The sequence below is a fragment of the Culicoides brevitarsis genome, chromosome 1, assembly GCF_036172545.1.
Source record: "Culicoides brevitarsis isolate CSIRO-B50_1 chromosome 1, AGI_CSIRO_Cbre_v1, whole genome shotgun sequence".
NCBI classification, from domain to species: domain Eukaryota; kingdom Metazoa; phylum Arthropoda; class Insecta; order Diptera; family Ceratopogonidae; genus Culicoides; species Culicoides brevitarsis.
The window spans coordinates 25,586,051-25,724,094 of NC_087085.1; the positions used below are offsets into that span (position 1 = coordinate 25,586,051).

A 138,044-nucleotide genomic window follows, 5' to 3' on the forward strand; every position below is an offset into this window, starting at 1 on the left:
TAAAGATATTTTTTGCTCAGATGTCTGTTATGCTATCTATTGCAGTTGGTGCAAATTCTTTAAGCTGATCGAACAATAAGAAAGAATAAGAATAACAATATTTTTTGACGTAACTGTGTAACCCTGAGGACTACAAACATATTTTTATTATAGAACTGAAGAACAACGTGAACTGAAAACTGGTTTTAAAAAGTTTCAGCTTCTGAATGAAAATTCAAAAATGTTTTAAAATTATTCAAGAACTTTTTTATTTAATTAACGACATGTGTAATAATAATTAATTTAAATGTAAATTAAATGATTTACAGCCACAGGTGGAAAAAGTTTTTTTTAGGATTCAAAATTAAATTACCAATTTTCTATCCTAAAAATTATAGGACAAAAATATTTACAAAAAGTGTGGTAAAAATGTATAGAAAAATATACAATTTGCAGTGAAATAATCTAGTATCAACATAATGGAATGAAATTAATTTAAGTAATCAATTAAAATAGCTCAATTTATTTAAATTTTTCCTCTTTAAATGAGTTTTTTGGTACCTTTTCACAAAGTATGAATTTTCGTCGAAACTTTTTACAATTTTTTAAGTTCATAGCAGATTTAAGAAGTTGAAATATTAAAATTTAGCTACAAAATATGGATTTTCTTGAGAAAAATTTTTTTTTCTATTTATTTTACTTACTTTTTATGTTGAAAAAAACTTTCTGATAAGTGGTTATTTACCCCTCAGTTTATAGGTAGTTTGAAAAACATCTATAATATAATTAAAAGTCAAAAATTCCCTATTTTTCTTGAAAAAAAAATTTCTTATCAGAAAAATTTCCGGGAACAAGGTTTCCGCACTTTTTCCATCACCGGCTAAAATTTTTACAAAAAACATATCTTAAAAAAAAAAAACTAGTGATCAGTTATCGAGCCGATGAACTGGAGCGCATTTACATTTTAGATACAGTTTTACATTTAAACTTTTTACATGCTTTTTTATTGAAATTCAAAATATGCATTAGGTCAAAGTTTCCAAATGTGCATTGGGACAAAATTTTAGATTGTGCATAGAGGCAAAGTTTTAGATGGTTCATTGTGGCAAAGTGTTAAAGAAACTTCAAAAATGCACGACAAATTTCATAGAATGTTCAAAAACTTTCCATACAAGTTTTCCATACACGTTTTTCATTCAAGTGTTCCATACAACTTTTCCATACAAGTGTTCCATACAACTTTTCCATACAAGTTTTTCATCCAAGTTTTCCATACAAGTTTTTCATACAAGTTTCGCTACGGACGGACGGACGGACGGACGGACACGCAACCAAGCACAATAGCGCCTTTATTTTCTACGAAAATGTAAATGCGCTAAAAAATAGTTTATTAAACAAATTTACATGGAGTTTTTGTAACAGCTACATTAATATTATGATGATTATGAAACTTTAAGTTTTGAACAACATCCTTCATCAAAAAATGAGTGTGTTTTTCTGATATTGTGAAGGAATCAACTTTGAAGAGAAATGTACAAAAAAAATATTCAGTAACAGACTTTATAAAGAAAAGGTGTACTTGCTACCTCTACTATTTCAGTATAACATTATTATAATGATTGAACCGGAAAGACGCATGTGTATAGAATAAAAGTACATAAAAAATTCTGCATCTGCAAGTCTTTTGTTGCAGAGAAAAAAAAAACTTTTTCTTCTTCATCCTCTTGATGCTCTTGAGTTCTTGATTATGTTTTAAAATACAAACAACATTGAGAAATTTATGGAAATGGAACGTCCGGCCGGACATACTTCATTAGTTAATCAATGTACAGATATTTGTTTTTGAATAATATTGACAAAAGTTTATCTTTCAATTTTTTATCATATACGATTTTATACTTCACAAGAAAAAAAATTGCATCTGTCTTGCATTTCTCGATACAACACTTTCACATAGGGAGCAAGTTTATGGTGCACGATGATGAACTCTTGGATGACTTGTAGTATAAGAAAAAAGAAGAAAAAAAAGTTATTGGAAAACTTCAATCAAAACTTTGGATTCCCATTGAAAAGTTTATTTGCATTTCCATTTGCATGAATTCCACTGAGAAAATTTAATTTAAATTTTTGTACATCAACTACAGGTGAAACAGGGTATTTAAATTAAATTTGAAAGCTTTCGCATGACATTTAAAATTAGCCCAATAACAGCAAATTAAATAAATAAACAGAAAAACAGCTTGAATATTGTCAAAAATTTTGAAGCGCGAATTATACTTTCAATTATATTGATGGTAAAATTTTCATTTTAGCTCGCTGTTGTATACTTAATTTAATTGTTGTCAGTTGTTGACATAAAAATTGTTTTTTTTTTGATAGTGATACAAAACGAACATTAAAATGATACTTTGTTAAGTAGATTTGTCATAATTATGGTCTGTAGAACATTGGTGAAGTGTTTTTAAAGCAATTTAATAAATCTTTATGAATCAAAAATTTTCGAAATCAAACTCAAGTGACTTCAAAATCCTCTTGTTATATAAAATCATAAAAAAAGGTAAAAACCCCCATCTCTCACATCTCTACCCACTCATAATGATATATTATCCACCTGTTTTTCCAATCAACTGCGCGTTTTCTTTTTCAATTTTATTTCGATTATCTCTTCTGTGCCATGCCATGCAAAAATTAGACAAGATGAGCACCTAATAACATAATATACCTGCCTTAACGTTGTTTTGTTGTTCATTAACGGATCCTTGTTCCATACTTATCAACGCAGCGAGCGAATGAATGAATACGCGACGAAGTAAGAGTAAAAGGTAGCGTGACTGGGTGCAATAAAAAGGAAGACATTGCTACGATTTATACGTGTTAGATCTGATTAAATAACTGTAAATCATTTTAATTTATTGGAAAATTGATAGCTATGCTGATTACTGGGTGTTTTCTCTATACGTTTTGGCGCATATTTTGTACCAAGTTGTGGCTTTTCTTCGGCACAAAATGTGAGTGTGTGTATAATTTTCTTCGCATTTATTTTTTGGTGGTAATATGTAATGTGGTTTTCTCTTGTTCTTGTTGATGCCCTTTTCCTTTCAGCTTTAATTTATGGACTAATATCATGATTATTTTCCGTTATTTCACAAAATAATCTACTACTATACTCACAAAGAATGAGGAAAAAGTGCTTTTGTATTCGAAAGAAAGTGCCTTGTTTTGATTATTATCATACCCTGAAAAGTGAAATAACCGCGATCTAGATGTTGCTACGATGAGGTAATCGACTAATAATTCAATTCACCTCGATGACGACGATTGACAGACAAGACATCATTCTTAAGCAGATTTGTTTCAAGTGCACGGTAAGTTTTATTTCGCTTAATTAAATATTTTGCAGGTTTTTACGCCGATTTGTGTGCAGTAGATGTGGTTGTGCCAAATCGCCTGACAACATAATCCTATGAAAGAAAAATATTTTCACTATTTTTTTTTAATTTTTTTTTGCAGCAGAAAATTTGAACATTTTTGATTTTGGTATTCTCGACATGTGTTCGTGTGTTGCGTGTGTTTGCACGACAAAAGGCAGGCATGTCAGGTCAGACATGAAAATCGATAAAAAGCCATTATCATTATTGAAAAAAAAAAGTGTAGTGGCGAGTCGTGGGATAAATTTACAATTGTTTTGTGTTGCAATTTTGTTCCACGCGAATCGGTAAAAATAAAAACAAACAAAAAATATTCATAACACATCGATTGAGCGAGCATAGGTCGAGTGCAGAGAACCGTCGTCGTCGTCATCATCATCATCATCGTTGAAATAATCAAAGTGAAGTGATACGAAACGAGATATAAATGTGTGACACTTTTTTTACAATAATAAAAATAATGATAGTCATAAAAACAATAGGAGCAAAATATTTTTTCGTTGTTGTGTCCCGAATGCATGCACTGAGACATACAAACGTAAAAAATACGAGAACGGTGCGATATTGAATTCAGATTTGGTTTTTTCAACTCTTTCTGTCAACAGTCACCATTGGCATTCCATTCGGCAATCATCATAAAAATCTATTTGCTTTATCGTCATTTCATGTGCTGTCGTCGCTTGTAATTCTTTCGTACGTGCCTCGATTTTTTTTTTGTGTTCGTTTGTACCTTTCTGACCTGCCGACACAACCTTGCAAGCTGGCAAGTTGAGGATCGATAAAAAAAATGTAGTTAATCAACATCTATTGAATTGACTTTTATTTATTTATTTATGATTTGTTTTGCTCTCTTATTGCAGATCAAAAAAAAAAAATAACAAGTGGACAGAAGAAGGAATTGTTTCGTAAAAATCAGGAGACGGATTGAATACAAAATTTATATAAACAAACTTCTTTTGTGTACTTTGCGGATTGCGGTTTATTTGGTTTGTGTGTGTGTGTTAAGACCCCCATGAGCAATTGGCAATCAGCTTAAGCCTACACTGAAAATGGAAGGATAATCCTGATAAAAAAATGTCCCTATGAATTTATTCGTCTGATACGTAATGCAAACGAAGTGAAAAAAATATTAACAATTAAGGCAGAAAAAATATTGCCTTCTAAGAAAATTGGCTTTAAAAGTTACATCATCGAAAGATTTTTTTCCGTACTCATCTTAGTGGAAACTAACTTTGTTTACAATTTTCATCGATGAAATAGGATCACCATGGAATAAAAAAAAAGATTACGATTGGCCATGATTCTATATTTATACACTGAAAATAATGAACTGTTGGTCTGGGTCAGCAGATGAAATAAATACTTCTGAATATTTTTTTCTGGATTCTTGGTAAACATATTGATTTATTACGTGAGTTACCTTGAAAAAGATCATTGGAGGAAAGAAAACAAAATAAAAACAAAACACGTATAATGACATGATGACCAAAATAGTTACAAAAAATACTCAATGGATGGAAAAAGGGTGAAATTATCCCTTCGATCTTAATTCTTAAAAGACAAGCTCATATCATGGAACTGAAATCTTAATGCAGAGCTGCTGAAGGGGGGCCGCAGTTTAGGTATTTTAATCTTCCATCGTCTCTCTTTACCTGAGATAAAAAAAATATTATTTTTCCTCTTCTTATCTCTTTCACTTTATATCCAAGTGCACACATTGGACAAGAGATTAAAATAAAAATATGTAATTATTAACTAATCATTATCAAATTAAGCGTTATTTTAAACAAGCGAACTCAAAATACTATCCCTTTTTAAGATGACCAATCAATAGTTAATTCGGCGTGGAGTTGTAAAAAACACGAACGCATATCAACAAGCAAATTAAGGAGCAAATTTCTTAATGAGAAAATTGCTCAACAAGACCAACAGTTGATGGATGCCGACCAGGTGTAAGGATATCAAGCATCCATAACAAGTTGTCCTTTTTAGGAGATTAACAGCTGAACTTCGAACAGAATATGTTACTTGCTTTCGATAGGGATTGATATAGAATGATATGTTTCTTCAAAGGTAGATTTGAGAAACACAATTAAAAAGTACAAAAAAGTCCAAATCATACATTATAAAATACAATAAAAATTCGGAATACATTAAAGTTGGAATTAGATTAAAAAAGAATGAATAATTCCTCAAATAGCGACAATGTTTGGAATCATCTCCTTTTTTCTTTAAACTCGTCATTTAAGAGCCTTTAGCTAAAGTTCTAGCTTAAATTCCAACAATGAGAATGTATTTATATATTAGACTAGAAAAAAACATTGCAATGAATTAAATAAATCTCTCAAGAAGATAAACTCTTAAGGGATAAACATTCTATAAGGACTCTATTTAAAGAACTTTAGTTGATCACTACCAAATCAGGCCAGATTGACAGATCTGCTAAAATAAGTGATTAAATTTAGTTAACATCTAAAAGTTTTAATATCATCCCTTTTCATTCCGTAGTGTACACTTTGGAGTGTTTGTTGCGTGGCAATAAAATAAATTGCAAAATGAAGGTTGGATTTAATATTTTACTTGCAGGTCAACTCATTTAAAAATTATTAACTTTTTATTGTGTGAAAAAAAGCTTTGGGTTGTTTTAACAAATTGAATGTTTTCAATCAAAATAATTAATTAATGGACTGAAGTTTAAATTTTGGTCATGGCTCTTTCCGAAATCAATTATTTTTGGCGCCACAGTTTTTATTGAAAAAAAAAATATGTTTCCCATTCACATTTATTCCCACATGACCTCGTAAATTATTATGTATAACAGGAACAAGATGGGAGAGAAAAACTTTCACGCCTTATTTTTTTCCTAGTTCATCATAATGTGATGCGATCCATCACAAAAGATTTATCTTTGTACAAAAATGACTGATTGCTTCCTTTTAACATCACATAAAATATGTTTCTTTGTCTGCCTTAAAGCAAACAAATATACGACAACGATTTGCAACAATTTAGGTTTAAACATAATTTAATATTGATCGCTTTGATTCAACATTCATTTCTCAATTAATGTGATTTAGAATTGAATTAGGAATGCAAACAAGTCTTGCAAAAGTTTGAAAAATATTTTTGCATTGCATGATAAGTTGCCATAAAAGTAACAGACAAATTATATTCTTATGAAATATCTGAAACATGCATCATGATTCGGAGTGATGATAAAATGATTGGATTGGCAAACATTTATGAAAATCACGTATCAAATGCTAAATATCACGTTCTTATATGGATATCGTTACACACTAGAGAAATTTTTGTTCGTGTATGAAACGCGCTGCCATGGCACTTGCCACAGCGAACAATAAAAAGGATTACTAAAGGATTTATATTTTGTTCAATACACTAGATGTGAAGTTAGTTTCTCCAAAGCAGATAAGTGGTATTACGTATGCGTGAACATAAGTGTTTGCAGAAATTGCATTTGTTATCGACACGTAAAAAACTGAATTTATTTTTCGTGTGAGAGAAAATGAATGCGATTATGCTTTAATCATATTAACAGTGGAAAGGTACTAAGATGATTGCACTCTTAATAAAAGAGTCTCTTAATGAAAATCTATTCTGTAAATCATTAAGAGTACAATTACCGCGAACAATAGAGACGCTCAACAATTCTTTGTTTGTGTTTGTAATTAAGAAGAAGCCTTTCCGCGAATGGCCTAAAGAAGACGATGTCAAAGGTGGTTGTAATTTTCTACTGAGGCAAAGTACGAACAAAAAAGGTGACACAAAAGACAGTTTTTCCTTTAATTTCTTAAAAAAAACGGGGAACAATGAATTTTGTTTTTATTCTTTTCATTTCATGTCAAACAATGCCTTATAGATTTTTTTGTACAAACAAACAAACAAGTTCATTGGTATTCAGCTAGACGTCGATGGAAAAGACCTAAAACATGGTTGAAATCGAACCCAGATGAGTTAGGGAGTAATTGGTTTTGTTTTTTACAGTGAATCGATGTCTCGCTCTGCAACAAATTTTCTCTGAAAATATAATAGAATTTATAATGATGGTGAGGCCGATTCAATAATCAAATTTTTTTTCTCTCATTAATTTTTTTTTTGAAGGGTTTAATTTTCAGACATTTATAAACTTTTATTAGAAAAAGATAAAAAATTCCCATTTAAAGTTAAAATTATTATTTTCACATTTTTAGTGAAAAATTATAATTTATGTAAAAAAAAATGTTTTTAAATTTAAGAAAAAATTTTTAGAAAATTGTAAAAAAAATCTTTTTTAATTAAATTAATTAATAATCAATAATAATTAATAATTAATCAATCAAAAACTATTTTTTAAAAATGACATAACAATTTTTGTGAAATAATTTTAAAAAATTTTGAATTTGCCAAATTTTCACTAAAAATTGATTTTTTATGAGATGGAAAACATTTTTCATATTAATATCGGCCTAAGTATGGGATTTATGTGAGACTAACCTCATTAATTTTCCACGCGAAACTGATTGTTTCCAGGTAGTACGTAATTGGATGTCTATTTTATCTCTTGTTTCATCATAATCGAATGCAAAGTGGTCAGAGCAATTAGAAGGATAAAAAACCAGAAGTTTCCATCGAAATACGTCATTATTACCGAGGTAAGCTTCATTTTCAATGGAAAATTGCAAATTAAATTTATCACGTAATTTACATCCAATTTCTATTATCTCTCCGTTGATTGTTTCTTTAGTCAGCAAACATTCGTTTTCCTGGTTAAAAATACGTAGCGCAACACGAATATTGTCCCCATGAGAAGATTTGAAGAAAACATTCAAACAAATGTCTTTATCTGCCTGCACTAGACCATAAAATTGACATAATTTTTTGTCGTAATACTTTTTATAATTGCCCTCGTGTTCAATACGCGTCATTTCGCTCGAACTTATTAAATCACATGCAGACGAATTTTCTCTTGGCACACAGGCATGCAGCGGTGCGACATGTTTTCGAAAGGAAATTTCAATGTTCCAGCTCATTGGCATTTGGGATGGATGATCCCCATTTGACCAAAAATACGCATAAAGAGTGTATCCATAATGATTTCGCATTAAAAGATACACATTTGACGTACACTCAACTGGGCAGTTGGTATCTTCATCGATGATTTTCACGAAGGGAATTGTATGTAGGTCACTGTTGTCATCTTCAGACGTTGTCGGAGATGTTAGAAAAAATCGGATGGAATATTTCTCGGGGACAAGTGAGTGACATGTTAAGGATAAAGAACATGCGAGTGTCGTACCTTCATGCCCGCTGCTATTAATTTTATCGTGATATTTGACCGTATGAATGGCATTGTTCAAGTCATTATGCATTATCGAATACGGGCTCAGATGACTTGTTAATGATCGGATCAGGTCATAAAGATGGGATTTTTGATTTTCGCAAAAAATATCAAAAATCTCTTTCACAGATCCAGCCATTAATTTAAATTTTTCCGAGTCTGGTACATGATATTCCCTCATCCTCTTCACTGTGAGCATTTTGAACCAACTGATGATGATAGTAGCGGCAAAATCTTCCACTTGTTCCACATAACAGTTCTCGAAGATGTTTGTCGTTTCACCGTCACTGCAGGGACATTTCTTGTTCCTCAGTTCACGGTAAACGGCACACATTTCTCTTGCGACAATTTTATGGTGGGCGTAAGAGCAGCAAGTTTCACTGAAATTCGGAGAAAAAAAGAGAATTTTGACGAAATAAATTAACTCGGGTTTTCCCGTTTTTCTGATTTCATCAATCCAATGTTTTATAAACTCATGCCAGATGAACGCACGAGCGACTTTTGATTTTGTCCATTCCGGCACAAATAATGTCAAGATAAATTTATACAATTCTCGTTGATTGTCAAGGTATTTGTTTGTTGCCACGCTTTGTACTAGATTTTCAAGTATGCCTGATAAAATTTCGCCACACTTTTGCATTGACAGACATTCCGTTTGCAGAAACGCCCACACTTCGCTCTCGCTAGCAAGTTTAAAGTCGCAATTTGATTGGAATAATGCACTATAATGATCTGCTAATAAATTAAGACGATACACGTGTCTTCCCCGGGGCAATGAAATTGATGCAGTGGTAGAGTGGTAAGCAACAAGTCTCACAAGAATATTCGTATCGTCTTGTGGTGCATGCCATTCAAAGCAAGTCATAATTAAAGATGCAAATTTTTTGGATTTTTCATTGCTTCGAATGTTTGTTAATGTCACATGCAAGACTTCGTTCTTGTCATTGTCTGTGATGAGAAACAAAGGAACTGTCGGAGAATGTTTTCGTGAGTCTTCAGCATTTTCCGATGACAACTTGAAATTATTCACGTAAGAATCTGGTTTATGGTAAATTTTAATGCTCTCGAGATATTTTGAGATTTTATCAAACTTGACCCAATAATTAACAGTTTTCTGCGCATGCAGTGATTCATTATCATTTTTCAATTTTGAGTGAAAACTTTTCTCGTTTGAAATGGAAGCCGTTTTAACTAATTGTTTTTCATTGGAAACAGTCGCTTTAATGCCTACGTACTTTTCATTATCAATGAATTCCGAGAAATAGCTTGATCTGGCTGCAGAAACGCAAACGAGAATACCGTTACAATCGTTGTCACTTTTGTACAAACCCTTTTGAATGGCCCATTCTCGCCATCGATGCAATTTCCAGGGTGGCAATGCTGTAAAAAAAGAAAATTTATATCAATTGTTTTTCCTTGATGACATAATTCAGGGGTTTTAAATTTATTAACATATTTTAATGAAGTAGAATTAGAAGTAGAAGTAGAAGAATGACTTTTACTTTTTTTTTAATTAAAAGATATTTTTGTCAAAATTAAGTCGCAAAAATATTTTAAAAATGTTAACGGTCCAAAGAATTTTTAAAATTTACCTAAATTGAAATTATTGAAAAATTTTTTTGAGCTAGCGTCTTAATATAATAATTAAGCCGCTCCAAATGAAAATCAAAAAATAAGTCCGATGTCCTATTTTAAAAATTAAAAATCCAATGGGGCAAAAAAAATAAAAAGTTACAGTATTTTACAGTAAAATTACAGTATTTTGGTGTATTTTCATAATTATTCAAGAAATTTTCATTTTTTTCTGAATTATCTCCTAATTTTTTTTTGTAGTATATGTTTCATATACTACTTTGTTTTTGGTGCATAAAAAAGGCCCATTTTGTGATACCCTATCGAGAAAACGTCGAAAAATTGTCAGAATTAAAGGTGGTAAGGTGCTAAACGATAGTAAACTTTCCAAAGAATTCGAAATCAGGCAAAAAATTTCCCGGCTTGAACAAAAAAATCTCAAGCACAGGTCTCAAAGTTGGGAAAAATGGCAAAAAACGACATTTTTTGGGCAAAAAGTATCCTTATTTTCATAGCCGGAAATTTTTTCGAAAAAATTTTTTTTTCAAATTTTTTTTTTCGATTTTTTTTTCAAAATTTTTTTTTTCAAAAAAATTTTTTTTTTAATTTTTTTTTTGTTAACTATTTTTTTTTAATTTGTTAAAAATTGTTAATACATCGACTCGGTACACAAACGGGTTATGTAACAAACATATACTTCAATTCGAATTTGCTTTGCTAATTCAAGGTACTTTTTCTTAAAATTACTGAATTTTCTATTATAATAATAGGAATAATTCTATAATAGATTTCTATAGAATTTGCAAATCTCAAAGTAGATATCAATTATCAACAAAAATGTGCGACGTGCATCGTTAGAAATATTTAAGGAATTCTCTCTAGTTCTAATTTTTAAGTTAAAAGCCTTAATATTATCACTCACGCTCTGGCTCGACAAGAGGATAGTATCGAATATCCAGGGCCTGCACTGTCTCCCGTTGATTTTTTCCCATAACGATAGACAAAACAACCAACTCGTTATTTTTCATTTGTTCAAAAATTCCAAGAATTGCATTCCATTTTTGCAAATTGCCTAGGCCGTAAATGTCGTATTCGGTGCCATGCCAGCCCGTAAGCATCGTAATTGGATCAAAGTCAGCAAAGTAATTTCCATGATATGTTATGTCGTCCAGCAAAGTGCATTCACAACGTTGTTGCAGCCTTTCTACCTTTTCTGTCATGCGTTTCGGTTGATTTACTTTTAAAAATGCTTTTGTCAGCAAAATAGGCCACAACTGCAATTTATTCTCGGAACTATCATAGTAATGCGGCAATAAAATTTCTCTGTTGCTGTCGACGGGCAACTGATCGTCCACACTTATTGCACGCCAATAGTTCGCGTGAAATACCCGAATGAGGTATCTGCCAGCGCTAACGCCATTTGTGTCGTCAACATAAATGTGGTTACTTGGTGTCCATTTATTAAATCTCGAATCGGTGAAATCTGACGGCTGCCACAACGGATTCGTAAGGAGGATGTCAAAGGCGTTTATTGTTTTCGAGTAAATAATTGAATTTTGTCCTCGTGCATGCAAGTCTCGCAGGTCGACCGTTGATGCAAATGCGGAAACTTTATCGCCGCTCGAAACAATAAACGATGGTGAGACGTAAGCGGAGACGAGCTTTTGCATGCACAACGGGAGTGAAATTAGTTTTTCTGTGTAGCGTTCGGATGATGTTGCGGTTTTGGTGCCACTGCTGGTTTTGTCAGACTATTTTCGTTAGGCAGTTATTGGATTATGCAGGAAACGGAACAGAAATCAATCTAACACATACCTCTGAGGCAAGCCGTAAATTCGGTGAAAAGTGTGGCCAAAAGTTATCATCGGCTTTTATTTCTCGAACGGCATCTTCACTTTTTACAGATTGTCTCTTTAGACTCAAACTTTTCACTGATTTCGATCGAGTAGATTTAGTTTTCATTTTTTTCCTCTAATTAATTTTAATTTGCATGACAGACAATTCATTGCTTGTTATTTTCAATATAGTTTTTTTTCTCTCCTTAACGGCAAAATATCTATTCATGCATGATCATAATAAACACTCAGTGGGAATTTTTTGCATTTTTTAGAACCGTCAAAGTCTGAAAATAAAAGTTTTTAAAATTTTTAACAGATTTTTTCAATGTTTTTTTTTTATTTTTTTTTTTCAATTTTACAATTAATGTGCTCAAATTTTTTTAATTTTGCGAGTTTTGGTTAAAGAAAATTCAAAAAAAGCTAAAAATCTGCTAAAAAAATTCGATGTCTTAAAAATCTCTTTTTGGGTAGCTAAAGTAGTACCAACGTAAACAAGGTAAAATTTTATAAACAACAATAATAAATAAAAAACATTCATTACAGTGTTATTGGAAATGTCTTTCAAATAAAAAAAAAGTTTTTAATTATGTATATGTCGCATTCATACTCGAGTTAATTAAAAAGTTGTTTTTCTCTCTCTCTCAGACTTTCCACGATCATGTTTATAATAAATAAAATTTTAATGAAAAATATGTCACTCAAAACTATTTTAATCCTCATAATGCACTGTGCCAAGCATTTTTTTAACTTTTTCATCTCGCTTCAACAAAAACATAAACTCACATGAGATGTTGTCGGTCGTCGTCGGCATCATATCAAAAGAAAAGAAAGCGAAAGCCAGAAAATTTAGTGTCGTTTTTTGTGGTTTATGTGATACGATATAATAAACTGACACATATTATATGCAATTTTACTCGATTTTTACAAAGTACTTAGTATTTCAGAGCCATCGTCGTATATCTTGAAAAGGAATTTTTCATCTCGCTCCATGCAGTGACAGTAATAAAGTAAATATTTATGAAAAATCTCTTATGCGAGTTGAGTTGTGTGTGTTTCGCAATTTCTAAAATGCTGCATTTTGTTTATTTTTCATCATTTTTGGGACATTTCCAAGTAATATTTATGGCAAAAACTTTTCTCCCTTATTTTCCAGACTTCATAAAAAGCGCTCTTACTTTGAAATTTCGTCTGTCTATCATGTTTTGGGAATTTTTTTCTTCATATATTTTTAAGCGGGAAAATATACAGCGCAAAATAAACTCGCATAATGTAAAATAAAATAAAAAGAGGATGTGAAGAAGAAAAAAATTACTTGATAAAATTAAGCTTTATTTGTTGTACATTATTATTTTATGTGCTTACATGATAGTGAAGTGCTTTTAATAGAGCAATAAAAGATTCACGCGAGTGTCTTGGCATTAGAAACAGCGGTTACAGCAAACGATAAAATACATATTTTTCCAAGTGTACCTGACAATTATTGCGAGACAGCTTGTCTCGTCTTCGGAACATACTGAGACCGACCATTCACCATTTCATCGAACAGAAAAAAATTGTGATTATTCAGCAAAAAAAAAAATCGCACATGGTATCTCGATACGTATCATTTACACGACATCAACAAAGTATAACAAGAAAACACATTGAAAACCGGTTAAGAAAGACATTCTGGGCATGAGACAGATTACCATTCACTTTTATTACTCCCTTGTTGAATGTATTTTTAAAATGTCTAATAATAATCCTTTAGTGACATGTTATCAATACAAAAATGCAAGATATATTTTTTTATCCATAATATAAAAAATTCGTGTCTTGCAAACCAAAAAAATTGGCGAGACATCAATGAAAGTTTAAAACTCAATAATTTGCAGAAAATTAATTATTTTTTTTAATAAGTCAATTTTGAATTTGTCTCAAAGAGTAAAATCGAAGTAAAATGATAAAAGCTTACCTATATTTTTTTCAGATTTTTTTTTTTAATTTTTTAAATTTTATTAATAGGTACATAATAATTTTTACTATTTTTTTATGTTCATAAATTTTTTTCTATTTATTTCTCGGTTTTTTTTAATAATACCGATAAATTTCTTGTTATTTCCGAAAATGTAAATATTTTTGCAAATCTGTTTAATTATGTTAAAATTTAAAAATGTCTAAAAAATTCAACATTTTCAAAACATAAAATTTTTTGGATCTCAAAATTTTAAGTTTCTCATGATTTCGAAACATCAAATTTTTGCAGAGCATCATCTTGATCATTTTGTGTGACATGGCAACACATACGTAACAAACATTGTATAGAAATAAGAAGCAAAGAACAAAACATTTAAAAGATGCTTAAACTTTGTCTTCGTATTTTTCTTTGTCTTTTTGAAAAAGGGATATCATGAGATGAGACCCAGGAGTACCTAGCAGTGTAAAAAGAGAATAAAACCATAACGGATATAAAAAAGTGAAAGTTAGACATGAAAGTACCTAATCATAATCAAAGAGATAATAATAATAATAATTCTGAAGAATGAAGTTTATTTCACTGACATTCTCTTTTTGAACCATATTTCTCCACCCACTTCGTTTTACTACTAGTACTGGCATCTGCCTTAACACATCCGTATTTGCATTAGGACCGTTAGATTTTTTGGGTTGATAGTTTTAGCAATTTCTGATATTGATGATGTACTTAGCTTTGGATTCATGGTCCATTTCCATTAAAACAAATGAGATTAACAGACATCCACACACGTACGAGACTATTAGGAGACGTTTTTGTTTCAAACGTACGCATAAGTTTTGTTTTGTGAGTTTGTTTTGTCAGCGTGTCTATTAGGCGGAAACAATCGGAAAAAAACGAGTAAAACTCTCGTTGGATATTGCGTGATTTCAATTTCTGCCTAATGGAATGATGATGAGGAATGAAAAAATAAGAGGAAAGTGCTTAGCATAGGTCCAGTCAGAGTGTTAGCCAATGAGGAAAAAAATGTATACAAAATAAAGTATGACTTAATCCTCTTATCATAAAAAGACACTCTGGAAAATGTTTGAATTTTTATGATGTGCTTGTTGTGTTGTTTTTATTATATTTATATTTATTCCTCTGCTTCTTCTTCTTTTTTTCCTCTTTATGTTAATGTTTTTATTCATAATCTTTTATTGTTACAATTTTTTTCTTGCTCTCGTATATTTTTATTATTTTAATATTATTCCTTTCTTTTTTTACCTACATAAGCGACCGGAACATCATGACACACTTGCAGAAGAAAAATTTATAACAGCAGATGTGTTAAAATCATTTGACATTATCCTTTTCATTTAATTTTCTCTATAATAATATAATTTAATTAACAACTTTTGTTCTTCCGAAGGTAAATATAGCTCTGAGTAAAGTGAACGAAGAAAGAGGAAGAAGGCGCAAAAATAAAAATTACTCAGGAAATTGATATAAAATGCCTGGAAAAGCATCTGAGGAAAAAAAAACAAGCACATATGAAAAAATAACCAATCAACCAACACATATTGATAATTTTTTGAAAGGGACACCATGGAAAAATGACATCACAAAGTCGGAAATAAGAAACTTTTTTTTTCCCTCGCACTGATATGATATTTTTCTTATTTATTCTTTCTACTCTCGTGTTTCTTTAACAACAAAGTTTTCTTTATATATATTTATACAACAACATTTCAATGTTCACCAAAAAGTCACAGAAAACTTTTATTATTATCCTGGAAAATTTTTGTGGCAGTTTATAGGGCGTACCCGATAATCATAGTTGGCCATAACGAGGCATGATATCACGCTCTAATGACTTTTAATTGTTCATGTCTCACAAATAATTGATGACGAATTAGGAAAGTTTTCATCCAATTGATGTCCATAATTATGTCGAAAGAGACAGTTTTGTGACCATCCTATATAAATGACCCTTATTTTAGCTTTTATTTTCTGCGTGGTATTGAGGCAAACGAGACAAATATGCTTTTATACTTGACAAAAGAACGCAAGTGATACGTAAAAAAATGAAGAAGCAAAAAAAAAATGACGCCATTACATTAAGGTTGATTTGTTGTAATTGTCAATTAAGTCAAATTACTATTGACTCTTAAAAAGTTATGATTATTTTTTCTCGTTACAATTTACTTTTAACATCACTGAATGAATTTTCAACACAAAATGAGTAAAAATTATTTTAAGAACAAAAAAAATTGTTCATTGAGACAAAAAAAAATCTAAATTTATTAATTCTTACAAACATACAAACTTTTATATAAAAATTGTCTTAAAACTAAGTAATATGAAAAAGTTTATTACCACAAAAATACGTGATAATTATTAAAAAAAACTTTATTGTAAAATTCAGTAAAATCTCTTTTAATTTTTTACAGAATTATTAAAGCAATGATGATGTTTAATTACACACCACAAAAAAAGCATTTTATAGGTCATAACAATTTTTTTACAATAATATTTGTAGTACGAATTTTTTCTGGATTTCGAGTGCATTGTTAATGATCAATAAAAACGACATAAAAATATAAATTTATTAAAATTAAATTTGTTCACATGTTTTTTTTTATTAAATTTAATAATAATAATAATAAATGCCGAAAACATGCACCGAAAAATTATTTTTGATTATTGTGTGTATGGAATTACAGTTCAATAGGTTGTTTACGAAGGAAAAATATTGAATCAGGTGCACAAAAGCAAAGACCCGTAAGGAAGCAATAAATTATGAATGTACAAAATAAAGTTCTCCGCAACACTACAGATACACATAATTTAATAATAATAAAATTTATCTTAAAATAAAACAACTAAAATGCTGTAATGCGCCAAAATTTTCCGTACAAATCTCGAAAACAAACAAAATCATATTCGTCTTTAATTATTATATAGGTCATTGATTTAATTATGAGTCTTTCTTAGGAGTACTACAACTCGGTCTGTTGCAAAATCTCTTTATAATATAATTTAATGTTGTTTCAGGCGAACACTCATTTAATATTATTTTGACCTAAATACACGGCAAAATTTGAAAGAAAGAACGAAACTTTTCGAACTGAAAGTTTTTTTTTCTATACTTGAAATATGAGCATATTGGAGACACACACAAATATAATTGTTTGTTCACTCAATTGGATTTGCAGCTTTATTTTTTAATTGCATTTTCATGCAAAATAGCAATTTGATTACTTTACTACGAAAGCTTTCGTATTTTTACACAGATTTTTGCTTAGTTGTAACAACAACAACAACAACGTGAATAAAATGCACCAACATATTGAGTTTCGTACAGCAAATTTGCATTCAGTAATTGGAAAAAAAAATTTATATATAAAATTCGTGGAAAAATACCATAATATTTACATGTTTTATATGTACATATTGAAAAATATTAATTTTCCTGCCGCATCGGTGACATCGCGTCGTTCTTTTTCTTGCTGTTGTTGTTGTTGTTGAACCAATGAATGGGAAAAATATTATTCAGTCATGAATGATTTCTTAGGAAAAAAGTCCTGACTGCTTTAACTTGTTCCTCCTTTCCTTCGCAATTTATACACAGGTGAATAATCAAAGGTTAGTTGTAGCAGCAAAACAAGAAAAAAATAAGGAAATTATGCCACATCTGTTGAGAATATTCTACGTTTTTAATGCAGATTGAATTTGTGTCGACTTGTTCGCAGGAATAAAATTAAGCAAAAAATGTGACTTTGTATTGAGATTTTTTTTGTGTGTGCTAAAAAAGACGCAACACAAAAATAGAAATGCGTCCAATTATTTCCTAATTTAAAATACGCGTCACGTTTCTATATGATGATAACTTCTTTCTTTTCCCACTTTTATTGTTGTTATTATTATTTGCATGTCGTTGTTTTTTTCCTTTGGCGTGTCAAAAGCAGCCTTTTGTCGATGTGCTGAATTTTGCATTTTGTGCCCGGAAAAATATTACGGTTTAAGTTTACCTTTCTTTTGTTTTTGTACATTTTTTTCTTTTGTGTAAAGTTAATTTGCTGCAAGGTTCGTAAGTAATATTTAAATAGAAAAATGGACAAAGTACGGGGATTTCCAATGGTAAAAATAAATTTCTAGATTACTTTGTTTCAAAAAAAACTGTTTTTATTTCTAAATTATTTGTTAATGATCTTTATTCTTGATTATAAAAAAAATACTTGAAGGGACATTAAAAGCTATGAAAAGAATGATTTTTTTGAAATTTAGGTTTTTAAAAATGTCAAACATAAAAAAAAACGGAAAGCCTAGAGGACTGCACTTTTGTTTACAAACATACATTTTGTAAAACAGAATTATAAATTACATGTTTTTATGTGAAGCACCAATTTCAAATTAGCAATATTGCAGACAAACTAAATAAATGCATGCCAACCTCATTTTTGACTGATAAGTTTAATTTAACAAGTTTCAAATTCAAATTCAATTAAAATAACATATAAAATTACGATAATTATTTTGATGTTTGTTGGTCATAAAAGCCTAAATACCTACCGTTACCTCATTATTATTTCAAAGCTTGTTAAACATTTTATATTTGTATGTTGTCATATTTTTGCGGTTTTAATTAATATTGAAAAATAAATCATGTGTTAATAAATATATTGTTCATTTTAGTTTCAATTTTTGTTATTTTTCTTTTTGTTTATTGTATAATACATTTTTTGGTAATTATTTTTGTGAAATTTAAACCAACAGCTTTTATTAGTCTTTTTTTTCGAAACTTTGAACCCAAAAAAAAATATTTTGTTTTACTTTTTGAGAAATATAAAATTTTCTTTTTATTATTTTTTTTTTGTTTTTTTTTCAAAATTATTTTGAAAAAATGTGGTAAGATTTTTTTCATTAATAAATAAATTTTTATATTAATTTTTATTAATTTTCATTTTATTTTTTATTTTTTTTTTTGGAAATATTGAAAAATTGCTCTATTTTTACCCATCTACCATTCGAGCTATTTTTTTAAAAAAATTATTTTTATTGAGACTTTAGAGATCCTTTACAAAAATAACCAATTATTTTTTGGAGACTCTTTCTTGGAAAAAGATATGTACACAAGTATTACAAACGTCAGAGCTTCTATTAATTTCCGCAACGTCAAAGTCCATCAAAAGAACGATTTTTTGAAAAAAAAAATCTCTTTGATTTTCGGTAAATAAACCACATACGCCAAAATCGTTTTCATTGATAGTTCTCATTTGCTTTCAGCATCTTTTCATTAAGCATGCAACATACAAATTCAGAAATGTTTGATGAAAAAGGACGAGGACAAAGCAACAAACCACACTGATAGATGTGTGTGTGTGTGACTGAAAATGTAATTTTTTTGGTATATTCAACCATGCATATCAAAAAGTGTGTAACCGAAGCAAGCAAGTAAGAGTTTCAGTGATGCGTTCATGTATGGCGTTCTCTTCGATGACATAAAAAAGCTTTTTACATCTATCCATAAACTATTCCTTCTTCCTTTTATTATTTTTTGTTTGCTTTGAACACACAGACACATAAACTACGCAATTCAACAGTCAGCACTTCATAATACAATACAAACATAAGTGCTTAAATACAAGAGTGAAAAAGAGAGAGAGAAAAAATTGTTGGCATGTAGATGATGATGATGATGATTCTTGTTTAAATTTTATCCTTAAGGGAGGAAAATACTTTTTATTCATTTCCTGCACCAATCTGCATCACCAAACGTACACACAGAAACAAACAATCATAATATTTTGTGCACGCACGAGTCGAGTGCTGACACAGAAAAACTTTTTTTTTTTAAATTTATCATCATGACTTGATCGTACTCAACTTTGTTATTTACTGAATAAAGAGATTGCAAAAAAAAAATAGTTCAACAATAAATTTTTCTCATTTTACAAAACTGCATATAATCAGAATCAAATCGGTTTGTCATACAGACATTTTATGCATCCGTAAAAATCAATGAAAATTTCTAGATGGCACATAACGTTTTTGAGAGTTTGTTGAATAAAGTCATCAAAAAGACTTTGATTCAATTCCGACAAATTTTCTCTCTGCCTCCCAAATTTCATATCAACCATAAATAAATTGAATCAGTGTAAATATATATGTAGAACAAAATCACTTCAGGTGGAATTCAGCAGACAAAAAAACTCCACTCAAAACTTTTTTGTTTTATAGCATCACAAAATTCAGTCTTTTGTCATTGAAATTTTCGCAATAAAAGCCCAAAAGTTTTAAATTTTGTGTTTTTACATCAATAAAAGTTGCAAAATCCTAGTCAAGCATAAAATTTATCTGTTTTTAAATGTGTGTCACAGTCGTTCTCATCAAAATTTATTACATGTCAACTTTTATTTGTAGTTTGATTCCATACAACACTCAAAAAAATGAAACATACCAGGCGTCTCCATTTGTATGAAAAAAAAAACCCTGAATAAAACATACAAAGAGTTGACAGCAAATGTAGTAATTTTTCAAGAGGAAAAAAATAATTATTATTAAAAAAGTTTTTTGTCTATTGTGAATTTTATCCCCCAAAAAATACGTAATAAATAATAAACTTTTAAAAGTGTAAGAATTTTGACAACTCAACTATTTTTATTACATGTGCAATATTTCATTTTTTGAGTTGTTACGAAAAATTTTTAAAAAATATATATAATTTATTGTCACAATGAGCCAACTTTTGATTGAAATTTTCACTGCTCACTGTGGTATTCTCTCGTAAAATGTTTTTAATTTAATTCACGGAATTGATCGCCAATTAAAAAGTTGTTCAAAAGTCTGTAAGTGACTTGTAATCAGTTAAAATTCTCCGTTATCCATATAGGAACGCTGCACTGCATTTTAATTTTAAAAGTTTTTGTACCAAGATATTTTGAAAGTTTTCCATGCGTTACATGCATGCATTATACATGAATGATTTAATGTCAACTCAAGCTTTTAATTTCCCTTTATTAAAAGCAATTTTGTCGAGAGTTTAATAACTTAGATTTAATTATTTCAATCGAATGTTTTTTTTCTTGTTAAGTCCTAATGATTTAAAAAAAAAATTTTTTTTTAGAAAAACTTCATAAACATGCTTCGCTCAAATTAAATTATGAGAAGTTAATTAATACATTAGATCAGTGTTGCGTGATTTTGAGTGAAAATCGTGTTCATGACGGAATTTGTGCAAAATACAGGAAATTAAATTGCTTGATTTTGATAATTTTCTGGCAATAAATATAGTTAACATCAAGGCAGATTACGTGATATGGTTTTTAAAGATATACAGAGATGGTGGAAATTTGACGTCAGCGATGTCGGTTACAATTTTAAAGTTTCGAGACAAGATGCGAATTTCACACAAGTCGATTACTGCCACTGAATAGAGGGATAATTAATGTTTATACACCCAAAGTGGGGATAAATGAATTGAGTAACGTGATACGGAAACTATCTACAGATAACTGTTTATTATATTGTTCCTTTCACAAGCAATTCGCACGACTCGACAATATTATGACAAACATTGTACACACAAAATCTCTAAATCTATCACTTACAATCTTCAAGTCATAAATTATAATTTATGTGTTCTATTTAAGTGTGCGTTTTGCGAGAATTAGACGACAAGCAAGGCAAAAAGGAAACACCTACTTACTTTTCTGATACAATTGATTGTTATACAGTTTAGACCACATTTAGCATAACCACACAATCATATAAAGGCCCTGCCATGCCGTTACACTCTCGCACAATATCTTTATGCCACGCCACCACAACAATTGTGTCTAAAACAAAGATATATGTGTATGTTCATTCATTCAACACATGCACATATCTATTCAATTTATGAATTCAAAAGTCATAAATTTAGTTTTAGAACTTCTCTTGTGTGTGCCGCGTACGAGAGCACACACACAATAGTGGTTAGTTTTATGCGATTTACGATATATAAGTTTGTGGTTGCAGTATTCATGTTTAAATTTGGTCATATTACATCTGAAAATTGCAAGCACATCTCTATTCTGTTCCGTAAGTCAGCGTAGTCCCTGCTATATGGGGCAGAAGCAAATGTACAATAATTCCGCTTTTGTTATATAATAACGTCAATTAGTGTCATAAACCTGCAACTTGCTGAATGATATATGGATTTTGTTTGCTTTTGTTTAGATTTTTCATGCTTAATATTGTGGAAAAGCTTCTTTTTAACCGACTGACAATAATTTAAATGGAATTTTCATATTTTTTGTTTTGGCTTAAAAATGCATTCACATGATAATAGAATTGCACTTTTTACGAAATGAAATATAAATATTATAACTACTTCCCCATGGGAGAATTTCGTGGAAAATTAAAAATAAGTTTTCATAATATGATGGATGATCGAAACTGGTTTGTCAAAAAAAGTAATTAAGAAAGTAATTCCACTAATTGTAATGGAAACGTAGAATGAAAATAGCTGTATTCGAGTAAATTCATTTCAACCATTCCGGCGAGGTAATTCCAAGAAAATCCTTCCTGCTCTTGCAGCCACAAGCTGGAAAACAACCGCTGGCATTTTAACCGAGCAACTGGAGAAAAAATTTCATAGATAGTTGATTGGAATGCACTTCACAGAGAAGATAAAACGAGAATGAATTGCGTTCGTTTATAAAACGAATGACTTGACCGCATTTCAATGTGTTCAATTCCATGATTTTTTGAATTTTCCCGAAGATTTTCATTACTTTTAATCTTCATGTTACTCACTAGACCACATTTCAATGTGTTTTAAAAATTTTTCAAGTTTTTCCGATTTTCCTAGTTTTCCCGGAAATTTTCATCAATTTTCATTTTTCATGTTACTCGCGACACTCCCCTGAACAAGATTTTCCATTTTTCCAACGGATAACTTTTTAAATATGCTGTCAAATCTGTCATTTGAAAAGAATTCGCCAAACCTGCTAATTCAAACAAAATTAAAGTGGCACACCACACAGACGGACGGACGGACGGACAGACGACATCACGAGCACAATACCGCATTTTTTTCAGTCGTCTAAAAAAGGACATACATTTCGATGTCACATGCCTACGTTTTTTATAATCCTCACTTCACATTTTCGTACTCCTCATGACCCTTTCAAAATTCCATACACCTCACTACCCAAAGATCTATCTCACTAATAGAAGGCTCCCCTGAACATTTTAAAGTTTTGAAGTTTTCGAATTTTTCCGACAATTTTTCCGAAAATTGGGAACGACTGGCCTATTTTGACTGTTTTGTTTCTTGGCTTTCTCATAGCTAATGTTTAAACACTACAAAAAACTTCAATATAGAGTCTTGAAGCATAACTTATAAGCTGTTACAAAATTTATAAGGATTTTCAAGTCCAATTCAATTGTTTGAATGTATGAATTTCTTCTAAAAGACTACTTTATCTTATGTTTTGTTCTATTCATGTAATACGATTTCACCAAAATAATATATAACAAGGCTTTGAAAAGCTTTTATCGATATTTGTGTTTTATCTCTTCAAAATGAAAGACGGCAATTAAAATATTTATAGCAAATTCTCAATCATCTGGTCCATGTTTGTTCGCTGCTAGCAGAACAGAACAAAACACTTTCGCACACTCACATAAAATTCCTAACAAATTTTTCATGTGCATCAAATGGATGTTAACAACCTCTGAAATATGTTATTTTAGTATCACATAAAATAAAACATAACATTTTTCCATGTCTATGAATGTTGCTATATACCTACCTACAAAAATATTACTTTGCATAAAAAGGAAAAATATAGATACGCTACAATAATAATAATCTTTATATTGTGCACCCAAGCAGCAACGTCATCTTAATGATATTTGCACATTTTTCTGTCCTCCCTCCATCTGTATTTTCACGAGCATGATATGAAAGACCTTGGAAGGGTTCATCGCGTATCATACACAGTGTAATGATGAATATAAAGATTACTTTTAACTAACTTAGGTACATTCACCGAGTCTTAAAATGAGATTTCATTGTAACTGCCTGTCGTCCTCCCTCTACCTACCCACTTGTGTCGTTTACGTAAAAGTTGATTTTGCGTTTTTTTTTATTATTTATATATTTTTTGATACGAGCTTAATGTTATTGTATGCAAATTGAACGATGTCGTAAAATATTATTATATGATATATTATTGCATAATAAAAAACGGGATATTCTGCGGTTTTGATGACGAATGACGAGAACGACACAAAAGTGCCTCGGTGATGGATATGTCTTTAAAAATTGAATGTGAATATAAAATTTGTGTTTCATGGCTATATAAAAAGCATATTACGGAAATTTGAATCATGTCCATGAGTGTGTGTGAGGATGTGTTTTTTTAAAGTTAAAACATAAAACAAGGCGAATAAAAATAAACCGCATGCTTATTTATCATTAATTAAAATGCGCATTTGCGTGCTAACAGCTAATCAAATCTAATCGTTGAAATTGAATACGCCGTGAAATATTATGCCAATTAATTAGGAATTTTAAAACGATATGTGTGCTCATTTTCTGCAGCAACAACACACAATAACATTAACAGGAACGTATGTATGTATATGTCGACAACCATGATGATGGATAAGATTTGTCGGAAAAAATACCAGCATATCGCATGCATGCCTACTTTAATTAGAGGAAAATTTATGGATCTCCCATAGATACTATCTTTAGTGAATGTGGAAATATTTATCGTCGATTTTCATATATGATAATACTATCACTTACATATCAGGTATAGCACATTTCTGAGGTAAATTGAATTTCAAGGAACATTTAATGTTTGAAATTTAAATTGTTAGGTGATTAAAGCATGGAAACCATTGCATTTTGTATAATTTAAGGTCAAAATTTGTAAAGGATTTTCGTTTAGTTTTAAGTGCATGTTGCTATCAAAGCAGTTTTATATGTTTGCTTCATATGCAAATTTATTATTTTGACTTAAATATCATTAAAAAATTTTCAAGTACATATAATTGAATGAAATATACATGAAAAATTTCTGGTCTACATTAAATTAATCACCCAGCTAAAATATCTAATGCAATTTTTTGTGACTTGATTTTTCTTCTTAATCTTTTATTTGCTAAAATTCATAAAATTTAAAATCATATCTCACAATTTTCTCTCACTAAGTTAATTGGCATTCATCTTATCATGAAAAGAGATACAAAAAATTCATAAAAATAATCTAACGTACAAATTAGTCATCTCGTTAAATATCTTGAAATACTCAAAAATTTCTAACTGAGTTCTGAAAAATGCTAAACTTCTTATAAAACTTTAATGTATGCTTTATCTGCTTTGTGCGTTCACAACAAAAGTTAAACTAGGTCAACACCTTTGTTTTTGGTAGAAAATTTCATTCAAATAACAACAACCATTTATCTCGACAAATAAATAAAGTCTGCACTACTTGCATTTGTGCTTGTCCGGAATCAAAGGATTGAAAATTTGAACAAAATCGTGCATAAAAACAAAAACTACAAAAGAGAAATGTATTTTTTTTTTGTTTTTGGTCTTGTATACCAAAAAAACACCACCAACATCAACAAACAGACACACACCATAATAAGCTAACGCTTATAAATAGAAAACTTTGATATGAGATAGTCAAACAATCAGAGTTCCTCTAGTCGACTAGTACTCGAAATCGGTAGTTGTTGTTGAGGGAATTTGTTGCATTAATGTATGTTAATAGACTAAAAGTTTTAAGTTAAACAAAATGCCTGAAGCAGTAAAATATTTTGGGTTGTAAACAAATTCGCCTTTTAGTGTATGCGCATGCAGAAATTTCAGTGTGTCGTTGAGTTGAATGTGATCTCATCTGTTTTATGGGTTTTTTGGAAAATAATTTTCTTGTTGACCAACAACTTAAAAATAAACAAGTGAGCAAAATGTCTTTTTGTGGATTTATTTTGTTCCGTATTCAAAAATTTGCTGTTTCCCTTTGGGGTTGTGAATTAGTCTTTTTAGTAAATCCTTTGGAATGCCTAATCATTTAACGCTTTATCATGTTTTTTCTTTTAATCATTCTTTTCGTAGCAAACTCTGAAACAGCAACAATGTTTAATTGCGGACAAAAGGATTAAGGACAAGTTATTTAATAATTTATTCTTCTTTTTTGTTATTTCTAACTTTCCTTAGAATCTTGCTAGTCCCTTCTCTCACCACCTCTTTCGAGAATCTAATGAAATAATAATAATTCTTAAATAAACAATTCGTTTGTTTGGACAACTTGCAATAAAGAGTCTCGAAATCTCCCATATATAAACATTAATCATGATGAGTTATGGTGAAAGTGCCGTGGGTTGTAGAAGCAAATATCCGTTTGGAATTTTTATTTATTTTATTTTTACGCATCAAAATGAAATAAAAACAACAAATAACGATTTTATTTTTGGAAAATCCTGTTAAAATAAAATAAATAATGTTTAATTGTTGAACAAACAAGAGCTTTTTTTTTGTCGTTGTTTTGATCGACTTCGATAATTTTTTTGGAATGATTTTGCAGATTTATTTTTATATTTCGATCCCGCTATTAAATTACAGAGATTATTATATTCGTTGATTGATTTTTCTAATTATCTTCCGGCAACAAACATGATTTAACAAAATCTTTTCGAAAATAATTAAATCGGGAAAATCGTTAAATTTATATCTATTATATTTTTTTACGAACATTAAAAATATCTTTCGGGTAACTAAATATCGGACGTAAATTTCTTATCTTGCGTAAGATGCTTAATGTATGCTCCCCCTCGTCTTTTGTCTTAAAACACAAAAAATATAGAAGAATAATGACGAAATAAAATCGATCACGTATAACTAATGTTTTTTTTTCTGTGTGAATTTCTGTATTTCCTGACGACAATGATGATGTTAATAATAATGAGGGATCTAAGACAAAGCTAGATGTCTCTCCTCCAAACACGCGTTTTGTGACATGTCACGTGCTCATGTACAACAGAGACCCAGCAAATGTCATGAAGATTTATTTCACGGTCAATAGTTCCACATATTTTTTGTCGACATTTTTTTGCTCGTTCGCCTTGTCTGCAATTTACATTTGTTCTTGTGTGTTTGTGTTTTCTGATGTGTATGCGATTTTTTTTTTATCACATTTCAACGAGTTTTGAAAAATGTGATATTGTGCGTTTTTTTTTTCAGTCTGTCTGTCTATCTAAAAATAAAGGAATACAGAAAATAACATCCGATTTTTTTTACTATAAAAATTAAAATTTTTCGTAGCTTCTAAAATTTTTTAACTTAAATTTTTTTTTGTTGCTTAACAAACCACGTGACTTAAACTATCTTCAAAGCACGTGATCTGATTTTTTTTTAAATCGCTTGACCTTAAATTTTTTTTCAACCACCGAATATTCTATAAAAGACCGAGAATTTTACAAATCACGTGATTTCAGATATTTTCAGACCACGTGACTTGAATTATCAACCTGAGAAGTTATCAAACCACGTGACTTGAAACATAAACCTGAGAAGTTATCAAACCACGTGACCTAAAAATTTTAAACCATGTGACTTGAGACATTTTCAGACTACGTAACCTAAAAATTTTTTAAATCACGTGACTTTTTTTTTTTGATTTAAATCAATTTTCAAATCAAATCAAATCAATAAATTTTCAGTTTTGAAAAATTTTTGATTGATTTGATGCATCGAATCATGAATTTTTATGATTGGAGACATTTCAGACTACGAGAACTTATTCATTTTCAAGCCACGTAACCTGGCACACTACCTAGTGTCAAACGTTGATAAAGTTTGTCTTTTAAAAATTAATCTTGAAAATGCGTTTAAGTCATAACGTTTACAAAATGTAGGTATTTCTTTATCCCTCGTTTTTGCTTTACATTCACAATAAAACTTGAAAGGTAATCAATATTTTTCGGTGTGTTTTGTGTAGAAAGACGTCGTTTATCTCGAGTCTTTCTTCCTCCATATTATGGGAGCCATTTATTATCGAGGAGCTTTATATGGAGGACGGATCATCCTCATCATCATTATCATCCGATGTCAATGATTTTTTTTTTCATATAATGAAGAGTTTTTTTTGCAGTATCAACTAGACACCTCCACTAGTTAGTCACATAACATACGGTCAAGATAAAATTTGATGGTCTTTCGCACATAAATTGGGGCAAATAATTTATGAGTGGGTTAATAAGAGATAATATGAAGCAATTTCTGTGAGGAATAAACGAAGAAAAAAAAACGAAGGGAAAAAATGTATAATCTGCACATTATTCTTCATCTTGCAACAAATTTTTCATTCATATCCCTGTTATGGTCCCTTCGTGCAAATCGTCATGTTTTTTCTTGCTTCTGGTCGAAACGAAGAAAGATGGAGAAAAATTGTAACAAGAACAAGAATAATTTTCAATTAGTGTATTTTTTTCCTTATCGCAATACCGTAAGACCTACCACACTGGCAACCAAGAAAAATACAATAAATCATCCATCGACTATTCAAACAGAAAATAATTATATTTACTGTTAATATTATACAATAATGGCCAGCGAAAGAACACGGAATGCCCGACAATAGCTGTTTATTTATTAATATAAGGAGGCTCGTTATAAGACGCGTTTTTCGTCGTCATAACACGACAATAAATACACTAACAGTATCGGACAACATTCACTCACTCACTTCAGTGCGACTTGTAAATCATGAAATAATATTTACCTAATTTTCTTGGGCAAATAGCTCGAAATGAATGTTCGATAATCCATATTTTTGTTAATTGAATGCTTTCCATTGACCTCTGTCGTATCTTTGTTGAGCGCACGATGACGGAAAGACAATAAATCAAACGTATCAAGTGGGTGGCGGTGGAATGACATCCAGTCAGCTTGACATTTAACAGTAAATTTATTCCCAAATCAAGGATTAATTGTCAGAAAAATCGCTTTAACGCATTTTTTTTCACTCGAATCAGCTTTAGATTCAATTTGCATGCGAAACCTGATTACAACCTTTAACACACGCTCGGTCGGTGATCTAACAAACTCCGCATTTACACACCTCTCAGCTGTAAAATGATACAAATATCACAACGCTATCATATCAGTTTATGCAAATTTTTCCCAAAGGTGTTATTTTTCTAAACATATTTTCAATTCGGAATTTTACAATGCTGCCATGGACGACAAAAACTCGCACAGAGCGATAGAAAGAGCAAACAACATAATAATACCAAAAGGACACACACACGTTCGACAAATCTTGTTTTTGTTTTGTCTGCGTCGTGAACAAGCAAAAAAGTGCTCCGAGTATGTAACTAGTGCCCATTGAACCGAACGCGTGTATGTGGATTTTTAAATTAGAAATCAATGAATGGCACATATGGGAGCAATTTACTATGCGAACTAAGCACATCATGAACGCCCGCTACCTCCTGCATGTTTGTGCGGAAAATGTGCAACTTTAATAGGATTATGGAATGGTGTTTACGCGTCTGTCGCACATGCATGTAACGAATAAGAGGCTTAGCAATTAAAGTGGACTTTCCTTAATATTTGATGCAATTGATTTTTAGAGGGAAATTAAATTAAGAGGAATTTTCAGGTATTTATTTATTGAGAACACTACAAAAAATGATCGATTAAAATGGAAAAAAAATATTGGATTTATCGTTTTGAGAGGAATTTGTGCTCGATTTTTGAAAAGAAACAAGATGAGAGGAAAAACTTTCAATTTGAATGGGAAACTTTAACAAAAGGCTTTAACAGCAATAGGAAAACGATAAATTAATGAAATATATTTTTACTTGTCGCAATTTTTTTAACAATCAATAAAAACTTGCTTGCTCACAAATAAAAGTTCCCTTTTGTCCAAAGAACAAAATTTTCACAACAATAATGATGATAATAATAAAACGATGTTACAATCACAAAAAAAAAGTTTTCTCTGCTTTCTCACTCGACGCTTTTCGTTTCGTTACGATCTACGGCGTATATTGTTATATATTGAGCTTGAACAATAATAAATGATAAAATTTATGTTTTAAAGATAATTTTTAGTCATACACAAAATGCTCTTTCATTGCAAAAATTATAATTTTAATATATAATGTTGGACTATGATATCATAGACGACTGCTTTACGTAAACTTTTATGCTCGCACACAGAGAATCGGGGAACGTGGGAAGTCTATTGTAATAATAATATATTTTGTGAAACAAAAAAGCGGCAAAATTTATGATCGAATTTATATTAATTTCCAACAATCATCTAAAATATATGAATGCATGGTGGTACTTTTTCCGAGTATTTTTCCTCAAGAACAGAACAATGCGCCACGAGCGTACTTAATTGAATGAATAAACCGACATTTTTTGCGAAAAATATTATTTTTAAATATAATCCAATTAGAGCAATTGAAAGAGTACTGGCACTCCTCGAAAACTATTGTGTGGGAATTATTATATTTAATATTAATATTAATAAATAACGAGTTTATTTTTGGTATTTGTTGCTCACTATTGCATAAAATCTTTCGTGTAGCTGGTCGAAGAATGTTTAAAAATTTTCATTGGATTTTTAAGGTTTTAATAATTTTTGGCGGTTTTCTTGTGGTTTCAACCTAAAAATCTCTATAAATAGCAATCAAGTGAGTTTTCTCCCACTCTCCCCTACTATATATTTCTTAGACGAAATCAGAAAAATAAAAAAATGTTCAATTTCTTCTTTTCTTTTAGAAATCTTCTAGAAAAGAAGATCTTTTAGAGAAACTCTTTTAGAAAAAAAGAAAATTTTTTTTCAAAAAAATAAAAATTTCCATGTAAAAGTTTCAGGCCCTTATTTTTAAGACCCCAGTGCCTTAAAAAAGGTTATTTACTAGATTTAACGAAATTGAACATTTTTTTTATTTTCCGATTTTGTCTAAGAAATTTATAGTAGGGGAAAGTGGGGCAAATCAAAATGGGGCAACATTATAAATTGCTTTTCGAATCAAAAAATGTTCTACGAAATGAGCAGCGATTTTTGACTGCAGTAGGTCAATTGGCTTTGTATTTTGTGCGCACGTATAAGACAGCAGGAAATTCATTATACATCCGTTGTTCAACTTACTCGACAGCGGCCACATTATTATCTTGACTCATTGATTGGATCGCTCATATGATGTCGCAGCAATCACCAATATATTATAAATAATAATCTGCTCTTGTCATGATGATTGCTATTAGCGGTTTTCCTGTCTCGTTTTGTGCCGCTTGCATATTATAAATGCAATCTATCAGTTGTTATTTCATTCTTCTTTTCGACGTTCAAATTACTCATGTTCAATTTCAATGTGAACCGTGTTTATCCCCCAGATAAGCACCATACGGAAATTACAAAAATATTTTTGTCCGGCAGTGAAAAGGTGACTTTTCATTCATCCGTTTCAATTACTGTCACATTTGCTTAACCTTGTGAATGTATATTTTATTTTTGCATCGCACAAAACCTTGCTCGTGGCTTGCTTATATGATTGAACAAATCTGCAGCGCAACAAGCAGGCACAATGTTGTTTCAAGTGTTAGAAGTGTTGAAGAGTAGAAAAAAAAATGATTTTATGTTTCCTCTGAGCAAACACTTGGTTTCATACCCACTGAATAAATAAACGTTTATGGAATTTTTATTTTACAAGTGTTTATTTAAGCAAAAGAAATAGTGTCAGAGATTTGAATGGATTGCTCTCAGGTATGAAAATTGATGTAAGATCGGGTCAAGATAATAAAACATTAATGAAATGGAATCCATGCTAGCGTCAAGTCAAACAATTATTATTATCATTATAAATGGTGTAAAATTGTCGCACTTTCAACTTAGCACCACCCAAATTACTGCAGCAACATCGCCAACGACAGCAGAAAGAAGATTTATTATGAGCGCAAATGAAAAAGGAAATCAAAATAATTTAGCACAACAACAACTGAGATTATCTGAGAAGGAAAATATGCAACAAAATTGCATTGTTGACAATTGTGTTTGTTTAACATGGTTAAAATGTCATGCAAATAAATGAAATTTATGGTATTGCTTGATGTCTGCAACAGTGTGACAAAGCAAAATTTTTCTTTCAGATTTTCGTAGAAATGGTGTAGAAGGACTTTTAGAATTACCGTGCATTCTACAGATTTTAATCTAGAAAATATGTTGAATGAAAATTTTATCATCGTCATTTCAAGATTTTGTCTACCGAAATGATTACTCAACCCTACTAATTGAAAAGGTATGAGATTGATTCCTCAGAATTTAAAGTAAATCCTTTAGAAATCAATTCAATTCCTTAATTTGATCTGACCCTTTAAGAATTGACAAGTCTAGTTTCAAAGGGGTCTAATTGATCTCATAAAGGGGTCAGAGTGATCTATTGGAATTTAATTGGTATATTTAACTCCTAAAGATTAAATCCTATCTGACCCCTTTAGAGGTCCATTAAGACCCCTTTGGAATTAGACTTCTTAAGCCTTTAAGGGGTCAATTTAGTTCTTGATTGGAAGTTAAACTAACCTCTTAATTTATTAGCCCAATCCTTAAAGGGATTAATCTGACCCTAAAAGGATCTTTTAAAATGACCATCTATATTTAGAAAAAAAAACCAAGCCCCTTCAAGAGGTTTATTTGGTAACCTCAGGTCAATTGATTAACCTCATGAAGGGACATGATTTTTTTGGAATACTGATGGTCAATTCCAAAGCTCCTTTAGGGTCAAATGAACGCATTCAGGAATTTGATTGATTCCTTTAAAGGTTAGTTCAACTCCTTGCGAGTCAATCTGATAAATCGAAGGATCAATCTCATACCTTTTCAATCCATATAGGAAAAACAATGTTTCGATTTTTTTTTTCTACCAACACAAACCGAATAACAACAACGTTTGATATGCCAACATTTCATGGTATTCAATTAATTACTCATTCTAGGAGCATACAATGATCCAATATAAACCAAAAATCCATACATTTACAAGTGTAGCATGACAATGACTAGGCCGATTGTGCATTTCAGTGCGGAATTGTTTCTCGTTGTTAAAGTTTGCAAGATTATTGTTGGTTTTTTTTATGATTGTTTTTCGAAAGCCAAAAGATGTACGACACTTTCGGAAGGCAATCATAATTTTAGTCACATTGTTCATGGGACAAAGCACGATAATTGTTCCTACTTTCTTGTTTGCTGCCTGAATGCTCGGATGAATAATTTCTCAATCCCATTACTTAAATGGATGTTTGCATTTTTAATAATTTTTTCTCTATTGAATATCGCGCGATGTTTTACTTTTGATTTATGGCAGCAAAAAATTGTTTGAAAAAACTAAAGCATGAACAAATTTTCAAGAATCTGTAGACGCTTAACATAAAAATTATAGTTTTTTAGAATTTTGGTCCTGCCTGTTTCATTCTTTTTAAGTTTATTCGATGTGAAAAAGGGTAAAAATTACATAACAACGTAATTTTATAATTTCTCTCTTATTTTCTGGATCGTATATTTTTTTATAGTTTAATTTTCTATATACAAATTATTAATAAAAACATAAATCATGTTTTGAACGAAGAAATTTACAAAGAAAGTCATCGATGAGCGAAGAAGGAAATATAAATTAAAATATAATTCAACTCGTTTTTTTTAATATTCTCGAACATAACAATGACTCTTTGTTTGTTTACTCGAGGTCGTGTCATAAATTTTAATAAAATCCTTGGCGTTTCTTACTTTTTTTTTTACTCTTCTCATAAAATATTGAAAGACAGTAATTTTTGTCGTTTCATGCGCCAAGTCGCGGTGTCGCACGTCTCTGGCAAATGTCAAAAAGAATTGCGTGCACGATCAATATCTGTCTTCTCCAAGTATATCAAACGGGGCTTAAGAAGTTTTGATTGAAAAGCATTGTCGACTTAAACAGATTATTTCTCGTCGTCTCTCATTTTTTTCTCTGTGTCTCGCTCCTGCAAAGCACCATCATCATCAATATCTTACCAAATCCGCGGAGAATTGGCTTCATTTGATTGATGCGATAACTTTACAATTCCTGCTTCGTTTTCGTTTTTCGCGAAAAAAAAATATTCATCAGGTGATTACCAGAAAAAAATCATTTTTTTATTTAAAATTATTTTTTCTTGGAAGTCGAAAAGAAATTTCAGATTCCCAAAAAAATATTACAAAAATATCCCTTCCCTTTTTTTCACAAGTTCCGAGTCGCAACAACTGTTGACAGAAGTGTAAACGATTCACATTTATTTATATTTTTTTTCGTTTATATGTAAAAATTTTCAAATCACGTACACGAAACTTTTTAACTCTTTCAAGCCCGTTTTATTCGTGGAGAGATCGTGGTTTAATGTTATTATTTTTTTTTTGTTGTAAACATATTTAGAAATCGTATACACGGAATACAGAAAACATCTTCCTTTCATTTTTTATAACATTTTTCTCTGTATCCGTTTATTTTTTAAACTTTTCTAATGCCAAGTTTTGTTGCCGCCATAAAAAATAAAGACGAAAAATCTTGTTAATGAAAATTTTTCATAGGTATACACATCTCCAAAAGTCGACATAATGTTTGCCAACGATGAAATAAGAATTTTAATTGCTTTTTTAGCAGCATTTCACATTTTTCGAATGTTTTTGAGTAGCTTCATATAGCTATTAAAGTGCCAAAGCCCACACCGAAGCCCTTTAAAAAATTGAAAATTATCATCATAGAATTTAATGTGATTCGTTTTGTTGTTGTCGTTGTCATCAAATTTACATTAAGATTCCGGTCAAATAAAATAAAATGGAAATGTTGACTTGATTTCATTTTTCAACTAGCAAAAATGAGTTTTTCGTTATTTTTTAGCAATTCAGTTATAAACGGTAAATTTTTACTTTAATAAAAAAATATTTTTTGTTATTTACTTGAATTACTCATGCCTTGTTAAACAGAAAGAAAATAACTTTGTCAGTATTAATATTTTTCTTGTTTTTTTTTTTATAAAAATAAAAGAGACAGTATTTACTACAAACGTGTTAATAAAAAAAAACTTGTTGAAAATTTGGCAGATATCGATACAAATACTTGCCAAAATTCAATAAAAAATGTGAAAAACAATCTACAATAAATATTTCATTATTTTTTGATATTCAGTCTCATGTGAAATAGCGGAGGGATTTTTTGTAATGTAAGAGCAACAACGGTGCGACAAAATATTTTTTTCCTAGAAATATTAAATTTATAATTTTTGGTTGAAAAGTTTGTATAATTCCATTTTCTATTCATACATTTTTCTGATTTAATGAGATTTCCTCGGACTTTTTGTGTTTGCTTAGGTGCGGCCTAATCCACATATGTCACATAGATTCATATTAAAAAAGGGTTGCGGACCATAAAACTATCATCATTATATAATCGTGAGTATGCCGCTACACTCTAATTAAAATTTTCTAGGGTACCGGATAAGTTTTGCTCCATTATACATGAAGGAATAAGGAAAAAGGGATACTCATGCATGTTTGAAACATTAAACAGAAGAAGCAATTTCCCCGATGACGAGATGACTGAATGGTTCATTACCAACACCTCATATTTGACTATAAAACTATATAAAAGATCTTTTTTTTTTTGAAAAAGGTGAGGAAAGTTGCGAAAGGATGTGTTCCATTTTCTTGTCACAAGTAGTTTCCTAACGTCATATCGGAGGAAATCTATTACTGAACGAGTAAAAACATAAAAGGTGTGTGTTTACATCTCCCATCGTTTTCCTCTTTTAACAAATTTTATAGTTTTTACCTTGTTCCCATTGTTTCACAGTAATTGTAATTTCATTTTATGTCCTTTAAAGTGTGATAATTTTCATTAACTGATCATCATCGTTTAATCTTCCATCTTCTCGTTCGCTCATCATAACGTCCTCTTCAATCTTCCGTCAATAAAGGCGACATAACAAGTGTTACAAGCAATTAAGGAGCACATAGTGTGTCGGATATTGCATAGAATCTATCTGTTCTTTTTTAATTACTTTTAATAGAAAACCGTTGATCAAAGTGCGAGATTTTAGGATATTAAAACTTCGCAACTCAAAGGACTTTTTTTTTGAAAGAGTCACCAATTCTAATGAAATATTGAACGGTTCACAGGAAAAAAGAACAAATTAAAAAAAAACATGTCAAATCGATCGGTGGATGCCATGTCACATGCATTTGTTTTATTGCTGTCAAACAATTCAAAACATTCATTGCAATCCGAATCAAACTCGCACACCAATAAAACGAACCGTTTCTCTAGGAAATAAATTTTTCATCGGCTTTCTGTGTTTTGTTTTTCATTTTTTAATAATAGAGAAAAATAAATGAAAAAAAACAACAATAACACAGCTCTTTTGGGTTGTAAAGAATATACGCCCACACCACATAAAAGTAATGTCCAGTTAAAAATGTTTTATGCATACCAGCATTACATTTGCAAATATGGTGTATGAGCCTCAATAAAAAATATACTCATAGTATTTATAAAGTTGTTTTTCGGAGAAAATGGAAAGATCGCATTTTAATATGAAAAATTTTCAAACCACGTGACTTTAAAAAATTCAAGACATGTAAATTAGGAACTTTTTCAACCACGTGACCTGCAATTTTTTTTTCCATATGGTCTAAGAAATTTCAAACCACGTGACTTGGAAAATGTTCAAACCACGTGACCTGAAAAAATTTAAAAATCATGTTATTTGAGAAATTTAAACTCCGTAAACTGAATTTTTTTCTAGAATTTTTTTAAATCCTTTAATAAAAAATTTTCTAAAACTATGTGGCCTAAAAAATTTCAATTTTTGAAACCACGTGACCTGAAAATTTTTCAAATCACTTAATTTGGCACGAGACCACCGTTATGTCGCATTTTTTTAAGCAGTAAAAACAAGTTCAACAATTTACTTTTTCGTCTCTGAGTGGCTTGCACGCAAATAACAAAGGTAGTCAGAGAATTCTCAAATTCATTTAACCTTAAAAGCACAACAATGACAAGCAACGACGAACGAGTGCAGAACATAAAGCAGTCAATTTTGTAGTCAGTCCTTTTTTGTCGAATAATTTATGACATCCACTCTGGTGAATTAGTGCACTGCTTGCTGCGGAGTCAAACGAAACTAGAAATAAATGTGGGGACGATTGGCATCATATCTTTTTCTTCTTTTAAGTTTACGCATAAAGTCCTTTTTTCCTTGAGCTTTCTTCAAAGGATACATGCAAAAAACGACATCGATATGTATGACCAGAACAAAAAGCCATTCAAATATATTATTCATGGAGCCAATCCCTTGTATAACTCTCTTACTTTCCACTTTATATTATTTATCCAGAGAACGGTACACGATTCCAATCCACACGATTACACCGAAAATTGGAATGTTACATTTTTGCAATAACTTTTTATTTTACTTTAGTTTTCGTCTTTCATTTTTATCGTAGCCACAACATCGAGCATGCAGGATAAGAGAAGGAAAAAAAGGGAATGCCATACGAATGAATGAATAAAATAAAATTATAATGGATTGGTAATGCAAATAAAAAAAAATACAATATCATCAGCAAAAATGTTTCTGTAGCAGTAGGGCAGTTGTAAACTCCTGAAAAAGGGATGATGATGATGGTAACATGATAAAATTGCCACTTAAATTATTCAAAACTAGTATTATGTTGTGGTTAGTCAACAACAGAAATATAAAGTAATTTTTGATAGAATACAGATTGAAAATTTTTGTTGTAAAATGGATTTTTTTTTATTTTATTACAAAAAAAGTACAAAAATATGCTTTTATGTAATTTGACATTGAACAAGAGAGCTGGGACAAGTACCTTTTAAAAATTATTCCATTGTTGGACTAAGTGAATAAAATACTTTTCAAGAGATTTTCATACCGCATTTCGAGGAAAAAAGTTATTTTATTCATGAAGTAATTGAAAGCTATAAAAACTTTAAAATTCATTTTAAATTCATTAAAACACGAAATTTTCTGAAAATTTTAAACAATCTTGACAAAATTTCAAGAAATGTAATTTAGCTTTTCAATAATAAAATGCAGTTCTATCTTTGTTTTTCACAAAATAGAAAAAAAAGCTTAACTAGAACATCGCTCGTCCAGTGAATGACATTGTCCTATTTTTAGATTATTCATATGAAATTTATGCAGCAGTGTTTGAAATTGTTTTTGATTCATCTGAAAATGAAAAAACAAGGTTAGGTGAGAATTATAAAAAAATTAAATTGATGTTTTTAAATGGAATTTTTTCTTTTTTAGCGCAACAATAATGGGACATGTGATTGGACAAGGGAGTCAACTTAGTTCAGTGGTTAGCGTGCCGGACTAATGAGCGTAAGATCGTCGGTTCGAGACTCGAAATCATGAAAAACTTTTCTGACTCCAATTGTGCTCAAAATTTACTGAGATCTTTTAGAAACCCTTTAAGACCTTGTGGGGAGCTGAGTCAATTTTGAGGGCGCCTACTGGGAATGACAGGTAAAAAGCTACGACTTATTCCCCGGTATTTACTGAGAAAGACTTCGATTTCACAGTATGAAGTACAATAGGATTCCTCGAGAGACCGCGGTGCGAGCCATTATCATCTACAATTGAACATGTATTGTAACGATCATCAACGTCAGCTGGAAACAAAAGGCAAAGTTATTTAGTATAGATCAATCAATACAAACATATTACCTAAAACGTATTTTGATTGACTAAGAACCAAAAATCCGTTGAGTATAAGCCTTTTGAAATTTATGTACTACAAACTTCTATCAACTGTCTCGAATATAAACCAACGAATCAACTTCAATTTCAAGACAAATGGAGAAAAATCAACGGATATTCACGATATCAGTATCTCTTTCGACTGATCAGCCATCATTGAATTTTCTTTCATTATCAAATTCACTCACTCATCCACAAAAATCAATAACTTAATTCATGCAAACCAAAAATACGTTATCCAAACAGCAAAATTTATACTGAACACAAAATTTTAGACGAGATACAAGCAATTATCATAACTGATACTTTCCTCGAAAACGAAAACACGAGCAGAAAAGCGTGCCTGAATATGAGGCGAAGCAACATTTTATCAGATTGCAACTTAACTGACGTTATTAGCATTTATATTTGTGAATGTGTGTTGCTAATAATAACAAGGGTAACGTTCATAATAATAATATTTGCCTATTTTACATAATTTCCCAGTATAATCGGTCTTGCATCTTTTCAGTGCACATTGCATCATCATCATCATCATCATCATGTTACGTTTTACGGACAAGAACTTGTTATAAAAAAATATCTAATATTTTTGTTACAAATATACATGGGAAAGTCTCTTTAGAAAATAAATACTTGATGAAAGGCGTAGATAACTCGATGGACTGCATTTACAGGTTGAGACATCTGTGAAAATAAATGAAAAGAGGTAGATCGATAAACTCGACTCAAGCCAACAAAAATCCAGATTCCGAGGCAGCTGAACAAGAAAAATCATGACACAACCTCACATTCACCGTAAAGAAAAATGAAAATTGACGTTAAATAGAGCAAAAAAGAAAAAAAAATCAACATAAGTGCAGTCTTGTTGTGAAATCATGCTTTGGCGTTGTGTTGTATAAATGAATGTAAACGACAGAATTATTGATTTTCATTTACTTATCTGATTTTTGACCTCACATTTTCTCATTTTTAACGTCACATTTCTGTCTGCCAGTCTACAAGAAAACAAAGTTAGATAAAATCTTTATAGGCTACAAGAAAGTAAAAAAACGAAAAAAAAGAAGAAGAAAAAATCATGAAAAGTATCTCGATTATTATTCCAAGTGAAGGTATGAAGTACTTGGTACGTGGATTTGCTGAAAATTGTGATCAGTGAGTCGTTTAAAGAGACAGGTTAATCGTTGCTGGAATTTGTAAAGCAAATAGTTCGTACATCAAATATTTGCTGAGCCTAATAAAAAAATTTTATGTGTGAGGTGTGGAAGATAAAATAAAAAGTAATGTGAATAAAACAGCAAAGGCAAATCTCATGTGGTTTGATAACTGTTGATGATGTTACGTAATGAGAGTTTTTAGGATAAAAGGAAAGTTGGAAAGACACGTAGAAAATTTTCCCGTACATAACTTGGATGCACAACGCGCGTGTTCGCAAAAAGCTTGCACGGAAATGAATCATTAGTCGCTCAAATATTTAAGATGAAAATTATGACAATTTAAACATTTTCATACAAAAAAGTGGATATGACGTCGTCGACGTCGCCTATGAGAAATAAAACAAATAAAAAGTTTCTCAAAATTTTATAAAGACGTGGTTAAAATCGAAAACTCAAACAAATTATGACTAAGTTTTCACTCTGAATTTTGCTAAGCCAAATCGAGTCACAAGCAAAAAAACAGCATGAACAAGCCATAATTGGTTTTAATACCACTATTTACTCAAGCACACCGAGTACCTAAGAAACTATAAGACAATGCGCTTGCAGGTGAGTGCATAAAACATTTGTTAAATTAGCCAGAAGATTATCTCAAGTATATGTAGCACAATAATAATTTTCCAAGAAACTTTGCAAGGAAATTGAAACATTTTCTTTCGAAACTTACTCATATTGTTTGGATTGTTTTCGGAGAAATTTTCTTTCCACGCATGTCTTGAGCTCCTGCTTGAACTAAAAACCGGCGTTTTCGCTATTAATCACCTTGATGTCCTTGATCATTAGAGCTTGACCATAATATTTCTCTCCGATAATGATATCATGACGACGACGAATTTTGGGTCATTAACACACACACACGTTCTCGTAAAAATAAAATAGAGCAGCAAAAAAAAAAAGAGGTGTGCTGATCAATGACTTTAATGAATGACCAAAGAATTTGATAAGGGCTCTGTGGAAACATGCAACTAAATGGACGAAAATCCGTCCAAATGAAGATAGATATTCAAACATAAATTAACAATTAATCGGCAACATTTAGAGAAATGTTCGATTGCGTCTGTGCTTACCCTTAAAAGCAGTAAAAATCGTTTCAATGGTTTTTTTGTGTTTGTATATGTGTAAAATTCAACGCTGATGTTTGGGTTTCATTAGAATTTTTGCTCGGCTTTATTGATTAGCTCGCCTCAAATCTCCCACACAAAATAACAGACTTTGAAATAAATATTCAGTCATGTATCGCAAAAAGCTAATATTTTAACTGAAACGCAGTCAATTGTTAGACATCGAAGGAAAAACCATTGAAATTTTTCGCTTTTTGTTGCGAGGTACAATTAATAACGACTTTGCTTTTATTCGTTCTGATGCACATGCAAAACCAAACATTATTTTGATTTTCAAGTATGAACGAGTAGTTTCGTCAATTTTGTTTGTGATATTTTTAATTGAAGTTCAATACAAACAAAATAGCTCGTGTGGTATTCGTGGAATTTTAGTTTGCAATATAGATAAACACACTTAGCAATTATTTTTTAGAAAATCGTTCGTTCGTCCGTTATAAAATTCCAACTTTTTATTTAAAAAAATTGATGCGAAAATCTAGTGGTATTTAGCGAAACCTACGGGGGAAAAACGGGTTAGATTCATTCCTTTATAGATTGGGAATCAATCAAGGAGTCAAATTACTTACTAAATTAAAGTAAATTTTTACTTACTTGACTTAATTCCTTTTCACCCATTTTCAGAGGCATAGGGTCGCGGTGATTTCCCTCCAGTTTTGGCGGTTCGTTGCCAACGTTGCGATGGATCGCATGGTGAGATTGCGATCAATTGTGCGAATTTCGGCCTCCATACTTCGTCTCTAAGTTTTATGAGGAGCTCCGCGTCGCCTTGAGCCCTGAGGATTCCAGAAAAGAGCTTTTCTGCTGATATGATAGGTATCTATTGACGAGTTTTTGTGTGACGTCTCGCGCAAATAACAATGTCTCGCAGCCATACAAGAGGACTGATTTGGCCCTTAGGTCTGCAGATGATTTACTCCTAAGTTGATCGTTTCAGAATTCATATAGTTTTAAGGGATCATAAATTCATTCAAGAAATCAATATACTTCAATGGATTCTTAAGGCATCGATCTTACACGTTTTTCGTCCGTTAGGGAAATTTAAAAAAAAAGAAACACTAACAATAGCAAAATAACATCTAAACTATATATTCGATAGCTCTTGCTGCTGACAATATTGTCGGTTCTTATTCTCCCGCATCCTCTTGCTTAGCAGAAAAAAGTTTACTTGGCTAAAAACAATTTACATTGTTATTAAATTCATTGTTGTGCACATTCACAATTGACTTGCTCGCAGTTTTATGGTTTTTTCAGTGAATGACTCCATTAGTTCAACTCACAGTATGTGCGGAGTTCATTGTATGTGTGTGTATTTTTTAAATATAAAAACATTTACACACATATTAGAGGACAATTTACCATGCAAGAATTTGTTGTGCCATTATTCCAAATGTCTGTATGTGTGTCTTGCTTGCATTCCGACATTATTATTACAAAATAGTTGATTGTTTGAATTTGCTTTTGTAATATTTGTATGATGGTGGTTGTTATTGTTAGTAGCAATAATAATAATCCTTTACGTCGCACAGCTAAACTGCAGCTTAAAATGTTGTGTAAAAAACATTTAATGTCCCTGGAAAAACTGTGGCTTTTGTAGTCGTCGTCATCATCGTCGTTGAATGTGCTAAATTACTCAAAATTATTGCTAAACGATGCGATGAAGCGAAACACAATTCAACGAGATAGAGAGAGAAAGAGGCATTCGAACTAAAAATCCACATGAGCTGAATACAAAAAGTCATTCGCCGTATATTTTTCTATCAGACTTTCACATATAATAATATCGCAATAAATTGAATACTTTATGAGGCAATTTTCGATTGTTTATCTTCAATTGTATCGCTTCATTTTGTAAAATAAGGTAAATTTACTCAAATTCGTTCTCTCTATCTCCATTGTATGACCAATTTTGCAAATTGAATAAACTTTTTAGACACTAAAAGCGTAGCATCGTTTATTTATTTTTCCTCATCCTTTCAATTTATTAAAATGTTATCAATTTTAGACCACTATATGTTGCAGCGGTTACTGTTGTACGTCTGCATTGTAAGTTTACTGCTTTTAATTAAGTTTTGGGATCTGGTTTTGTGTTTTAGGCTACGGTAGTTTTATCATGAGAGCTCCTTTTTAAGTCTTCTACTGAAATAAAACCCGACACAGTAGTTTCAAAAGCATCGTAAAAACATAAATTAATCCAATTTGTGTTTTTTTTCGTAAAAATGACAAAATTCATTGACAAAAGTTTATGATTTATTTAATTGTCCGATCAAATGAACACCGAAAAATACATGCGTTCATTGTTAAAAATTATTGTTTATTTTTCGATGCTGTACAATTTTTTTTTCATCATCATCCTCTCAAACATCAACACAGATCACTTATGTTTACGTAAATATTATGTCAGCATGTCACTGCAGCGATTCGAGTCATTTCAATTTGTTGTTTTATTGGCTTATTTCACTTTTTTGTTTGTCGAAAACAAAATTTATGTGCAATTCTCGTTAGTTTGATGAAAACATGAATAATATTTTTATGGAATCTGTCGTTATTTTGTAATTGATTGAAACGAGTGTAAAACAATTAATTCGTGTTTCTGAGAAAAATAATTTTTTTTCCAAAAATATTCTTTTGAAATCAATCAGATAATTAAAATTTCATATATGGAGTTGAGAACAAAAGGTTTTTGTTCGAAAACCAGTGGAAACGAATAATAAAAATGATTTTTGAACAATTGAACAATGCTGTATAAAAATTATACAGGTTAATAAAAAAAATCGCCAAATAAGGCAACCTCTTAAAAAACTGAGAATTGATTTTAAAATAGTGAAAGTATTATTTCGAACATTATTTTACAAACTTCTTGAAAAATATCTTCAACTGCTTTTACTTACTGATAATCCAGAAGAAAAAAATTGAATTAGAAAAAAAAATCGCATTGGTAACAGTCAAATATCAAACGACTTGAATCTGTACAAATATAATAGGTCCATTCAAGATCACTCATCGCCTCCATCATGATTTTTTTATATATTTATTTCCATCATAATTGAATTTTTTGATGAATATTTTTGACTTTTATGATATATTTTAACGATTTATGATGTTTTTCGATAAATCAATCCATCTTATATAACTTAAATGCGTTCGATGAACAATTTTTTAGAAAAAATCTTTGATGTCCAGCAATCTTAAATGCACCCAATTTCTCATTTTTTGTCTGCAAAATTTGGGCTGGAAAAAGAATCAACTGCCTCCTATAAAAATCGTTTAAATTTGGTTGATATGCTATAACTGTGAGGAACCGACAAGCATATTATAATTGTTGTAAGTTCGTCTATAATGTTCTTTATGATAAAATAAATTCTAGTTATATTTGCAATGCATTTTTGTAACGTAATTCAACGCCCTACAACCTACAACCTTTTGAAGAGAAGGGAGCTAAGACTAATTTTGAAGCAAACCTGTGATATGAGTGTTATTGATTTACCAAAGGTTAGCTTTAAGAAGAAATTGAAGCAACTTTTTCTTGTTTCTTACTTTCGTTTTATGTTTCTTGTTTCATCCCGTGATCACTCTAACCAAATTAAACATCCCAACTGGGCCTGAGTTAGTATTGTAGAATTATCAATGTCAACTGAAAAATATAAGGTTTTTGGTCTTTAAGCTTTTTCCTCCCATTACATTTCTAAATAATTTTTGAAATCCAATAAAAATTAATTATAATCCGTATTATCAGAGCTCTTCATCAATAAAATGAGGAATATATGATCAAAATGAACAAGTGTTATAGTATGTGTTGTAAAGAAATATTTTAAATATTAAAAGTTGTTTCTGAAGTTATTTTTGGAAATATATGACTGTGTCATAAAAACAAAAAAAAAAAACCAGCTCGCAGCAAGTAAAAAATCCAATTTTCATGTTCGCGAGTGAAAACGCGAAACAAAAGGTCAATCTTGTTGTTCATTCAATTCAGAACAAAAAAAAAATGAAATAAAAAATCGAATGTAATAAACACACGTCGCGGTAGAAATAAATAAATAAATATAATAAAAATGCATGAATCATAAAATATTATTGAATGAGTTGCATTTTTGAGTTGGCCTTCGTGCGGTTTGTTTATTTGTGGTGGCGCAGTAGGACTGAACTCGTAATAATCGGGCGTCATGTGATTATTAATAACTGCTTCATCATGGGGTTGTTAGAGGAAATGCACGCACATGACATGGTGTCGATAGTGTTGGCGATGACGACAACGACGGAACTTTAGTAACATGTACTTTCAAGAAACATGAATTTTTTTCTTTACAAAATAATGGCAGTTAATGTCTTATTACTCGTAATCGTTTCTATAATATTAATAGAAAAAAATTATGTGAGGGTTAACTATTGTATTTAGCACTGGAGGTCACGTAACGAAGGAGTAAAGAAAATTATTAGACGTTATATATTTACCCAGACTACATAAACTCTAATTACTACAATAAGCTAATTGTGGCGTGGTGATGGTGATAATTGCTTTATGAACAGCAGTAGTCGCCATGTTTACTCAATAAATTCTACACTGCTGCAAGTTGTGCAAGTCATTCATTTGTGGCGCGTTAAGTTATGATCTTTTTTACGTACATCCACGCGCCTCGTGCTAATTTTAATTAATTTCATACATGATTACAGGAATAATCGAGAAAAGGCGTTTCATGTTAAATTTTTGCACACGTGAAAATTCGATGAAAAGTAGGACAGAACAAAAATTTTCAAGACAGTTTCGCAAGTGACCAACCCCAAACTTAAATTTATTAACGAGTGATTAACGCACCATGTTTCACGATAATTTCCGTTGACCTTTCCCAACCATGATTAACGGATTATTTAATCAATAAGAGTAATTAGTTATAATTAGTGACTTGTCTTTGGTTACTTTCCCAATATTTATGGCTCCGCGTTGAGTGACTAGCGAAAAAAATCGCCGCAATTTTTTTTTTGTTTTTACCAGAAATCAGAGATTTTATTTTACTGGTGACCGATAAAGTGTCGTATTTCCCATCTTTTGCAGCTCGCTGGGTACAATCTCTTAGATATTCTGTTGGTGTATCAAATTTAACCGAAAAATTCAGACATAATAAATTCGATGCTCATTTTCAGTAGAAAAAAAAGGAAAACAGCATATTGTGACCATTGAGCAGTAACGACGACGTCAAATCGTAAAGAAACGTAGAAAAGAAGAAAAAAGGTTCAAACGCGTTTGTTATAGAAATGTAACTTGATTTGTCAAAAAATTGTATCTTTTTTTTGTCAAATGTTTAGTCCATATTTGAAATCACATTAGGAATGGAAGCGAATGTATGATTTTTTGTATTTTTCCTTTTTTTCTCTGAAACGTCGAGAAAGGACACAAATGGGTTCGATTACAAGAAAATTTTTTCCACGCGTTTTTTTTTCCGAAAGTAGTGTACAAAAGGATTAGATTTATGAAAGTTGTAGTGAATTTTTGGCACCCTTTTTTGTCAACGACTCGACTTTTGAATCAATATTTTTGCGGTGGACGTCAGATAAATGGAATCGAAGTTTAAATTGACAGAAAAGGGATGTTGGTCTGAGGGAAAGATAATAAATAGGAAGCTGATTATTACTGTCACTCAATGTTGTTGTGCCTTTTGTATCTCTCATTCTCTGTCTCTTTAAAAAAAAGGGTCGCCTACCTGCGAAACACATCAATGGTCAATTTTATGACGGAAAAAAGGTTTTCTGAAAATGATAAAAACGGTCATTGTTTGACAGACACGCCATGCGGCCGCCATATCAGAAATCACAATTGAATGGCTAGCATCTCCTCGTAAATGATCGAAATCTTTTATTGTTCATGAAATCTGGATGCTCTTTGTTTTATTGTCGAGCAGCTCGAAAGGTGAGTGCGTGACGATCTTTATAGCGGTCTTGTCACCTCTGAGATTTTTTTATGCCTTAGCTTCTTTTATTATTCAACGTTGCACGTGTGTCGTCGACGATTTGCATGAAAAAAGCTTTGAGTGGCTTCAATTTATAATTGGGAGAAATAACGCCTCTTTTAACAGCAATAACTTTACCCAGTTTAAAGTTTTTGTGTCGAGAAGGAATTATGAGGAAGAAGAACTTATCTATTACTCACTGTTCAAGTCAACCAAAAAGTTTGTCCATTTTTCTATTGTTCTCTCAACTAGAAGAGCAAACGACGAAGACTTAGCCAAAAATTTTCTTCAGCAAAACTTTTCTTTTGTCTCAAACATCTCTCTGCTTGCTACCGCACCGTTTATTCGACCATTTTCGACAAAAACCAAAAAATTAGAAGGAAGAAAATAAATTTTTATTTCACTATCATTGAGCAATAATTTAGCTTATGTGTACCTGGTGCTTATTATTGAGATACTTTTTATTTCTTGGCTTCTAAATTCCCTGACATTCCATGTGTGTGCAAGCAAAAAGTTAAAGAAGAAATGGATTTTCTTGTCAACTAAACTTTAAAACAGTGTGAATGAATTTATATGTGAAAAAAAAACGAAAGACAGCAAAACTAAAATTTTAGCCAAGCAAAACTTTTGTTTGTCTAGTGAAGTGTGGAGGGAGAAAAAAACGATAAAAAATAGCATTTATGGCAGCCTGTTGTTGTATACGGAATGCTTATTATTATGGGAGATGTGAGGAGGCAGAGAGTTGTTGTTTAGACAATAAAAATAAATATTTCATTTAACTATCTTCTTGCCGTTTGTGAAATGAATATCTCAGGTGCGCCGTGAAGTAGAAATAAAATTTCCAGCAAAAAGTAAAAGAAAAGTATTTATGCATCGTTTATGAGGAGTATCTGCCTACGTGAAGGTGTAATATTTCGCACAGACAAGTAAATGTGACCAACGGACAAAAAACGGATGAGATTGATCCTTTAAGAAATCAGATTGATTTCTCAAAGAAACAAATTGATTTCTAAAGGATCATAAAATTCTACTTAGGGGTCTATTTGGCTTTTTAGGGCTCTATTTGACTCGCAAGAGGTCAACTTGACTTCCTAGAGATCCGTTCGACTCATAAATGATGAGTTACATAACACGTAAGAGTCAATTTGACTCCTCAGGAGTCTATTTGACTCCTCTGGGGTCTATTTGACTCATCAGGGGTCTATTTGACTCCTTAGGGGTCTATTTGACTCCTCAGGGGTCAACTTGACTCTTTAGAGTTCCATTTTGACTCCTTAGGGGTCTATTTGACTCATCAAGGGTCTATTTGACTCATCAGGGGTCTATTTGACTCCTCAGGGGTCAATTTGACTTGTTAGGAATCAGTCTAATCGCTTAAGGGATCAATCTCACCTGTTTTTCGTCCGTAGCGTGTGGAAGTTGTAGAGAAGGAGGAGTTGAAATATACAAAAGAGATGCTAAAATCATTATTTTAAAACGATCTTTAACACAAACCTTTTCTTTTCATAAGTCTTTTAGATTTATTGTTCAAGTTATTCTTTTTGCGTTATTGTGTGAAGAAGCGTCGTACACAGTTTGCTCCGGCAAGTGGAGCGAGAGAGGGAAAGAAGAAGTAGTTTAAGATCTATGTACCTGTTGGGGTGTTTGAAATGTTCAACATTGTTTGTGTCTATCGTGCATGCAAAATAATTCGAACTTTCCATTCATCCTTTTTATTTTAGCGCTTTTCATTTCAATCCTTTCTCCCATTCTCGTCCTACTCGCACAAATGGTGTTCCTCTAACGATAATGTGTTTGCTCCTAATATATTTTTAACACGCTTTTCTGTAGACATTCATCAATGCACGCGTGAACTCTTTCTTCTTTAACACTTGCTCCATACACACAGTTTACGAGATAAATTTACTGTTCTAACGACGTTTTACAGCAACCAAAGCGGGTTATGTCTTACAAACAAACGCAAAACCAGGCCGTGGCAACTTCCAGTTCAAAAGTTAGTGTAAGGAGATGTCTATTTCTTCACGTTATTTGCCTACATGCACTTGAGATATATTGTTCTTCGGTGGAAATTTATGTCTTTTAATATTTAAATAATTATATGTTTAGCGATTAATATACTTTTTGTGCGCACGTTTAAAATTTTGCGAACTTTTCCAAGGGGTTTGGGAAACGGCATGAGCATATCATTAACCCAACACGCTTTCATGCATTCGTATCGTGTTCGGGAGGTGTTTCTTGCTTGTCAGTGTGCTGATAGACAAGAGTAACACAAAACAGCAATAATGCTGTGGTTATAATATTTCAAAAACGTGCTAATGACTCACTTTATCAGATGTTGTTTTATTTTGTTGTTTGTTGGGTTACAATAAAAAGCGACGAAAAAGGTAAACGGAAAAACGAGAAATTATGAAAATTTTTGGATCTGCTCCTTTTCAGTTTATTCTTTTTCGCGGAACGCCAACTAGAGCGCGTGTTTGAATGTGTTTAAAAATTAAAAGAAAGACAAGACGTCTCGTACCGTGTCTTAGGCCTCACACACACACACATGATGTTTGATTTATGATTATTTCTGCGAAGTAAGAAAAATGATATTAAGTGAATTTTCATGTTGAGACTTGACAAGGCGTGTATTGTTATTACACAAGAAATTAAAAAGTGTGTTTAAACTTTGAATTGTTGTTTGTCGAAAACAAGTTAACTTTGATGAATAGCTTAATATTGAAGAAAAAGTCATCTGAATATGTTGAATGATAGAAGACTGCATTTTTGAATAAATTTCTGAGAAAATTGTCTGCATAATATATTCTTATTCTACGAATTAATAATTTCTTGCAAAATACAGAAATCAAATAGCCACAGGTAGATAGTTAGTTAGAAAAACATCGGAACTGTTAAAATCTAATTCCAAATTAGAACATTATGTCTCTTGCAAATCCAATGGAGCATAAAAATGATAAAAATTGAATTAAAAATTAAAACTTTTTAAGCTTTTTTTTAATCAATTTAAAATATTTTGTGTCGGAGTAAGTATTTTAATATGAATTCTGTTGTCTAAAAATATTTTCATATTTTTTAAAATATTTTTTTAATTTTTTTTAATAATAATTTTTTTTCTCCAAAATTAGTGAATTTTTCACAATTCTGTGACATTTACTTTTTCAGATTTTTTTTTTTGTATTTTATCTATTACCTGAATGTTTTTTAAAACAAATCTTAATGCAACAAGATATAATTCCGAAAATATTGATATCGATCAAAAATTTTATAATTGAAATTTGATTCGATTTTACCAATTCCGTAAAAAAATTGTGGTACAAAAAGTTTAATTTTAATTAGAGCGTTATTTAGAATTTGTTGTGTAAAAATTTGAAATTTAATTTAAATAAATAAAATTAATGTTTTAAATTTTCTATTTATTAATGCTTTAAATATAATGTTGTATGATGTTTTTTTTTAATAATTTATCTTTTTTTATAGTATAAAATTAATTTATTTAATTAAACTTTCAAGTACCAGAAAAAATATACTTCTTTTACTGACTTTGTTCATTTTAAAAAAATATATTTTTTAAACTGAGCACAAAACTTACAAAGCGCAATAAATTTAACGGACCTTTGACTTATCAATGTACCAAAATACAAAGCTAATTTGCCAATTGCATGTTTTGTACACTCAATATACGTTCAAGTAGTCCAAAAAATAATGTCATTCCACAAAATAAACATATACTTACCCTTATTGAAATATACAAAGTAGTAAACGAAATACATCATTTTATTCATTCATAAAGAATGCAAAACAAAAATTCCCGACGCGCATGTCGTACTCTACATTTCAAAAAATTTTCCCCACATTTTCGAAAAATATTACTTCGAAAATATTTCCACAGTCACACACAAGAGGGGAAAGTTGCAGCGCAAAAATTTCCATTGTACATACAGGGGTTTTGCTGCTTGAAAAACCGCTACAAATATTGTGCAAGTTAGTTCTATTGGAGCATTCACAACGGTCGGACATAGTTTCGAAGCATTTCGTATAATTCTTGCTTTGAAGGCAAAACAGCAAATGAATAAAAAGTGAATAAAATTAAAAACATAAATTTTACGTGGATTTCGTTCTGCAGTGATACAAAAAGTTTTGATTCAAAGAAAAATAAGAAAAAAGTTTTACCGAAAATAAATAGTGAATACAAAAGAAAAATATAAGAAAATTTGCAAAAATGTCAAGTGCGGTTATGATAATGCTCGACAGCATTTAGTGGACTCGGTATGTGGTCTCGTTTAACATCTAGACAGTGGATTAAGTTATTGTCGTCGACATACACACATTGAGATAATGCCAAAAAAAGGTTAATAAAGTTATCGACTTCGTGAAATACAAAAAAAATATACTTTGAGTGGTTGTTGTTGTTATAATATTCCAATACACGAAACGAAAAAAGATTATTTTTCGAAAAAAGGAAAAAAAAAATAAAAGGGAAAATAAAAATAACCATTACTGTATTTTTTCGCACACTTACAAGAAAAAAAATAGACAAAAATCTGTGTCGAAAAGTGGATTTGAGGGTGTGGATTTCAATAAACAAATTGGGATTTGTCATAAAATACATGTCCTTGTGTTGTCGTTAGTCTTCTTTCTATTGTCGTTGATCTGCATTGTGAAGCTAAACATTTCGTAAAGCAAGAAAAAAAGTCAATATAGACACAAGTGTAGTGCGAAACTCTTCTCTTCATGGTTCACGTACAACGCACAAGAAAAATATAAATGTCTAAGGAAAGTTTTCCCTCAAGTCAAAAAGAAGAAAACGAAGAAGAAGAAAAAAAGTGTCTGTGAGCAGGGGTGTGAGAAAGTAATAATAATACATATATACAAAATAATAATAATAAAAAAAATAAAACAGAAGAATGTTGAACCAGCAGCACCCAGCGAAAGAAAAGTGAACTTGTACATCAAACATTGGATATATAAAAAAAAACGTGAAGCAAAATAAAGACGAGAAAAATATTTCAAGCACGCATCCTTCCTCATAGAGAGAGAAAAAAAAACTCTTGTAGGTAGGTAACTACACATGTTTCAGTTCTTTTTCATGCGTGTCGTATCACATTTTATTTATTTTTTTTTTTATTTTTAAAAGTATTTGTCATTGTCGAGTACTTCAATATGTTCCGGTACCGAAGTGTTATCGAGGATGTTACAACTTTTTAAAATTTTTCTAAAAAGTTAGTTTTACATTTTTAATGATGGAGAATTCGATGAACTTTTACTTTATGTAAAAGTATTGTTCAACTTTTGCTTAAATTTTTAATTCTGAGATAATGGGAGATGGGAAAATTATATTTTTTCCTAGAATTCAAATTCATTTCCCAAAATTAGATTATTAATATTTCACCCGTAAATATTTTTAAAAAATCTACATAATGCTATAAATTATTTTAAGTATTTTTGGTGATGGACGAGTAATTTAATTTAAAAAAAATTTAAACGAGTAATTTTTAAATTTAAAAACTTTTTTCAAAAAATTAACTTAAATTAGTTTCCAATGATTTTTTGAAACTGCCTCGGAAATTTTTAAATTTAACAAATAGTTTTTTTAAAGAAAATTTACAAAATTTTTATTAAAAACTAAAATTTTACTATTTTTCCATAAATATTTAATTTTTTTTCGTGATTTTTTTGAAAATTTTCTAGGAACTCAAAACTTTTTCTCACCACCGACTTTTAACTTTCTTGAAACTTTTAACAAGTTGTAAACTTGTAATGACTGAAAAATTTCGACATGTTAACAGCAGATTATTTGACATTCTTTTTTATCTTGATCAGCAGATCCAATCGATAAATGGTATTGAAATAGATGATGACGCGAAAATATTTAAGAGTTATTTTTAGCTTGAATTTATAAATTTAGAAGAAAAATAATAATTACAAGGCATTTGTCTTAAAAGGGATGACTTTGCGGTCTCAGTCCATTTACGGTCAAATTTAAATGAGAGACGTGCGAAAAGTTTGAAACTTTGTCCAAAACTTTGCCTTAATCTTCTTATTGCGTCACAAGATTTTATTATAGATTACAACAAAAGTGGTCAATTTCTGTCTGACCGTTGTCGTGACCGCGTCAATTTAAAGTTATCTGAACAAGGTCATCGGAAAATAACTACAAAAATCAACATTTCCTCCCGAGGATTGAAAAGTTTTTTTTTTGTTTTAAAGCGCAAAAAATAATAAAGCAATGTTTCATTTGTGATTTTATAACCTGACCTGTGGCAATTTAATAGTCATTAGTTCAAGCATTTCACGCAGTAGGTTACAAATACAAATAACGATAACAACTGTGTGCTAATGACAGAATTAATTCAATCGCCGCGTACAAAGCCTCTCTGGCGTGGTGGTGTCTCCGCTGTGTGTGTTTGTGAGAATAATTGTGTATAATGTACAAAAGTCATGCCATTAATAAATAAACAAACATTCGACATCTATATTTACTGGTATTACCCTTTTCAAAGCACATGACTCAAGTCCTTTTTATATTAAAATAATAATCTATAATATGTTATGCTTCTGATTAATTTTATTATTTTCATTATTATTAGATACAGCAAGCAAATTATACCGAATTCTCTTGTCATTCCACTGTGTTGTTTTTAGGATAGAGTCGAGTCGAGTCGAGTATTTATGTTCCAATTTGAGCAATATTGATTATTTTATTGTACAATAATACACAAGTCACACACATGCCAGAACATTGTTTTAAATAGGAGCAAATAATCATAAATATGCATGACGATAAGTATCTAATCAAAATTTATCTCGACCCTTTTCGATGCTCGTGTGTCGCTGCGTGATGTCGGAATATAGCGACTGATAGGGAAAATATGCCGGTTTGACCCGGAATTGGCAAACATCCCCCATATCATAATTTATTCCATTGTTGATCAATTGGGTGATAAGGGAATTTCTGAAAATTTATAAGAGGCTCTTAATTACAAACTTTGATTTATGTGCTGAAAAATTCAAATGTACGCCGAAAAATGGAGGCCATTGGCATTTTTCATGGGAGCAACATGAGCGCAACAAGCCTTTGTTTAAAAATTAATGAATTCCTAACATATAACTTTATGCAGACTACAAAGTTTGTTCATTGTGAACGCAAATATATAACAAGCTGTGACTATTATTAAATTTAAATTACATGTTCGCTTTTCAACAAACATGGAAAAATTTTTACGTGGAAATTATTCATAATAATTACTTATTTAGCTCCCTCTGCGGCGCACGCTGCCAACTTGTGATTTTTGAACACTTTTTCTCCCATAACTTAATCACGAAAGAAAAAAGAGCAAAAAAAAAATTAAAATTTAATTATTATTTTATTCACTGTTTGATATTTCCTCGAAACTCCTCATACACACCTTTTTGACTTATTTTTCATACATTTCCCAATAAATCAAATTAATTAAAAATTGGTAAATTGATGCGATATCGATCGCAAAGACCAGGAAAAAAATGTAGGTTCTCACAGGAAATGGAGTATTTTAAAATGAAAACTTTTAAATAAATATATATTCAGCAACATCTAATGAAAGTTCAAACGAATTGATTAATTAAGAGCTATTAAATATTCCATCTGAGCAGGATTCAATTAAAAGAAAATAAATTATTTATCAACACGAAAGGAGGACGAGTACGGTGGAATGAGACAATATTGATTGGCAGCAGCTTCAAAATACACTTGGAATAAATTAAGTGGTACTTATTGATAAGATATTGTGTGTTTTTTGAATTATTTTCGATCGAAGAGACAAAAATAATAACGGAAAGTTTTAAAGATTTTGCAATAAATTGATATAATCTTTCTAGAAGGTTAATCCTCTTCTGTTATTGCCGAAGAAAACAAAATAAACTTGAATTTTCTATAATAAGATTTTCTTGTGAAATGTAAGAAAATCCATATAATTTTACACCGATTTTTTTTTCTTTTTTTTTCAGTTAGGCCACTCCAAATTAACTCAATATTTTTTCCGACGCTTCGTTAAGAAATCAAAATAAAAATTATAAAAATAATTTTTTTTCTAAATTATTTTTAATAAATTTTAATTATTTTTTCGGATTTTTCCTCACTTTTGAAAAAAATTCTGAACCTGAACAAAATTTAAAAAAAAAACTCAAAAATAATTTTAAAAAAATTTAAAAAATAATTTAGATTTTATTGTTTTGATTTTTTATTATTTTTTCTAGTTCAATAAACATTTAAGCATGAAAAAACAAAAAAAAATTTTAATTATTTTTTCGTATTTTAATTATAAAAACCTCAAAAATAAAAATAATTTAAAAAAAATCTAAAAAATAATTTAGATTTTATTGTTTTGATAACGAAACTCCGAGATTTTATTTTTTTTATTTGATTTAAAAAATTTGACAAAATTATTTTTATTTGAAACGGCCTTTCTTGCAAACGAAAATTGAAAGATGGACACAAGTAGAAAAAGTTAATTCCCAAAATAGCAACTTTTTACAATACTACAGAAGAACAAACAAAAATAGAGCAGAAAAACAAGAGATTTTTATCAATTCATATTCATTTTGTTGTTTGTGACAGACAATGACACCAACGAGTCGAAGCGAAGCAGGCACATGCTAATTATAATCCGAATCGCAAACATAATACCAGCACAGACAACAAGGAATAACCGCTATTTGCATACCAAAAGTTTACCTTTCGACGCGGTGTAAGGTGCTTGAACGCGAAGAATCGCAGAAAAAGTAGATGAATGATAAGAACGTCACTGACATTAAGTATAATGTAACAACAATGTCACTTACTTTTCATTTCTCTGGCGTTCTCTTTCATTCGTTAAATCGTAGTAATAAAAAAATAAACCGGCTCGATTCTCAGGGTTAGACAAAGGTTATGTTTATAATCCCGCTTGTAACGATGACTAATGGAAAAGCATTTGTGTTAAAAATACTACAGCACAATGAAAAAAAAAAATTGTTACTTTGAATGAAAAATAACAGAACATGCTTTTTTTAATGTCATAATAAATGTGGTTGCTTTTAACTTCGTGAACGTACACCATGCCATGATAAACAAGAACATTACTAATGTTACTGTTGTTCTCATTTCATTCTCTAAAAATCTCTTTTCTTTCTTTTGCAGGATTTTTCATGTGAAACACAGTGGATGCAGTTTATAAAACAATACACACACACAAAAAATAAAGTAAAATATTGTGCCGCATTTATTTAAAAGTCATTCTGGTGGAAAAAATACAGCGCAGAATAACACGTACTTTTAAAAACATTAATTACGTAAATTGTTTGTGAATTGTGAGTGTGATAGCACACAACACAAGGAAGAAAATTTTAAAAATTGTGCAACAAAAAATAAAACAACGAGAAGAGACGAAGAAATAATTTATTTTTACATCCTCGTTAGATCACTTGAATAAAGTTTACACATATTATCAACTTATGGTGTTACTCTGGTGTAATATGAATGAAATAAAGTTGTGAACACGAAACGACTAAAAAAAAATCAAGTGAATCCAGTGAACCCGATTATGTTGATGTTGATTAATTATCAAAAGTTCAGCAAAAAACATCTTTAATAACGACATAATGGGTGGAATTTTGAGATTAATACAACTGCTTCTACACAATTTGCTGCTCTTGCTAAGTGGTAAGTACAAAAAAATATGTGACTTTAATGTTAATTGGGTTATAATTGACAGACGCTAGTCTGTTTCGAATTATTTTGTGAACGTCGAATTGGACCGAAACTGTTTAAGGCGATTAAATTTTTTTTTTCAATTTTTGTGGATCCAAATTTTGTAGAAAAAATTCACGGGGAGAAATTAAATGTGAAATTTTTTTACGTCTTTAACATTTTTTGATCGAAAAAAAAATGAATTAAACCTGCCTTAATAATTATTTCGATAATCATATAATTTTTAAAAATTTATTATTTCAAAATTTATTTTTAAAATTTGAAAAAAAATTAGTACATATCAAATTATCTTAAATTAGTATCAAAAGAATTTTATTTTTAAAATAAAAACATAAAAAATAAGAAATTTTAAAATATTATATTTAATGAAGTTCAATAAAAACGTTTGAAAATTTATAAGTAAAAAATAATAAAAAAATGTTTGTTCTCCCCTTTTCTCATCAAAATGGAACAAAAACGAAATTATTAAATTTATTCGCCTTAATTAATTTCGCTCGATAACAATTATTACCAGACATCTCCACTTTATCTCTCTTTTTGTGTATAATGTGGTTGTCAGAGTACCCCGAGTACCCTCAATCAATAACACTGGATCGACCTACATATCAATAATAAATTGATATAAAAAAAAAGTTGAAATGTGTTACTTAAATGTAAATTTATGCACGAGAAAAGGTACCTACAGAGGACTTGTCAGCTCTTATTCGATTCACTCATGCAAAAATACATTGATAATAACACAGTGAATTGAACTTTTTTTTGGCAGATTTGTGAATGCATTTACAGTTCTTCTATACGACTCGTGATTGTGAGTAATAAATGAGATACACACAATCTGTCTCCAAACATTTATATTTTTTTGTATGTTTGCAATTTTTTTTTGTTGGCATTTATTCAAAAAATTTTCGGAACGGGAAAGCAGATAAATGAAAAATAATTGAATTGAAAAGAATTATCTCTAATTGCATAAAAGCTCAATTCAATTTTTGTATTATTTTATTTTTATTGGGTTGAACGTGTTTTGTTTTGACCGTAGCTTCGTGATTAATAATTAAACTGAAATTTGTCAATTGTCTGTCAATTTGTGTGTTTATTAATAAAGCCGCATTACATACGAACCAGAAAGAAAGTTCTCATTATTTTATTGGTCAAAAAGGGAACACAATCGAGGTCATCGTTAAATTTTTAGGGGAAAAAATTCTAGAAATTTAATATTTTTTTATGCTGTTTAAGAGGAATCCTCAGTCGCCTTAATTGGGTCAAACAACCTTTTCACCGACGACAACAACCTATTCAAATGTCTCTCCTTTTTCATTTTCTATGCTTCTAAAGAAATATTTTAACAACCTCTCGACTTTGCTCGAGAATGCTTGTTGTTGTTTATTCCACATGTATGTATATGTACCTATTTCGATGTCGTAGGTTGAATACACTTAAACTTTTATTCTTGCAAGAAAACTAACAACTTTTGCTGCTGCATGGAAGAAAATTTTCTTTTTAGAAAAAGTAACATAATTTTAGAGCAAGAAATGTGGATCCATGGAAATGTGTTCAAGAGTGCGTCATAATAAATAATAAAAGAACAATTTTATTCCATTTTCTGTGTAAGGAAATGTTCTCATGCAAGAACTTTTAATGAAAATGGTTTACGGTGAAAATGTTTATAATTATGAGCAATCAAAATTATGTATACACAGCTTAACGAAACGTTGATGTTGCTGTAAAAACATTGTTTTACACTTTGAAGTATTACGTGTTTTTTACAACAACAACATCCTTTTGATAGGTTTCTCGTGTAATTATCATGAATTATTGACGGATTTACTAACAAAAACTTGCCGGGTTATGACTTTAATCAACTTCGTGGAACAAAAGACGACCGGAAAACTTTTTTTCTACCTTAAATTGCCGTTAGCTATGATTAACGTTCAATTTTGCCTCGTAGTCGCATGTATTTATTTTCATAATGATTCTAGGTAGTAGCGAATAAAAATGAGGAAACCGAGACCAGTTCTTCCTTTTTTGCTTTCCCTTCTAATACACACGCATGAAATGACAGGAAATCATTTGTTGTTTTGTTTTACCCTCATTATTTACGTTTCTTTCTGATGATCTGAATTCCCGCTTCACGAACATTTTTTCTAGCCATAGATATATCTTGTCATTTGCTATTTTCGATTTTTTTTTCTTGTATATAAAATGAGATAGGAACACACAGAATGGAAAATTCCTGGGCCTTGTCGCACAAAAAAAATAATTAACAAAGTATAGATTTTTCCTCTGCTACTACTTAGCAGTACAAAATTATAAATGGTAAATAACTTTAGGAACAAATTTCAATCAATAACTCATTTCAGTTAATTTTTTGACATAAATGGCGTCGGATAAAACAGGGCATTTTTTGACTCCCGCCCCCCTATAATCGCAAATCGTCGAAATCCAGTAACCCCCCTAATTAACGACGTATTTTTTTAACATGACCCCTATCCTCCCCTCACTGAAAAGGTAATTTAAAATATTAGTTCAAATTTCATTGGAAATTTGTCAAAAATTTTGAAAAAAAAAAATCATTTAAATAAAAAACTGAGCAAAAAAGCTTTCAAATTCGGAAATACTTTAAATATTATTTTGATGAATTCAAATTAAAAATTTTTTAAATCTTGAATTTAGGATATTTTTTAAGACGTTGTAAATTGCCCCCCCCTCTCCCCTTCGTCGAAATCCATTGTAAATTTGATGAATTAAAGTATCCCTTATATTTTTCAACTAGGGAAAAAATCTGTTCTAGTTTTTTTTTCGACTAGGAGTAAAAAAAATCTTACCTTGTGAACTCCCTTAGGAGAAAAAACTTTTATAGTTCGATTTCCTAAAAAAAAATTTAGTCTAGGATATAAATTGGGAAATTACATTATAGGATATATAAATAGGTCAACCAATAAATTTGACTTTCTAGTGCAAATTAAATTAAACCATATTGCTTTTCTATTAAGAACTTTCAAAGTTTCTGTCAAAATTTTTGCTTTTGATATTATTTTTACACTAAGAAAGTCTTGAAGTGGCTCTTTTGCTTTCTCGAATCCCACATGGTTACTCAATGGCACCTTCTGATGAAAAAAAAATCTGGTAATTTTCCATCCTGTGTGTAACGAATGACAACCTCTCATTGATGTTTCAATCTAGCACTGAAACAATATGTTCTCGTTCATCAATAACGTAAAAGACGTCGTAACATTAGCTCGAAACTTTGACTATTTCAACTAATGATAATGAGAAAAGTTTTTCGGGACCTTTTACACTCGCAAATTGTATACCTACTTTACAGCGAAAAGGAAGGGAAAATTGAGTGATTTAAAAAAGATTTTTATATCGCCCTTTTGCGCTGTATGTGTTTCTAGTCACGCGCGCAACAAAGTTACACATTGTTAAATTTACAGCAAAAATCAAAATTCAGACGACGTTTCAAAAGCGAAATCAATTAAAATCGATAAGTTAAAGTGTTGTGCGATTGGACACGCCGAACGAAAGGTGAGACCAATTAAAAGTGATTCCTATTCGTGACTATTTGATGCGACGTGATTTTGTTGCGAAATTTTCAATGAACACAATTCCAAGGTAAATTTGTATCCGTCCGTTTCCAAATGCCGAAAAAGACAAAAAAAAAGGGATCATGCATAATTTTCGAGTATTTTATAACGAAATGAATGGCGGTTCAAAAAGGTTGTGCGCTTCAGTTTTCTTCTCTCTGGTATTTTTTTTTCTATTCCATTCAAAAATCATTGACATTCTACAAAATTACCATAATAACGTTTACATGCCAGTCGACGACAGAGAGACCACTATTCAAACACAGACAATCGAAAAATTAGAAATTTTTCATCTTTTTAAGCGCGCCTTGAGGAATTTGCTCTCGAAATATTTTATGATGATCATTAAACATTTATTTTATATTCATATCGTTTCATTTAACAAAATCATGTGGATGCCGTCTCTCGACAATGACGATCAAGAAAATGTTGCTCGTTGAAACGTATTGTGCAAACATTCGTCTTTGGCATTGGTGGTTGGCGGCAGTAGCAGCAGCAGCGACGGCAATTAATAACTAATCAGTTGATCAAATAAAAGCTGCTTGTGTTCATGAAAAAAAGGGGTGCCATGTCGAACGTCTATCGATACAAAGGTAGCAAAGTCATAATTTCATGAAAGCCGTGTAAAAAATAATAAAATTTTGCCTTTTGGTGTTTTTAACATAATTTCACCATTAAATTTGGTTTATTATATTTTACTACACGCTTCGAAATAAAAGGCATTCTACCTGCGTTTCCTCGTCTGATGCTTTGCTTTTACTTTTTCCACATGAAAAATCATTTCATAAATGTAAATATTGTATATTCAAGAGATTATAGAAATATATTTTTTTTTCCATAATCATGATGATTTCTGACTCAATTCCTTTTATTTTTGTTTTTAAAGGAATTTATATCAGTATTTTTAAGAAAATAAAAAAAAATAGCTAGATGGATGACGAGGCACGATGGGACTGCTTAAGCAAAAGAAGAAGAATAAGAGGGAAAAAACAAACAGTTTTAGGAAAATTGAAAGGACGAACGACCATTGGGACTCAGTTAGTTGAAATATTGTTTTTTGATGATACTAATTTTATTTTTCTCGTTCGATTTCTTTTTTTTTTATCTTGATGTAAATTTGTGGAAAAAAATAATTGTTTTGAGTTTTTCGTCTCCTATCATAAAATTCAAACGGTCTAGTTTATTTTTACTTTGAATAGTCATCAACATATTTTAATAAATTTTTTTTTGAGGTCTCGAACTTTTTTTTTATTCATTTTTAATAATATTTTATTTCAAAAATATTAAATTCTCAGAGAAAATTTTAATTTATTTAACAATAAAACAATCATATCAAATAACAGCTTAATAAATAAATACAAATTCAACGAAATATTATTTTTTTTTACTTTATCAATAAATTTTATTAATTTTTTTTATAAAGCTGATAAATGGCACATATTTCAAAGAACTGTTATTCTATACATTTTTTTTTGTATGATATTGTTGCTTCCAAAAAAGATCATTTTTCACATCGATATTGATATCCATCAACATCAATTTTTTTATAAGTTTTTTCTCCGCTTATTTTTTGTCCAAAATATCATAAAATGTTGCAAAAAATGGTAGCGCAGACAAAAAGTTTGTTATATTCGATATTAATTTTGATTAATTTAACTTTGATAATATTTTTTGTCAAAAAAAAACTGACACATTTTCTGTTGGATAAAAAATGCGAAAAAATTTATTTATTACAAAACACATTTTTACGTGGGCTTACGCACCTTTTGCTTTTATTTATCATAATATTTTGCGAGTAGCTCTTTATTTATCATTTAAATGTTTGACAATATTAGATAGCATATTTTTCACTTTTTTTCAAAATTAATTTTTTTGTTGTGAAAAACCAACAAATGTCCTTGAAACTGCCGTCAAAGTCAACTTCGTTTACGACTTGATGAGAAAAAGAGAACCCCCGCATTTATTAATGCGTAAGGTAAATGGGCTAAAATTCTTGCGTTAAAGAACCTGGTAACAAAACTTGAATAATTTAGATAAATGAGAGACTTATGCTGAATGTCATGTATAATATTTCCTCATTCATTTTCGTTTTTTTTTGTCTGTACTTTTTCACAGAACCACTTGTATGTGCAAAAAAAAATTTTTTTTCTTCTGTATCTTGGTTCTTTTCGTGTTATGTCAAAGCATTATGGATGCCATAAATTATTTTGTATGATGTGAGAATGATATACTTTTTTCATGCTTTTCTTATGAATGAGTGAGCTTCGAGCGTCGTGTGACAAAAGACAAATAATATAAAACAATAATAATAAGCAGAAAATGAGACGAGAGAAAAAAAAAACGTTTTTCTGGATTACCTTCTGGATGGTAGAAACAAAAAAAAATTCGTGGCTGACAATGATAATTTAATTATCTTTGGGGGACACACGTGTGCGACTGTTTAGTCAGACGCCCAGTACCTAATGGATTAACATGAATTATGAGTGTATGTCACTATGCGGTAAAAGTGTATTGAAAAAAAAGGAAAAAAATAATTTTGTTGATGTTTATTTCTAATCAGCAGCAAGTCATACACAAGAAAAAGTTATTTTTTTCCATAATTATAATAATGATTCAAAGACATATTTAATTTTCTGGAGTGCTGGGTAATGATTTATTTTTCCACGAGAAAAATATTTTAATTAAAATGAAGGGATAATCTGGTGGTTGATCTTTTTTACGGGAAAAGCTTTTAAAATAATGGATTATTCCGCAATTTGTTCTTCATTCGAACCGGGATGACAGTTAAAAACGGTCTCTTTTAAAAGTAATCCCACATACGCCAAACATAATTTCACAATTTGACGTCTAAATTAACGTGGTAAAACACACAAATTAGGCCAATTTCGAAATAATGCAATAAAAATCTCGCACAGTCACAATTTATGTCAAAGTTTGATACTAAAGCACTCCACCATGAAGCAATGCATCGGATTTAGGCTTTTCGTATCACGTCATGAAACACGTTGTGACAGCAGAATAACAAAAATCGGTTTAGAAGCCTTCGCACGCAGTATATATTGATTTATTACATCTCACAGAAAAAAAAAGTTTGTCCGCTCGTCGAGCTTCACTCATTGTTGGAGCACTGGCACATTCTCTAATCTCTCGTTAGTGTTGTTTGTGTCAACTGCTTTTGTTGTGTGCTTTTTTGTCATCGTTAGCAATACCAACAACCAACAAACTTTGATCTTGTTTGCATCATCGTGACATTCGCACGAAAAAATGCGATTTTTCATGTGGAAATAATTGAAAAAGACATTTTTTTGGTTAAAATTTTTCAATTTCGTCTCAAATCAAACGAAAATATGTCGATCAAAGTACGAAGAAAAATAAATAATGGTACCTGTCATTTTATTTACACGTTTACACGTTGCCGTGAGAGAAAAAACGAGAAAACTTCCTGGCTGTCATTGTTGGGGGAACACCATTAATTTTGTTATTTGCTCACTTTAATGTGCTCGGCGCTACCTAAATGATTTAGAATAATGCTTATGATGGTAATTCCTTCTATTCAGACTCATTCGCACGATAGCAGTGTTTGAAACCAGAGCTACCACAAACCAAACAACAACTATAGTCTGTATTCCACCAAAAATAAAACAGGCAGATTGACTAGAAACAACAACACTAAACTTTCTACATCGCACATATAAATTCACTATTCATGACGGGGATGGAGATTTCGTTAAGCCATTGTTATATATTTATTTTTTGTGTGTTTTGACCTATATTTATACAATTCGTCGGTCGTTTTTTTTCACTTTGTGCTACACGTGTGTGTTTGTTTTTTTGCTGATCTCTGTCCTGAAAACGTTTTGGTTTTTAGCAATTTTATAAAATAATTTGTTTGTGGGGGAGACAAAAAAAAGAGAAAATAAGCGAAAAAATCCATACAAAGCACAAAATATGCGAAGAAGAGACAGGCAACTATCCTTGTTTCCTGCTGGAAAAAGAGCTGGCTATAAATTTATGGGTCATAGAGGTGAACGAAATAAATGCCACACATAATCAAGTTAAAACCAACAAAATTCAATCTTTGCCGCAAAGCAGAAACGTTTGCATTATTTAGCTCCATTCAATGTATGGTCGTCTGAGACAAAGTCTACCTAAGCTAGACAAATACCTACCTTGCGGGATGAAATGGTTATTTTTTAAGATCCTGAGGGTTTATAAAAAAGTCTTATATTTTTTTTTACAAATTTTTCCAAATAAATTTTAAATTTAATTTGTTAAAATTTTCTGAAAATCATGTAAAACTTCGGAAAAATTCTTTAAAATTAAATATTTTCAAATTTTTATCTCCGAAGTTCCCAGGAAATTTCATAAAAAATTTTTTTTTTTAAATTAGGAAAATTCCAGGAAAATATGAAAACCAAGACATAACTTTCTTAATGATTTAAAAAAAAATAGTAAATAAATAAATTGGAAAGCCTTATTTTCAAACATCTAAATAACCATCTCGTTCCACAGGGTTTCCTATATTCCATATGCAGTGTTCAGAAAGAGGATGATACAGCTTATTTTTCCTAAGGAACTACAAGGAAATTGCAGATGATACCAATTTTATGACCGTTTTATTAAATTTGTGGTTAGCTATATATTGGGCCGTAATGTTTGTGACATAATACGCCTAGGTTTCAATAAATTTTTGGAAATCGTTTAACTAACGTCATATTTTTGTTATGGTTAACCTTGATATTTGTCACCAAAATAAGTGATGTGGGTGGAGAAGAAAAGTGCTCAATCTTGATCTAGGAATCTTAAGCGATAATTTGTGTAAAATTTATCAGGCAAGTCATTATTAAAGACATTTTGCAACCACAAACGATAAAACTTTTCTAACAAAACTTAAAGCCGCAATTTAATGACATTGATTCCACATGAAAATATAAAAAAAACTTTTTCTTTTGTAATAATTAACGATTTTTTGTGAGACAATATATATGTTAGGTACTTATATAAGCTATATGAATAAAATTAAACATTCAACAATATTTGACCTAAAACTTTTCCGTTCACTTTAAATTTGTTCTCTTCGTGTCTCTCGTACAGTCTCGATACATTTTCCACTCTAATAGCCATTCCTTCCTTCCGGAAACATAAAATACTGCAAAGACATTAATAGATCGTTATATTTGAAGGCCTTTAAATTTATGTTATTAACGCAAGCAAGCAAGCAGGCAGCCGAGCAAGAGTGATATAACAATAAAAGTACAAGTATAATATAACAGCCAGCAACAACAACAACAACGACAAAAAGAATGTTTAAAAAGGGAAAATATTATCGGTATGCTATATAAATTATCTTTTGCTGACAACAACGACTACGACCGACATTACTGCTGTCTCATCATGATCAACATCGTATTATGATAGAAAAAAAAATGAAATAAAATGATAATGCCAATGTGGATGGTGTTGCGTCTGTATGCGAGAAAGGTACTTGGCGTGCTACTATTATTGTTGTTGTTGTTTCCATAGTGACAATGTGACATATTTAACGATAAAATATAAATTATAGACATCATCATCGTCATCGCGTCATCATTCCTCGGGCTGCTTGATGAAATTCTTCCTTCTGCCATTCCAGCTCCGAGGCGTTGGAAAAAAAAACAAGCAAAAAATATTTTTGCTGCATCAAGTACCTCATTATTTTACTATTATTATTTATTTATGATTATTATAACAACGCCATGTTTTTCTATCTCGCCCTTCTTTTTCTTCTTATGTTAGAAGAAAACGAGATTGAAAAGCACTCGTTGAAACGAACAGCTTAACCGTATTTCAATATGTCAATTTTTTTATTTTCCTTATTGCTCAAGAAGTCTTTTTTTTGATGCGAAATTAGAATTTCAATTTATAAATTCAATTTTAATACTTAGAAATTTTTTAAGTTTTTCCGAGTTTTCCCGAAATTTCCATTTTACCAAGACTCCCTTGAATAATTAAAATTTCCTTCAGATCTTTCTGATTTATCCGAGTTTTTCCGATGTTTTCCACGAATTTCAAATAAAATTTGATATATGAGAAGATTTCGCTTTACCTGCTAATTCAATGTAAACAAGTACGGCGTTACGGACAGACGGACATTACGATTAGCATAATACCGCATTTTTACAAAATAATTGTGAAATGCGGTACAAAAAAAGTAAGATACTCAGCGTTTATCGTGATCCACAGAAATTTATTGCATACATCACTGAATAACAATAATAATCAATGATCTTGATAATAGTAATAGATGAAAGACGGTGTTTTTTGCGCGCGTTAAATGACGAGAATATTTTATGAATGATGCGAAAATGGATGGCAAAGAATTTCCGATGCGTAGTGAATTGATGGGAAATGTAAGCAAATGACATGCCATCTCCCCTCTTGAGAATTTGATTAAGTGTGGCGCGTCTTTGATGTATTTTTGTTTATTTTTCTTTCTCTCGCATTAAAGATCAAAATTCGGTCCCTTTTTGTCTATTAATTTCTACTTCAGCAGCCAGGCGATGTAATAATCCGAACAAATATCGATTTCGTGTCTCGAACAGACACACGTGAAATAACAATAAATGCGAACTCCTGTTGCGATCAATTTATTTCGTGTAACTAAACTAGTTGGAAAAATATTTCCGGTCACCCGTTGTGTGAGTATATTCCGTTTTTGTTTCCTTTCTTTTTTTTTATTAAGATCAAGCAAATAAAAATTATTATTATTATTTTTATCTTTTATCCCTTTATTTGTGTGCCATCGTGATTAATATGCATGAGTAAGGACGTTTTATTACATTTTTTATGTCCAAAGTTACTATAAGTGCAACAGATTTTTTCCATAAAGACATCGTAAAAGCCATAGAAACAAAGAAAAGATATGTGTCCAATGGGAAAACGACCAATAAAATGCATAAAAATATGAAAACATAGTAAAACGAAGTGGAAGTAAAATGTCTTCTCCTCTCGTTCTCTTCCTGTGTGCAATCTATGAATTATGACTTAAAAAAATCAAAATATTTTATCTTTCATTGTATTGTCAAATAATGTGAAAATAACTTTTTTATTACTTTTTTTATATTTTATTACCGATTGATAGTCTATCTCATCGGATTATCGTGTACAATCGAAATTTATCCTAGAGCATTATGCCATTTCAATGATGACAGTAAATAAATAAATATAAACAGCCTTCCAGGCAATCAACTTTGATCTCAATGTTGTGAGGGAACATAAAAGTTATCAATATTTTGTGGCTCATTTGACGATTTGAGGAAGAAAAATTCCGAAATTTCCCTAAAAAAAAGTTGAAACGCAAAATAAATTATCACCCCATTCAATTTTATTTGCATGGGTCATTCATTAACTTGCAATAAGGAAAAAACGAGCCATTAGTGTGCTGATTAATTAACTGTCTCTTTCATGATGAATTAGCTGGGAAAGTATAGAAAAAAAGCAACTAACAGGTATGAATAATAAGTAAAAGCTAAAACAAGACTGTATTTACGTATCTGGCAAGCATTTGTGTCTGTGTTGTTGTCGGCCGGCAGCAAAACGAGTTAATTGGATTTTATAACATCGTCCGAGTAAACTAAAGCGTAATCATTTTCCAAGCAATTTATCCACTTTTAACGAGGGTTTTTTGTGATTTTCTTCTCTTTTCAATACAAGCAAAAGTTTACTAACAAACATGTAAATTACAACGAAAACTTTTTATCAATTGTTAGAAAAATTTAAGTAAAATGTATGATTTTGCAAAATTCATTATCAACATTTACATCGTCCAATTTTCAAATTTTTTCATTGAATTTTTTGTTTTGTTTATGTTTTCCTTAATACTTTTTTGTTTTTTTTTTATTTGAAACTTGAAGTCGAAAAATTTAGAAAAATTGTAAAAAAATTTTAATTAGGGATTCAGCGATGGAAGACGATTTTTTCTTTATCCAAATTCATTATTCCAAATTAGATTTTAAATTTTTTAACCTCATCGTTTAAAAAAATCTTAAAGTAAACAAATTTTATACATTTTCAACAAATTTCATATAAAATTTTTCTATTTTCTCCTTTATCATGATTTTTAAAAATTTTCTGAAAACGAGACTGTTGCCCAAAAATTAAAATAATTATTATTTAAAAAAAAATATTTTTTTTCAAAAAATTATCAGAAAAAAATTAAATAATTATCAAAAAAGAAAAAAAAAAAATAACCTTAATGAAATAAAAAATTTGAGAAACAAAAAAAAAAAAAATAAAAGTGCCATTTTTTTAAATTTTCAAAAATTTTTAGAAAAAATTTCAACCAAATGAAATTAATACTATTCGAAAATTAAAAAAATAAAATTAATTAATTTTGATTACCTAAATATTTTAATTATTTTCGATAATTTTAAGAATATTTAAAGTAAGTCGAGAAACTTATGTGGTTTAAAATTTAAACATTTCAATTTAATTTGTACAAAACATGTTGTATTCTCTTACTTCTATCTGATATGGTCCATTAGCAACTAAGAGTCAAATAACGAGTATTAAGTTGCATACCGAAATTAGTGCCTTCGGATAGAATATCAAATTATTAACCTCTCATTTGGTCAAGACAAAACAAACAAAATTAATATTTCTGATACCGCATCGGTTGACCGGACCATCGCACAATGTTCTTGTCAATTTAATTACACGACATCTCTGCTCCGCATGCATATCCATTAAATATTAATAATAATGATAATAATGTTTTGTCAGGTCCTCGAAGTAGATGAACAAATCCCTTGCCAAAGAAAGAGTTACGGTCGGTCATGTACAAGTTATTTGAGCTCCCACAGCAAATCACTTAAAATAATTAAGGATAATGTTGTTTGAGTACGTATGACGACGAAGAAGCGTCGTCTTCTTCTTCCAATGGCATTGACATTTATTAGTCACATAAATCCTTAAACTTGTTACCCTTAACATCGTTTGACTACTCTCTTGGCAAGCACGAGAAAGCGTTCATTAAGAGCGAGTCGCCTGTGTGTGACACCATTTTGCCTTTAAAACACATAATTAAATTGACATAATAATGGTTGTAATTCTCAATCACGTTAGAATAATAATAAAGAGACTGCTACGTCCATTAAATTTTCCATTATATATTTTATGTCGAGATATAAACTTGTATGGCTTGTAGCGTCGTCGTCGTCGTTGTCGTTCGAGTTCATCCGAAACAATAATGAGAGATAAGATTATCTGCTGTGGGACATATAATCATAATTGAAACATCTAGTTACTAATAATATTATTATCATTTCTTTGGTTTCTCAGCTCATTTGCTTGTGTCGTGTCACATTTCAATAAAATGGCGTTAGTCCGAAGTTTTATAACTTCCTTGAAAACACTGTCTAACAAATTTCCGGATAAAAATTTTACCGCGAATTTTTTTTTCTTTGTCTGTTAAAAGTTTAAACATAAATTTATTTTTATTAAATTTTGAAAATTAGGAAAAGTTCAATTTAGCGAAAATTTTCAATTTTTTAATTAAAATGTGCTCAATATTTTTTAAAATAATTGTTATTAAAAAAAATTTTTTAATTTGATTATTTTAGATAATAAAATAAAATTTATTTCTTACTGAAAATTAAAAAAAAATCAAAAAAGCCCTTCTTCTTAATTTTCGGAAATTCATGGAAAAAAAATTTGACTTTTTATTTTTTAACCAAAGAATATTTTTCAACCTTCAATTCGAATATTTTGTATTTTTTATTTAAGGACATGGCTCAAAAAAAATAAATTTGGTAAAAAAATAATTTCCTGATTTTCATCGAAAGTTTTTCAAAATTTTTATTATTTTAAAAATTAACCTTTGAAAAATTTTAAATTCATAAAAATATCCATTCTAATGATTTCTGATTTTTAAAGCAAGTCAGGAAATTTGATAATTAACGCACTTATATTTTTTTTTAATTCATAAGAAAGAAAAGTGAAATAACAAAAGCAAAAATGTCATTTGCAAAGTGTTAAATGTAGACACATTATTGTTAGTAGTATTATTATTATCTTCTTATTACAACTATTATACTCCACTCACAACTTTTTAACGAACTATAAATATCTAGCAAGTAGCGTGCGGCACGGCGGCGGTGCAAAGCGAATAAGGATATATCCAAGTGGGAAAAGAAAGATTTCTAAAACACTTTGTCTAACTAACAACTTCTGTATGTCGCAGTTAGTAGGCGCATGATGTGATATTATGATGATAATAATTTTCATTTAAAATTAATTTTATCTTTTATTCTTTTTCGTATACATGAATGTTCATTTTATGTAAGTTTTTACTTCTGACACTTGGGAAGAGGAAAAGTATTAAACTCGAAATTCATACACTGTCGAGGCGAAAAAAAATTTTTTTTTATTGCAGTTATATAAGAGACTTGTAAGAGGAATAAAATTTCATTTATATGACAAAATTAGAATTTAATTAAATGAAAATGGCAGAGCAAGTGTCTTTTACTTTCCAGCGACAATAGTTGGGTTACGAAGCAAATTAAAAGGTGGCAGATTTGAATTTAATGAAGTTTGATTTACTTTGCCAGACGTTGTCGCTTGTTCAGCAGATTTAAGTACTTTTTAAAAATGAAATAAAAAGTTGTAAAGCCATAGCGCGCCATCCATTAGCAAAAAGAGACACAAGCACATAATAAAGGGATAACATGTCATAATTTTTAAAGTAAAATACGAAATCTCTGATGGTATTAAAATGTGTAACTGCGAGAGAAGGAGGCTTACACAACCATTCAAGTGCTGGAAATTATATCACTGATCCCATAACGGAGTAATAATGACTTGCCTTTGTCGAATCGCACACAACGCTCACGGTAAACGAGAAACAAAACAGCAGAAGCACATTAAAAAATTAAATGAAATTGCATATAGATGAAAGATTAAACTCAACAACTAGGTGTGTGTGTACAACGAAAGGCGCAACATTTAATTCCCAGTTGTTGAACTTGTCACATTTTCATTTTTTTTTTTAGATTTTTTTTTTAATAAATGAAAAAGTCGTTTCGGTGCAACGCTGTGTTGTCATCCGACAAAAAATATAATTTTAGCAAATCGCGAAATATGAACAATAATGAAATATTTTTGCTGGAATTTAGTTCATTTAAATAAATTCTTTGTAGTAATTAGTTTTTTTTGCTTGTTTCTGGATTCCATTTCGTTTCTTTCTCGTCGTCTTGGAGTAAGATAATTTCCCAGAAGATTTTTTAGTTAAAAATAGTAATTTTAACATTTTTAATTGTCATTTTACGAGAGAATAGTTCAGATTTTTTGCTTTTTGAGACACCAATAAATTTATTACGTTTTTTTTATGTTGAAAATAAAGTTTATAAAGTCACTTTTTCTCATCTAACTATTTTAATTTAATTTTTAATTGAGAAAAATAAAAAAAAATCACTTTATTAAAGGATAGGATACCAAAAGAACGAGAAATAATAATTTATTTGAATATATTACAACTACACTTTATTTAACTTTTCTTTTTTTATTACTTTTTTCTGTGTTTTCAATATTTTTTTATGTACTTTTTTTTAATTTGAAATGTGATATTACTCACATTCATCATTTTTATGATTTCTCTCACTTTTTTACAAAATTCAAACATTCTTCATTTATTACTTCAATTTTTTTCTTGCTAAAAGTACATAAAAAAAAAGAAAATTCCTCGCTGTGTAAATTTAGAAAGTTTTATAATGAGGCTGCCTTTGAAATGACTTCCACACGCTCAGTTAATAAATTATTAATACTTTTGAAATTGAAACAACCACATGGAGATCAAAGAAACGTTTATGCTTGTTTTGTCAACTGCAAACGTCTACACGAGGAAAAATTAAAGGGGAGGGCAAAGTAATCCTTGAAAGATTAATTTTCCTTAACATGCTTGTTAAAAGGGATTATTTTCGTGAAAATAAAAATCCATTTCTATGGAATTGAATTTCGCTTGGAGGCGCGGTTTTGAATTTCCACTTCAAGGCTATTGTTATTCAGATTTGCCAAAAACAACTGACGCAAACAACAATTGGGCGCAAAGACAATGCGGAATTACAAATCGATATTTTTTGTTGTTAAAGACCATGAAAATCCACTTTTGCAGAGAGAAGGACGACGACCGACATCGTTGATCCGTCTAATTTGTCGTTTTCGTACAAACAATCGACTAAAAACATTCAACTAAAACTACTTCCACCCTTTAGTCGGCATTAGTATAGCTGAAGAACAATAAAGAGAAAACAGAAGCAATGAAAGTGTGTTTTTGCCTCAAGCATGTCAATAACCGTTCTGTGTATCTATACTTTTGCGATTTAGCCAATTATTATTCTATGAAGCATGAAATAAAACATGACACTAAAATATTAGCTCGCCTATTTCACTTTTATTTCGCTTCTTTTATTATTTGTTTGCCCAACTCTTGAGAGTCAACGGAGATCGAACAATGTCAGCGCACAATCGTACAAACCAAACAAGTATTAAGACGGGCATTATCTGTCGTTTTTTCTCGTGTTCGGAACAAATTGAATGACAAAAAAGGGTAGACAAGCCATCACGATTGACTAATGACAGATTTGGAGTCGACATCGCCGAATCTGAATAAGACAGATTTTTTTTTGCTGTTTTTCTGTCATTATTGATGTTGCCGTTGTTGTAACAAATGTAATTAAGTGCTTATTCCTTCGTCTATTGTTTGTTTTTAATGTTCATCAAAAATGAGATTTATATATTACAAAGGATGATCTGTTTGTTTTTTTTTGTGCGCCTTTCCCTCCATTTTTTCGTTGATAAGGCGTCATCCATTTACGGCGTGTCGAAAATTTAGGGGGGTGTGGGGGTCACATAAAGTTTAATAGATTTCGACGAAGGGGCGAGGGGGTTGAAAAGCAAAATACGACGTTGTAAAAGATTTTCTCTATATTTCACTTTGAGATGTTTGATCTATTCTTCATTCAAAATAAATAAGATTTTTTTTTTGTAAAATTTTGTATTTTGAAAGGGGAGGATCAAAAAGCTCGTCGTGAATTATGGGATACGTCGTTGAACTGCAAAGGTTTTTAATTACAGGGGGGAACATCAAAAAATTTCTTAAATTATTCGACGACGTAAATGAACGACGCCTAAGATACTCAAGTTAACAGATAATTAGCGGCCATTCCGTACAAACAAACAAGGATTTTGACCGACTTTAAATTATGTTCAAGGGGATTAAGCACGAGATTATTTTATTAAAAGATTTGTAAACTTTTTTCGTTGGTAAACCTTTACTTTTTTATGGCTAAAAATTTTTTTATTGCTGCACAAATGAAACCCAAGAAACGTAAATAAATGTAATTTAATACACACAGATAAATTTCTCAAGAGTTTTTATGAAGAATGAATCAGCTGAAATTGCGAATGAGAAGAAATGAACCCTAAAAAGGCGTTTTTTGTTGGCCTAATGGATATCAGTAAATATTAAATAAAGGAATATTAAACAAAATGTGTATCAGGGGACATATTTCTGGTATTCCTTTTTATCCGTTCTCCCATAAACATTTATATTTCTTTCGTCGTTCCATATTTTTTTTCTTTCCTGATGGAACGTTAGTAGCTAATAATAAAAAAAATATAAATAAATAAAAATATACAAGATAAACACAAACCTAATCGACGAGGAAATTTGCTGACAACGAAAATCCGCAATGCATCAGTGCGAATGGCAAACATAAATAAATAAATATGATATTTTTTCGGGGCAAAGATAAATGGTCGTCGTGATCCACAATATTAATAACGATAATTTCTTGTCACACACACACACAGCGCAACGCAACACAAACTTAATTGAGCAATAGATTCCGCGTGTGTTTGCACAAGCGGCGAATTACATGGACCGAGCAATTCCATTGTGTGGAAATGATATGCATATTGTCTAATTCATTTTTAATGAGTCCCACACACAAATTACAAATAAATATGTGTGGAGAAAATGTGCCGACAGTTGCAAGCGGCATGTTAGCCGCGAATAATTTAATTAATTATTTAATTATTACTGTTTTCCCGTTTTGTGAAACTCATTTCTTTTTTTTTTTTTTTGTTCACAGGACATAAACTTTCGCATGCTGCGTTAGCTGCGAGGTGCCACACACACCAACACTCGTTAAATTCATTTTTCACGCGATTATACAATTACATGCACGTAGAGCAATTGAAATAATTATCATAACAATTATTTCTATTTTTGCAATCGATTTTTGTGTGGTGCGTGAGCAATGCAAAATAAAGTTTATGTGACCCGAATTTCAGTAAAAAGACAAAATTCCGCCTTTAGCCGCTAAGTACGAAAACTTGTATAAATTTCGCAATAATTGTCTGTTATTCATAAATTCCGAAACTTCCGTGGCAACAAATTTACACACTGTACAAGTTCAAAATGTGGGAGAAACACCTTTTATATTCTGCGTTATTTTTGCTTGCATCATTATTATTGTCGTTGTTGTTGTAGCTAAATACTGTAACGCAGGGTATACGTGTGCAAATGCTATATTGGCGGAAGAGAAAATAATTTTACAGTTGGAAAAGTTTTGTGGAGCAATAAATTGTTTGCACTTGAACAATACTTAATTTGTCAGATTGCAGACTCGACTATGGCAAAAGTGCTTTAATCTGCCGTTGTTGTTGGTGCAAAAGGATATGGAAATGAGGAAAATTACCTTAATTTTTGTAGTTAATTAAGGAATAGGGGGAGATGTTAATTAGAATTGCAGGAATTTTTGCGGAGTTGCAGTTTTTAATGAGAGTTTTGCAATTTTTCCAATAGAGTAAAAGTAGAAAATAATCATTTTTTTATTCTTGCAAGACGTTAAAGTTAAAAAGTTTACTGGGATTCATGAAAACTTTTAACATTTTTTAGAAAAATAAAAATCAAACTTTTCTTAAAACTTACCTGAAACAGTTTATTTTTATAGTGTCACCCGAGAACTTCGTTTTACACATAGATTGGCAAAAATCTACCTCAAAATTATACAATCTATGTAATTTACAAAAAAATAAATATTTACATTTAAAAATAAAAATAAAAATAATAAATAAAATAAATAAATTTCCACAAAATTTTCCAATCGTTTAAATATTTATTTTTCCAAAACCTTCATTTAGCTAAAATTGATTCACTACACTCAAGTTATCAAGTTTGGTATTTTTAAAAAAATTTGTCTTCACAACTAATTTAAACTTCAATATGAAGAAATTGAATTAGCAAATGGCAAAAAGACTCATCGGTACAGACAAACGGACGAACAAAATTACGGACATAAAACCGTTTTTTTTTTACAAAAAAAAAATAAGAATCGGTAAAATTTTTGGTTCTGCGTAAAAATCTTCGTCAATTCAAGTTTTGACTAAAAAAAACCATGTCTTCAAATTATTTAACACTAAAATTAGACTAGAAGAGCAGATGTAAAAGCCACTTATTTTCTATGAAAAACTGTGGATTATTAAAATCCTCTTTATTACCACTCTCGAACACTTTACGGCAACACATTCTGCCATAAATTACGAATGAATCAACTTCCTCTACCAATTAAAGCAGCAACAACACACTCACAACTGCAACAATTTTCAAGGATATGAATAAAATATGAACAAAACAACAACAACTGCTAGTAGTAGAACACCGACACACAATATATGTGTCATTTATAATTGAAATATACGGGTCACACGAAGGTTCTCTCTGTATGTCAGCAGTACATCTGCAGAGACTTTGTTCGTATTGCGTTTCGGGTTACCATAAAATGCTTCGGAAAAATAAATAAATATATCACAAAAAACTGTCCACACAAAAAAATCCGAAATAAAAAACAGACACAAAAATCCATAAAATGCATTATAAATGAAAAACGAACCCAAAAAAAAATTTTGTATCCCAAAGTAGCAAGACAACAGCAGGAACAAAACAAAAACAAATTTCATATTGTTTTTTCTCGACCTCTGTACCGTGTGCTAATAAATAAATGAATGAATGCTAAATAACAAAATTGAATTTAAAATTTCAACCATTTATATTTGGCTGGCATGCAAGTGGCTACTTGATGTTGCTTCTTGCAAAAAATTTTTTTTGTTGCAACTTACCGCTGCTGCTTGGCAACCAGATGAAAATTTTGACATTGAAAAGTATTTTCATCATTTACTGGTTCAGTAGGCATGTTCAAAAACTTTTTTCTCTCATCACTTTTTTTTTCTACGAACGAGACACATTTAGTGACAGTAATTTAAAATTCATGATATGTATTTGTGTTGCGAGAGTTCCTTTTGTCACATTGAATGAGTGAGGCAAATAATTGTTAAAATGTATTTTTTTCTGCCAAATTGTATATATTTTGTTATAAATTGTGGCAAAGTGCTTTTCTTTCCTATTTTTTCTACTCTGTCAATGTGAAATCGAATCGAATTTAAAATTCCATTCGAAAATTTGTTGTGGTGCAGTGTGCCGTCTCTCGATTTAGCTGTCACAGACACAATATTCAATATTAGCACGACAATTAGCATCAATTTAAATAATGTTTATTTTCCATTTTCTCTCTCTCTCTCATTTTAGGTAAGTGACATCTTGATGACCCGTTCGAAAAAACTGGAAAAAAAATACTAGGTTAAAACTGGAGCAAGAAGAACAGAAAAATAAAGTCGTAAGAGATAAAAATTTGACATTTTTCAACCTAAATTACAGAAATTTATCGTTTATTTATCGCCATCGCACACTAAAACCGAGTTCATACATCATTGGTCAATAGAGCAAAGTATGAAAAAAACAGTGCAAAGTCGTGTTTGAACAGAAAAAAATAACATTCCTTAAATAAGCAAAATATACGCGAACAACTCTTTTAATCAGATAATAAATAAATAAATATAACAAACGGCAAGCAAGCAAAGCATTCATAACACACCACATAAAAGTAAATAAATAAAACATTCCTTTATTATCTCTCTCCGTGGTGGTGGCGGCGTGTTGGGAAGTAGCTGCTACTGCCTGTGTACCGAATAAAAACCCCTTTCTATTCAAAAGAAGAGACGGAGTTTATATTTTCTATCTTTACCCCAGTTATTGTTATAAAGCGCAAGTTAAAAAAAATCTGTTGTTGTATTGTAAATAGATAGAGAAATTTCGTTGCATAGCGCATTTGGAATTTTTTAAGATGTATTTTTTACGTTTTGATCAAAATTAAGACTTGGTTCAAAATCCCCTTTGGATTTTGATAAAAAAAATAAGGAGAAAAATAAACAATTTAAATGAGAAAATTTTTAACATTTTTTGATTGAATTTCAAAAAAAATGTAATTTTAATTAAATTCATACAAAAATTTAAATCAAAAAATTTCGATTTACTTTTGAGAATTTAATTAAAAAATTCATTCAATACAGACGAATAAATTTAATATTTTTATTTAAAAATGAAATAAATTTTGACATTATCTAGAATTTAATTGAAAAATCACAAAGTTTTCAATAAAATTATACAAATTGAATTTATTTAAATGAAGCGCCATTTCATGAAATTCAAATAAAATAATTTTTAAGTCACGTGACCTAAATTTTTTTTTTAAATTTCTTTACATATTTGAAAGATTTACTTTTAAGCTTTTAATTAACCGAAATTTATTTTATATAAAAAATCTTCGTTTTTTGTCCAAAAACGATAAAAAAATGGTGACAAAAAATTATAAAAATAATTTTTCGACCCCTCATTTAAATCCTAATGGGGAAAAAAATTAAATTTATTAAGCTTATTTGATCAAATATAAAATAAATTTCAGATAAAAAGGACAAAAAATGCACTAAAGTCAATCTTTCGACAAACTCCTTTCAACTCGTTTAATATTTTGCTTCACTTTTTTTATGAATTATGTGAGAGAATTACGAGTACTTCTACACTATTTTCCCACATAGCACACAAAAAATGTATAAATAACGTGTACTTTCGAGTTCTTTATAAATAAACGTTTGCTTTTTCTCTGTGCTATGGAGAAAAATTTACAAAATACCATTAAAACCAAATAGGAATGGGGAATAGCATTTTATTATAACGATTGTGTTTGTGTGTGTTTTTATGTGAAAAGCAGACAAACTCAGTTGATGCATTTAAATACAAACACAAATAATATACGTGATAAAATCTAATTTTCAGTAAAAATGAAATAAATCACGTTATGTGATATTTTGCAGAGATATAAAAATATTATTCTTTTTGTCGCTGTTTCTATTTTTTATTTTTGTGGAATGAGTGGAATATGGCAAAATTACTCCGAACTGTTTGTAAATAATATAAAAATGGGAATGCACACTCATATCTGATTCAAATAATGTTTTACCTCGACTATATTTTTCCTCCGTTTTTGTGTTTGTTAGAAAAAAAAATGGCAAAATTTGTGGCAGTAGAGTAAAATAAATGTCATTGCAATGCCCTCAAATGAATTGCAATGCGCTGATAACTAACTAAACTAAGCACTATGTATGTGCTTCATTTTTGGTTTCGCTCGAACAAGTAAAGCTGGATTGCTTACGGACCTAATGATAGGGAACAAACGTGTTTCGCTGTGTGCCATTTTACTTTTGCTCGGGCATTTTGCGGGAAAACATAACGAAATTGACAATTTCTGTGGAAAAAAACTACATATCGTATCAGTAAAAATCTGTTCACTCGGCACTTTTGAACATCCATCAAACTCGGAATTGCCTCGGAATACATAAATTGTCCACTTTTATAGCTTTTTATCAAACAACACAGCATTTTTATGTAAACATCCTCGAAATTTATGCGATTTTTGTGTGTAATTCCGAGAGTGAGTTCAGAATTTTTTTTTTCAATATTACAGAATTTAAATGAAAAATTTTTCCCTCCTTTTTTTTAGTCACCACCACTCAAGAGAAAGACATTTTATTACGTGCTTGGGATATTGCGATTGTAAACATAAATTTAATATAAAACAAAATACATTTTATTTATGATTTTAGTCATTCGTTTCGTTTTTGGATGCTAATAAACTGCGAGCATTGCAACATTGACTCAGTATCGAAACTTTAAATGTTTTTGGGCGAAAATGGAAATCAATAAATTTCTAAAGCAAAAGAATACATCGGGTGTATTAATGTGTCTGCTGGCGGCGATGGTGGCTGAGGCAAATAAAAGGGTAACGACACGTCCATTTTATTTATTTACTTTTTTTTGTGCAGATATTTGTCTAGATGTGCAGAAAAAATAAATTGGAGAGATAATTTTGTGTCTCTCCTAAAAATTTACGGTCTCGAGGGAATGCTACCCTTCGTATGAACGTAATGCTTGCGAGCGAAATGACCAATAAAATTACATTATAGCAAAAGCATGTCAATCAAAATGAAAATTAGTCTTCTTCATTTTCGAGAGGACACAACCCTTGAACGAACGAACGAATGACAAAACAATCGAAATTTTCATGAATATTCATGCCAAACAAAGAGTGACAGCGAAAAATTATCATAAAGTGCGCGACATAGAAGGTCAAGTACAAACAAGTGAATTTTTTAAAAACACAAAAAAAAAGTTTTTTCTGCATTATTTTCATGCCAAGTTCGAAAAACGCGTCGAGGAAAACAAGAGATATTACTGAATTCAATTTAAATATCCAATTAAAATATTATGAAGAACAATTAGAAGACTGCAGTATCCTTCTTGGAAACTCCTTATGAATATGTATTTATTTTAACACAGTTTTTACTCTTCGTTTTAATTTTTACAAAACAAATCTGGGTCATTTTATACTTCCCTTTTTTTCGCTTCTTTCTGATTTTTTTTTTATTATTCGTGTTTGTTTTTGTGTAAATATTTTTTCGTTCGTTTGATTACACTTTAATGGATGTAAAAACGAGCGACCCGTGCTTCGGTCTCTGCTTTTTTCTACGTAATTTGGAATAATGTAAATTTTCATCCATTCCGGAATATTCCTCCATTAAAAAGGCAATTTAATCACTTTTGTATGAATTTTGAGCGATATTAACGTGAAAATAAAAAGCATGGCATAATAAAAACCGGTTAATACGCCGAATAAAATGGAAAGACTTGACCTTTTCTAATCCATAAATGTGTGAAAATTGGAAAATGTCGAGTTTCGAGTGGAAAAAGGGAAATTTAAATTAAAAAGGACGTTGTGACTTTTTTGTATTAAAAAAAAGAGAACAAAAGGTCCCATTATTATTTATTAATCAATTTTCTCGCGTTTAGTGTCGTTTTTTCGACTATTTAACGACACATGTTTCCAATCTCAGGCATTTTTTTTTATTTTAAAACATATAATTAAGTGAGCCAAAAATGGAAGTTATTTATTAGAAAAGTTCGAAAGAATAAAGGAAAAACAAAGATTTATGAACTTCTTTCATGTCCTACTCCAATTAATAACATTCTTTTTATGATTACTAAATATTTGGCTAAGGCAATTAACGACTTGCAAGTTCTGTCACATCCAATAAAAAATGTATGAATGAAACCACACACACACAGAAAATGAACGAAAAACATGAAATAAAACAAAATTATGTTATTTATGGATCTATTTGTGGAAGCCACAGTCAAGTTCTAATAAAAATACACATTTATTGCATGCTTGGCTCTTGCTTGGTTTTTTTCGACATTTTTTTTTTTAAAAGACTATGAGCATTTGTCTATTGATGTATGACAAGAATAAAATAAAATATAAAATACTAGCAATAAAATAAATTTTAGTAAAGCATGAAAATACGTCTTGAACCTCTTTTTATTCATCCAAAAAAAAATTTTTTTGGAGCGCACAGAGACAAGTAAGTGTACAGTAATTTTGCTCTTGTTTAAATAAAAAGTACACAAAACACGAAAACAATGAAAAAACGGCAATATTTGAACCAGTAATCAACATGTATATTCCATGCTAGACTAGGCACACGCACACTTCGTACACAAGCGAAGAAGGAAGAAAAGTTTTTTTTCCGTTTTTTATTATTATTGTTAGCAACGTTGCCGCTCGTTGTGTATATTTGTTAACCAAAACTGGCAAATAAGGATACAACTCCTTTTGAATTTTTGTCTACACGTGTCTCTCATACTTTTCTGTGCAGGGTTTATGTGGAAGGACACGAGCGGAACGGCTTTGTGTACGACACAGAGAGAGAAAAAAAGCAAAATATAAGCATAATAATAAAAATTGGCACAGCTTCAAGACACGAATGTGGAACACTGCCGATTTATTTTTTATGGGAATTTTGGCAACAAACAGAGAAACTATTTTATTATGGTTATGTTGAGCAACCAAGTGTATTAAGAGGGATGATGAAAGGAAAGGGTATTTTTTTTTTTTGGGAATTATTATTAAAAGAGGAACATTCGTGGGACGCAAAATGAGCTTATTGAAAGAGGGAGGTGGTATTTTTATTTATTTATTTATTTTATGTGATACAACGACTTACGAGCAGGATGACAGGATTTACAGGCAAGGTCTATGCAATTTAATTTTGATTAAAATCTATCAAAAATGTATTTTTTCTCAGCAAGGCAAGTGAAATCTGATTCACATGTTTTGGAGCTCAAAATTTCAGATGTGAAAACTTTCTTTTCCAATTTTTTTAACGTTTTTGAGCAATTTTTGAAATTAACTTTGTTAAAGCTCGAATATTTGAAAGGGTCGAGTCTAAGGTCAGTTTTGTGTTTTCAAAAGCCAAAAGAGGTGATAAAAAATTAAAATTTGAAAATTTTTTTAATGAAAAAAAAAATGTTAAAAAAGCCAACAAATAAGCATTAAATTGCTAAGTGTATAAAAAATATGATTTCATAAGTAAATTATTAGAAAAAAAATCAAAAATGGAAAAAATATAAATTTTTAGTAAGCGTATATTAAAATCTGTTAAAGCTCGAATTAACTCAAGAATTATATTTTTTTCTCGTAATTTTAATTTTTTCAGTCATAAAATTTTTCCTAAGAAAACTTCTCCCTAGTTTTGTTTTAAAAACATCTTGAGGTAAAACCAAAAATAACTTGTGACGTAAATCAAAAAAAAATCTGTTTTATCTTGCCATCAGTTTGCCATCGGGAAGATGAAATTTATTTCTAGTTCACTTCCATGTTTTCAAGTAAATCAATCGCAGACTAAGACAATCACTTTTGATAAATTCACTAAAATCGAGACAAGTTTCATTCATAATCCTATGCAATAAACCTTTTTGATTTACGTTTAAATTTAAACTGTTTGTCTGTTCCTGACAGACCCGCCTTTCAGTTTTTCGGCATAACATAATTTATGTTCACCTTTTCTTATACCTATACCTAGCTAGGTATGCGTGTGTGACGACATGACGAAAGATATTATTTTCCATTTTATATATTTTGATTGATTGCTGAAAAATATTTCACAAAAATACCTGTCTCCCCTTACTACTACCACACTACTGCTTTAATGTTGTGCAAATTTTTAACTCGAACACGTCGTAAATTTTATGCAGAAAATATTTTCGGGGTTTGTCTGTTGAGCAGAGAAATTTTTAGTCAAATTGTATTATCATCAACGGAAATTTATATATATTACCTTCTCTCATTTTCAATGAACGACGTCAGGAAAGCTCAGAGGTTCTATCAATAAACAATCATCTGTTATTGGCACAACATTGCGTTGGGAAAGGTAGAAATTTAATAAATTTAACTTAGAACGTGAATATCGATAACAGCCACTGCTACGGAGATATTCAAGCATGATGGATCAATCATCCTACGCAAAATAGATATACCGAAAAAAAAACATTTTTTAAATTTATTGGAAAACCACTACCACTACCGCTACTCGAAGCACAACAAAAAACTCACGGACGTTTATCAAGATAGGAATGATTGATGTTTAAAAATTGAATAAAAATCTTTCAACATTCATACAAAATGCAAATGCAGTAAATAAATCACGCTTCCACGGTGCCATACATACATTTTTTTTAAAAATAGGGTAAAACTCCTATTTTTAGTGAGCTAGACACGGCAGCAGAGCTAAAAAGTGAAATAAGGATGGGAGGTTAATCATAATCAACGTCAATAACTTTTGTGTTATTTATTCAATTTTTTTTTTGTTTTTTTCTGACAAGAAAAGTCAGAAATGATGAGTCGAGTTGGGAGATCATGACATTTATAGGTCTAAATTGACGTACCTTCCTAATGCTTATTTTTTTCCATACACCTCAATTTTATCTCTGATAAATTGTTATTATGGATGGGTAACCATCAATTTACAATCAACATCTGCATTTTTCACATTGCACACAGCCAACTATTTTTAGTGGTACGAACGACGAGGATGATGATGGAATTGATATGGTCAGCATATTATTTGTGTGGCGTTTTATTATACCCACGTCCGGAATTTATGTTGATCGCTCGTTGCTTAACAAGTTAGGCAGATTAGGATAAAACGAGAGAGATTATTGAATTTCAAGTTTTTTTTTGTTGGAAAATTGTTCGAAAATTGAGTTTACAACGGATTTTTAAATGGGATTTGCAGACAAATTAAATTACGAATTTTTTTCTCCTCACAACTCGGTTTGGAGAATGAATGAAAATCAGTTTTATTTCCATATGAAAGTACGCCTGCTCAATCCATTTATTTTTTTATCATCCATTTCCGTCCATTTGGTCTTCCATTCCAGTAAATAGGATTTTGTAAACATTTTTCTTTGTCCAGAAACACAAGTACGAACAAAGGCAAGTCATGCTAATGAACGTAATAATATTATAACAATAACTAGGTAGTTACATAACAGGGAGTCTCGGTGCTGTTAAAACAAGGAGCAGGAAAAAACCCTAAATAAATATCTCCCGTTTTTTGTTTGTCTCCCGTGTTGTCTGGCGTTATTGTTGTTTTAAGACAGGAGCGAAAATGAGTAATTTATAAGCACACAAAGCGGTAAAGTCTGGTGCGAATGAAATAAACCGGACCTTATTTTCTATTCATCAAGAGAAACGAAAAAAACAGAAACATAAAACGGGACCATGTTAGATGCAATAATAATAAAAATAATGAACACTCCTTATATATGAGATTATTTTATTACGGTAAACTGTTGAGTTTCCGGAATCTTTACCGCATTTCGATGAAAAAAATGCGGTTTTAATTTGGGATTGACGGTGGTGGTGTCTGAAATTATAGGGAAATTTTCAGGCAAGGTCACGTGATTTAATTTTCTTAGGTCACGTGGTTAAAAATTTTAATAAGCACGTGGTTAAAAATTTAAACAAGCATGTCACGTGATTTTCAGAAATTTTTATATCACGTAATTTTAAATTTTTTAGATCACGCAATTTTTCAGGCAAGGTCACGTTATTTAATTTTTTTAGGTCACGTGGTTAAAAATTTTAATAAGCACGTGGTTAAAAATTTAAACAAGCACGTGGTTACAACGTGGTCACGTGGTTTTCAAAAATTTTTATATCACGTAGAAGCCACGTGGTTATAAATTTCTATACATGTTTTTCATTTAGGAAAATTTTCCAACTTTCCAAAGGTTCAATTTCACGAAAAATTAATGACTTTACTTCACAAATGGAAAATTTTCCAAAATGAAAAACATGTATAGAAATTTCTAACCACGTGGCTTAATTTTTAAACCACGTGACTGAGAGATCTTAAAATTGCGTAATCTTAAAATTATATTTATATAAATTCGCTAAAAATTGAAATACGATTCCACCGTTGGTTGCTCCCCAAACGACAACTTTGTATATTTTTTTTTCTATTGATTTGACAAAAAAAGATCTCATTCACGGTCCTCCGCAAAAAAGGTTCAATTTCACGAAAAATTGATGACTTTACTTCGCAATTTTTGCTTTTTAACTTCCCTCTGCGGGCCTTTGATGTACAAATTTTGGGGTTTCTTTTATCACTCACCCACAAAAAAAAAATACACCAAACAATGAATTAAACAAATTTTTATTGCGTGTTAAATTGCTTCCATTATTCCTGCACCTGTTTCTTGCCTCGTTTTGTCAAAAAGCAAGATGAATGATGGGAATAACAAGATGGTAACGAAAGATAAAACGTGTGAGATAATAAAACATAAAATCATTCGTCATGGACAATTATTCTAATTTACCGAAGAAAGCCGTATCAAAGACAAATTCAATGTACATTTTCCAAATCATTTAAATGCTAATAAACTGCGATGGCTGTTTAACGATTATGAGATGATGATATCTCTCACCTTTGGCGTGATTGATGTACCCGTTATGTAATACAAGATCGAATCAATCACGATTGACATTTCGGCGGAATTTGATGAATAATCGGCAACTTCCGAGAATTTGTCGCAATACAAATTCGTCGAATCCATTTATGACATGTTGTGGATGTCACATCAAGTTAAAAATGAATGTATCAAAATAACAAGGGAAAGGAAAGCTCTTACTTGCTCGAATGCCTTTTTGGCATATTTATTACTTTTTATTTTATGTCATGACAATTACACTGCAATACAAAGTTGTTTTTATCACTTTTATGTTGAAATTCGATTTTCCTGAATGACTTTTTGTACATTTTTTGTTGAATGTGGTATTTATAGGTTACAAACTACACAACAAAATATGGATTATTTATGTTTCTCTTGGGACTGTCAACGTCATCAACATTTTTTTTCGTCGTCGTGTTACTACTATGTTATCCCACGTTGTTCGAGTCACATGATAGATAGACGAAGAAAGCACTTTTCAAAATGATGTTTGTTGTGCAAAAAGTGACGATAAATAAAAATAAGAAAAAAAGTCGAGAAAAAAGTAAGCACTTTTCAAAATGATGTTTGTTGTGCAAAAAGTGACGATAAATAAAAATAAGAAAAAAAGTCGAGAAAAAAGTATCAATGAATTGCTTTTATTTTTTTTTAACGATGCGGTCTATAGAAAAAAATTGGTGAATAAAACGTATCATTTACTAAGCCAACTAGTGATTGAAGATCGTGTGTGTTTGGGGAATCTGGTGCGTAAACAAAAATTTTCAGTTGATTCGCAGTAGGCGGTCTAATATATTTTTTTCCTTCATACAATAATAATAAATAATGATATTGTTATTATTATATATGTTTCCTTTATAACCACGACCGTGTATATTCAAGCCTTATTTTTCTTTATTATTTATTGTAAGGAGTGTTTTATTCCCGATATTGTTGTTGTTGTTAAAAAAAGGTTATTTTTGCTTTTGTTTGGTCCTCTTTCTTTATTTTCGTTCGTTTTTTTTCGTGTGTTTGCGTTACACAATGTGCCATATTTCGCGCTCTATTAGGTTTTGAATTACACGTATTAAATAAAGTTCTTTGTAGAAAAAATATAGGTGGCTTATCGTTCAATGGGCCTTACTTTGTTTACAACAAAAGTAGGTTATGAATGGATTTTACGAACTTTTTTTACGTCTGTGCAGAGAAGCTCATCCATAATTTTTAATTTAATTACTTTGTGTAAATAAATATCATCATCAACAAAAAAGTGAATAAACTTAACAAAGCAAGAAAGAATGCTAAAAAGAAGTAATTAAGAAAATGTATTTAGTTATCAGGTTTTTTTCTTCCCACACTGTATTTACTCAATTTTTCCTCTACTTTTTCTACCATATTTTTTTTCACGATTTTTTATTATTATTGTGATCAATTACGATGAAATAAAGTTCTTTAATTTTTTTTTGTAAATTATTAAATATTTTTTTACACTTTTCAAATACATATATTTCAAATTAAAAAAAAATGGATTCTCCCTCATACCGCATTTTGACATACCTACGCTTTTATATTCTTCACTTCACAGTTTCATACATTGTACTCCTCACTTCACATTTTCTTACTCCTCATGACCCCTTCGCAATTTTATACACCTCACAGTCCAAGAAGCTGCCCACAGACCTTCAGGGTCCTCAAAAAACTGAGAATTACAAAAAAAAATTTTTAGCATTTTTTCTTCGAAATGCGGTAAAAAGAAAAGAAAATGCTACAAAAAAGCAACTAACTAAACTAAATTGAAAAATGTGAAAAGTGAGAAAAAATAAAATACTTAAAATATAAAATAGAAGAAAAATTGAATGAACACACTGTATTCTTCAATGTAACATTTTTTATTTATTATTCATTTTTGTCAGTCGCCTCTTTTTAATTTAAACTAGGTAGCTTTATCATTTTAATAAGGAAAGCAGCCACTTCATCTTTTCCTGATGTCTGCAATTCTCTCTCACAAAACAACAATGTTGCGAAAAGTCAAAAGAAAGACAATTGCAAATCCTTCATGCAAAAATCCAATTAAAAGTTGAATGCACTTAAGTCTCTCGTTTTCTTTTTCTTATTATTGACGTTTTACGCGAAAATTGAAACAATGAGAAAAAAATATACGATGCTATAAAAAAAAGTTTCTCGTAAGCGTATAAATTACCATAAGAGTTAAAATAAAAATTTTATATTCTAATTTATTCGGAAAACAGAAAAAAACAAACGAAACACAAGAAAGTAAATTATGAATGAAAAATAAACGAAAGAAAGAATAATATGGTAAAAAAACACAAAGCAGAAAAAATTTCCTTCAGAATCACGTAATTCAATTTACTTATTCAGACAGGAATGTGAATGGTTGTTTTAATGGTTTCTCTCATTTTTTTTTTGCTTTCTTGGCTTCAGTGGTGTTACGGTTGCTTGGCAATCTTATAAAATTATAAGGAATGCAAAGATTTCCAGATTTTTTTTTTGTTTTAAATCAATGCGACATAATCAGTTCTTACGAGATGATTCCATTATTCGTCATTGGAAAATTTCTTCCGAGTATTTCGATGATAAGCCAATGCCAAGTGACGTTGATGTTGAATAATGTTGCAAGTTGCAAATCATTTGCATTTGTCTTTTTCATTTGTTATTTACATTTACATCCGAGATTTGATTAAATTTTTATATATTTACAATAAAAAAGGGAATAAAATTAAATTGAAAAAAAAAATCAATTTATTTTCCGTGTCACTGTCTATCCAACTCATTCAATGTTCTTGTCGAATCCAAATGAAACTCATCAGACCTGATGATTGTCGTCTGAAATAAATTTAATTGGAAGAGAATTAGCTTTTATCAATAAACAAGAGGCAATTTGTTTCCATGTTGGAAACAATTTTGTGTAATTTGTATCAAATTTAATTAAAACAAATTAAAATTATTTCCGGGAACAGCTCAGAATAAATTGCAATCGTCTAAACAATGTGCCGTTTCTGTTATTGGGAAAATATTTAATGCAACATTTTATATGGGAATTCACTGAACCACAAACAAAACTGATTCACTTCAGAGAAAGAAAATTGCAAAAATATCCCTTTCATTCATCAAATTGATGAATTGATTTTCGACTTACTTCGTTCATTATAATGGACTTCCTCTGGTTGTCGTTGTGGTACCATTTGAATGCTTTGTTTTCCTCGTTTGATGTTTACGTTATTATTATTCACAACAGCGTCGTCATTGTCGTTTCTCTCGTTGGTCACTTTGCTACGACATGAACATTGTGCAACTTCATTATTATTATTCGGCTTTTGTTGCAGAATCAATTTCATAATTGATGTAAATGGGAATTCAATGGCTATTGATAAGATAAATGACAGTACGAGCGTCATGGTTATGTTGGAAGTTGCCAAAGTAAACTAAGAAAAGTTTTTGTGCATGTGAATATTGTATATGACATTTTATCGAAAAATTTTCTGCAAATACTTACAATAGTTGTACTTGTGATTCTTGTGAATCCGAGATTGTCAATTAAAATCCCTTGAGTGGTTTTGTGCACCAGATACATGCAGTATGTAAGTCGTGCCAGGATTTGAAACAATGGAAAATTGAAGAATTTCCTCAAAATTCCTGAAAGACAAAAACTTTTACATGTTATACATGCTGAGTGCAGCAAAAGAAATATTTACCTTGAGGGTTTTCTTTCACGTCATTGATGACAATAAAACCACCAATCAATATACAAAAACTGAGCAAATGCTTTGTTACCCAGACATATACGGAGATCCAAATAGCTGGCTTTTCAAAATTGTAATTATAAAAAATGATTGATGTCCCGTAAGGTATCATGCCAATCAAGCATAAAAGAATAATGATGGTCACTGGATACTATGGAGAAAAAGAGAAAAAGCGACAATGAAGCAAGTACAATTTTTGAAAATAATTCACAATGTTTTAAATTCCAAAAATTAAGGTATTCCTTTTAATTTTTTTAGGTCAAATTAATTCAATTGATTAACAGACATTTTAATCAGATATTTTGAAAAAAATTCCCACGTCTTTTTAATTAAAAAATTTCTCAGAAGATTTTTCAAATGATGTTTTTCAAAAAAAAAAAAAAATCAGATGAAAATAAAAATTTGAAATGGAAAATTTTCTTGACATTAGTTTTAAACTTCAGAAAATTAATTTTCATATAAAAATGTAGGTCATGTGGCTACAACTAATTTTTTAGATTTTAATTTTTGATTTAAATTTGAAAATAATAAAACTAAAATTAATTTAATATCCAAATTTTACGTAAAAAAAGTAGATAGAACAGAATATGAAACATTTTTTGAAACTGCATTTGCCTTAGCAATGAAACGTTAATTAAAACAAAAAGATACCACAAGGCTTTTTGAGTTGGGTTGATTGAAAGCGCGATCACACAAATGAGTGAGGAGGGAACGGGCGGCTCCATCGTCAATTTTGTGTAAAAAGCTTTTACGACGACAATTGCTTATGCATAAGATGCTAAAACGTTTCTTATCTGTTCCACTCACTCCTCTATACTTTCTATCATCTCGCAAAAAGCAAAGGAGGAAAGCGTTTAATGGCGAATTTTAATTACCTTTTTAAAAATACTTTTTATTGCGATACTTTTCCACTCTTTGTAGTAGGCACCAGCTGCTAATCCAATCAAATAATTGCCAGCATTATTGTGAGTTGCAATATAAAACTGCCATGCCTTGCTCTGCGAAATATATTTGTAAACTCTGTGTGTGTGGGAGAGGAAAAAAAGTGACAATCATTGAAACAGCAAAACAGAAAAAAGAGTCCATTAAATATTCATGTGACAAGAGTCTAGAGCGCGCGAGGAGGATGGTATGGTGCACTTACTCAGGTGGTGTAAAATGAATGCCTTCCATTCCGCCGACGTACGTCAATATGGCCGGGATAAAAGTGGCAATTAAAATGCAAGAAAAGAAAATGTGAGCGCGGTACTTGGGCCACTTGCATGCACAAATGAGGATAATCGTGCCGACAATTGCATTCTGAAAGTCTGCAGATAAGTACCACGAGTGCCCGACGCAAATTGCATCGGTGCGATAATAGTTGTTGATGTACAGTAGATTGCTCCATCCATTTGCACGGCAATTTTCCCGTTCTTGCAAGAAGCTGCGTCGCAAAAAGATATTCGTGGGCATGAACACGGAAGATAACTGCAATGCCATGAAAATGGCATAGACCGGTGTTAATCTGAGGTAACGCAAAGCTATGGCAATTAGTCCGGTGCATGCCGTGACGCTTTTCGCACGTTTTGCTACCTCGGTGAAGGCGATCGCCCACATAAAACCGCCGATAATGAAAAATGTCTGCACCACATAAACGCCGTTCATCAGAAACATGCCGGAGACCGAGTGGAACTTCTGCTCAAAGTACTCCGGACTCTTCGTTGGGTGCCGCAATAAATCCCGAACAACGTGCCCATAGACGATAAGAAGGGTAAATAGTAGTCGAACTGTTTGTACACAACCCAATTCAATTGTAAGCTCATTCGAGTTAATGGATGTTAGTTTAACCCAATTCCTTTGGACGGAGAAGCAATACAAATATTTCTCAAATTTATCTGCAAAAACAAGATATTTAATGGGATACCCCTTTTTCTCTATGGTTAGTGCATCACTTACTCTGTTCCCGGTAATCCCGACGTAAGTAGTTGCTGAATGAAGCAATAACGAGAAGAATTATTATCGGTACCAATATTGACACAAGCAAATAGTCGTGCTTATCAATGCCAGGATGTGTCATTAAATCCTCTCCTTTGCAGTAAACAATCGTCGAGAAACCTTGTAAACTATATTTCTGCAGCTTGCGATTGACACAAATGTTTATCATTCGGTCATAACGTAACTTTAGCCGTTGTGTGAGGCCATCAGCGACATTCGAGGATGCGTTAAAATACTGAAAAACGAGATTAAAAAGTATTCGTTAAAAAAATAGCTTAATCGTATTACAAATTTGCAAGTTTTACGATTTTTCACGAATTTTCAGTATCAACGTGATTTTTTCACCGAGAAAGGATATTTTTACAAAAACAAAAAAAATCAAATTCACCTTTTGGTAATTCATACATTTCTATCAAAACTTGAATTAGCAAATGGCGAAAAGGTACACCAGTACGGACAGACAGACATCACGTCCATCGTGATATCATTTTTTTCAAAATTAAATGAAATGCGGTAAAAAATGAGTTATACAACATGAGAAATGAGGAAAGGTCAAACCGAATGCCATATGTCTCATTTTTCATTTCAATATTTAGAACCTACCTCGTGCCTGTAATGAAATGGTGGCACGTAAAGTGTTTCATTAAGTCCTGCGGCGGTAACGGCTATCATCGCATCCACACACCATTTTAGACAAATTCCATGCGTGATTATGTCATGTCGGTGATTTCGTCGTGCATCACTCGAAAATTTCTGCAAACAAGCACGAAGACAAAGTGCGATGTGACAAACATTTCGGCGAAACAATTTTTGAATTTAAATACCTGAACTACATTCCATGCGCTCGATGTGTTATCCGGCTTAATGATTGTCGTTGCGATACAATAATTAAATTCTTCGCTCTTTGAATCAAAGAAACATTCCTCTTGGTCGTCCATGTCATAAATCGCTGGCATTTTCCGATATTCCGATACTGAAAAAAAAATTCAACGTAGAATGAGGAGAAAAAAAATATATAACAAGCAAGCGTATCATGACAAATATCAAATTACTTACGATTGAAATGTCCAGCAGCAACATCATTTGAAATGACTGATATTAAAAGTGTGTGAAAAATTATCCACTTAACTGACATATTGAATTGATAGGAAAATGGAATCAAGATAAAAAAAATATTTTTTGCCGTAAACAAAGTTTTTCACATATTTCACTCAGTCGCACGCGTCGTACAGGGCAAAACGGACATTTACTGTCGACTTTGTTAAAGCTAAATCCGAACTGACATCAGCTGTAGAGTTACACAATTTTGCTCATTTTATTTTTATTTATTTTTTTTTTTTGGCTCGTCTGCTGTTGTTTAAAAACAAAAGAGCTTATATACCAAAAGTGTTCTTGATGAATGTTTTCATAATATTTGGATATTTTACATTACTTTTTGCATATGTAACAAAATGGCTTCCAGATATTTTCGTATGTTGTTGTAACATTGAAACCGAGTAATTTTTGTAAACAATAACAATTTGCTTCGGCGTAATTTTTTATTGTTGTTATTATTATTGTTATAAAAAGTAAACAGTTTTTTATTTGTGTTTGTGGATTAAGAAATTTCTTATGTAAGCTGAGAACGAACAGAAGAAAAATGATGAATAAAACGTCTTCATGCATTTTTAAAATGGAAATTAGGAAAGCAAATAAGATTTTCTCGACATTTAATATTTTATTTCTAAGAAATATATCCAAGTCGATTTCAGCTTTAGTCAGATTTTCATAAATTTAACACAATTTATTCGTCAAATTTTTAATTAATTTTTTTTTAAATAAAAAATCAGTTGTATTCTAAAGTTAGATTTAAAAATTAAATAAGGTTTTTAATTTTTAAAATTGTTTAAATAAAAAAATAATAAATATTTCTTGAAAAGATATTTTTCTTGTTGAGACAAATTAAAAAAAATTATTTCATTAAAAACTTTAACCAAGAATTTTAAATTAAAGGAATTTAATTTTAATTAGTTTAAATATTTTTATTTCAAAGCTTTGGAATTTTTTACAATCAAAAACTGAAAATATTTTAAAGAAAATTTCCCTTAAACCCATGACGAAAATTTTATGACATTTTCAAAATCATTTCGTGTCATTGATCTGTTTATTTACCCAAAATAATGTGAAAATAAAAATCAAAAGTGACATAAAAACTTTGTCTGCATATCAACCTTTCAATTAACTGCTTTCAACTTTGTTTTTGTTCCCACATTTACTTGCTACTTTTTTGTTTACTTTCACTTCCACACAACACTTTTTTTCCCTAAATAGTAATAAATAAACCGTATTTGGTGACTTTTACTCCCTGACACAAATTGACTAATTTATTAACCTCGTGCGTACATAAAATAAAAACAATATTTATTAAAGTCTTCTTTTTAGTATATTTCCCGTATCACTCATGAAAATTAAATTTTCATTATATTTTTGCTGGTATCTAAGCAGGAAAAGTTTTGCAATATAATGAGAATGAACCACATTGGTTATTGCTCTACTCACATGATGCCGCCTAGAATATATTTATGGTTATTTGCGCTTTATTTTTCGGTGGATATCATAAACACGTTCAGTGTGTGCGGCAAGTGGCATGCATGTGAAAATATTTCTTGTATTATAAACAGATTAAGAGTCATGTAAAATAATAATCATTGACATAAATTGTGTGTGAGAGGGTGATAGAACTTTTGCATTGTATATGCGAAACTAACGACAACAAACAACAACTCTTTTAGTTATGCTTCTGGTTATGTTCAGCTTCGTGTGCGGCGGCGTTACGATGATGTCGTTCCTCGTTATTTGAAGCTCGCTGCAGAATAAATTCAAAACAATAACAATAATAATAGCAATATCATCATTATTTTATATGCATGTTGTTCATTGACATCATGTGAGCCATCATGCACCAGTTAAAATACTCACACATGCACGAATTTTAGCAAAATATAATAAAAACAGGTCACGTCGTCGTACGTATTTGTATACTTTTCCTCTTTCATTTATTACAACTTTGGCTTTTTTGGCATACATGAATATTGTGTGGTGTGCAAAACCCTGTATAATATTAAATCCTCTTCTGCAACATTTTACTTTAAAGGAAAAAGCTTCTCTTAACGTCATACACTCTAAGCCATACCGACGATAAATGGGTAAGATTTTCCCTTCAAGAGTAAAATTGACTACTAAAAAGTCACATTTACCCCTTCGGAGTCACATTGACCCCTTAGGAGTCCCCCTTAAGAGCAACATGTAACCCATCTGAGGTCAACTTATTGACCTCTTATTGCTGGAATTGGCAAATGAAAGTGTTATATATCGTTGGAAAGAGGGCATTTTGTTTTGATTTGGTCGAGTTTTGGAGGTATTCCGTTTACTCAAAAATAAATTAGAAATTAATTTGACCCCTTTAGAGATTCATTCGATCCTCGTTTTTTGAGAATTCGTTAAAAAAGAATGTCTTAAGGGAAAAAGAATGGAATGTCTTAAAAAGAATCGACCTCCAAAGGGATTCATTTGTTTGGGTCTGCGGATTAGCAACTGAAAATTGGATCAAACCCTTAAGGGTTTAAATTGATTCCTTTAAGGATCAAATTAATCAATTAAGATAAAGAATCATGGATTTTACTTTTAAGGGGTTCAATTGACTCCTAAGGGGTCAATCTGATCCCTTCTTAAAAAAGATTAATCTCACCCATTTTCCTGCTGTAGAGTATGCCTCGAGCTGCACATAATATGACGAAATACATCACAGTGTGCTAAGAGAGGTAATAATAACACTAAATATTTAGTAATTCACGCATCAGAGAACAACTTTTGTCTGAGAGATGAGCCTACATTCCAGAGTTTCCATCAAAATTAAATGCTCTTCGATGCAAGTTAATATTTCCTTATTTCCACAAATTCTCGGTACCTCCTGTGGGGATTGTTGAACAGATAAAATATCGCATGTATGATCTTGTTCGCAGGTAAGTATGTATGTCGTTGTACAAAGAAGGCAAAAAAGAAACGATGACGACGACGATAATAAGAACATTACTAAGCAATTTTCACGGTTTCTGCCGTTCCGTTCGTCTCTGCCTGTGCTACTTGCGACTTGTAAAAAGGAAGATATGGAAATACATGTGAAAGAACGTTTCATAAAATATGTTCGTGCACAGTAGATGAAAGTAAATTTTACATAAGAGGCAGAAATATTAGAGGAAACGACGACGACAACAACACATTCCTGTGTCTATCTTGCCTACCGCCGATGACGATAATAATAATAAAGTGGAGCTGAATGGATCACCTTCCTGGACTAACTCGCCTGTTATTTGTGAACGGAAGTGGCACTTAACATGCGTTCATTAAGGAATGCGGTGATAACAGCGGAATGTTTATTACTGCGAGGCGATTATATTTCGGGAACGGAAAAATTATGAATAGAAAGTAAATTTTTGCAGGAAATGGAGAGTGCAATTTATGACGTGTCACATTTCTTTTGTGTGTTAATGGAGTGAAATTTAATATAGAAACTGTCTCATTGAGTCATTTTAACTAAAATTTCATGAAAATGAGATATTTTAATATAACAGCACAATTTATCACTCGAGGTAGCTCTCATTATAAGGCCAATACAATAATCTAAAAAGCTTGAGATTTCATCTAGATTTTTAAAGTAAATAATTCTCAACTGATCAAAGACCCTCCGACCCGACTCCGCGGACACCCAGAACAAACCACGTTACATATTGTAATCGACTGCTCTGAGAGAAAACTTGAAATACTAAAAAAGGAAAATACGACCTAGTATAAATTCTTTATAGTTAAGTTTTTTTGTTTTAATTTGTCAGTAATATTTAAGCGCTTCAAACTTTTTGATATTTTTTTTTTAACTTAATGAGTAAACATGTACAATTTTTCACAAATTTCCATATAAATTTGAGCTAATTTTTTACAATTTTACTAAAAAATGTCCTTTTTCATCTGACGCCGTAAATGGATGGAGCCTTACTTCCTATTTAATGTTCAAAAGATCTATGGAACCGAAAACACTTTTAAATTTTGTATCGGCTTAATAATAAAAGTTCTTTATAAACTTGCATCACATTATTTCATATATATTTTTGACGTACGTAAATTTTTATCAAGCACAACAAAGAACTCAGCATGGCAACATCAATTTTCACAATTTTTATATCTGTTTCTTGGAGACAAGTGATAAACTTTAAAAATTTAAAACATGACCTTCATCAAGTCAAATGTCTTGTTAGATTAACGTTTTGCAAGATCGCACTAAAAAAAAACATGATATTTTGTAATAAAATTTTGTTTCACAATTTTTTCTTTGAAAAATGTGAACAGAAATTTCCATTAATTTAAACCCATTTTCGACAAATTAATTCTAGGAATCGACATTTATTGTCAATAGTCCCTTAATTAAGCGGATTCCTAGAACATCTTTGTTTAGGTGTGTGTGTGGGAGACGAAAAGCGACGTTAACTTTTAAAACAAATAACGCAAATAATTATAATTATGAATAAATGCAGAGACTGAAATAATAAAATAAAAAAAACAACAGATTAAAATTTATATTTCATTTATCATTTAGTTGACAGAAAGCATAATTATTCATATTTTTTCATCGTCTCCGTCTTGCAATCGCGCTTCGTTTGTTTATGAAGAAATTTAATTTAAGACAAACATTCATACGTTTTCTGTTACTGTTGTCGTCGTCGTTGTCGTCCTCGGGTGTGAAAGGAATTCCAGAGCAATATTTAATATAAAAGATTTCATTTACTTTTACGTTTTATAAATTGTTCAGCGTTTGCTGGGGCTCGTGCCAAGTAAAAGTAGTATATAATAACCAGTAAGTAATCACAGTGGTGCCATGTTGTTGCTACCTCGTGAGTGTCATTTATATTCGTACAATTTGTGTACGACGACGTCGACGATGATGATGAAGAAAGGAGAGAAAAAAATAACAGAAACTGTAACAAAGACATTCTATGAATGAGGGAACAGAACAACAGCAACAATGAACGAGAAGACGACGACGATGAAGAAACTCATTTCTTTCAACATCTTGCCTAGTTGTTGTTTTTATTATAATATTTATTTTTATAACCACACATTTTGTTGTTTAAATTCCTCATTTGTGCTCCGTGCGAAAAAAGAAGGTGCTGTGTACAGGAACGGGGATTAAAAGGAAGAAACAAAGAGGCGCCTAATTTGGAAAATTATAAACATTTTTGCAATTCTTCATTTGAATAAATAAATGCGCGCCATGTTATAAATGTAAATCGAGCAATGACTTTACAGAATTTTTAGTTTTTCTTCTGATGAGTCGTTTCTTTTTTTTTTTGTTTGGACAAGAAATGAGGCGACAGACGATGACAATGTAAGATTTTTGGCACTAATCGATACAAAAAGGACTTCAACACTTCTCGATAGGCACCCTCTTCTCGGTTTTTCTGACAAATGTGACAGGGATTCCGAGAACAGACGGCAATGTGTGAAAAAGGGAATACATTTTGAAATCCCAAAACCACAAAGAACAGCTCTCTCGTATGTTCTTAATGAATGCTGTAACCGTACAAAAGTTTAATAAAGTGTCGTTGTACCGCACAACTATTTAAATATGTATGTGTGCCTACAATGGAAGTGTTAGTATTGCGTCCCAAAAAATTAAAAAAATAAAATAACAAAACACAATACAGAGATTTTCACCTACAAGTGGCATGACATGAAAATTCTCGTATTTTAATGAAAAAAAAAATAAATAAATTTAAAAAAAAAATTTTTTCGGAGTCAAAATTAATAAAAAGCTTTGGACGGTATTTTGAAAAATTAAAAAAAAATAATTTTATATTTTAAAATAAAAATAAATATGAAAATTATCAAATATTCAAAACAGGACAAAATTTAGTGGTAAAATAGCTCATTAAAAATATTAAAATAAGGTTTTTGCGATGATATGTTAAAATATTAATTCAGAATGGAAAAAGTTGATTTTTTCCCTGGATCGAAATTAATTTTCCAAAATCAATTTATCCAATTTTCTAACCTTACTTCAAAAATATAGCAATTTTATACAATTAAAAAAAATTAAATTAAAATTTAAAACTCTTTTATTTTTCTTCCAAAATCAATTTTTCCTGAGTTCCTTCGAATATTTTCCGGGAACAAGGGAGTTTTTTTAACCATCGTACAAATTTTTGTGACATTTTGGCGCTTGTGAATTTTATTAAGTGGAAACGTCTGGTTTCAATTATTCATTCGCTTTGTGACAAAATTGTAAAATTTGACTTCATTCTACAAACATTTCTCACAGTTTGCGTATATTTGAAAATTAACGCTCTGTGCTCTGTTTATTTTGCGTATTCGCACAATTTAACCGCAAAAAGACTGCTTGCTTGCCTTGTGTGACACAAACACACACACACAATAAACACGTCAAAACAAAGTGTCAAAGCACATTTGTGAGACATTCATTTCATTTTATTTTATTAAATGCCGTTGTCATACACCGCATCGCGCACCGCGTGTTCGCTCGTGAAATATGAACACACAAACAATGGCCTTTTGTAGGAATAATTCTGTTTTGGAAGCCATTTAGCTCGTGAACCGAGAGAAAGAAAAAAAAATCGTTGGCTAAAAAACATCACAAGAAGATACGCGATCTACATTTCCCATGAGTCTTTTTCATTTTCATAATGGCTGAATCCTGTCGAACAAAATATTATTTACTCTCAAAGCTCTTTTTGTTGAACTCGGCAGCCTACATTCCGTGAATCAACAAAAACCCTTTTTTCGGTGTATCCTTTGATGTATGGTTTTTTTCGGGGTAAGTTTTATTTTTTTGTGTAAGAAAGGAAGAATACAACAAGAAAAGAGGCACTTTTTTGATTAAAAGTAAACTTGGAGGCACTACGGAGAATTTCCGATTATTGATACTTTTTTTTTAACTTGAATTTAATGAATATTATTCCGAAAAACTTTTTTGACGTTTACATGAAAATTTACTCAATTTGTCTCTCTCTCATGAATATTGTGTTGTGTAGTTTTTTTCCGTACTCAAAACTGGGAAATTGGTTGGCGAAAAAAAAAATTGCGTTTGCATATCAAAAATAAACATCTTTCATGTCGGTCGTTGCTTAGGAAACTTTCCAGACATTCTTTGATTATTATAGTGGAATAAAGTAATAAACTTTTAATAATATTCAAGCACATTCAATACATAAGCAGCTTTCGAGAACAAAGTTCAAGGTTAACTAATCACACATGTATGGTTGATATAAAGGAATAAACAATCAAAGCAACATGTAACAGATGAAGTAAAGTACAAAATTCTATTTTATTTTATGAATTTAATGATTTTGCTGTTAAGATTTATGTTAAAGTCATTGACGTTCATGAAATTCCGAGAACTAATAATATTATTTTAACTTTCGGCAGCAAAAATTTTATATATATATTTTAATTGTGTGCAAAAAGTTGTGCTGTGTATTTTTGCGCAAGAAAACAAATAAAATGAAAAGGTATGACAGCAGTACCAGCGGTGTTCGTTCACCATAAATGATATTCCAGTCAGGTGTTTCATGAATAATTGATGTAAAAAAGTGTCTTTCAAATATCTTTTTCTTGCTCCAGTAATTTATTTTAAAGAGTAAAAAGTTAATGTCGCTCCTCCTCCTCCTTCTTCGGTTCCGTTTATGCTTTGATGTTGATGTTGCTGACTAGAGACCATAAAGTAATTTATTTAATCATGAGAACAGGTGTGTGACATTTTATCAATATTTCAGGAGAACGAAAAAGTTACAAAAAGTCGGAGGAGTGACAACGCCTGGTATTTTTCTTTAATTATATATATTTGCTCAGCGATACTTTTTCTCCGTGTCTTTAATACTGGCATCGCATTGCCCGTACCTACCTAAATAAAGTAATAAAGCGCAACAAATAATTAATTATTCCCCCTTTCGTTTCCTCTTTTTCTTTCTTTTTAGCTACTTATGCATTGACGGGAGAGACACCATCATCATATTGGGAGACGCCATTTGCCCAGCCGTACTTTGATAACACAACAAAACGTGAAATTACCGCAACCGTAGGACAATCAGCACTTTTAAACTGTAGAGTACGGAATTTAGGTGATAGAGCAGTAAGTATCGCAATGTTTTTACCGCATTTTTAAATTTATTTTGAATGAAATTGCTTATGTACCTATGGTTTGTCCGTCTGTCCGTATGTCATGTCAGTGTAGATTTAAGTTTAGAATCTAAAACCTTTTAGATTTGTTGCATAGTTTTTCACTTGTAGATCGTTAATCTCATAAAAATTCATTAAAAAATCAAAATGCGACTAAGCTAAATATTTTTTTTAACGAAAACTTTTAGTTTTCTTCTTCTTAAAATGATTTCTCCGGAGACATGATAAAGCAGTTTTTATTTTGTTTACCCTTTTTTTTCGCCATAACAGATGAAAGCGAAGAAAATTAAGAAAATTCTTCAAGGAAACGAAAGAAATAATTAACGTAAAAAATTATAATTATCAATTACTAGACAAAACAAAATTTCGACAAACTTTGCCGAAAAATTACACATTTTTTTCGGGCTCATCCCATGAAAAATCTTGAAAATTCCGAAAATAATGAAGAAAAATTGTTTCGTCCTTGTTTACTCGAGATTTCTTGCGTGCCTCAATAAAAGAAAAAAAATATTTTGTTTTTTGTGTGACAATACAATTACGTTCACTTAGCAAAATAAATATAAATTTCAGTAAGTTTGGCAAGAAATTGCAGATGGCAGGAGTTCACGAAAACAAACTTGCTTTATTTTACTTTTCGTTTCACGGCAAAAATAATTACCACAAGATGGAACATTTTTAAAAATTAATGCACGCTGTTGAGGCGTAATGAGGGTTGTTGGTTCACGTCATTTCGTGTCAACCCAATTCTTAACAAGCTCGTTAGTTGCATTTATAGTTATTCTTTGAATTTTTTTCCTTTTGTTAAATAAATAACTCAGGTAACGAAAATTACACAAAAGTTTCTGACATGAGAAAAGAAGAATATCAATTCCTTGAAAAAAAAAATAATAAAAATAATAATGACTCGCGCGATACAAAATTCATTAATTTCCCTTGAGAGAATCAATAAAACGGGACTATGCGTTATTTTCTTCTTTTTTATTGGAGTAAATTAAATATGACAATGAATTTACCTGTCTGAGAGTCTATGAAAAGAGAAAAAACCGAGGAAACATGAATAAATACAGCTTGTTGTTTGTCTCGCGGGAACGGAAAGAAAAGCTCAAGGTGATTTTCATATTTTTGTATTGTTTGGAGCTAGTTAAATAGAAGGAGAGGAAAAAACCTGACCTTGACTTCCCCGATTTCGAACGAAAAGACAATGAAATCTCGAATAATCACGTTTCTGACAAAAGCATTTTGCATCAAAAAAGAAAAGAAAACAATTGGCACGAGAAACTTTCCAGTAATTTTCTATTATTATATAATTTGTGCTATGCAGAGAATCGAAAGCAAACATGTGCCACAAATAAAGCTATTTTTCTCTGTTTTTCATTTTAAAAACTCATGCAACGCAAAAATGTGAAAAATATGTAAAGAATTTTCTTGCGTCTTATATTTTTTTTATTGATTTAATTTAAAAGATTATTGAATTGCTTGAAAACTGCACGTCTCAGAGTAGAAGGAGAGAAAAAGGAAAAAAATGAGAAATATGATTGTTGGCTTACTCGCACATTAGCTCAACAGAAAACGAACATGATGACGACAGAGAAAATTGTTTCATTTTGATGCATCACGTAGTTCCCGAGAATTGCTCAATTTTCTGATTTAATGCAAGACGATTCGAAACGTTTCTAAATATTTTTATTTATTTTTAATATTTTCTCCGATACTTTGTTCTGTCAATATTTGTCAATGTCTTTTAAAAATTTTCCTCTAATCCAATTTTATTCCTTCTTTTTTTTATCTCTGCACAGGTAACGTGGCTACGAAAACGCGATTTGCACATTTTGACAGTTGGCATCTTGACGTATACGAATGATCAGCGATTCCAGTCGCTGCACACAGAGGGCTCTGACGAATGGACATTGCGGATAACGACGCCACAGCCACGCGATTCCGGCACCTACGAATGCCAAGTTTCGACAGAACCAAAAATTAGTCAAACATTCCGGTTGAATGTTGTTGGTGAGTAAACATTCACTATTTTTTTAGGTGGTGGCGTATTAAATATTGACAAACACGCGGACTGGTTTGACGAAAAGGTTGACGCGCAGTAATTAGAATGAATGTTTGATTGAAAAGGGATTTTCATTTGACATTTACCTTGTGCCAGAAATAAAAGTTTTCCAAGGTCAGTAAGTGGGGAGAACGGGAAGTTATTAGAGCATCTCGTGACTTCTCATGTTAGACGACATGTCTACTAATTACGGTTGTGACCAAAAAATAACAACTGAAAGTCATGCAATTCGTGATCGTGACAAATTTTCGTCCATTATTTTTGTTTTAAGATTTTTATCATCGTGACACCGGATAAATAAATTGATTCTTGTTAATTTCTGATAAAAATCTCATTTTATGTACTTCTATTTTTGGTCATACACAAATAGGAAAGGAGATGAGACAGAAATTTCATTAAACTCAAAAACAATTTCCTAGGAGAATAAATAAACAAACTAATGAAAATTTTCTCCCATATTAGTAAGCTTGTCCAGAAATAAATAAAACAATAAAATAACGAAAGTAGTAAAATTCGAACATTCTGGAGAGCAGGAAATTGAAACAATAATTGAATTGGAATGAATTTTCTATCAAACTTTTGTTAATTTGAATTCGTATTTTCCTTTGCTACAACTTAAATTTTGTTACAAAATATTCAAAAAGGACTAGGCAAACAAGAAGTTATACAAAAAGATCATTCAACGAGAACGAAATGTGATTTGTTATAAATATATAATCCTTATTCGTATAATATTTTCTCTTTAGAATTTATGATGAATCACTTTTCTCTCTAGGACGTTGTTTTTTCCATAGAAATCCATAAGAAAAGTTGAATATGATGAAAAAGTTTATTCGCTTAAAACGATATAGGTTTTTTTTTCTCTAGAAATAAATAAGAGTTTATATGCGTTTACCTTTTTTAGAGCATTTTTTGCTATAAATAATTTGTTACATGAGAAATTTCTAGGATCGGACTTTGAAAATTTTTTTATTGGGTTTTCATGGAAGTCATTCCAGCTCATAAAAAAATATTCTTAGCTTAATTTTATTTTTTTTTACAAAAAAAATAAATTTTTTACTAAGTTCAATTAAAAAATGCGCTTAATTCAAAATTTTGCTGAAGATAACTCGTTATTTTTGTAAATATTTTTATTATTAGGAGCAAATGGATTTTCCTTTTATGTGTTGCCTATAAAAGTTTTTCTGCATTTCATATGTGTGATCATGTACAGAAGTAAAAAATTCCTTCGAGAAAGAGAGAAAAACGATTTGATTGAAAATTAATGGCAGGAAATGGATTTTCATTCCTTTATGAGTGAGTACGCCTGCATTAAATTACGCTTGGTCTGTTAACTTTATGAATTCCTCGTTCGTAGAAATAATTGATTAAAGTACACACCAAGGAAACTTTCATCAGGATTTTTTTTTGTCAAGCAATCGTTTAATTACTCTGACCCAATATTTGATACGGAAAATCAATCCGAAAAGTATCTAAAATGAGTTTTGCGAACATGAGAAGTTGGATTTCGTGGAACACTGAATGTTGTGATTTTATGTTACGCAAGTAATATAAATACGAGAATATCATCGATATATTTATTTAACAATTCGATCAAACAAAGCGAAATTGAAACTCTGTCTTTGGCGTGTTTTGTCATCATTTCTTGGGATGCTCCAGTGGGACATTAATTTGATACAATTTACTTTTGTCAACTTTATCTTTTTCCGAGAAACCTTTAAATAAATATCTGAAAGTATCGTATTTCTTCAGATGTTTCAATCTGTTTGACGTCAAAATTCACATCTATTCAACAAAATTACGGAGAAAAATTGTTGAAATTTTCCACACAAAAAATAACAAAAATAATAACGAAAAAATGCCCACTTTTACCACAACTCAAAATGATAAAATAAATTTATAAATTTTAAACAAACAGGTAAAACTATTTTATCTCGAGTTTTCATTAAATAATAGGGGGAAACATCTGCACGAACAAAACTATATGGTTTTAGCAACAACAACAAAAAAATAATTTTTGAGCAAAAATTTTCTCTCGTGGTGTTGAATTCCACAGTTGCCATCGTCCACATGAATAAAGTCATACATGCTCTTGTAAATGATGTTTTTAACTAAGTCAACACACCGAACACTCGAGTAATTTTTGTGAGATATAAAAAAAAGACAAGAGATGAGAAAAATGAAACAACAACGACATGAACAAGAGAATACACTCAAAACTATTTCAACTATTTTTACTCTGGTCTGGTTGTACTTAATGATGATAACTGTGGATGACAACGACGACGCTGGATGATGAGGAGGATGTTTGAACAAATAAAATTGAAATGTTATTTCTCAAAGTTATTTCTTTCTCTCTTTACACTTTTTTTTTGTTTTAAAATATTTTGTCAGACATCTCCTGAGTGAGGCAGGACATTCACACGTATGACACAGTGGCAACATTCCATTTCACAATGTGTTGACGACGGCATGTACCACGTGTTCACTTAATTTTTCCGTAATTTATATTTAAGTTTTTAATACTTAAAGATTTTTCTTACTTTTATTTTTTTCTACTTGCTGTTTTTTTATGATTTACTAAATTTTTCAAATATATTTTATTTACATTTTTTCAAAAATATTTCGAATTTCAAAAAAAAATATCAAAAATTTAATTCCACAATATTCAAAAAATCCTTGTTTTTATCAAAAAAATGAAAAAAAATCAAGATATTTTACAAAATTTTGAATTTTAAAAAATTTTATTTTTAAGGTTGTTCAATCAAAAAAATGATTTGCAATTATTAAAACCAAAAATTGAAAATATTGGAAAAAATAAAAAATGCTAATTTAAAAAAATTGAAATGGGATCTCTAGAAAATTCTAGAACGAACCTTGAATATACCCAAATGCACTAAAAAATGTCTACATTCTGTTTGGTTTGTTCCAAAATTTTGAATTTAGGTTTTTTTTTTGACTAGTTTAGGCTAAATAATACAAAACCATCAAAAAATCTCATGCCATTAATTTTCGATGAAATAATGATATCAGGTGATGTGGGGACAAAAACTTGAATAAAGAACAACAAAAATTAATAAAATGTGAAAAAGTAAAGAAAATGACTGGAATGAAAAATAGTGACTAAAATTAAAAATATTATAAGAAAAAGTAGAGAAAAAATAAATGAACACCCGGTATGTAAGAAAAGCCGCAAAAGACTTTTTCATGAAGATGAAGATAATGACATCACCGTTTCTCTCCCCCTTTTCCGGCAAACTGAAGTAATGTACTTCATATAAATTTAGTGGTAATCATGTGTATAACATATGAAATTACATCCGTGACACATACGGAATAATGAGAATCTCAAGATTAAAGAAGCATTTGTTTTACAAGGATTTGAACCCTTTTTCACTTAATTTTATTTAAGTTTATCCCATTTTTGTCGGTTTTACTACCTGATACTTGTCGTAAGGACTCACCCTTTACTGTAGGTACCTACATTCGAAATGATTATCAACATCATCATCATCGTTATATAATAATAATGTAAAAAGTTCGGGTGAGTGCGAGAGAGAGACAAAATGTTGAAGTTTCTTAAAACCGCAATACACATTTATTTGTACAATATTGCTCATGTAAATATTGTTTCAAATTAAATTGCGGGGACATTATTACTGTCTTTGCATGTTTGAGGGTTAGGAAACACAAAAAATGTTGCTCTCGAAAAGAGGTTAAGTTTTATGGTTAGATGTGGATTTTGTTTTTTAATTAAAAATTTTCTTAGGAATGACCTAGCATTGTTTCGAGAACGTTTTGCCTCCTTGCTTCATATTTATGGACAAAAACCAATAAATAATATTTACTTCAGTGGCAATAAAAATATGGGGTGGCGCCAGAGCCATTAGTTTTATTACTGTCATTAATGTGACACATTTCAAAAGTGTGGAATTCCCAAGGATTTAAGATTGAAATATAAATCAAAAAGAACACGTCTCCAAACTAGTGGAGAGTAGGAGCACAAGCTATTTCATTTCAAAACTGATTTAATAAATTGAGTGTCTCATTTTCTTTTCTTCGTTTCTGTCTTCATTTTTTTATATTTTTTTTTTGTGTCGGTAACTGACAAAGAATGTCATCTTCGTTAAGTGGGTGACGACATTCCCTTCCAACAACAACAACCTTATTTTTCGAAATTCTTTTTTTTCTCGTGTCATGTCTTTTAGCGATACTCGTGTGTTCAATATTTTACAACATCTTTCACGACAAACAAACAATATGTTTGTCGTTGATACTTATCTAGTTTACCGTGTGTCGGATATTTTTTTGTTCGCTTTCTTTCTCATTTTGTCACATGACAAAAGTTTTTGTAATCTCGACATGTCGATCTGACAAGTGTGTGAAATAAATAATAAATTGTATAACTTTCGCGAAACAAATAAAATAATAATTATACGCCTATCATTGGTTATTACGAGATAAGGGATGAGGGATGGACGTTTACGAGGAATTTAACTTTCAAAGTCGATTTTGTTTAAAAAAAATTATATCCGAGATTTAAATAAAAGATTTTTTAAAGTAAAATGTATATTATTGCACCAAGTTTAAATTCTATGGTTTGAAACGACAACTGAAGTTACAGTTGCTAATCAAAGTCACAAAATGCACCATCTACAAGACCTTAGTTAAAAAAATTGAAACACAAAAATGTTTGTATTTCAGATCGTATATCACAATTTGGCTCATTTAGTTCTTGTTTTCTTAATAGATTTTCTATCATTAACCCAAAAATGTTAATCATTACCACAAAGGAGATACAATTTATTTTTATGACTTTCCTCCATAGTAACGACTTTTATTACTTCACATTTTCATATTCAATGGCTCAAAAGTCATCAAGTTACTTTCATACCATTTACAAGTACCCAACAGTGACGACATAAAACCCAGTCTTGTTCTGCCCTATTTAAAATTAAAGATTATTTAATTAAGCAGAATTCATTGGAATGCAAAGTTAAATGTTGTCTCTTAAATATTTTATGAACGGTTAACCAGAAACTTACCATTCCACTGTTCCTCTGTTACATTAACGTCCATTGACATGGAGATTCAATTCATTAACACTGCCAAATAAATTCAATTAATTGCTTTTCCACTCTTCCACAAACAAAATTTGTCTTTGATTTGATTTAAGAAACAAAGCTATTGCAATTGAATTCAATTAAAACACAAAGTTTCCTTGGAGGCACTAACTTTGACATGTTTCATTGTGTGACAAAGGCTATCTCTGTTTTTGACTTTGTATGCCACAATTCCTTTGAGTAATTATTTCAAACAAAGTAAATTGACAGATGGGTGACAAATGCATTTGCAAGACTGTGATTGATATAGAAAACAATTTAATTAAAAGCTTTTCTATTTGCAGTGAAAATCTCATGTATTGGTTTTGCTGCATTTTTTGTTAAAAGATAAAAAACAAAAGATGAATATATTAATAAAATAAAAGAAAATTATGAAAAATTAGATTTTGCATATCCTCGAATAAAATCGACCAAGTAAAATATGATAAAAAAAAATAATCTACATAATATAATAATATTATATATGGAAATAGTACGAAACTACTCTACGTCATATTCATGTATATTCAGCTCGTTTTTTATATGAATGCCTGCCAAAATAGAAATAAATTATTTTTTTGACCCTTATCCAAATTTATGCAGAAGAAGAGAGCAAAAAAATGTTGTCTGCCATAATTTAACGAGAAAGAATATACAAGCACTGCATAATAATAACACATTTATATATGAAATTTGATATAAAAAATGGAAAGAAATAAGGTTTTTGTCCGATTATGTGTTAAAGTCCTAGCAAAATTTAAATTTTCTATTAAAAGCGCTCAAGTTTTAAAAAACTAAAAAAATTGCCAATGTAAACTATTATATTCATGCGATTTATTTTGTCCTACAAAGGTTAATGCCTTATTATAATTTAAATTCACCGACTAATAAGTTTTATTTCCCAAAATAACTTTTAACTTATTTATCATTTTGTCAAGGTATTATGACGAAAGTTTATGCAGATAAAGTTAAATAAATATTTATGGTGGATGATACAAAAGAAAAACAAAAACTCACAAAAAAGTCCATCACAATAATAACTTAATTAATAAACATTTTAATTACTTTTTCTGAGAAGCAGGACACGTTAATTAATAAACGATGTTAAATGAAACGTTTTTATGTGGCAGTAAAAGAAGTGACATAAATCGGAATTAACACTCAGCTCGTTAATTGGAATATAAATGATCGGATTCATGTTTTCGTCTTTGAATTGAAAAGTTATAAAAGTTTTATTTTTTTTTTGTTGTTTGTTGCCGTGAAACGAAAAAAAAAATGTGACTAAGTGCGAGTCGTTTCCATGTTTCATTAATCAAATTTCCATCATTCCTGCCGTACTATAGTATAATAAATAGCTCGATATAATTTATTCATGTTTGATGATTTATCACGAAAAATTACCGTTTTTTCTCCTTCTATTGACGTATGCTCGGTTTCCGCATTGCTTCCACGAACTGAACTTTTATTTAATGAAAAAAATAGTATCTTTTCGGTGAGTTATTTGTGTTTGATGGCATGGAAAAATTATGAACGATAAATGAAATGAGAAGCAATAAAAAATTCTGATTTTTTGTGGAACGTGTTTTTATCTAAAAAAAAAATATTTTTCAACAAAATAATTTAAAAATCGAAAATTAAAGTATTTTCTTGACGTCATTGAATTCCAAGAAATAACAACAAATTATTATCGGACGAAAAAAATTAAAAAGAAATTCACAAAAAATAAAATTAAAATAATCTTCTCTCAAGTCATTTAAAAAATAAACAAATCCTCTGTTGCCAAGTCGTTTGACTTGCTGTTCAATAACTTGTTAAATTCCAATTATGCAGCCCAGCAACATCAAAAAGAGACGTAATTCATTGAATGTCTATTCATACGAAAATGTCTGTAACAAAAGGACTTCCTACATTGATGATAATGATCATCGGGACCAGGGTCAAGTGTTCCCATTTTAACAAGGTCGTTGACATGAAACACAGGCCAATTGATTGCTTTTTCCCCCTCAAGCATAAAAAGTAACAACACAGAAAAAAAAATCATAATTGACCAAAATTTGATACTTAATGTCACTCGTAATTGACAATCGTTTGTTGGCTCTGATGGCTCGAACATAAAATTGATTTATCTCCCAAAATCTGTGACAACGTGTGTAACGTGTCGCTTTTATCATATTAAAACTCAAACAGCAATCGATGAAAAGAGCACCGATAGAACAGTATCGAGTTTTCAGAAGCTCAAAATAAAATAATAATCAGTTATACACATGCTAACCTTAAAAACATCCATCTCCTTATCTGACACTTTTTTTTTGCTCTTTCGTCGTGCGCCGTGAATTGTCAACGATATAAATTTCCTTGTCAAATATCAAAATCTTTTCCCATATTTTTTGTCATTCTCGTTTTTCTTCAAACTTTTTTTTCTGCTTCTCTTCTTTTTTTCTGTTTCTTATGCAACCGAACGTTTTTTTCCTCCTTTAATCTGATTAGATTGAATTGAACCAGGTTCTTGTCGGTTAAATCGTCATGTCAACTCGTACGTTTGTGTAGTTACAACTGGAAATTTGTTTTTAATCGGAGATTATGTGGATGATTTCTCCACATTTTTCTCGAATGTCGTCTTTTACAGGGAAAAAAAAAGAATCGAGAGCATCAACAGAAATCAATTATATTGGATTAATTTTTTGTTCGTCTCTGTGATTTTGATGAAAATTGATTTTCAACGAGTGGAAATCTTGATACTTCTTCGCATTTCCTCTTTTGAACGTTTATTAAATCCTTCAAACGTAAGTTTTTTTTTTCATTAAATCATTTCGTTCAACCTTGATTCGGTCAAGGAATGATTTTCGTGTAAAGGTCAGTGTGGAAGGAACATTTTTTCGCCATATCTCGATGGAAATAAATTAAATTTTATTATTTCTAATATTTCTCGCACTCACAATGCGATATTTCGAAGAATTCCCAAAATGCCATTAATCTTATCCGAACTAAAGTTTATTCAGACACGTCGTCTGTTGAAAAATCGATTTCCGCTTCATGAGATAATCAAAATGAAATACAATTGCATTCATCGCTCTCTCGATCGTACGAGAAGTACCTAGGAGGCGCAAGTGGTGTGTGTGTGAGTACAAATAAAATTGAAATTTAGAAGAAAGTGTACAACAAAAAGCGCTCAATAATATACAAAAGTGATTGCATTCAATATAAAGTGCTTTTGAATTGATTTTTACCTACATGTATGGTGTAAAAAATTTATGGTTGAATGATAAAAGAAAATGGTATAGGAATCTTTTTTTTGTGTTATGTGTCGAGAGTGTATCAACATGTGGTGTGTTTTAGCATTGTCATCGTTTTTGATCGATGTCGTTTTAGGATATTTCGCCGCTGCAACTAAGTTGACACAGAATTTTCATTTAAAATCACTGATCTTCAATGCTTTTTTCCTATGAGGAGTATCAATTTTTTTCATATGAAAAATGTTTTCAAAAGAAAATGTAAGCAAATTTACTTTCACTTAAAAAATATTTTTTAGAAATTTTCTCATTATTTTTAAAAATTTTTTGATCTTTTTTGTACATTTCATAAAAATTTTGTATTTTGAATAGAAATTTTTGATTTTCTAATTTTTTATTTTTTGAAATTATCAATTCTAATATTTTAATTTCTTAAGGTTTTTATATTTTTATGGCCAAAAAATCCTTAAATAGTATTTTAAATAAATAAATTAATTAAATTTAATTATTTATTTATTTTTTTTTTTAAAATAAATTAAGGTTAAAAATTTTAAAGTGAGAAAATTTAACAATAAAAATATGTCTAATTAATAACATTTCAATTCAAAAAATAATATGGATCGACTAATTATTAAAATTTGAAAAATTTCAAAAAATTTTTGAATTTTCGAGAAAATCTTGAATTCTTAACATAAAATTACATTTTCCCGCTATATTGATATTTTTTTTTATCATAAATATTTAATTTTTTTGCTGATTCACCAAAGAAAAAAAAACAAAATTTCTTGGAAATATCCTTCAATAAATCATGTCAAGTGAATATTTGACATCTTTTAGGACCTGATTGATCTCAAAAGAAGAACTACTCACAAAAAATATGATCATGACTATTAATATTTTTTTCTAGCAAATCTCATGACAAGTACCTCAGCATGTCTAGCGCTCCACCCTAATTTGTTACAAAGCGAACAAACGATTTTTGCTGCACTGCCATTTTTTATGTGAACACATTTTATTTTATTTTATTCGAGTTTGTGTTGTGTGCTGGAGAAAGCAAAAAAAATTCTATTATCAACCTTTATCAAACAACAAAAACCCATATTTCACGCTTGGCTGGATCATCACATCACAAGACGTTTCGTGTAAAAAGCAAAGGAAATCGTTTATGCAACTTTCAAGCAAAACAAAAAAAAAATACTCCATTTTTAATAGAAAAATATTCTTTTTGTGTACTTTTTTGCTGGCTTGCTGTTACAAAGTGCACACAAAAAGTTGTGCATTGTTGTAGCCCGTGGATATTATTTTTGGACGACGTGAAAAAAAGATGTGATGCTCTCGTGTCTTCGTGTGTGTGAGTAAGAGTGAAGGCTGCCTGCCATGCCACCGTGTACAAAGTGTAAGATAGTTACACGAGTAAAAATAATAAAATGGAATAAAAAGCTGAAAAATGTAGCGCAAACATAAACCTTTGGGCACTTTTTACTTCTACAGTTTTTTTCTTCTTCTTCTTTTGCTTTAACTGAAAGATGATGATGTTGATGAAAAAAAAGACGAAAAATAATATAAGAAAAATAAAAAGGCGGCAACAAAATAATGTTTACGTATTTTGTGTGTTTCGCATACCGAAATGCCGAACAACAACAACAACAAAAAGTATATTATCAAAAGATGTTCGTCAAGAGAGTGATTTTCAAAGTATTTTATGTTTTTAAAGCGTGCACGACAAAGGCGAGCATGTGACGAGCGAGAAAATTCATATCCTGTCTTTTGATATATATTTTTTTCTTCATTTCTTTTTTCGTTATTACTTTTACATTGGAAATGCTTCGAGGGGGGACGACAACAACGAACAACGATATCGCTGCGTTGTTGTTTCAGCAATAATAAAAGGTTAAAAGAGAATTGCAAAAGATGTTGTGTAAGTGATCAAAGTGAAAAGCGAAAATAAATAGATATTTCAACGAGATAAAGGAACTTTTGCTGATGTACTAAAATAAAAATACAATCTTGAACGGTGCTCGTATTATTTGTTTTAATTTTGTCCAGAGGGGTGGTGTGTGAATTCAGGTTAGAGCACTCGACAAAAAAAAATGGAAAAAATGTGTTTGTGGCACGGAACAAAGAAAAACGAAAAGAAAAAAAAACCAGCACGTGTTCCGGTATTTTTTTTATTAATATTTAATCTCGATATTCTGTACAAATAATTGACTGTCATTTTTCTCTTTTTTTTCTTCTTGCAGTTTCCAAGGCGAAAATTCTCGGCAACTCGGAATTATTTATCAAAAGTGGTAGTGATATAAATTTAACATGTGTTGCATTACAAGCGCCAGCACCACCATCTTTTATTTATTGGTACAAAGGTGGACGGGTAATTAACTATTCGCAACGTGGTGGTATTTCAGTATTAACAGAACGCCAAACGAGAACAAGTAAATTAGTTATATCACGTGCGATGCCAACTGATTCTGGTAATTATACATGTTCACCCAGTGCTTCAGGTATGTATTTCAAAAAAAATTTCGATTTAAAATTAATTACAAACTGATTTCATGTTGCTCTCGCAGTCAGATCTGTTACATGGAAATCGGGGAGCAAAAAATAAGAGTCCTCCACATTAAATCCAATCTACGCCAATATTTTGGTTACCACTACATGTCATCATCAGTTAATCCTTGTTGAAAGTATTTCGTCAGCAAACACACGCAGAGTTTTGTTTTATTTTTATATTTTTACAAATCTATTGAAGTGCTGTTTCCCATTGGGACTTGCAGTTGTTCGCAATTTCAAATAACAATATTATGAAAATGAATAACGTACAAAAAAGCGTTGTTGTGATAAGTACACTCAGATGATTGAAGTGTATTGTCGCGCGTTCGTCACTCTCGTTGTCATCATAATAAAAGAGAGCAAATAGACATCGATCCTACGTGTTTGTGCAATTTTTTTTTCTACCTGTTATTTTTTACCGCATTTCTAATTTTATTTTGAAAACATACGTTATTTTGCTGGTGATTTTGTCCCTTGGAGTTTCCTTCGACATATGTTTAGGTGAAATTTGGAAAATTTCAACATCATAAAATGTTCGTGAAAGTTTCATGAATAAATTGAAAAAAGTTTGAATAAATTTGTGAAAAATTAATAAACTTTAAATAAAATAATTTTTTTCGTTAGATTATTGTAAGGTAAAAATTATTTTTAAAATTTTTAAAATTTACTTTAATTATTTTTTTTTATTATTTTAAGAAATTTAAAAAAAAAAATTAAAAGTTTTCAAGGAAAATTGGAAAAAAAACTGAGGAATATCAAGACAAAATCTGAAAATTTTAGAAAAATTTAAAGTTTTCATGGAAATAAAGTGAACAGGGATACTTCGGTAAAGCTCAAAAATTTGTGAAAACATGAAAAATCTACAGGAGAAATTAGTGAATCAGGGAAACAGGAGAAATCTCAAAAATTCACAAAATTCTTAATTTTTTCAAAAATATCAAATTTTCTTCAAAAATTGGAAAAATTCTGAAAAATAGATCAAAACTGTGAAAAAATCAAAAAAAAAAAAAGAAAACATTAAAATGCGGACAAGCGGTTCATCTCGATAAATGCTTTTCAATCTCATTTTTACTAGCTTGTGCGAAAGCTAGACGTGATGGGACCATTTGCAGATTGGATTATGTCTGAACAACACAATTGAACACCTTGCCCGCCTCAGCATTCGAGTCGATGGCGTCTCTCTATTGATAGCACAAAATGGACGATGATACTGATAATAATCAAAAATTGTAGAATAATATAAAAGGAGAAGTTAAATAAAATTCTGTCGGATGCTATTTTCCAAACGATATCAAGCATGATTTGAAGTAGAATGCCGTCTCCGATAGCACGATAGATGATAGTGAAATCGAGAGACAGACCGACCGACATGTTGGTAGTTTTGTGATTTATGTTGCCAGAAAATGTGGGAAATTGCTTTTAAAATTGAATTTGGTTTTTTTCCTCTTTTCTCTCTCTCTTTTTTCGTTCTTTCGATTTTCTCGTATATAATTGCACTCTATTGCTTCATCTCCACTCCATTTTTAGTTCGACACCGACTGTCACTCATTGCTGTGAAGGGAAACTGCATCACCCCGAGTCAAGTTTTATTATTGTTATTCAAAACAAATCGGATAAGGGAACCGTTATGCACGTCATGCATGTTTCTGACAGACTCAATTTCCTGGTACTTTGTCTTTGATTATTATCGCGCTGCATCGTTAGTGCAAAAATTGTAATTTTTTTATTCCCTTTTTCGCTGTGTGTTCATAATTTCAATCAATCATAAACTTTTGCATAAAAAATGCAAGCTACTCAATGAAGTGTGAAACGTAATTTGCATCAAAACTTGTAAAGTTTTTTTTTTAACTTACAAAGATCATTTTTTACAAACGAAGTAGTTTGTAGCTGATTCCTTCCATCGAAAAAAAAAATATTTGCTCTTCATTTTTTTTTTTTGCTAAGAAAATTACGATAAAAGTAGGGTTCATCAAACATACAACGCAACAGCTATCCATGATGAAATGGAGAAAGAAAATTGTTTATCCTTCTTTTTAATAAGCTATTAAACGAGATTACAAGATACTTTATTACATTTTTTTTACGTCACGCTCTTTGCTATTTTTCAATTAGAGCTCGCGTCGTCCCTTCACTTTGATTCGCATGACTAACACGTGTCTTGGATTTTTTTTTCGCCTTTTTTTGTACTCCACTTTTTTATTATCACAATAATAGAGGCTTACGTAAAATACGAAAGAAACAGATTTTCTTGAAAGCAAAAAGAAAAAAATTATTTCGAAATTACAAAATTTTCCATTCATTTTTCTCTGGGTTACGACTATTGAAAAATATTCTTTGATAAATTTATAAAAAAATTGCGCTTTATCAATATCGTGTCGACCTAATAATGTTAAAAAAAAAGTTATAATCAGCTAGAGATGAAAATTTCAAAATTTAATGAGCAATTAAATTTTCTCACAACTTTTTTTTTTGCACGGTTGGAGTGAAAAAAAATATTTATAATGATGTGAGTTTTCTGCATAAACACAATTTAACTTCATTAAAAAATTTTACCTTTATGATTTTAACGTAATTCACCACAATTGACACTTTACTATTATCATCAGGTAAAAAAGCATTTTTTTTATAGAAAATGAAAATTATACACCCACATTGTTATGCAAGGTATTCATATAAAAAAAATATATAAAAATAAACATCGAAACTTTTCGTTTGTTTATATAAAAAGCAACAACAAACAATCACTGTATGGCCAAAGGGTGCAATTTGCATTTCATCACGATTTTTAATCATTTCATCCTTTTGACGGTAAAATGAGGAAAATGCACTGAATAATTTTTTTTACATAATTAAGATTTAAAAAAAAGTAATAAAAAAATACCAATTTATTCATTTTAAAATAACCACAAAATGGATAAATGCCCATTGGTCTTAATATTTACGCCAAACAATCAATGCTTTTAATTATCAAAAAATCAGATATTTTTTTTTATTTTCGTTGTAAAAATTCATGTAACTTCCACGGATGTCAAGTGTAAAAATAAATTATTAAGCGAAATTTACTTTGACATTTGAATTAAGTGACGGAAACCAGGTGCAATCTACCTGAAGTGTCCCGTAAGCGAATCGTTATTTTTATTTTATTATTTCGTTATTATTATTATTTTTTTTTGTTGTAAAATTTGTTCCACAGGCACAAAATAACAATTTACCTCATTTTCGTATCCAACAAATAATATCACTGAAAATGCAACGAACAAAAACGGCGTAAAATGAATATTTCCACCGAGTAAAATGTCTCTTTTTTGTGTTGCGCCTTTCCTTGTCAAGATTTATTTTTAATGAGATGCAAACTGTAATAAAAAGACGTTTTTTTGCATTTTCTGTCACAAACACGAAACTTTTCTACACAACCAATTTTCAAAGTAAACAAAGCCAGAGGTCGGTGCTGGAAAAAAGAGAAAGAGGCACATTACGGATAAACTGTTTCAATTTACACAAAACGTGAAGAAAATTGGTTTTTCTTGCTTCCTTTTCTTATTGCAGTTTTTTTTTGTTGTTTGTTGTTGTCTTGTGAAACTGAAACTATATGACAAAAAAAAAGAGGGAAATACGGAAATATGATATTATTAAATGAATCTTCGTTTAGTTGACGTGGCTTAGAGGCACAAATTAACAGAAACGTGTTTTAAATGGATTTTCTATTTAACAGATTCAGATTCACTTTGCTCGAGCGACATTATTACAAAATAGAAAAAAAAAACGGAAAGCGTTCAAAAGAGAATATGAGATTTTCTTGCTGTGTAGTAATGTTTCAAAGGAGAGACATGCACGAGTAATGTAAGCCTGTTATTTACATTCTTTTGCAAGTTATTAACACTTCAGGTTCTTCCTCTTTATTTTCTTTCATATCGAACAAAATGATGTTGAACATCGATTTTAGTTTTATATTTTTTTTCGTGTTGTCGATAGAAGAAGACAAGTGCAAAAGAAACGAGAGCAACATGAAAATCATCTTTAGGTACAAAACATTTTCTGCTAAATTTTTAATTTTTTTCTTTTTGCATGAAATTTTACAGATTCAGCATCAGTATTAGTCCATGTAATAAATGGTGAACATCCTGCGGCGATGCAGCATGGGAATAGTAGTGCAACTAGTTTTCTATTAAATAATTATAAAACATTAGGTTCAAATTTACTATTATTATCGTCGACGATAACAACACTGTCGTTAGTCTTGCCAGTATCATCATTTTTATGTTTAACAATTTCGACAATATTTATCGGGGCAAATGCTTTTAGGTGATTCATGTTTACAGATAATTTGTTTTGCGTCACATATTATGTAGGACTTTAAATGTGTAAGTGAGCAACACAATTTTTTTTTCAATTATTTGTTGTTGCGCGCGAGAGAAACAAAAACAGACAGAATTCTACTAGGTACTATTATAAAACAATGTTTAGGCTACAAAAATAAATAAAACGAGCGATGGCAAGTGTATGAATGTGTTAGAGTCCCACATTATTTATAGTTTTTAATATTATTATTATTATAAATAAGAGTATTAAGCATAATATTAATAATAATGATAGGATAATTAAGTATACTTAGGATAGCATCATCATGATTAAACTAATATACAAATAAATAACTGTGTAAATATTGGAAAAACCCATACAAATATATATATTTAAACAAAAATAGTTGCATATAATAATTAAAATAAACAAAAAGAGATAATGTTACATTATTTTATGTACTTTATTAAATTTATTATTATACTGACTTAAATGCATTTTATAAATATAAAAAAAACTATAGAAGAGAGGTAAAACTGGTGATATACTGATTGTAGAGACTCATGTTATATATAAAAAATAAATATTAATAGACCCCCATACAATACAACAAAATAAAATGACAAATACGACTCATTTTAGTCTTCAAGTTTTTCCAAAGAAAAAATCTTATTTTGATCCTTTTTCCCTCTCAACATTGTGCCCTAGACTGTAAACATTTTCAAAAAACATATTAAACATATTTGTTTTTTGGCCTTCAGAATTAATCCGACTATAAATAAACAAAACCCATTATAATATGACAAAAAAAGGATACGCATTTCATATTTTCAAGGAGCTCTTGTTAACTTATTATCATTGTTTATATATTCATGAACTGCAAAAAAAATGTACATACGAGATGTAATCTGACTTTGTTATACTATTTATAATACCAAATCCTTTAAAAAATAAATCCAAAATTTGTCTATATAAAAAATATATATATTTAATATAATTATATATATAAAATAGTTAGTTTATAATGATAAAAAATAGAAGTTAGAAAAATAAGAAAACAATAAAAAATTCTGTAATGAAAGTTCTGTAAACTATTTAAAAATGTGTTTTCATTTAAAAATTATTTTTATTTTTTAACTGGAATTGGAAATTGTTAACAAAACAAAATTATTTTTTTTGCATTACGATTCATAAATAGCTCGACAAATTCTGGTTTAAAAAAAAACTTTGTCGGATGATTCGGAGACTTTGCATAACTACCCCACTCAGACTGTTAACAACTTTGTTAATTACATATGTTTTGATAAAAAAAAAAACTATAAATAAATAAAATGTATGTGACCCAAATTAATTTACAAAACTTTTTCATATGTATATGAATAGTTTGAATTTGCATTTATAAAAACGGAACCTCAGTTCGTTGTAATCCCCTTTTTGCAGTTTATTCATGTAAGCTCTGAAAACAGACAAAAACTCATCATATCAATTAGAAAAGTTTTTTAGCCTCATGTTATGATAGAAAATCTTTGTCTGCATAATAATAATGCGAGTTTGTCGAAACAAGTGAAGGATACCGACATAAAAACTACATGATGATAAGCTCATTTTCGCAATTAAAAACGTTAGTAAATTACAAAATCGGATCGTAGGTTTTAATTTATTAAAGCACATATAGGGTAAGTATTATTGGTAAATTAAAGTATACGGTGAGTTCAATATATTTGTGCGCTATTGTTAATTAAAATAAATTAAGCTCAAAATATTTTGACGGTAGGGATGTATTGGAATTGTAAAAAAAAATTCAAAAGCAGGAAAATTTAAAATAATATTTGTTTCTAAAAATTTTAATACGTTTTTACCAAATTAATATTGTATTTTCTTTTAAATATTCTTGCTATTTTAAAATTTAATTTTAATTATCCAAAATTTGAGAAAATTTTAAATTTATTTTTTGTTTTTCTTAATTAGGCCATTAAATTTAATTATTTTTTTTATGTAGCATATGGATTTTGATGAAAGGGGGTGGGGTGTAGAAAAATAAAAAAAAAATAATTTTTTTTACTAATTTTTTGACGTTTTTGAACGTTAAACGTTGATTATTCATATTCAATTAATTTTTGTTTTCACTATTTCAAGGTTTTAAGCCAAAATTAAAATAAAATTTCACAAAATAAAAATTTAAGAAAAATATTAAATTTGATCACGTGACTTAAACACGGCCTTATTGAATTTTTAATAAATAAAATTAATTTTATTAAAAATCAAATAAGAAATCAATAAGAAAAAAATATGACAAAAGTAAGAAAATTCAAGGAATTCATAAAAAAAAGTAGGTGAAAAATCAAATGAACATACTGTATTAAAAGCACCGAAAAACCTGTGCATGCGAATTCATTAATCCTTTCATTTAAACGACTAGGAGAATATATTGTGGAAATTTCCTAGATCGATTCTGTCGCAATGCAAATGATTACCTATCCACGACCAACATGAGAGGAATTCAAAAGGAAACGTGTATAAACAAAGCGTAAAGTAAATATTGCGCAAAGATTCGTTCATGATACACACCAAACATCCGAAAAGAGAGAAAGACGAATTGCGTATGAATTATGAATACAAAATACCGAGTTTTTCCTTGGTCGCTCTTGCTATTTCGGTGACAGAGACAACGATGATTGTTTGCAGGGAAAACAACAGCTATTGCGTGGTATGAATATCTAAAATCACTTGTTAAAGTTGCATTGATTATTGTTATAGCTGTCCTTGTCTAGTTATTTGATCAGCTACTTGTATGACGATAAATTTAATGCAAGTTACTTTAATATTGACGAAATTTCCTCTGTTTGATTTGTGCATCCATTCGTCCAGAATCGAAAACAATTGAATCGAAATTGGGACGATAAAAGAGTTACTGGACAAAAGGGACAAATAAAATTTGGACGATCGAAAAAAGAATTGAAAAGAAACGCCAGAGCAAGATAAGTAGTTCAAAACAATTTAAGTAAACATGTTTTTGTGTCATCCATTGTGTGTCTCTGTTACAGACAAGAGACTTTTTTTTGTCTCCACAAACGTATCCACAAATAATGTATTCAGTTCTATATTAAAAAGGAAAGATCCTTGTTATACCAAATGGACATTTCCACTCAATTAAACTTTCTTGTATTTTTCTGTGTCCACATTCGCCACGCGTTTCTGAACATTCTATGTCTCTGCGAAGCAGAACAGAAGAAGAATAGATTGGAAACACATCGTAACAACAGATAAAATGAAAATTACATCAGAAATTGGATTGAGTTCCGTAATTTGTTTCATTTATTCCGAAAGAGAGCAGAAAGACGAACAAGCGACAACAACAGAAAAAGGGAAAGAAATTAGTCAAAAACATCTTGTCTTCTAATAATATTAAGGTCAATTTATTCATTGAATAAATTGCGAACTGCCCATGTGAGAATTTCGTCCAATGTTAATTGATCTGTTAAATTAGTGGATAACGTAGGTATTTGGAAACTTTAAATAAAACCATAAAATTTATCTGCAAATATTGGTTGTGATGCATTTCTGGAGATTTATACGCAAATAAAGTCGGACTAATTTGCACAAAAGTGACTCACAGTTAACAAATGGAATGAAATTTGTACCTAGGTTTTTGGTTTCAGTAGAAAAACAATCAAAGCCACCAACATAACATCGCCGATAACGAATCATGCACTGCGGATTGAAAAGATTTTTATCTAGCCCCTTAACGAATATGGTATATTATGGCGCCATCCATTAATGGCGTCCGAAGTTTAGAGGGGGGTGGGGCCCATCAAATTTACGATGAATTCCGACGAAGGAAAGTAAAGAGTAAAGTAAAAAGTTTCTTTTTCAGTGAGTGCAGCATGTCAAAAAAATTCGTCATAAATTAGGGGTGAAGGGGGGGTTTCTGGATCTCGAGAGGGGGTCAGAAAATGTCAAATTTTATCCGACGCCGTGCCTATACCTATATAGGGGTTGGAATAGCTCGCACCGTGGTATCCAAAGAGTCTTTTTGTTCTTCATACTATGGAATTGTAAGCTTTCTAAGTAAACACTGGCCAAAGGGTCTTAGCTTTTTACCTGACATGTGAACTATGCGACCTCAAAATTTAAAAAAGCTAGCGGAAACCCATTGGAGAAATCTCCAATCCACCCAACACGCCGCACTACGTATCGCAACGGGTTGCCACTTGATGTCAAACGCCGACCATATCCACACCGAAAAAAAGTGCTCCCTCTGAGAGACCACAACACGATGCTAAAGAAACAATTTCTCATCGCCTGTCACCAGAAACAACATCCTTCTTCAAACATCATCCTGTCTGTAAAACAATCGTTCCGCAAGATCCAAAAATCCGCCAGGAGTCTCCTCCCGCAGTTAGAACCAATACTGGAGACAAATTACTTGATTGACGAAGAAATGTATCGCGCAAAAATATCGGCTGTCCACACCAACTCAGTGACTAAAGCGCTCAATTCGGCATCATTGCTCAATTCAGAACGATAAACCACCGGAAGTCGCGACCGACGAAAAAAAGCTCCCTCGACGAACTCGAACTGCCTTATCGTAACTTTACTCAGGATACAGCAGACTAACCAACAACTATCTGCAAGATTAATTTAATCCTTTGAGAGGTTAACGTTATCTCTTGAGAGTTTGTTTCAATCCCTTTTGAGGCTAAAAATTTGATCAAAAGGGATTAAAATAACCTCAAGGGATTAAGTAAACTTCTCAAGTTGTTAAAATAGCTTCTAAAGTTTTTAAATTTACCTCTTGAAAGAACTGATTTCTTTAGTGCAATAGATGTTAGAAGCTCCAAAGGATGTTAGATTGACCTCTTAAACTTAAAAGCTCAAATGAATCCCTCTTACAAAGTAAGCAAGGGATTAATATCACTGCGTTTTAATCCTTAGGGTGTAGAATTTAACAATTTCTAGAGAAAACTTGTTCGACATGTATTTTATTGTTATTCCAGTTGTGTTGCAACACGCTTTATCATCATCATCATACTTATTCATCTTCACTATCATTGCCAACAGCAAGGACTAATAGTAGGCACGCACGAATCAGGTCAATTGAAGACACAACAACCAAAACCAGAGAATTAATTACCTTAACGAAACAGCACAAACATTCAAAAGAGTCAGAACGAGGCTACAGTTCGTAGCAAGTAATAACAATATAAATGGTTGTTAATTAAAAATGTTGCACATTCGAAACGAGAAATCAACTAACCTGTGTACACTTTGTTATAAATTAAATACAAAGCTAGTTGGACAAATTGTCTAATGAGTATTTGTGATATGATACGAAAATCTGTCTCTCATTCTAGCTCTCAAATGAACGATGATGAAATGTGCCAGGTGATGAGCTGTGATGATGATAATGATGATGTTTTTACTAATTGCTCTAAAAATGTATTTAACACTTTATAATTATTTGTGCGATTGTGTGATAATGGAACGTTTAAACGATGATGATAGTAGGTGATGAATATGGCTTTTTTGGCGCATATCGTATTTTTTGATGCGAATTTGAATGACTGACGGATGAACGAGAAAAAGTAATTAAATAGGGATGAATAAATTTGGCCTTGGTGTGATCTAGATTAATTTTCGCGTTAAATTAGGCGAGGTGAATGGCAAAAAATATTCCATCATGAAAAACGGCGAAAGGACGCGTCTCGTCATTTGAAGGTCATTGGAAAATTACGAGATTTCTTACAATGTTTAAACGATAAAGTCCATGTAAAATTCAAATTTAATCGAAGAAATAAAAAATTTAAAAAGTTTTTGTTTTAAAAATCTTGAACAACTTAAATATGAGATCATCTAAACCACGTGATAAATTTAATTTTTAAACCACGTGGTTTATTTAATTAAATTGTTTAACCAAATAAATAATTAAAAAAAATAGATAAATACAAAATATCGATTTAACTAATAATACCTTACCTTATAATGCCATATTAAAATGCACGCACGTGTATAAAAATTCTCCAATAGAACTATTTCTAGCTCATTCGTATCTTTTCCCAGATAAAGACATTAGTCCAAAAAAAAAGAACGAATTAAATCAAGACAAGTTGCTTCGTCTAACCAATTGAGCAATGATCCAGGTGAAAAATTTCAATTAATTTACATAAGCCCCCCTTTTTTGCATTTGTTTCAAACATAAATTCGTTCTTGCCTCAAGACTAACGACGTTCGTTATTGCTCACCATTAACTTTATATTCATTCACTGTCTTTCTCTACGATGTAATGTGAGAAAAGGACCATTTTCCTTCTTTACAATTTTTTGCTCCTCTTTTTTTTATTTTAATTTTCTGTCGTTTTTTGTGTGTATTCTAGAAATCGAGTCTCCGGCACTTACTTACTTTTTTTTTCGTGTTGCCTTAAACGTAATAATAAAGTTTTTAAATATTTAAAATTTTGTATTTCATTCACTCAGCTTCTGTCAGTCTCTCCTTCTCTTGTTGTTCTGTTCGAGAGAGAAAAAAAGCGAAGAAGTTGGTTTATGTAAATTTTTGCGCTGCTGAAGCGACACAACAAAAGGGAAAAGAAATCAGATTAAAGTATCACAAAGGGATTATCATCAAAGGTTACTTTATTAAATGCTAAATTTTAAGTTTCCTGATAAACAATCGGTACCGATGTAGGGAGGGTCATGCAGCTACACTTTTGGGACTATACTTTTTATTGGTAATTTGATTGATTTAAAATCAAATAAGAAAAAATTGAAAATTTATTTTGTTATTAAATTTGAATTGATCCCACATAGTCTCTTTGGGGACTAGCATGTTTCACATGATAGTGACTTTTGTTTATTTTTTTATCCTTCGTTTATTAGCGTTGGCACATTAAAACTTTTCCCATTTTTTATTATAATGCGTTGTAATGTAAATTCTTGTACTTTAAAGTGTTTTTGTTTTTTTCTTTTTTTATTTTCGCTTCGAAAATTTAGTGCGAAATAAATAAAATTGAGTGTTATGCCTTTGAAATTTTTTTATGCGTGGAATTTTTTGATCGCATACCCCTTTTCTGCCACCTGCCTGCGAAAGATCTCACAAAGATTACCATTAATTGTGTTTTTTCATTCATATTCATAAGTATAATTGTTTCCATTAATCTTTTGCCTGCTGGTATGTTTTTTTGTGCATCGTTAATTTTCTATTGTAATTTTTTTTCTCGCCTTTCATTCTCCTCTTTTTTTTTGGTATTCCCATAATGGACTGAATGGTAGACACCTTTGAGCAGAAAAACAACCTGAATAATCATATAACGAACAACTAACTAATTGAATTCATAATTACATAACTTTTTGTATTATCATTAAATGTTTTGAGGGTAAAACAGCCATGTCATGATCAAAATGGGTTGTTTTTCAGATTTTTTTTTTTGCTTTTGCTTTTGTAACCCTTTCAATTCATGCGATATACATACAACAACACCATCATGAAGCGCGTGGCATCCCACTCAAAAAATTCTGCATAGTTATTTTTATTGCTTTTATATTCATTATAAATATGTAAGAAAAAAGGAATTTAAGAAGGACCCTTTTAGCTGAATCATATTAACTCTTTACTGAATTTTAATAATAAAGAAAAGAACAGAATTGAGCGCATTTTTTAAATAAGCAAGAACGATATTATTTAAGGTCCCAAAATAGAAAGGAAAAGGGATAATAAAAAATATTCTAGAAGATTTTGCTAATTTTTTAATCAGTCTAAAAGTTTTTTTGATGGGCATTAATTGAAAAACCTTTGAAAAAAATTTGAAAATTTTTCTAACGTATTTTTAAAATATAAAATTTTTTAAAAATTAAAATTACAAATTTTCTTGCATTGAAAAATGTTTAAATTTTTTTTAAATATCATAAAACATAAAATTTTAACGTTTAAAGAAAGTTTTCATAATTTTAATTTAACATAACTTATATTATACTTCCAATCAGAAATTTCAGGAATAATTTTTGAAAAAATTAAGCAGAATGTAAAATATAACACCTTTTTAAATTGCACTCACCTAAAAAGAATTCATGCGATTTTTCATAATTATTTTTAAAAAATAGCTTCATTACATGATCACTAAATGCAAAATAATAAACATAAAGCCATTACTGTTTTTTTTACCCTAATGACTGAAGAAATGCAAAAAAAAATATTAATGAGAATTTACAACATATAGAAACTAAAGAGAAGCATGACCTCTTTTGTAGAATAAACTACAAAACAGGTAATTCGCAATTTCCATAATGTGTGCCATGTAAGTGTGTGTTGGAATCCACAATCTCCCTTCATCATTTTATGTTATTATTTTCCTGCCTATATAAGCGCAAGCAATTATGATGTGTTATAAATGTAAATAAAAAAAAAGTCGGAAGTGTGTCGCATTGTAATTTGTCATGCATTTGCTTCCTTCTGCGAATTAAGTTCTGCAAAAAAAAATGTTTATGAGGGTAAAAAAAATACTTCAAATGATATGTTGATGATCTTTTCATGCAACAAACAGAAAATGTTATTATGAAACAATGATGATGATGTATTTTTTTCTAAAGTAGCTAATTTTCCTCATCGTTGCTATAAGCAAGTGACGCCACTTCTATGGGTTTGTGCAAACTATACGCGGGCTGAGAATTGTTACAAAAATTGTCATTTTTATCGGAAAATCGAAAAAAGGAGATATTTTCATAATTTTTAAGCAATTAAATTAATTTTCTTAAATTTTTATTTAAAATTTTAAACCAAAAATATTAATTAAAATTAAATTAAAACTTCTAAACTGGTCAACAAAGAAAAAAAAAATTCGTTCTCTTCCGTTTCTGTGCTCTTTGCCAAAATAGCTTTTACTATTTTCGGTGACATAAATTTCGAAGTACAGCCGAAAATAGTACTTCTCATAAGTAATTCATGAATTTCCCAATCGATAATCAGCGTATCGTTGTCAATAAAGTGAGCAAATATATGTGCATGTATGTTTTTGATTAAAAGATGCACTTATGGGAAAAGTAGCTTTTCCCAGAAAAACATCATGATTATTATATTTTTGGACTAGACGCTTAAGGTTTGCCACAGTTAAGGATTAAATAGCCCCAGAAGCTAGTGTTTGCAAATGTAAATATACAATTTTCAAGAGTATAATGCAATAATAAATAAATCATATGCAGGATAATGACTTTCAGGGAATTTAAAAGGAAAGAGACAGGAAAGGAAATAAAATGAAACAAGTAACAATATAAATAGAGAATGACTTGAATTCGAATGCATTTAACTTACATTTCACTCACATCTCACTTTTAAATCTCTTAATCTTATTCCATTTCCATTATATAGTGTTGCTTAATCCACTAGACTTTTCTCTTTAAAGAAAAAAAATGTGGAAATCCAGCAGATTTAAATATCTAAACATGCAGAAAGGTATGAAAAATATTGATATTTTCCTCGTTTTTGTTTCGTTTTTTCTTACTTGATAATTTTTTAAAAGCAAAGGTGTGCTAATCGGACCATTTCATCGCCCATTTTTTATACGTTGACCCAGATTTTCGGGTTGAAAATTTAATTATCGGAATGTTAATTGAATATACCTGCAAAGTTTGAACGTATACTTACCAAGAAGTTGATAAAATCAGAGAAAAAAACACACTTTGATGTTTTATTTAAAGTTAGGAAGAAATATATATTTTTATTTTTCTTATAATTTCATTTTTTTATATTTTTGTTTTTATTTTCATATTTGACAAATTTAACATTAAATACAATAACTTTTCATTTTTCACTCTTTTCAATATATATAATTATATTAATTTCTCGAGTTGCATAATTAATTTTTCCTTTGCGAAATTTTACATCACTTCGACTTACTTTTACAAAAATATTAAATTTTACAACTTTTTCTTTCTCTGAAAAGCGATCAATATTGCTCGAAAGGAGGAGGCGCCTGGTACATTTATTGGAGGAGTATGTAGAATGGATAAAATGTGCATTCAAATGGGAAATCGTAACTCTCTCATAATTTATTTGAAATCAAAATCCAATTCTAACCCTTAATTTAGTGTGGGACGCGCGTATTACGTGCATATACCTTGACTTCATCGTGCGAGTCCAAAACCCATTTATAATGGTAATTTTTCTTACTTCCCAATTCCGTGTAGTTGTGAGAGAATTTTTTTTTTTCGGAAAAAAAAATCTGTTTGCGAAACTGGCCAGAAATATATGAACGATGAAAATTTATATCGCCGCTACAAATCAAACACCTCTTTTTCGGAGTGTGTTGGGCAAAAAAAAAAAAGAAAAAAACAAATTGAGGTTGGCAGTTAGCCTACCTTTAAAAATTTTCTGTTAGTATGTGCAGGAATTCAAAAAATAAAAGGTTTTAATGAAACAGACCAATGTACAGACTCCCTTTTAAAAAAATCGATATTTTTATTCTTGTTTCCTTCTTTTGTTTTATTTTGGCACACAACCTAAGATATCTCAATTCATCTTATCTTCCTTCTCTATATACCGAAAGTATAATGGGTTGCAGTTGTTTTAAATGCAAAAAGTTTTTTTTCCTGTCTTTCGTTGAAAGCTTTGTGTGTGAGAGATGCAAGAGTGAGAAAAATGAACTACATTGTGCAGGTGAAATTTTTCATCTGCCATATATATATATATGTACGTTGATGTTTATCTCCTGGGTACTCAGACAACCTTGAACTGAATGCTTGCTTTCAACAGCTGTTTGTGTCTTCTTTTTATATCAATTTTTATACAATTTGCTATAAAACGTGTTTTTTGTGTTAATATTGATTCAACAAATGACTACATTTCGCTACATCTTCTTGTTTACGTTAGACGTTGAATTGAAAATTAAAATTTAATTTTTATCATCAACTTGAGACGATTTTGTTTGCATTGCCTCGTTGTGCTCGATGCAGTGCTTCATCGAAAATGTGCGGTTGTCGATTCTCATAAATTTAATGATTGTGCAAGCCACTTCGATAAATTAGCATTCAAGCTGTAGATTCTTTTTTTATGTGTATTATTATTTATTTGAATTGCGAAATAACTTTTTAAATGATTTTTGTTTATTTTAATAAATATGATTTATCGTTATTATTATTTATAACATTAATCATTATAGATATATTTTAAAAAGCAATTAACTCGTATTTATTATCTGTTTTAATGAACATTTTTATATATATATTATTTTTCATTTATTTATCATAATATTTTTTTAATAACAATTCTCTTTAATATATTTTAGAGTACTTTATTTAGATTTAAAACAAATTTCCTTGAGCATTTAGATGAGCATTTTATTTTGATAAAAATATGAGTAACTTTTTTTTCAAATGCTTGTTGTACAATTTTTTTTTCAATATAATGTTTATTTTTATTTTCAATAGAATCATTAAGTTTTTACGTAATATGATATTTTTTGTTGATTGTCCACGTAATGATTTGGATTATCTTAATATATTTATTTATTTAATTAACATTTTTAAATTTTTTAAGGATTTTTACAAATAGGTCAACAAAAAAATTAACAAACATTATTTATAACATTTTATTATATATAAATATTTTAGTGAGATTTATCATCATAGGACACGGTTTTGGACGGAAAAGGTGAAAAAGGAATTTCATGCTTTAGATGTATTTGGAGTTGTGTAGTGTAAGTGTTAGTATAGATATGTAGTATGTAATGAAAATACGATTATATGTATGTTAATTATATATTATTATTAATATTTTTTACTCCTTGTTCAATCCCTCTTCAAATAGTTTTATACAAGTTATATATGTTGGCGATAGAAATTATTACACAAAAGGAAGAATTGTAATTTTATTATTAAATATTTATTTTTCAACATATATATTTTTGTCTTTTAACATACACATATGACATAAAGTAAGGAAAATCCACGCCCGCGTGGTAAATAAAATATTTTATTATATTATTATTATTATAATAGTGGTAATAAATATGTTAATATTTGCTATTTATTTTGTTAGTATGACTGAAATGTGTATTTATTTTTGTATTTTATCTTATTATTAACTTATTCAAGATGTTTATATGACAACAATTGCGTTGTGTTGTCAGGATTTTCCATTGTTTATAAATTTTTGGTTGTCAGGCTTGTTATTCTTATCAGGTATTGCATTTACCTACCTATTTATTTATATATTTGTAGAAATAATTATTTTGCTTTTCTACTCTACGTCTAACAAGATTGTTGTGCATAAGAAAATTATTATAATTATTAATAATATATACAAAAGTAGTAACAATGCAATGTTGTTGTGGTATTATTTTTAAGTATAACCCACAATTTTCAGACGTTGTTAAATTTAATAAGAAAATGCACTCTAAATTATTTACATGCGAACATAAACAACATAATGACTTCATTATTATTATGATAATCCAGGTAAACTAGACTAAATTTACAGTTGGAAAAATACTCAGTTATGTTTAATTTTCAACAATTATTTGAAAGACGGCGTTTTAATGTCGCCACGTTGATTCGACATGAATGTTAAGTACAAAGATAATAATAATACTCATAATAATGATGATGATGATACGCCTTCCTCGTACAACAATAAGAGAAGATGAAAAACATTCTGGCAGTAATTTTATCGTTTTTACTATAATTTTAACAGTTACCTGTCATATTAATTTTTCCATTCGTGTTATCGTTATATCAAACACACAACACAAGAATGTATGCGAGAAGAAAATTAATCCTGAAATCATATACGTGGATCAAATTCATTGCACACACTCGCACTCGGAATCAGATGAAAAAATAATAAAAACTTTGCTTTTTAATTAAGTTTTCCATTTGTTCTTTTTTTTACAATAGAATTTATTTGCTCACTAGAGCGTCACATATCACACCGAAGCACACACGAATCACATATTTTCCTCTTATTAAATACGTTTTTTTTCTGCGCCGTGCTGTAATTTTTCTTGGGAAATTAATTTATTGCTCGCAATTCGCAAACAAAAGTGGTAATTTGAAACATGTATTCCGGCAAGACACGTTTTATTTGATTTTATGATCCAGATATAAATGATATCGTGATATCGAATGCATGACTGTTCCAGCGTGAATGGTGACAATATGATGTAATTCAAGGTACGTATTTATTGAGAACAATAAAAGAAAGAAGCAATTAAAATTTAAGTCATAATATTGATAGAATGAGAAATTTATCTCTTGACCAAAATTTCTTTAGTTTTTGATGATTTGTTAACTATGTGATCGTTTTGTGCTCATGTGTTTTTCAAATTTATTTAAAAAATGTATGAGAAAGAAAACAAATTTAAACCACGTGGTTTCTAAATTTTTAAATCACGTGACCTGAAATATTTTTATACCACGTGACTAGAGAAATTTACCTGAAATTTTTCAAACCACGTGACCAGAAAGATTTTTAACCACGTGACTAGATAAAATTTTAAACCATTTGATACCAAAAAAATATCAAACCACGCGACCTAAGAGATTCTTTGACCACATAACCTTAAAAATTAAAAAACCACGTGACCTTAAAATTTTTTCAACGGTAAACTGATAAACTCGTAAGCAGAAATATCTTCAAACTACGTGACCTGGTACACCAAATTATCAATTTTTCTCTGAAAAGCCGTAAAACAATCTCATTGCTGAGAATAAGGATTTTCCTAGACTTCATCATTTGTAAAGAGCTTTAAATTAAGCTTCAAAGTTAAAATTAATCCTTTTGAACGTTTCTACAGAGCTTGCAGGCCCTTCAACGTTATAATTACTTTATATTTAGCATTTATTTACATGTAATACAACCTCTCGTGTGAGGCTCTCTGTTACTGCCACCATACATTTTAATGGTTTAATTTAGTGTCTGCATATGACTATATATCACTAAGAATTTTTATAATAAGTAACTTTTTGCACTGGCGACGCGTGTATTTAAATAAAGCACTAAAAAAGTGGGCAAATGTTCACAAAAATGTAATATTTAACACAAATGTGGATGACAGAGAAGGTTTCTCTTTTTTAAAAAATGTGTAGATTTTGTATGATGACCACTGTAAAGCACAGTAGCCAACATAATAAGATTATAATGAGATGCAATTAGTTCTCTTCTTTTTTTTATTAAAAAGAATATATTTACAGTTGTCGGTTTTTTTCTCATTTTTTTTAAATGTTGCTATTTGTTTTATAAAAATATCAGAATAAAAAGATCAACAATAAATTTAACAAGAGGAACTAAATATTTGCACAGGAAACTATAAAAATGAAAAATTTTCTGTACAATGTAAAAAATTTAAATGTAAATAAAGTGCATCAAAAAGTAAAATACAAAGTTTAATATTTTTTGTTTTGAATTATAATATGAAAATATAAAAAAATATATTTTTATTATATAAACAAAGTTTTCTTTTCAAATTTTTTCTATAAAAAGTTAATTAATAAAAAAATATTTTAATAGAATTCATCTGCAAAAAATTATCAGAAAAAAAATCATAAATAATAAGACAAAAAGTATATGATATAAAACATTTTCGTAAATTTAAAATTAAGTGTACAAAATAAACAAAATAAAATGGTTAACTTATGTAAGCAAAAATTATGCGAAACAATATTTTTCAAGTAACATGTCTCGTATACATAAAAATTTGTATAAACTTTAAATTTATCACCATAATCGCTCAAACACAGTAATAAATAGTTTAAAATTGCATATTTTATCATCTCATACATAAATTTTTAAAAGTAGTTTTCATCTAATGTCATTGCATTGTAAAAGAAAGAACAAGAGAAGCAACAAAAATTTAATTTGATATAAAATACTAAACAAACAAAAAAGAATAAAACCACAAAAGAAACATTTATAGTAAAATAAAGTAGTATAAAGTGACAAGGTACAAAAATAGTAAACAATTTTAATAACAGATTAAATAAACTTTGACAAGAGTTAAAGGTTGGTGTGGATTTAAGTGTTAAAATATTATAAGGTTATTTTAATGGATAAATATTGATATTTTTACTATTTCTGGATACACAAATATCCGTTATACTAACCAAAACAAAGTGGTTTCTTAAAAGTCATTCTTCCGAAATAATTGATATAATTTGTCAATCAAGTGAATCATAAAATATACGGTTTCAATGCTTTTGTATAACTTTCGTCAAAATCTCCATTAAGTTTAAACACAAAAAGAGTCAAATATATTATCTGCATGTCAAATATTGTATAAAATTTATACTATATCACTGAATAATAAAACCAAATAATAGACAGACAAATTGAAATTAGATAATTGTACACTTGATATGTTTGACATCGTTTTTATCCATTATTTGCTTAGAGCTCTTCATACCTTGTGTGTGTGCATATTTATGTTTAAAAGCAGTTTTGTTGCATTGATATTCTGCTATTATAGTATCTATAATGTATTCTAATTTTAATAAATTTGAGTTCTTCAGAGATAAAATGGTCAAATTTCGAAAAAGTGGTCAGGTGTATTTGGTTTATTTTAACAAGTTTATTTTAGCAAGTAAAAATTGGACTTAAGCTTTAAGTCACTTTTGTTGGACTAAATTCAAATAAAAAATATTTTTTTTACCAAAATTTGATAAAAAAAAAATCAAAAAATAATTGACTTTTGGCTTGATTAAAAAAAATTAAACTTATAAAAATATTTGAGTAACTTGACTTAACTGATCTTTTATTAAATTTTTTTGTTAAAGTAAATTTTAAATTCTCATCTTGAAACTGAAACAAAATTTATCCGTAACATGCATCAGAGTCACAAAAAAACTGCATCAAAATTCATTTGAAAGGAAGTACATTTGCGGCCTACATTTGTCATTGTTGAACAAAAGCAATACCGAAAGACGACAAAAAAAATCAACACACACACACATTCATGATGTGATGACGATGATGAATATAAAAAGGAACACAAGAAAAAACGTCATTTGATTGTTGTTGCTGCTACTGCTGCCATTGTGATGACAAAAAATTTGCTGCAAACACATTTGTTACGCTTTCGGTTGTCGCGCGCGCGACATTCATTTCACACACAAAGGACAACACGAGAAATTCATAAAGTGAAGGTCTTTGGGAAAATAAAATGTCATGTTTTTCTCCTTTTGCATATTATTTTGGCATGTACGTAACGTTCGCACGCAGCGCAAACCCACACATTGCGTCAGGAAAAAACAGACATCGTTTAGCAAATTTATTGCTCCTATTCACTATTTACACATACACACAAATTCGCACTCACCCAGCAGTAGCGCAAAACAATGTCGACGACATATTATTATTATTATTGCTGTCATTGTTGTTGCCGTTACCGTTGTTGTTGTTGTTGTTGTAATATTTACATGCACACAACTCATAACATTTCAACGTGCTTGTTACTACCGCAAACACATACATAGTCGTTCTTTCTCGCTATGAGATTTTGATTTAACATGGCATCGAGTATTAAGCAGAACTACAAAAGTAAAGGTCTCAAAACCGATTAACAGAAAACCGGATAAAATCCTAAAAACCTTACTTCATTGACTAAAAATAAGGAAATTTTAAAATTTTTAGTCCAAATTTTACATTTTTTAACAATATTTTATTTGAGCTTCAGCAAACTCTGCCATTTTCTGCGACAAGAAGATACCATAAAAAATTTGAAAGAAGACTTTACACAACAGCGGTAAGACCTGTTCTGATACCCGGAACAGAATCCTGGATGTTGATATAGTACACGAACAAGACCTTTAGCACAGCTGAAATTTGACAGGTCGCAAGACAACTCTTTTCTTTCCGACGTCAACGTGTACAGACGTACAAATAAATCGTTCCGAATAAAATTAAATTTAATAAATATTTCTCGAAACAAGTGCTTTCAATTTCCTTGGAAAATCTTTTTAAATCACCCAACAGGTACGTGCCCACACAACACGGCTTTATCCTTTATTATCTGTAAACTGTGCTTAATTCTCTTTTTAAATCACCCAACACTGGACAATAAGCACCCATAACAACCAAAAAATAACCACGACGAACAAAAAAATGCTCTATATGACTGCAGTCGTTACTCTATTTGACCAAGTACGAGCAAACCATGCTAGAGAAAGTCTAAAAATCAGTCAACAATTGTTCTTAGACGCGAAGACTTTCATCTTGTCAAAAAAATCATGAAACTAGAAACAACACGCCAGAGGAGAAGAGGACGCTCAAAAGAGACATGGATCGAACATTATATAAAGCGAGGAAGAAGAAGCTTCATGGTCTCTTTGAGTCAAACTGCGGACTAGGATTGAAAAATAGACTCACGTTCTACATGGTCTTTGTGAGAATTCTATACTGACCTACGGTATTGTCGTGTGGTGATGTGCAAGCCTGACAAACCTCATAAAGATTCATCTCAAAAATATACTAAAATTTAGACCTGACATCTAATTCTCTTTTAACCGAAAACCGGTAAGTAAAATTCTCCGGTTGATTGGAATCCTCAGCCAACAAAGAACAATTCTTGTTCAACATGCAACCAAAAACCTGAACAACCGCCCGAATGCGACGATGAAACTTACTTGCATGTGTGGGAAAGAGACCAAGATTTGTTGCGTTCCTAGCGCACACAATTTTCGGGATGGACATAAGATTTACGATTATGGCGCGACAACGACGACAATGATGATGATGATTCTGTTGCTCTGGAATGTTAGTTACACACATTTACAAAACACACCGTATACAACTGGCAATATATTAAATGACAATCATTTTGCAAGACACTTTTATGTTATTTATTTTCATGTAGTAAATAATAATGAATCTTTGTGAAGGCAAGCACGCCATATGCCCGCATGTAGCAATGGTGATAATTTTTGGCCTTGTTTCGATGACAACGACGACATGTAAGACGACGATGATGAAAATGTTTAACAATTAATTTACGAAACACGACAATGATGTGTCTAGTTGCTGTGAATACGAGACATTTTTCCTTCGTATCACACAAAAATTCCGAGAAAATTAAAACAAATTCTGTGACTTACAAACTTTTGGACACCTAAATTCCGTTTTTCTCTGATGACATCAAACACTTTTCAACAAGTCATAACAAGTTTTTGTCTTTTCCTCGAATTTAAGACAAATAAAAAATTGTCGCATGAACAATTCTCTGCCTAACACCTTAATTCAATTAAGGTTACGACTTGGTTGGTATCGTATGTATGGAAAATTCAAAGACTAAAAACTTTTCATTGTAATTGGAGTTTGTTCAAGTATGTAATACTAGCACAGTATAAAGCGTCATTTCCGAAAATGTTAAACTTTATGAAAGTTCTCTTTTAATTATTTTACGAGCAAAAGTACTAGACGCCTCCACAATCTACACAAAAAAAAAAACTTTTTCGCGTCAGGCGTTTCGGCGAAGGCCTACATAGAAAAAAATCAGCGAGTGTTAAAAAAATTGTGAAGAAAAAGGAAAATATTTTTTTTTAAATTATGATTTTCAACCAATTTTTTTGAAAATTTTTTTTTTCTAGAAATGTTCAATTCTTTGAATAAAAAAAATTCACAAATTAATTTTCTCAAAATTTATGTACAAGAGCGTATACATTATTTGATAGAAAAACTGCTTTACAACCGAGACCAATTAACAAAAATTTATCTTAATGTTCATTTTCCGTTTGTTTTTCCGCTAAACTTACTGTAGATGTGTGTATTTCTTTAAAAAAAATGTTTTTAAATCTGTTTCCGATAGAGCTTCTTTATGAAAATTCGCAAGTGCATGTTCTCACATTTACATTGAAGTGAAGTACTATTTCCTGTGCTTTTGTTCTTTCGCTTGAAATGTTTGTTTATTATTAAGTCTAGCACGAGTGTCATCTTACGTCCTTGCGTACAAAATTCCAACTTTAAAAACAAGTGCGAGAGGAAACTGACTTCAAGACTAATTTAATGTTTGCACGCGTTTTGATGTTTTCTTTTTTCATTTCTTTCTAAAAGAAAATTGTAGACGAAGAGATTTTTTTACGTAATTTTAAATCAGTTAAACGAGGGAAAAGAAGCGAACGAAATATAATATATTTTTATGGTTTTAGCTCAAAAAACCAAAAGTCATATATTACTAAGCTATTCTATTTATTTTACTCAAGAGGTTTTAAAATGTAGTTTGAAATCTTTCTGCTTTCTTGACTCGCATGCTTCTCAATGCATTCGTTTTATTCTTCTTCTTTTTTTTTCCTTCATGTAAGCATAAGCAACATGTACAAGTGCATGAATATATGTGCGAAACTACTTTATTCGTTTTTTTTGTACTGAGAAATTCCTGCAAGACGAGAAAGAATAAAGAACGTCAAATATGTTTCACCATTTCTTTAAAACTTTTTTATGCAAAATAAAATATTTTAGTTGTATAAATGTCACTTGGTGATTTTTTGCATAAATTTAACAAAAAAAAAAACACTTGAGAAGCAGGTTTGTAATGCGATGGCGGCAAAAACGATTAAAAAACTTGAGAAAACTTGTTGGACTCAATTTCGCCTGCAATTTGCAAGGAACACAATTACTACAAAAAAAAGTTTTCCTTTGATCTTTATTCCTATTAAGTTGTCTGTAATCGTTTCACTCAACATTCCAAAAGGAGACGTTCTCTCATTTTATCTCACTGACATAATTTTTGTAGCAGGGGAACAAACAAAAAATGCATTTTTGTCATCCTTTTTCATCGTTTAAAAGTGTGTTTTACATGTTTTGTGCAAAAAAAACACTTTAATGGGGATGCTTTTAACGAAGCCTTTCATTATGTCGCACAAAAGCGGTGACAAGCTTTTCATGTAAGCATCTAATTTGGCTTTACGAACAAATTGAGGCAATTATTTTCTACTTTTAAATCATTTTCCTTTCACTTTACAGAAATAAATTTAATTTTAACATGAATTTTATAAAAAAGGAGTGACCACTGAATTGATCTAATTATGTTAAATTTAATTTAATCTCTAACATCAGTTTTTCACTCATGTTAAGTTTATTCAACTATAATCAACTAATTTGGATGCCTTTTTAAGTGTAAATCATCATTTCATGAC

At 30.3% G+C, this 138,044-nt stretch overlaps 2 protein-coding genes and 1 long non-coding RNA gene across 3 annotated transcripts; 1 reads left to right on the forward strand and 2 right to left on the reverse strand.

Annotated features, from left to right (window-relative positions):
- The first annotated feature begins 51,191 nt into the window (after positions 1-51,191).
- LOC134838290 (protein sidekick-1-like) lies at positions 51,192-118,253 on the forward strand. Its single transcript, XM_063853790.1, has 6 exons — positions 51,192-52,236; positions 56,337-56,858; positions 100,501-100,655; positions 102,499-102,709; positions 113,334-113,591; positions 117,720-118,253. Exons 2-6 carry the CDS (start codon positions 56,798-56,800, stop codon positions 117,944-117,946), a joined length of 912 nt encoding a protein of 303 aa, XP_063709860.1. The 5' UTR covers positions 51,192-52,236; positions 56,337-56,797; the 3' UTR covers positions 117,947-118,253.
- On the reverse strand, positions 88,725-92,436 carry LOC134828068 (uncharacterized). The gene is made up of 6 exons (XM_063841018.1): positions 92,305-92,436; positions 91,442-91,715; positions 90,769-91,380; positions 89,260-89,432; positions 88,903-89,188; positions 88,725-88,762 (listed from the first exon to the last, which is right to left on the reverse strand). The coding sequence occupies exons 1-6, from the start codon at positions 92,434-92,436 to the stop codon at positions 88,725-88,727; spliced, it is 1,515 nt and encodes a 504-aa protein (XP_063697088.1).
- On the reverse strand, positions 89,593-90,680 carry LOC134827415 (uncharacterized). Its single transcript, XR_010161788.1, has 3 exons — positions 90,651-90,680; positions 90,382-90,526; positions 89,593-89,657 (listed from the first exon to the last, which is right to left on the reverse strand). It is a non-coding gene; the product is annotated as an uncharacterized LOC134827415 (long non-coding RNA).
- Positions 118,254-138,044: the final 19,791 nt, after the last annotated feature.

Coding starts and splice junctions, on each gene's coding strand:
- LOC134838290 (XM_063853790.1), top strand. CDS start 56,798: ATGGGTGGAATTTTGAGATTAATACAACTGCTTCTACACAATTTGCTG. Junction 100,656..102,498: donor GGAATTTAGGTGATAGAGCA/GTAAGTATCGCA, acceptor ATCTCTGCACAG/GTAACGTGGCTACGAAAACG. Junction 113,592..117,719: donor ATGTTCACCCAGTGCTTCAG/GTATGTATTTCA, acceptor GAAATTTTACAG/ATTCAGCATCAGTATTAGTC.
- LOC134828068 (XM_063841018.1), bottom strand. CDS start 92,436: ATGCCAGCGATTTATGACATGGACGACCAAGAGGAATGTTTCTTTGAT. Junction 91,716..92,304: donor GCGCATGGAATGTAGTTCAG/GTATTTAAATTC, acceptor CTCGTTTTTCAG/TATTTTAACGCATCCTCGAA. Junction 88,763..88,902: donor AGTCCATTATAATGAACGAA/GTAAGTCGAAAA, acceptor TCCCAATAACAG/AAACGGCACATTGTTTAGAC.